Source organism: Physella acuta, unplaced genomic scaffold, assembly GCF_028476545.2.
Source record: "Physella acuta isolate Inbredline_101_S28 unplaced genomic scaffold, ASM2847654v3 ptg000756l, whole genome shotgun sequence".
Classification (NCBI taxonomy): Eukaryota; Metazoa; Mollusca; class Gastropoda; family Physidae; genus Physella; species Physella acuta.
Window position 1 is genome coordinate 73,327 of NW_026732274.1, and position 144,179 is coordinate 217,505.

General features: G+C 33.2%; 7 protein-coding genes across 8 annotated transcripts; 3 read left to right on the forward strand and 4 right to left on the reverse strand.

The window, feature by feature from the left end:
* Positions 1–2,872: 2,872 nt before the first annotated feature.
* On the forward strand, positions 2,873–13,575 carry LOC131950341 (uncharacterized). Its single transcript, XM_059312444.1, has 10 exons — positions 2,873–3,089; positions 4,510–4,686; positions 4,922–5,092; positions 5,666–5,742; positions 7,887–7,980; positions 9,016–9,216; positions 9,857–9,954; positions 10,604–10,683; positions 12,111–12,263; positions 13,479–13,575. Exons 1-10 carry the CDS (start codon positions 2,873–2,875, stop codon positions 13,573–13,575), a joined length of 1,365 nt encoding a protein of 454 aa, XP_059168427.1.
* A 4,296-nt stretch (positions 13,576–17,871) lies between these two features.
* Positions 17,872–43,982, forward strand: LOC131950343 (uncharacterized). The gene is made up of 14 exons (XM_059312445.1): positions 17,872–18,078; positions 18,412–18,581; positions 25,023–25,124; positions 26,257–26,428; positions 27,173–27,263; positions 28,070–28,102; positions 29,357–29,401; positions 29,827–29,958; positions 30,635–30,772; positions 33,140–33,337; positions 35,087–35,278; positions 40,757–40,888; positions 41,852–42,054; positions 43,932–43,982. The coding sequence occupies exons 1-14, from the start codon at positions 17,872–17,874 to the stop codon at positions 43,980–43,982; spliced, it is 1,866 nt and encodes a 621-aa protein (XP_059168428.1).
* A 4,576-nt stretch (positions 43,983–48,558) lies between these two features.
* Positions 48,559–75,538, reverse strand: LOC131950344 (uncharacterized). Its single transcript, XM_059312446.1, has 22 exons — positions 75,519–75,538; positions 71,994–72,013; positions 71,760–71,787; positions 71,537–71,564; positions 70,176–70,230; positions 68,062–68,103; positions 63,983–64,024; positions 62,607–62,651; positions 62,044–62,076; positions 61,738–61,803; positions 60,930–60,998; positions 58,713–58,751; positions 58,399–58,446; positions 55,793–55,828; positions 55,186–55,227; positions 55,020–55,064; positions 54,580–54,624; positions 53,962–53,988; positions 52,479–52,502; positions 51,535–52,368; positions 51,365–51,439; positions 48,559–49,571 (listed from the first exon to the last, which is right to left on the reverse strand). The coding sequence occupies exons 2-22, from the start codon at positions 72,010–72,012 to the stop codon at positions 48,727–48,729; spliced, it is 2,487 nt and encodes an 828-aa protein (XP_059168429.1). The 5' UTR covers position 72,013; positions 75,519–75,538; the 3' UTR covers positions 48,559–48,726.
* A 6,013-nt stretch (positions 75,539–81,551) lies between these two features.
* LOC131950339 (uncharacterized) lies at positions 81,552–97,837 on the reverse strand. Its single transcript, XM_059312441.1, has 9 exons — positions 97,755–97,837; positions 94,037–94,184; positions 93,176–93,367; positions 92,066–92,216; positions 91,403–91,720; positions 88,043–88,126; positions 87,184–87,296; positions 84,397–84,588; positions 81,552–83,979 (listed from the first exon to the last, which is right to left on the reverse strand). Exons 2-9 carry the CDS (start codon positions 94,157–94,159, stop codon positions 82,360–82,362), a joined length of 2,793 nt encoding a protein of 930 aa, XP_059168424.1. The 5' UTR covers positions 94,160–94,184; positions 97,755–97,837; the 3' UTR covers positions 81,552–82,359.
* An 81-nt stretch (positions 97,838–97,918) lies between these two features.
* On the forward strand, positions 97,919–109,232 carry LOC131950340 (uncharacterized). Of its 2 annotated transcripts, none has more exons than XM_059312443.1 (9): positions 97,919–97,993; positions 99,409–99,547; positions 101,927–102,118; positions 102,862–102,985; positions 103,633–103,914; positions 104,505–104,573; positions 104,907–105,019; positions 105,245–105,442; positions 107,319–109,232. In XM_059312443.1, exons 3-9 carry the CDS (start codon positions 101,990–101,992, stop codon positions 108,951–108,953), a joined length of 2,550 nt encoding a protein of 849 aa, XP_059168426.1. In that variant the 5' UTR covers positions 97,919–97,993; positions 99,409–99,547; positions 101,927–101,989; the 3' UTR covers positions 108,954–109,232. The 2 variants fall into 2 exon arrangements, with proteins under 2 accessions (XP_059168426.1, XP_059168425.1); XM_059312442.1 differs by lacking the exon at positions 97,919–97,993 and adding an exon at positions 98,798–98,930.
* A 2,062-nt stretch (positions 109,233–111,294) lies between these two features.
* LOC131950363 (uncharacterized) lies at positions 111,295–113,945 on the reverse strand. The gene is made up of 4 exons (XM_059312464.1): positions 113,838–113,945; positions 113,244–113,365; positions 112,483–112,687; positions 111,295–112,004 (listed from the first exon to the last, which is right to left on the reverse strand). The coding sequence occupies exons 3-4, from the start codon at positions 112,601–112,603 to the stop codon at positions 111,295–111,297; spliced, it is 831 nt and encodes a 276-aa protein (XP_059168447.1). The 5' UTR covers positions 112,604–112,687; positions 113,244–113,365; positions 113,838–113,945.
* Positions 113,946–114,618: 673 nt separating this feature from the next.
* Positions 114,619–120,585, reverse strand: LOC131950345 (serine/threonine-protein phosphatase 6 regulatory ankyrin repeat subunit B-like). The gene is made up of 5 exons (XM_059312447.1): positions 116,646–120,585; positions 115,991–116,051; positions 115,407–115,519; positions 114,850–114,971; positions 114,619–114,711 (listed from the first exon to the last, which is right to left on the reverse strand). The coding sequence occupies exons 1-5, from the start codon at positions 120,583–120,585 to the stop codon at positions 114,619–114,621; spliced, it is 4,329 nt and encodes a 1,442-aa protein (XP_059168430.1).
* Between the last annotated feature and the right edge of the window lie 23,594 nt (positions 120,586–144,179).

The following is a 144,179-nucleotide window of genomic DNA, read 5'->3' on the forward strand; positions in this document are numbered from 1 at the left end:
ATTGTAGAAATAAATCGATGTTATTAAAACAGAAAAGCATGCAAGCTGAGGTGTGACTTTTTTTTTAGGTTTGAATAATAAAGATGCATTTCGGACTTGCCGCGCACACGGCAGGTAAAGTAGAGTTCATCTGTTTCAGTGACTTCAGCATATGAAGGGATAGTGTGGTGAGACCCATGTTCAGTCGAAGTCGGTGTTCTTAAAGAGAAAAACATGTTGGCTGAGGTGTGCCGTCTTTTAGATGTGGGGTCTGGCATTTTGTGACGATGTGTGGCAGTAGGGTGGAGGCAGGGAAAGTTGCAAGTCCTTAAACCCACTGTTATCCAATAATAACGGGTAGCCTAGTATATACTAAAACAGCTATGGGTAGGCCTTTACCCGCTCGCTGAGGGTTAAAAACTGACCGAGGGATAAAAATATGCTCGAATTTTCGTCTTGTTAATTAAATCTTAAAACCATTTTTTTTACTGTCAAATTAACTGTCAAATAATAGGCGGTAAGTTAATATAAACTTTTAAATTCTTTCAAAGCAAACACTATAACGACCAACGATGTGCGATACGAGTTGGTTGAAGAATTGAAGACGTGGACGGAAGCAAAGGTAACCCAAAGTACCGTGTTGGTTTCTGCATTTTTACTTTCTCGTATATACGAAGTATAGAGAAAGTCTTGTAATCGTGCAAAAAAAAAAATAATAATCGAGATTTGTAAAAATCTCGACGTTTTACACCTCACTGATACGGAAAAACATAGTTTTGCAATCTTGTCCGTATGTCTGTGTGTATGTGTGTGTCTGTCTGTCTGTGTGTAAACACGATAACTTGATTACCGTTGCAGCTAGGTTGATGAAATTTCATATATAAGTATTTTATCGAAATCGTAGATCCGTATCAACTTTTGAGCGATTTCCGATAACCGAAAGTGGTACTTTTTTACTTTGAATTTTTCAAAAGCCTATAACTTGAGTATTATTTCTGATAGATAAATGAAATTTCACATGTAAGTAACAGATCTAATTCTCTAACTTCTGTCCTTCTGTCAAATTTTGAGTAATTTCCGTTGACCGGAATTACTAATTTACGCTATTTCCGATTTCACAAAAAAGCATGTAAATTTATAAAGTACTAATAATATTGCGCACTATTATGCACATTTTGTTTTGGCGTTCGCTTGGTGCGCAAATCTTTTTTCTACTAGATTTTATTCTATTTTTAAAAGTTTAAGTAAACAAAAATCATGTCTATATTCCAAGTTGCCATCCCACGTAGTGTTGTATTAGAATATTCGAGAAAGTTTAGGGGAGATCACTCCCGGTTTATTTTTAATTTATATTTTATACTTAAACGCAGATGGAATGCAAAAAAAGATCATCTATTTTCGCAAAACCTGAAACCAAACAGCAAATAGATTTGTTCCGAAACCATTATGCTCAAGGTTTGTACCTTTTGTAATAGGCCTACTCATTTAAAGCTGTTATTTTAAAAAATCTGACATAATGAATTTATCATATGGAATCAACATTTGAATCTCTTTAACAAATACCCCTAGGATAACGACGTTTTTCTTTAAAAATATAATCTAACACTTGCTATGCTGCAAAAATATTGCTAGAAACTGATTTAAATACAGTTTCCGCTAAGGAGTATTTTATCGGACGGCTGATTACACAAAATTATTTTGACACCCGCTTGACTAAAATCCTTTCCTCATAAGTTGACAAAAAAAAAAAAAAAACGCGTTTTTTTAAAAAAATTAGATTTTGCAATCTAAGCGATCGTAAAAATAAAAATAAAAACTTAAGCCTAAAAATAATTCAGACATTTATTATTTATAGAATCAATATTATATAAGTTGCAAATCCATAGAACTTGAAAATAAGTTGTTGCGTTTAAAAATCTACATTTGTATTTATTGTCATAAAGCCTAAGTTTAAACCCGATGTTTCACTTTTGTAAGACAAACATTAATTAGCTGTACAGGAACTCAGTGATCGATTTTCTGACAGCCGGGATTTTATACACATATTAATTAAAATTACACAGTGCATGATTTTTAAATATCTAATCGGCCTATCTAATAACTTCGAGGGTATTCTAGGTAGGGTCCATTTAGACACGTATGAAAACGCTGATTAACAGAAGTAAATTGCAATCTTTAACTCAATATTGAAGCGTGATTTGGCGTGATTTAATGCTTATTTAAATAGTTCCCTTTCTAACCCGACGGTCTATGGGGCAAGTGAGGTAGAGTTCACCTGTTTCTACGACATCGGCATATAAAGGGATAGTGTGGTCAGCACTATGCCCAGCCGCCGTGGCCAGCACGATGCCCACCTTTATTTTCCCTAACGTGAGTTAGATACTCATCCCGCCTGGTTGAAATCGGGACGTTCTATTGACTCGAACCCGGATTTGAACTTGCGACGTTTGGATTAGCATTCTCGCTCTCTACCACTAGTCCACTCCGTCCCATTTGTTTATGTAACCTACCATATGCTATTGCATTTAATAATCAGTAAAATGACTGGACAACTCTGTTTTATTTCGGGGTTGACACTAGTGTTTCTATCAAACGTGTTCTTGAGGGGGGGGGGATAATAGGAACGTTCGGAGGGGGAGGGGGTTGGCGACTAAATTTTGCGGGAGGCGGACACGGTAAAAGTATTTTATTTTTCAATATAAATTCCATTTCCAAGAGATACCCGAAAGAAACACTTGTCATCACAGTTAAAAGAAAAAAAGAAGATAGTTATAAAAGTTCGATGCTTATGTGATTTTAGATTCATATTTGGAGACAAATGCGCTGAGGGGATCCCATATGTCTTCCGACCTGGTGGTGGCGCAGAGTTCAATATACCATCTCTTACAATAACATGTCTTTTTCTTACCTGACAGGTCCAATATGGGTCGGCGGTAATGACTTGGGAAGAAAACACAGGTATACATGGGAGGGCAATAGAGGCCTAGTTCAATCGTTACATTTCGACGCAACACCTCGCAGTGAGGCCAGTTGTGTGGCTATAGACAGATCAGGAACCCTGCGGAAACAGAACTGTCACTTTAAAATGAAGTTTCTCTGTGCTCAAAGAGGTAAGCTATAGTAGAGTTAAGTGGTTATCTTCTTCTTCCTCTTGATTGAATATTATAATTAAGGAAATCTCCTTTAATTAAGAGTTCCGTTGTATGCACCGTAAATTGACTGTAGACTCCTAAATTTTCTGTACATGCTTGCGTAATATAAGTCGTACCAAAAGCCATTTGCAAGGTTGCAGTTGTTTTATCTTGATTTATAAACCTGGGCAGGTTTTCTTTAATAGAAAATTAATAATTAAACAAAATAAACAAATATAAATACATTTATATTAACGAAATATTAAATGCAATTAAAATATGAAAATTATCTTTGACGTTCTTTAGCTTTTTTAGTTAACATAGGATAATAGGTTGCAAGTAACCTTAAACTCAACACAATTGAGGCTACTTGTATTGGTTTGGTGGAGGATGGTTACAAAACCCTTCCCCTATATATTGCAAATACATTTCTCTAGCTTAAATGTGTTGTAATTTGCTCCAAGTCTTGTCTTCTTCTTCTTCGTTCTTAATTTTAGAGTTGGAAGGTATCCCCTCCAACACAATTAAGTATACGTGTCAACTGGATATGCGCCATTGAGGCAATTGACTCCGATTTCAACCTGCTTTTCTTTTTGGATTTGCTTCCATAGCCTTTGTCCAACCATGAACAAACTATAAGGCAGCAGTTTTATTTTTACTTTCTCGTATATACAGATTATAGAGAAAGTATTGTAATCGTGCACAAAATCGAGACTTTAGTGAATATCGACGTTTTACACCTCCCTGAGTTGGAAAAACCTAATGTAATCTTGTTCGTATGTCTGTGTGTGTGTGTATGTGTGTATGTGTGTCTATAAACACGACATCTTGAGCACCGTTACAGCTAGGTTTAAGAAATTTCATATATAAGTATTACATCAAATTCGTAGATCCGTAACAACTTTTCAGCGATTTCCGATTATCGGAAGTGGAACTTCTTCTACTTTGAATTTTTCAAAAGCCTATAACTTGAGTACTATTTCAGATAGATAACTAAAATGTCACATGTAAGTAAAAGATCTAATTATCTGTTTTCTGTCAACTTTTGATTAATTTTTGACCAGAAGTAGTAATTTACGCTATTTCCGATTTCTCAAAAAACGCATGTGAATGTATAAAATACTAATAATATCCCGCACATTTTGTTTGGCGTTCACTTGGTGTGCAATTCTTTTTTCTACGAGATTCTATTCTATTATAAAAAGTTTAACTAATTAAAAATGGATTAAAAATATTGTCTATATCCCGAGTTGCCATCCCCCGTAGTGTTATATAAGAATATTCGAGAAAGTTTAGGGAAGATCCCTCCCGGTTTATTTTATTTTGGAGTTGTCTCTCCTAGAAGAGTGGCTGTCCACATCTGCCCGGGCCCAAGTCTTTTGTTTCTTGTATATTTCAGTCACAGGCTGCCCTTTTCAACCAGCAATAGAAAACGGTATTTGGACCCAGTGTGAATACCACATTGGGGGCAGGTGTATTCTGCAGTGCGATGAGATGTATCGGCTTCAAGGGGATAATATGATCATCTGCGGACTGGGTGTTCTTAATAGGTGGAGCACTGCTGGAATTTGCAAGGGTAATTGTGCTATCAGCCACTAGAGTTGAATCAGAGAGAGAAATAGAGGGTACATTGGTATTTAAATAACTTTAAAACGGGCATTTAAGCATGTTTCATCAGAATTTTAATAGAAAAAATTATTTAATTTTTTATTTTTTAATTTCATCACCATTTTATTTATAGGTAATATATATATATATATATATATATATATATATATATATATATATATATATATATATATATATTGCAGTTAAAGCCTGTCCCTATCCGCCTCGAGTTAAAGACGGCATATGGACACAATGTAATTATGACTACGGCGGTACCTGCGTTTTACAATGTGACGAAAGCTTTACTCTCCAAGGAAAAAGCACAGTCGTCTGCCAGAATAATGGCAACTGGACTGCACCGGGAAGTTGCATTGGTAACTGATTTTTTTAAACTAATTTAACTGTAGTCCTAGTTTTATGTTATTATCAACATTTTTTTTCGTGTAATCTAGCTAGGTTAAGTTTTTTTTTTTTTAAAAACGTTCTACAACTGGTGGCGTAACAAGGCGGAGGGAGAAGGCCCATACCTGATGACATCAATTTAAAGGGGGGGGGGGGGGGGGGGGTTTGACAAAAAATCCTAACAGTTGCTGTTCAATTGATATGGTATGTTGTTAAAGGAACAAAACAATGTAAAGAGAGACGGGTGACACCAAAACGAAAATTGTCTGCAGGGAGTCTGGGGTGGGTTGGTGAAATGACAACCTCAATAGGGCTGGTAAGTAGGCCACCAACAAGTTCTATGGCCTATGCAGGTTTTATTGAGCCGTAGAACTTGTTGGTGACCTACTTACCAGCCGTATTATCGCCCTACCTAGCGACGCCACTGACTACAACACAATTAAACGGACCAGTTATATGTACATATTGTTAACCACACCTTGTGCTGAAATACAAATTTAACAGAAAAAAACAGGATTGAATAATAAACTTATTGTACTCAACAGGGTCCGAACACAGATTTGAATACAACGATACCAGCTTTGTACTGTACCGGACGAAGGAAGATTGGCACTCTGCTAATGTAAGATATAAGTCAAGTGGTTCTTGTTTACAATAGGCCGAGGTAGTAGGGGATAATAATAATATCTTGAGGGACGGGTATGGTGTGGGGGATAGGGATAGAATAAACTATTATTTACGAGTAATTCGTACTTAGACAACATGTAGAACACACAGTAGCTATAATTTTGGACAGGTTATTAGACATTTTTTCTATAGAAAGGGGGGTGAGGGGGGCATTGAAAGCTTCCTTGTGGGAGTGGGGAGGCAAATACAAAATTTCCCGGAGTAAATGGGGGTTAATGTATATATATTTTCTTTTTGGATTACATTTTTTTCTATTTCTTATGTGGTGTCGCGGTGCCTACCGGAGTGATGTCAGAAGAAAAAAGTTGATTGGTGTCAGGTCAAATGCAGTCTCAATTTATATAGTAAAGTTCCCTTTTCAAACCTCATGGTCTATAAGGCAAGTGAAGTAGAGTTCACTTGTTTCTGTGACCTCGGCATACGAAGGGATAGTGTGGTCAGCACTATGACTAGCCGCCTTTGCTTATCCTTACGTGAGTTAGGTACCCATCAGAGTTGGGTGGACTCAGGGACGGTCTACTGACTTGAACCAGGATTATAACTCGAGACTAACGGGTTAACATTCCAGCTCTCTACCGCTTGGCCACACCAGACATTAACCCCCGGGCTATTACCCTCTTCCTCCCCCCACTCTACGCAAAAAAAACTCCCACACTGCCACACCATATATTTATGGTTTAAACTAAACACACTAAGTGGATGTGAGTCAAGCGTTATACTTTATAGTTAAAAATATACATTTGAGCACATCATAATTCAAATGGTTCTTGGGTATAATCACGTCCTGCATAGCGCATTTGTCTATGGTGACTCTGTTAGTGATTCCTGAACACCACATTTACCCCCTCATATAAAGCCTACCTTCATTAACTCCAGTCAGTGAGCGATATCCAAAAAAGCTTGAAATATAACGATTGATCTCTCAGCATTCACTTACGTTGGCCATGTATTCAACTGTCACACACCATTCACTCCAACTACACTACACAATAATACCGTTAGATACACCCCTGAACAAATAAACCTAGAATTAAAGAGAAAATATCATTAACGAAAGTAAATGTAATCAAAACATAAAAAAATGACTCTTTGTTTTTAACCTCGGATGACTGCCATGATTTTTTAAATTTATTTTCGTTATATTTTCCTCTGTCTCACTTATTTCTTGTGTATAGTATATCATGAAAGCAACATTGTATGAAAACATAAACGCATATTTAATCCGTTTTGAGTGCGATTGATTATATGATACAATTAAAAGCCCTTTGACCTAACGAACACCATAATTATATCAAGTTTCAATCAAACACACGAACTTAAGCAAGTATTATAATTGCCGCACTATGCGATATATAACGCTCTCTCAACATGTCAACCACAACCCTATTCCAACCGTTTTTCACAAACGAACTACCAACCACCTATTTTTAGCACACCCGTTTTTAGTAAGCCACATACATCATATTGTTGAAATTATTTCTAGTTCAATATGCACTGTATTCAATTTTAATATAACCACTATTTCTCAGTATTTCGCTGTTTTTAAATCAACACAATATGGCGTATATAAAACAAAGCTGTTAAGAGCAATTTTTAACACAATCTTCCATTGTAATATTACCGCAGCTCAAGACCATTTAACATGGAAACTTGAACATGCAATCATTAATTATGTTATTATGACACAAACATATTTTAATCATGCAGGGCATTGTATAAAGCCAATCAGAGGCATGATTTAAATATTAACAATAAATTAAACTTTTTTTTCCTCAACATTTTCATTTCATTTTGTTTCAATATAGTGTCCTTATTTCAAAACTCTTAAAACCAAATACATTATATAGTAGCCTATTGTATTTAAGAAACTCAACATATAGATACAAAACACAGTTGTAGCTAAATTAGGTATTTGTTTACAAAACATACACTTTAGCAAACGAAAAAATCTAGTAAATAAAAGATATGTAAAAACAAATTCAGAGCTTGAGAAAATTACAAAATTGTAACACACATTTATATAAAAAATACTTTAGCTTTCTGAAAATATATAGAATCTATATATCTGTGTGTTTACAGACAAGTTGTATTGCAAAAGGCTTGCTATTGGCAAAGATAACCGACATTGAACAAGCTTATGCTCTTTCCAAATATTTTTCCTTCAGCGCATATGGTAAAGTATTTATCTTCCATTCAAATATTTAATCACTATCTTCATTTTTTTTTTACATTTTAGTTCTTATTCCTGTTCAATATTGATAACAAATTTATTTCTTTTTTTTCAAATATAGTCTTTTCATATAGTTTAAAAATATTATTTATTTTCTTAGATACATATTATCCCAAAAGAAATGAAAATAGCTTTTCCGTTCAATACTTAAATATGATTTCCATTGTTGTGAAGTTTTATTCATTTTGTAAATAACGTTTTATCTATTTATTAAATTTAAATTGTAATTTTTTTCATGAATTGCACAATTATACAACGTAGGCCTTATTTGTAATATGCTTTCTCTATTTGCATCGATTACGAACGAGTTGTAATGTTTTTATTAAACGTTTTTTTTTAATTTAAAGTTTTTGAGGTCGGCGTGGTCGAGTTGGTAAAGCTCGTACTTGCTAAAACAAAAAGGCTCAAGTTCGGATCCCCTGAGATGAGGCTCGATATCTGTGGACAGCAACACTTACAGAAGGGAACTTTAAAAAAAAATTTAAACAACAGCTGCCTTGTTATTTGTTCTTGGTTGGACAAATGCTATTGAAGCAAATTAAAAAAAAAAAGCAGGCTGAAATCGGAATCAATAACCAATATTACCCATAACAAGTTGACATGTATTATAGTGGCGTAGCGAGGTCGGGTGTCACCCGGTGCGGCACTTAATGGTGTCACCCCCAGAGGTGTAGCGACCCTTCCCGGGGACAAACTTTCAAATTTTCGTTTGCACCCCTCTCAAGTTTTTCTCTATATATTTTGCTTTTTTATTGTCTTGGTGTCATCCCCCCCCCCTAAATGGTGTCATCCGGTGCGGTCCGCACCCCCCGCCCCCCCCCCCCTCGCTACGCCCCTGATGGTTTATAAGAATTACGTTTGAGGGAATCCACTCCATCTCTAAAATTAAGAACAAAGAACCAAATAGATTAAACATTTGCTTAAGTTTTGTTTTTTCTCTTTTTTTTTCATGTTTTCGTGTAATCGTTTTGTTTTAAGAAATCGCATGGGTAGGAGCCAATGATATCAACAAAGAAAACGATTTTGTTTGGATCGGAGAAAGAGGCGGGGTCAATTCCTCCCTATGGGCCCCGAGAGAGCCCGGGGGTGGTAACAATAAAAATTGCGCCGGTTTACGTTTCGATGGACTCCTGTTGGACTGGATATGTGATTCTAAGATGACATATTTATGTGAAAAAGGTACTCAAATTGTGTAAGAATTTTATATTAAATATGTTATCATATATATATAGCGTATATACATACACATATATAAAGGTCTAATGTCTTCTATATTAACTATGTTTTTGAAATGTGATATGATTACTAAGAATTATTATATTATATTATATTTTATATATATATATATATATATATATATATATATATATATATATATATATATATATATATATATATATATATATATATATATGACATATGGCATATTATTAAATAACATATGACATGTATGTGTATGTGTATGTGTATGTGCATGTGCATGTGCATGTGCATGTGCATGTGTATGCTCATGCGTATGCTTATGCGTATGCGTATGCGCATGCGCACGGGCATGTGTATGGGTATTGGTATTGGTATTGGTATTGGTATTGGTATTGGTATTGGTATTGGTATTGGTATTGGTATTGGTATTGGTATTGGTATTGGTATTGGTATTGGTATTGGTATTGGTATTGGTATTGGTATTGGTATTGGTATTGGTATTGGTATTGGTATTGGTATGTGTATATGCATATACATACACATATGCATATGTTTCTGTATTATACTTTAAAACAGCAATTAATATTGACTTGTTTTTCCTTTGGTCCGCCTCCAGTGAAGATAGAAGTCACTTATGAATACTTTATTGACTGGGACACAACACATACTGACTTAGTTTATATCTATATAACAACGCAGGAGGATTTCATGGAGGTATATTTTTTTTCTATGAATTTCCTGAGCAATGAATGGTTTAAAATGTATACCACGATCAGTAGTCTAGATATTTATTATAGAATATGATAGTTATTTTAAACTAATTAGAAAAAATATCATGTATGTGGATAGCGAACGGTTGAAAAAATTCATGAAATTATATTTGAATTATATACTGTTGCGCGAAAAACAAACAACAGAAGTTTGCTATTTTATTGGGGAAAAAAAACCTATAATTGAAACTAACTTTAAAAATAAAAAACCACAAACAGTCAAAATGATACGTATTTTAGAAAGCAAAACCCAAACCATAGAAAAGTAAAATAAATTTCCCTTTTCGAACCTGATATCTAGGACAAGTAAAGTAGAGTTCACCTGTTTCTGTGACCTCGGCATATAAAATGAAAGAGCGACTGGGTGAAGTGTTGACGACAATATTCCTTTCATATTCCAAATGCATAGTATAAGAGAAACTCAACTTCATCTTCTACATGGTCTAAGAGAGTAACGTTTTGGACTTCACCGAGGGTTTGAGAGCTATCTCATCGCGTTTTATCAAGAAAATTCTTTCAGAAAAAAAATAAACCGCACATTTTGTAAGATGCGTTTTAATAAGGCCAGTAATGAGCTAATCGTGCAATTTCAGGTTGTTATAGATGACCGTAATTTAACGACCTATAACCAAAAGCTGTGGAAAGGTGTTGCGTATACAGTCTTAAAAGCCAGGTATGATATATGTACAACAGGTATGGTATCTGTACATTAGGTATGATAAATGTATAGCACGTATAATATTTGAACAACAGGTATGAAACATGTACAACATGTGTGATATATGTGCAACAGGTATGATATGTGTACAACAGGTATGATATTTGTACAACAGGTTTGAAACGTGTACATCATGTATGATATATGTACAACATGTATGATATATGTACAACAGTTATGTTATATGTACTACATACGTGCAACAGGTATGATATATGTACAACAGGTATGCTACGTGTACAACAGGTATGATATATGTTCAACAGGTATGATATAATTACAACAGATATGATATATTTACATCAGGTATGAAAGTGTACAACATGTATTATTTATGTACAAAACGTATGATATATGTACAACATGAATGAAACATGTACAACAATTATGATGTATGTACAACAGGTACGAAACGTGTAAAACATGTATGATACATGTACAATATGTCTGAACCATGTACAAAAAAACAAATATAAAAACTGATACAATAAGACGCTTTTAAATGCACTGAAAATAATAAAAAGCATCGGTCGCTAAAATATGTAATATATCTCATGAGCGACCAATGTTTTTATTAAAGAATGCAAATTTACCGTATTTTCTCAGTTTTAGTGCATTTAAATGCTAATGATCTATGCAGTTTTTTAAAACATTTGTTTTATTTTTAAAAAAATATAATACGAAACATGTAAGATAGTATGAAACATGTACAAACGGTAAAAAATATTTACGAAAGTATGGACCATGTACAAAGGTATGAAATATATACGAGAGTATGAAACATGTACGACAAGTATGAAACATAATCGAATATATGAAACATGTACGATACTGCTTTGTTTATTTGTAAAGTCTTATCTAGTAAGATTTTTAAAATAAGTAATATGTTTTTATTCTTTCTTGACTGAATGTCATAGCACTTTTGTGGGAAAACGGTCACGTTTTTAACTGGACTGCTAAGATGCTCTGAACAGAGGCGTAGTGACCCCTCCCGGCGCCAGCAACAAATTTTCAATTTGACACCCCCCCCCCTTATATTTTTATATTTATAATTCAAAACTGCAGCAAAAATGAGCTTTTAATTTTTTTTTTCAATCCATTTTGGCGCCCCTAGCGTCGGCGCCAGGGGACATATGTACCCCACCCCCCTTCGCTACGCCTCTGGATCTGAATGACTTCCCGACCGGGACTCAAAGAAACAAATACACAAGAATACACAAACAACGATACCCACCCCCTCCCCCCATCATACACAAAACCACAACATATTTTCTAATTTTATTTTTATTTAATTTTTTTTTAAGTTCTTGATATTGTCTTTCATTGAGCTTCATTGAAAAAACAACACAAGTCCAATCCACTGTGTACATTGTTTCCATTAGCTCCAGAAATACAGTAGCTCGCCCTATACACTTCGCTGGCGTAGGTCGATTTGTTGTCCACATATTTATGAACATCATGATAACATCCTTCGACTACTTCGCGGCTATCCCAGTGAAGGTTTGGGCGAAACATTACAACTTCGTAGTTGTCAAGTAAGTAAGAGGGTAATCAACATTTTCTTTTTTTTGTGTGCCAAAGACACATAGGGTCGCCACAAAATCTCCCTCCACTTTAGTCGGTCTTCGGCAATTTTCTTGGCAGTCCCCCATTACAGTCCTGCCTCTGCCAGCTGCTACCTGGCAGTCCCCCATGACAGTCCTGCCTCTGCCAACTGTTTCCTGGCAGTCCCCCATGACAGTCCAGCCTCTACCACTGCTTCCTGGCAGTCCCCCATGACAGTCCTGCCTCTGCCAGCTGCTTCCTGGCAGTCCCCCATGACAGTCCTGCCTCTGCCAGCTGCAAAAAGCAACAAAGTCCCCTTTCGAACCTGACGGGGCAGGTGAAGAAGAACCCACCTGTTTCTATGACATCGGCATATGAAAAGAGACTGTGTTCAGCATGTTGCACAGCCGCCTGTACTATAGGGCTAGTAAGTAGGTTACAAACCAGTTCTACGGCTCAATAAAACCTGCATGAACCATAGAACTGGTTCGTGACCTACTTACCAGCCCTATACCTAACCAGGCACATATCAGAGCGGAAACGAACTCGGAATTCGAATCCGAGACTTTCCAGTTAGAAGTCGCATGCTCTGCCTCCTGATCGCACAGTCCCACTAAAAATGTTGTTTTATTATAAAATACATCAGCGACAACACTACTATATCTAGATTACACACAAACACACGGAAACAAACATTCACACACACATATAAATATACGTATCATATTTATATATAAACACATATGTTTTCAATAAATAAATTAATATATAAATACATACATATATATATATATATATATATATATATATATATATATATATATATATATATATATATATATATATATATATATATATATATATATATATATATATATATATATATGTATAATTATAAAATAATAAATAAATAAATAAATAAATAAACATATATATGTATGTATATATATATATATATATATATATATATATATTTATATATATATATATATATATATATATATATATATATATATATATATATTCATAGGCATATATATATAGTTCTATATATACATAATATACATACATATATACACAAATATATATATATATATATATATATATATATATATATATATATATATATATATATATATATATATATTTGTGTATATATATATATATTACATAAACCTTGACTTATCCAATGATTTTTGTCACAGGGATGATTACTCTATAGTTGTTGTTTCCAATAAAAAGGTCACGGTCAGTATTCTTTCCTGTAACCGTCATGAGCACTCTTTTCAACTGGAGAAGTAAGTCCATTCTACAGACGTTAACTTTATTGTGTTAAAATATGTTTTAGCTAGGCGACTTTGATATTCCTAACTGATCATTTGGATATGTCATAGTGGTCGGACCGATAAAGCAAGTTTATTTCAATTCCCAAATAGTCTTGAGTGCGAATCCCCGGAAAAACGAGGCTTGATAGCAACTCATGTAACTCATAGCAACACATTTCTTTATAAAAAAAAATTCTACCTTGTAGTTTGCTTTCCGCTGGACAAAGGCTATGGTAGCAAATTTAGAACGAAAAGCAGGCTGAAATTTGAGTCACAAGGCCATATATATATATATATATATATATATATATATATATATATATATATATATATATATATATATATATATATATAATGTGTTGTGTTGGGGGATACCTCGACCAAAATTAGAATTGAGAATTAAAATAAAAAAGTTCAATTAAATCGCCTGAAGTAGATGACGATAAATTAACCTTCCAGCGAAACATTCTTAATTAATTCTATTCGCTTATGTGAGGTTTTTTTTTTGTAAAGCGCTAGCTACGAAAAATTGAACAATTGCATTGTGCCCTCAGCTCTCAGAAATATTCACCATTTCAGTTCAACTTCTTCTTAATCCCCTTAGTGTCCAAGGGGCAGGTGAAGTAGATTTCATCTGATTTATAGACCTCGGCATATAGTATTGTCATCACTATTCCCAGCCTCTTTAGTTTCCCTAACGTAACTTAGGTACCCATCAGAGCTGGGTGGACTCCGTGAACCCGGATTCGACCGCGAGACTCTCGGATTAGCAGTCTAGCTCTCTATAGTTAGGTCACTCTGTCACCCATTTCAATTCACCACAACCCTACAAAAAACGCCACGGTTAATTCCCACAATCTACAAATATTTGGTTTTTTTTTTTGCCCGAGACATGTAATTTACAGCGTCAGTTTGCCTTGCATGTTCGCTTTAGTATTACAGTTTTCATCATCGGCTTGTTAGGATTGATACAGATTTGCATTAATAACAATAATGCTTCTTTCTGACTTGTACTTACATTCATTTAAGAGCCTTACTTATGCATAATTCTAATACAAAACGTCTAAATACAATATTATTTTTAAACCTGAAAATTCGAATGTGTAATTAAAATGGGGATTCAAGTGCTTTTTCGATGGGGTGAATTGATGGGGCATGGTCTCATAAGTAGAGCTAATCTCGAATTTATTTCAGCTTACTTATCACCAACAAATACACCTATCTATTCCTTGCATTGTGATATTTTTTTTCACCCACAGAAAAACTACGCACCATTACAAGAATTGCTTTAAACAAGAATCCAACAGACTCACCGGTATGTACCTGCTCATACGTATTCCTCTATATATAAATATATATTATATTTAATAATATATAATCTATATATATAATTCTCTTCTTGGAGACGATAGAAAACACCAAGCTGTAAGCGCGCTCCCTACCACCCCCACCCCTACATTGTCTGGTGAGCTGTGGTTCACGCTAAATGTTTACAATCGTAGAGCCGGGTTTAGTGACGGCTATTAGGGGCAGATAATTTAATTTGAAACTATTTTAAACTTAGGGGAGGTAACTAAGAGGAGAAATTTTATTAAAATGTCATCGTTGTTATTTTTACGTCCCTTTTATATATCTAAGTGATGTGAGAGATGCGTCAGTGACTGTGATAAATCTGACATATTTCGGATTAGGAAACTGTTTTGGTTTTGTTCATGTGTAATCCGCCATGTAAATTGGTGTCTTAAATACTGGATTCCAGCCTTGAGTGCAGACGGTGGCGAGGATTTTGGTTTGATCGTCTCCAACTGTGACAATAGCAATGCTAATCCACCCGTGAACAACTTTAGGAGTATCTTACAAGGTAGGTCGTTTTTACTTTCTCGTATATACGAAGCATAGAGAAAGTTTTGTAATCGTGCAAAAAAAGAAATCGAGATTTTTACAGCTCACTGATACGGAAAAACATAATTTTGCAATCTTGTCCGTATGTCTCTGTGTGTGTGTGTGTCTGTGTGTAAACACGATTACTTGAGTACCGTTACAGCTAGGTTGATGAAATTTCATATATTTAAGTATTTTATCAAAATCGTAGGTCCGTATCAGCTTTTGAGCGATTTCCGATAACCGGAAGTGGTACTTTTTCTACCTTGAATTTTTCAAAGCCCATAACTTGAGTACTATTTCAGATAGTTACATGAAATTTTACATGTAAGTAAAAGATCTAATTGTCGACCTCTGTCAAATTTTGAGTAATTTCCGTTGATCAGAAGTACTAATATACGCTATTTCCGATTTCTCAAAAAACGCACGTAAATTTATAAAGTACTAATAATCTCCCGCACTATTATGCACATTTTATTAGGCGCACGCTTAGTGTGCAATTCTTTTTTTTACGAGATTTCATTCTATTATAAAAAGTTTAAGTAATTAAAAATGGATTACAAATATTGTCTATGTCCTGAGTAGCCACCCCTCGTAGTTTTATATTAGAATATCCGAGAAAGTTTAGGGGAAATCACTCCCGGTTTAATTTATCCAGAGTTATTTTAGGAAGTTCCGATTTTGGCCAGGTTGTTCTGCTAGCTTCTATGTGAATAATACTTTTGTTGACCGTTAGGCTTTTAACAGGTTTAATATAGGTGTTTTTATCGTGTGTTCAGAGTTTCTTTTATGGACAGTGCCTACCACTCTCTCTATACGGAAACCGGCTCAGAAGTTTGACTTCCATTAGCCAGGCTGGCCTCAGTGTAGCAAACTCCGACACATGGTGGTAGTAGCGAGTCGTTTAGTGTCGGTTTGATCGCTACACCTTGTTCGCTTCTCCGTCGGCTCTCACCGGGCTTTCCTTCCCCACCCACCAGACGCAGGACGTCGTCCCACCGCCTGGTACCCAGCTTGATCGCGGGGGACGTACGGCCAGATCAAAAACCTCTAGCTGCTGTTGGCTACCACTAGCCATGCCGCACCCACTAGGGCGGTCATGAGCTTGGTCCGACTAATGGCACTTTTCCGAAGCCAAGTGAAGGACACATCTTAAGGTCAAAATATCTAATTAGGGTCGAGAGCAGACCTCTTTTGGTTCCCGCAGTCTTGCACCTCTCCTCCGCTATAGTGTAGAGAATTTTGGAGTCCGACATACCAGGCTCTTCGGAAGTGCCTCCCACTAACCGGAGCAATTCCACATCCCATATATATATATATATATATATATATATATATATATATATATATATATATATATATATATATATATATATATATATATATATATATATATATATATATATATATGTATATATATATGTATATATATATTCTACGTTCACAATTAAGTATACCGTGTCCTGTTATGCGGCATACTTTTGGATTTGCTGCCTTAGTACTTGTCATTACAAGAACTAACTACAAGGGTGTAGTTGTTTGATCCTGGAGGGTAAATATCCCCAGATATATATTGTCTAACCAGTGTCCGACTAGACCTCAAAAAGTACTTTTTTGAGTGCGCCTTGCTCATCATATGGGACGGAGCGGCCTAGCGGTAGAGAGCTAGACTGCTAACCCGTATGTCTCGAGAACAAATACTGCAGTCATGATGTTCCAACTAATGTTGATTCCATATCTTGTTATGCTACTTGATGTTTTTTTAGTGATATCCTATGTGTTATTCCTAAATCTAGTCATGTGATTATATGTTCTATTCCTATCCAAAATGATGATATCCAATGTTGTATTCCTATCCAAAGTCATGAAATCCTATGTTGTATACCTATTTCTAGTCATGACATCCTATTTTGTATTCCTATACCCAGTCATGATATCCAATGTTGTATACCTATCCCCAGTCATGACTTCCTATGTTGTATACATATCTCTAGTCATGACATCCTATGTTGTATACCTATCTCTAGTCATGACATCCTATGTTGTATACCTATCTCTAGTCATGACATCCTATGTTGTATACCTATCCCCAGTCATGACATCCTATGTTATATACCTATCCAAAGTCTTGACATCCTATGTTGTATACCTATCCCCAGTCATGACATCCTATGTTGTATACCAATCCCTAGTCATGTCATCCTATGTTGTATACCTATCCCCAGTCATGACATCCTATGTTGTATACCTATCTCTAGTCATGACATCCTATGTTGTATACCTATCTCTAGTCATGACATACTATGTTGTATACCTATCTCTAGTCATTACATCCTAATTAGTATACCTATTCCCCGTCATGACATCCGATGTTGTATACCTATCTCTAGTCATGACATCCTATATTGTATTTCTATCCCCAGTCATGATATTCGACAGCAGCGGATTCAACAAGTACATAACACCCTTCATATTTCCTCACATCAATTTGCAAACCAGCTACACTCTAGTGCTCGAACCTGACACTGAGATTAAATTAGCTGCTAGACACTCAAGCGAAACAGTCACGTTAAGGAGTAATAACAAGAGGCTTTTAGAGGTAAAATACTCAAGGGGTACACTTAGAGTTCTTCATAGATTAAGACAATACTGTTCTAATTCAAATACTTACTCCTCTACCGCGTATTTAGGTGTATATATAAATAAATAAATAAATAAATAAATAAATAAATAAATAAATAAATAAATAAATAAATAAATAAATAAATAAATAAATAAATAAACATATATATATATATATATATATATATATATATATAAATATATATATATATATATATATATATATATATATATATATATATATATATATATATATATATATATATATATATATTTATTTATTTATTTATTTATACTGTTATTTGAATAGATCCATAGACACTGCGCCAGGCCATGTGTTATACAAAGCGTGAAAGATTTCCAGGTTGTGATGATACTGGGTGTCGTAACGAGCAAATCTGATCCCGATTCAATTTTAATGTCGCCATCTTTACTTCAACTTGTGCCCACTGCCATGTTTTGTTCGGAGTACATGTACACGTAAGTCATAAGGACAAATTGTTATCTCTGGCTCATGTACACGTAAGTCATAAATACAAGTTGTTCTCTCTGGCTCGTGTACACGTAAGTCATAAGGACAAGTTGCATGTTGTTATCTCTGGCTCATGTACACGTAAGTCATAAAGACAAGTTGTTATCTCTGGCTCATGTACACGTAAGCCATAAGGACAAGTTCTTCTCTCTGGCTCATGTACACGTAAGTCATAAGGACAAGTTGTTCTCTCTGGCTCATGTACACGTAAGTCATAAGGACAAGTTGTTCTCTCTGGCTCATGTACACGTAAATCATAAGGACAAGTTGCATGTTGTTATCTCTGGATCGTGTACACGAAAGTCATAAGGACACGTTGCATGTTGTTCTCTGGCTCATGTACACGTAAGTCATAAGGACAAGTTGTTATCTCTGGCTCATGTACACGTAAGTCATAAGAACAAGTTGTATGTTGGTATCCCTGGCTCGTGTACACGTAAGTCATAAAGACAAGTTGCATGTTGTTCTCTGGCTCATGTACACGTAAGTCGTAAGGATAAGTTGTTATCTCTGGCTCATGTACACGTAAGTCATAAGGACAAGTTGTTCTCTCTGGCTCATGTACACGTAATTCATAAGGACAAGTTGTTATCTCTGGCTCATGTACACGTAAGTCATAAGGACAAGTTGCATGTTCTTCTCTGGCTCATGTACACGTAAGTCATAAGGACAAGTTGTTATCTCTGGCTCATGTACACGTAAGTCATAAGGACAAGTTGTTATCTCCGCTCATGTACACGTAAGTCATAAGGACAAGTTGCATATTGTTATCTCTGGCTCGTGTACACGTAAGTCATAAGGACAAGTTGCATGTTGTTCTCTGGCTCGTGTACACGTAAGTCATAAGGACAAGTTGTTATCTCTGGCTCATGTACACGTAAGTCATAAGGACAAGTTGCATATTGTTATCTCTGGCTCGTGTACACGTAAGTCATAAGGACAAGTTGTTATCTCTGGCTCATGTACACGTAAGTCATAAGGACAAGTTGCATATTGTTATCTCTGGCTCGTGTACACGTAAGTCATAAGGACAAGTTGTTATCTCTGGCTCATGTACACGTAAGTCATAAGGGCAAGTTGCATATTGTTATCTCTGGCTCATGTACACGTAAGTCATAAGGACAAGTTGCATATTGTTTTCTCTGGCTCATGTACACGTAAGTCATAAGGACAAGTTGTTATCTCCGCTCATGTACACGTAAGTCATAAGGACAAGTTGCATGTTGTTCTCTGGCTCATGTACACGTAAGTCATAAGGACAAGTTGCATGTTGTTCTCTGGCTCCTGTACACGTAAGTCATAAGGACAAGTTGCATATTGTTATCTCTGGCTCGTGTACACGTAAGTCATAAGGACAAGTTGTTATCTCAGGCTCATGTACACGTAAGTCATAAGGACAAGTTGCATATTGTTTTCTCTGGCTCATGTACACGTAAGTCATAAGGACAAGTTGTTATCTCTGGCTCATGTACACGTAAGTCATAAGGACAAGTTGTATGTTGTTCTCTGGCTCGTGTACACGTAAGTCATAAGGACAAGTTCAATGTTGTTATCTCTGGCTCATGTACACGTAAGTCATAAGGACAAGTTGCATGTTGTTCTCTGGCTCATGTACACGTAAGTCATAAGGACAAGTTGCATGTTGTTCTCTGGCTCATGTACACGTAAGTCATAAGGACAAGGTGCATGTTGTTCTCTGGCTCGTGTAAACGTAAGTCATAAGGACAAGTTGCATGTTGTTCTCTGGCTCATGTACACGTAAGTCATAAGGACACGTTGCATGTTGTTATCTCTGGCTCATGTACACGTAAGTCATAAGGACAAGTTGCATGTTGTTCTCTGGCTCATGTACACGTAAGTCATAAGGACAAGTTGCATGTTGTTCTCTGGCTCGTGTACACGTAAGTCATAAGGACAAGTTGCATGTTGTTCTCTGGCTCATGTACACGTAAGTCATAAGGACAAGTTGCATGTTGTTCTCTGGCTCGTGTACACGTAAGTCATAAGGACAAGTTGCATGTTGTTATCTCTGGCTCATGTACACGCAAGTCATAAGGACACGTTGCATGTTGTTCTCTGGCTCGTGTACACGTAAGTCATAAGGACAAGTGTCATGTTGTTATCTCTGGCTCATGTACACGTAAGTCATAAGGACACGTTGCATGTTGTTCTCTGGCTCGTGTACACGTAAGTCATAAGGACAAGTTGCATGTTGTTATCTCTGGCTCATGTACACGTAAGTCATAAGGACAAGTTGCATGTTGTTCTCTGGCTCGTGTACACGTAAGTCATAAGGACAAGTTGCATATTGTTTTCTCTGGCTCATGTACACGTAAGTTATAAGGACAAGTTGTTATCTCTGGCTCATGTACACGTAAGTCATAAGGACAAGTTGCATGTTGTTCTCTGGCTCGTGTACACGTAAGTCATAAGGACAAGTTGCATGTTGTTATCTCTGGCTCATGTACACGTAAGTCATAAGGACAAGTTGCATATTGTTATCTCTGGCTCATGTACACGTAAGTCATAAGGACAAGTTGCATATTGTTTTCTCTGGCTCATGTACACGTAAGTCATAAGGACAAGTTGTTATCTCCGCTCATGTACACGTAAGTCATAAGGACAAGTTGCATATTGTTATCTCTGGCTCGTGTTCACGTAAGTCATAAGGACAAGTTGCATGTTGTTCTCTGGCTCGTGTACACGTAAGTCATAAGGACAAGTTGTTATCTCTGGCTCATGTACACGTAAGTCATAAGGACAAGTTGCATGTTGTTCTCTGGCTCATGTACACGTAAGTCATACGGACAAGTTGCATATTGTTATCTCTGGCTCGTGTACACGTAAGCCATAAGGACAAGTTGTTATCTCAGGCTCATGTACACGTAAGTCATAAGGACAAGTTGCATATTGTTTTCTCTGGCTCATGTACACGTAAGTCATAAGGACAAGTTGTATGTTGTTCTCTGGCTCGTGTACACGTAAGTCATAAGGACAAGTTGTTATCTCTGGCTCATGTACACGTAAGTCATAAGGACAAGTTGTATGTTGTTCTCTGGCTCGTGTACACGTAAGTCATAAGGACAAGTTCAATGTTGTTATCTCTGGCTCATGTACACGTAAGTCATAAGGACACGTTGCATGTTGTTCTCTGGCTCGTGTACACGTAAGTCATAAGGACAAGTGTCATGTTGTTATCTCTGGCTCATGTACACGTAAGTCATAAGGACACGTTGCATGTTGTTCTCTGGCTCGTGTACACGTAAGTCATAAGGACAAGTTGCATATTGTTTTCTCTGGCTCATGTACACGTCAGTTATAAGGACAAGTTGTTATCTCTGGCTCATGTACACGTAAGTCATAAGGACAAGTTGCATGTTGTTCTCTGGCTCGTGTACACGTAAGTCATAAGGACAAGTTGCATGTTGTTATCTCTGGCTCATGTACACGTAAGTCATAAGGACAAGTTGCATATTGTTATCTCTGGCTCATGTACACGTAAGTCATAAGGACAAGTTGCATATTGTTTTCTCTGGCTCATGTACACGTAAGTCATAAGGACAAGTTGTTATCTCCGCTCATGTACACGTAAGTCATAAGGACAAGTTGCATATTGTTATCTCTGGCTCGTGTTCACGTAAGTCATAAGGACAAGTTGTTATCTCTGGCTCATGTACACGTAAGTCATAAGGACAAGTTGCATGTTGTTCTCTGGCTCATGTACACGTAAGTCATACGGACAAGTTGCATATTGTTATCTCTGGCTCGTGTACACGTAAGTCATAAGGACAAGTTGTTATCTCAGGCTCATGTACACGTAAGTCATAAGGACAAGTTGCATATTGTTTTCTCTGGCTCATGTACACGTAAGTCATAAGGACAAGTTGTTATCTCTGGCTCATGTACACGTAAGTCATAAGGACAAGTTGTATGTTGTTCTCTGGCTCGTGTACACGTAAGTCATAAGGACAAGTTCAATGTTGTTATCTCTGGCTCATGTACACGTAAGTCATAAGGACAAGTTGCATGTTGTTCTCTGGCTCATGTACACGTAAGTCATAAGGACAAGTTGCATGTTGTTCTCTGGCTCGTGTACACGTAAGTCATAAGAACAAGGTGCATGTTGTTCTCTGGCTCGTGTAAACGTAAGTCATAAGGACAAGTTGTTATCTCTGGCTCATGTACACGTAAGTCATAAGGACAAGTTGCATGTTGTTCTCTGGCTCATGTACACGTAAGTCATAAGGACACGTTGCATGTTGTTATCTCTGGCTCATGTACACGTAAGTCATATGGACAAGTTGCATGTTGTTCTCTGGCTCATGTACACGTAAGTCATAAGGACAAGTTGCATGTTGTTCTCTGGCTCGTGTACACGTAAGTCATAAGGACAAGTTGCATGTTGTTATCTCTGGCTCATGTACACGTAAGTCATAAGGACAAGTTGCATATTGTTATCTCTGGCTCATGTACACGTAAGTCATAAGGACAAGTTGCATATTGTTATCTCTGGCTCATGTACACGTAAGTCATAAGGACAAGTTGCATGTTGTTCTCTGGCTCGTGTACACGTAAGTCATAAGGACAAGTTGCATATTGTTTTCTCTGGCTCATGTACACGTAAGTTATAAGGACAAGTTGTTATCTCTGGCTCATGTACACGTAAGTCATAAGGACAAGTTGCATGTTGTTCTCTGGCTCGTGTACACGTAAGTCATAAGGACAAGTTGCATGTTGTTCTCTGGCTGGTGTACACGAAAGTCATAAGGACAAGTTGTTATCTCTGGCTCATGTACACGTAAGCAGTGTTTCTTCCTTACTGTTTTCTCTGGTGTTTCTTTCTTACTGTTTTCTCGGGTGGGAAAGCAATTCAAATTTTCGTTGGGGGAGGGGGAGGGATGGACTAAAATTTCCTGGGCAAGGGGCGGACACTGTCAAAAATAAAACATTCCGCTTAGATCGCACCCCTCCCCCCCCACACACACATGATAGTAGGAAAAAATATCACAGGAAAAAATGTCACAAATATATATTTGCATGGAATTTGATAATACTTTTCTGTATTAAATATTCAGGGAGTGCAAATTAACTTAGGATTAGTTAAATGTAATGTAATGTGTGTAGCGTGTATGCGCATAGTAATTTTTATAATTTATGTAAAAATAATTACTACGAAGTTAAACATAATATAATAGCATTTAATCGAAAGCTCCAAAATCCACGGTTTTCATCATGTTTTTTTAAAAATACCATTATTAAATTACCATGAAATGATAAGCTCATCTGACTTACTGCCCTCAACTCATCGCAACATTAGTTTTGCTTAGTTCAACCACCTTTACTGCCCACATTTATCACGCTCATTACATAACAAAACTTAGGATCAAATCAGAAAGCCGACAAGGTTCAAAGGCTGTCAATGACACAAAGCGTGTTCGGACAATGCCTATTGAGGAGAGGCCGACCAGAGAATAGCCCACGGCAAAACATATGCAAAACACAATGAAGTGCCTAAATTTCTTTTATAATTAACTTTTCTACCGCGTATTTAACTAAATACGTAACAAATGTTGAGATTGTTGTATAAATTATCTTAGAGTATTTTCACTTACAATTGTTGTAAACCATGATGCTTTTAACGTTTATAAATAATTTATGCTATAAAAAATACAACCCACAGCAATAAACATAAACCATTTTATAATTTTAACAAATAAATCTAAATATTTCTAAATATTTTCTAAAACGATTTTTGTGACTTTTTTTTCTGTGACTTTTTTACCTAGCAAAAACTGTGACTTTTTTCTGTTTTTTTTTTCCTGTGATCTTTTTTTTCCGTTCACCACACACACACCCGAAGAGATGCCTGGAAGAAACACTGCACGTAAGTCAGAAAGACAAGTTGTATAATGTTGTTTTTTTTCTGTTGTAAAGATAATTATTTATTGTTATTTATGCTTCATGTATACTAAGCGATAAAGAATCCTACAAGTAATATTTTGTTATTAATTTACAGCTTTAGTTTAATTTATTAGTAAAAAGGTGTTTTTATTTTAAATACATTAAAAAACCTTGAATCTAATTTGAATGTAAATTAAATATACTGTACAAAAAAAAAAGCCAAAAAGAGCCACCACAGAAAGCTCTTTCCAATTGTCTTGCCAATCCCTGCACACCCTCCCCCCCCCCCTCCATACAGTCTGCCTGGGTGATTAAAATAAGCTTCAGCTGACTTTGATCCTAAAGGGGAGAGAGAGAGAGAAAGAGAAAAGAGAGAGAGAGAGGGAGTTTACAAAAACACAGTAGTTGTCATGGTCTAGCAATAGCGTTACTATAATCAACGTTTAATTTCGCCAACTAATTTATAATAGTAAATTTCTTTCTTTTAGGACTCCTGGCTCTCCGAACGACCCTTTCATTCACTATATGTCTATCATAGTGAGATCTCCCGTCCTGAATCTAGTTACCCTCGACTCAAGGCCACTAGAAAGGTTAAAACCTAATCCGTTTTATTGTCTGATATATATATATATATATATATATATATATATATATATATATGTATATTATTGTATATATATATATATATATATATATATATATATATATATATATATATATATATATATGTATATATATATACATACACATAAAACTATATTTAAGAATAAAATATATATATTTGTATAAATAAATTGTATTGTATAAATAAATAAACAAATAAATAAATGAATAAATGAATAATAATAAAATGAATGTATAAATGCGAGACATCTGGGTCAAGCAGTGGAGAGTTTAATTGATAGGCCGAAGTTCGCGTCCCAGCTTAGACCCGTGAGTGTAGAACATTCCTGAGTCCATCCAGCTCTAATGGTTACCTGATTTAAGTTGGCAAAATTATAGATGACTAGGCATAATACTTACCACAACATCTTATATGCATTGGCTAAGAAACGTGTACTACTTCATACATTTATTGGATCACTTGGAATTTTTACATTCTCAAAAAAGGTGTAATATATTAAAATTAACCAGGGGTCTCCAAACTTTTCAGTCCGAGGGCCGCATTAACTATCGAATTTTAGTTCGGGGGCCAGTTTCTTCCAGGCATGTCTTTGATTTTTCTGGGCAAAGTTCCTCATCCATCACCAACAAACGATTTTTCCGTGGACAAAAAGATCTCCGCGGGCCGGATGAGAGGACTTCGCGGGCCGCATCCGGCCCGCGGGCCCTATTTTTTAGACCCCTGAAATTAACTAATCAATAGTTAAATAAATAGCTATTACCGTAACAAAAGTGGGTTTTATATAGTTATAGACATGTAAGTGGCGTTTAAAGTAGGTGTATTCACCCCTCAAACTTTCAATTTGCAACCCACGTCAAACTTTTGATTTGCACACGCCCACCCCATATATTTTTTTATATTTATAATGCAAAACTGCAGCTAAAATGAGATTTGAATTTGTTTTTCCAACCCATTTTGGCGCCCCCTAAGGTCGGCGCCTGGGGACATATGTACCCCCCCCCCCCTCGCTACGCCTCTGTACTATACCATTAACATTTTGACTTATGTAATCTACAACCTTGCATTATCTAATAGACAATTCACAATTATTCCAACAGCATTAACTGGCACTACGCCGAGTGCACAGACCTATGGATGTCTGGAGCCCTTAGAATCCTCGAAGGTCGGCATCAATTGGAAGGGCCGATAGACTTCGACCTTGGTTGCTATGTGTACGGGGTAACAAATGGCCTGGTGTATTCCACTCACCTGGATATCAAAACCAACCCGGTGGGTTGTGACAATAGGACAACCCGAATGACTCTTTACATGGGATATAAAGAATAGCTTGGTTATGAAAACATTAAAAAAAATTCATTATCGTACACATTTCTAAAAGTATATATATGTATATATATATATATATATATATATATATATATAATATGTGAGAGATTACACAGATAAACACATACATAGACATAGAGCAATATCTAAAAATATATATCTGAAGTTTTAACCCGTTGTGTAAATACATGAACGCAAATACAAAAAAAAATATACATATAAATATAAGAGGTTTCAAATCTTTGAGCAATACAATACCTAAAGGTCAAAGTTTCAAACCAATTTAATAATTTAAAAACTTTTAACCTTTACCTTAACCACATGGAACAACTAAATGCTTATTGAGATTTTAATAATATTATCTATATGTTCTCTTTTTTTAAATACACACACACATACATCTCTACATCTATGTAAATTATTCCTATAATTAATGTAAATATATATATATATATATATTTATATATATATATTAAAAACATATATATATATATATATATATATATATATATATATATATATATATATATATAATATATATATATATATATATGTATATATATATATAATAAAGTCTATATACTCTGATATCGAGAATATATATAGAAATGAAGACAAGTAGTTAAATATAACCAGTACTCTACAAGCTCTAGCTGATGTGTTTGACTTGTAATTGTTAATCTTTAGAGACATGACAACGGTGATGCTTACATGTCATTCAGCAGTGGCACTATAGAATACTATAGAAAGATTTGCAAAAACGAGACTGCCAACGAAAGTAGGTGATATAAAAATCATCATCATATCGTTCAAAGATTTTTGGATCTTTTTAAAACCTCGCTCTGTTAGCATGCGTTATATATACATTTTATCATTATAGACCTAAAATTATGCATAGGGGGTCTTCCATAAATGAGGTCACGCTTTTTAAACGATTTTAACATCCCACCACCTTCCCTCCGTCACACATCGTCACAAAAAAGACAGACCACACACCCCCAATATGATGTCGCACCACAGCCTGCGACCCCCGCCCACTCAAAATTGCAGTTGATTTTTTCTTAAAACATCGATATTTTTCCAAAATCATGTCTGCATTCAGAGTGTTCTAATCAGTTCCTATTACAATTTTTTAAAACAGTTTTCAAAAAACGCGAAAAAAAAACGGCTAAAGCTCGTTCTGTAACATTGCTTTTTTATAATGCCAAAGTGTGAAGTCACACCATCTGAACCCCCCCCCCCCACCCCCTCATCACACACCCTCACAAAATTATGTACCCCCCTATGAGTATGACGTCATATATGGACGACCACTTACACCTCTATTTTTGGAGAATAATGTTAGTCCATCTTTATTCAAACAAGTTTATATCAAATAAACATATATATATATATATATATATATATATATATATATATATATATATATATATATATATATATATATATATATATATATATATATATATATATATATATATATTTATTTATTTATTTATTTATTTATATATATTAGATTCTTTCTTTATTATTGGAATAACATTGCTGTATATTTTTTACATCTATTATTTTTTTTTTTTACAGATGCTTTAATCCCAAGCAGCTTAGGCGTTGTAGGTATGTTATTAAATGTATAAAAAGTATCAACCATATATTTGGGGGTAGTGTTGTAGTCGGAAGTGCTTATTTCGTCTAACTTGCTAGGAAATCCGCGACAGTGCTTAATTCATTTAGCGGCGATACGAACTTCTATTTATAGAGTAAACTATTTCTTTCAGGTTAAGAACTTCCTGTTTGATTGCTTTTAAGAAGCTCGTTCTTCGTCGTGTTTAACTTTAATGTTTAAGTGATTTCCTGCTACACTTTTCTCGACTCTAATTGTGTATAGTGTTATTCATTTTATCATGTATAGAGTATAAACGATGGATTGTAATCATGAATAAAAATATGAATAAATTTTGAAAAATTTCGCCTTTTAATTTTAATACCTCCTACATAATGGTAAACGTTTTCCGCGTCCCCATGTAGGAAAACATTAGCTTTGCAATTTTTTTTCTCTGTTTGTACGCTTTTAACACGATAGCATCTGTGCCGTTTACGGTAGGTTAACTCAATTTTCATGAAATATCTTAGTTTTCGATCGAATTTTGAGCGATTTACGGTAGCCGGAAGTGATAACTGCGTGTCTCACTTTAGTTAAGCAGATTAAATTTCCAATGAGAGTAACACATTGTATATGCAGAATTCTATCAAGCTTTTAATTTAACCTTAATAAATATTCTACTTTATATGTATACGATAATTGTTATAAAGAGAATAAATGTAAATGTATAGGGAATATCACTCCCGCTTTGAAAAAAATTTCAAACGGCAAAACATTCCGATCATAACTAATATTCAGTTTTCAATGCAATATATCTAAATTAGAGTTACGGTAAAGTATAGTCTAATAATATAATACCAGTGATAATAATAAGAGTTGAGATAAAGAAATTAAATTTAAATTAACGATTTATGCAAATTTTGTCGTATATATTTTACACAGGCTGTTTTGTTTTTACCTCGTTTTCCTCGCATCCATTTTCTAGTTATGTAAGGAAAAATAAGAAGTGTTTTCTTATTAATTACCTATAAGAGGAAATAAACGATGTTTATTTCATATCACACGACGAAATAAACAATACCACTGTATAATTTTTATTTTGGTAGTTTTTTTTTTTTTGCACATGATAATATAGATACACTTGAGAAATCAATAACGTATTGATTTTAGTACCATTAGTATGAAACATTAGATACATTTTAATTCTATCTAATCTTAATTATATTACATTTATAACAATTAAATTTCATCACTTTAATTTATTTCAGATGGAGTCAACGTCACCTTTCTAGTGAATACGTTGCGTAGAGATGGTATGAAATAACCATGAATAAATTATGCTTATTTAATGTAGGTACACATTAATCACATTGTGGATCTGTATTGTGCAGTTTACAAATCTAGAACAACAATTCCCACAAATCGCACATTTTTGTTTTCAGTCAACAGTTGAAACGTTGAAAAATATTGGTAGCATAGTATGCCTTACATCAATAATACTTTTAGATTCAATGTGTTGACGTTTTTTGTATGCAAAGAATAATAAGAAATTCTATTTATAAATATTAATAAATTTAAATATAACTATAAATAAATATATAAATTCATATATATATAAATAAATAAATAAATAAATATATATATATATATATATATATATATATATATATATATATATATATATATATATATATATATAAGAAATGAAGCACACACAACAACAACACATACTATTTAGATTGCACACTTGATTACTTCGGTAAGAATTGCATGCACGAGTGTAAGTGTAAGAGCCGGGCGTGTAATAACAAGGAGTCGTGCTTTGAACATGGGTGCGACGATGGATACTTCGGCTACCACTGCTTGTTTCGTAAGTTGGATTTGTTTTTGAACAAGGAATTGAGTTAGGGAGATGTTGGGTTTGTGTGTGTGGGGGGGGGGGGGGGGTGTTTGATGGCTGAAAGCACTTGATTTCAGCTTTTCAGGTAACATTTATTTGTTTTTAGTTGATATATCTATAGTAAATTTACGTTGGTAGCATATTCATGCCCAAATATACAACGTCGAATTGCTCCCGTCAAGTTTGTTGATAAACCTTCGATCATTATTGTTGACATGGATTTTTAAAAAGCGTGTTTTTGAAAATCCTGAATTCATTCATTAAAAATAAAATACTAAAATAAAACTGTGTTGTTGGCCTTATATCTAGTCTGCCTTTTTTCAATATCTGCTTTCTTTCTTTATTGGTTATTTTGTCATTCTTCTCTGCCTTTATCTACTCTGTCTTTGGTTAATAACTGCCATCTATTTTTTTCGGCTCTTTTATCCGTACTTTCTGACTTTATCTACTCTGTCTTTTGTCAATAACTGCCATGTATCTTTTTATGCTCTTTTCTTCATACTTTCTACCTCTTTCTTTACTCTTTCTTTTGTCAACGTATGTCTTCTACTTGTTGGTCTATACTCCCGTATCACTGATATCATTTTCTGGCTAAACGAAAGAATTTTTCTTTCGAGTCAGATTATTTTACTTCATCTCTACATAGGGGACGTAGCTACCAAAGCCTCAAACGTGTCAGGGATAAATTTAAACAGCACAGCATGTTCGAGAACTAACTTGATCGAGCTGGTTTTCAAAGAGATTATTACATTCAATTTTCTGTTTATAAAAACAGACCGCAATGGTAGGTAGATCATGATTAACTTTTCTTCAGTTCTTAATGAAAGCATCGGAGAATCTTCTTCTTCTTCTTCGTTCTTAATTTTTAGTGTTGGGAGGGATCGAGCCTTATCTGGCAGAGGGTTTGAACTCGAGACTTTTTTCGAATTTATCAACCATGAGCTTTGCCGACTCGACCATGCTTCCATCACAATTAAGGATTACGTGTCAACTTTTTATGCACCATTGAGGCCATTGACTCCGAGTTCAGCCTGCTTTTCTTTTTGGATTCGCTTTCATAGCCTTTGTCCAACCAAGAACAAACTACAAGGCAGCAGTTGTTTGATTTTGGAGTTGTCTCTCCTAGAAGAGTGGCTGTCCCCAGCTAACGAGGCTCATCTGCCCCGAGGGTTCGAAATCGAGACATTTTCGGTTTAGCAACCATGAGCTTTACCGACTCGACCACGCCGACCCCTCATCGGAGAATAATTTAATGACTTTTGAAAAGGCATGATACGATCATCGTATATTCCTTTTTATACCCAAGAAACACGGGGCCGCCCTCCTCTTACGTTGGTCTATGGCAATTTTTTGCCAGTCCCCTATGACAGTACTGCCTCTTTCAGCTGCTTTCCCGCTGTGTTACTCCGTATCTCCATTTGATAAAACTATAACTAGCATGATATTAGATGCGTCTTTAGTGGTTAAATATCGTCATATCTCAATTGACATTGGCTCTCGACGCATCAAAAAATAAGCGCCATTTCGTCCTGTTTCTAGCTATAACATCTGCCTTGTTGGAATGTTAGGCATTCTTCAATTCATGCTCCACCATTGGAAACTGGGGTTACTTCCCGTTCTATTTTAGCAACCCTTTTTTTGTTCTTGGTTGGACAAAGGCTATGAAACCAAATCCAAAAAAGAAAAACAGGCTGAAATCCGAGTCAATGGCCTCAATGGCGCATAACCAGTTGACACGTATTCTAATTAATTGTGTTAGAGTGGGACCACTTCCAATTTTAAAATTAAGAACGAAGAAGAAGAAGCAATACTCTCTTATAAAAATGAAAGCCTTGCTACTGAAAGTATAAAATTAAATACTAAAAAAAAAATTAAAATCGTAAAATCGTTTTAATAACAAGCTTTTATTTAACAATGCACTAAAAATAAGAAACAAATATTATACACTACTATTTAAATAACTGTAAAAAAACGTGAGTCGCTTCTTAAATTTTGGTAAAAGTATTTAATTGATAATATAGTAAGACGTCCCTAAGTCCGCTTTACTCTGATGGGTACTTGCTTAGCATTGTGCTGGCCACACCCTACCTATATATATACCAAAGGTTTTGAAACAGATGAACTCTACTTCAACAAAGCAATGTATATATATATATATATATATATATATATATATATATATACACCGTGATAACATTCTTCAATATTATTTCCATACAGTCTCGGAAATCGACGAATTGGAATTACTCTTGTACGGCGAGAACAACACCAGTTTGGAGTGTTTAAAACAGACGACAAAACTAGTAAATGACATAGAGATGCAGGTCTGGTGCCTCTCGGCGGTCAACACCCAAAAGATTGTAATCCGATTTGTAAAGTTTCATAACATATGTAATATTTACGTTAGTGGAGGTGGGTACCCATTGTTGCTTTTTCCTGATTTGTTTTTAACATTTTTTGTATTGGTAGGTGTCTTCTAAGGGGGTAGCCTTCCGGAAAAAAAAAACCGGGAAAAAAACTTTTTAATTAATACGCCTTTTTTAATATATTTGTGTATGTATAAGTTAGGGTTCTTGAAGGAAAATATTTGCATGCACCAGGAACTCTTTTGAAAATAATGCAACGGCGGCCATTTATTTAATTATTTGTTTATATACATCTATTATTGACTAAAACAAATTGTGTGTTAAGTTATCCAAGTAAAAGACCCACTTTACCTAAATATGAATATGACTTAATTAGTGGTCAACTAATTTCCTCAGTAAATAATCAGAAAATTCAGTCCCTAATATAGTGTTTGTACGCCCCAAAACCCGGCAATCAGTGTTATTATTTAACTCTTAATCCCCCGTAACAATCATGTAAAAAATATTTAGTTTCCCTTTCAAACCTGAAGGTCTATGGGGCAAGTGAAGTAGAGTTCACTTGTTTCTGTGACCTCGGCATATGAAGAGATAGTGTGGTCAGCAATATGCCCAGCCGCCTTTACTTTCCCTAACGTGAGTTAGGTACCCATCAGTTGGGTGGACTCAGGGACGGTCTACTGACTTGAACCCGGATTCGTACTCGAGACTTACGGGTTAGCAGTCCAGCTCTCTACCGCTAGACCAATCATGTAATGTATAAAAAAAATCTCCAACGATTTCCACAGGGCGTAATATCGCCGGTCAAGGATCGTTGACGGTGTTAACAAACGATAAAATAAACCAAATCCTAACCCAGATCGCCTACATCCCAGTCATGGAGCTGGGCCATTGCTTGCCGTTCCCCGTGGACTCCTTAAGCATAGAATGGGTTATGTCGTTCCAATCGTCAAAAGATGTTTACTCTATCAGCGTGCATTTGAAAGGTATGTTATAGAATAAAACGGACTTTAAGAAAGGGCAAAGGTATGGTATAGAATACAACAGACTTTAACAAAGAATAAAGGTGTGTTATAGAATAAAACGGACCTTAAGAAAGGGCAAAGGTATGGTATAGAATACAACAGACTTTAAGAAAGAATAAAGGTGTGTGAAAGAATAAAACGGACTTTAAGAAAATGTAAAAATGTGTCCATTTTGGAGATCGCAAGAACATATTTTAGTTAGTTGTATACGTCGTCGACATTATTGATAACGAATTAATACAAAATTGAAAATAAACGGAAAATTAGAAAATAAAACAAATTAGCTTTCTATAATAAAAACATTGTTTGCTAAAATGTGTAAGAGATTTTATAAGAGACTAATGTTTTTATTAAATTCAACCAAGTATATTTTTTTATTTTCAGTGTATTTAAAACTTTATTATTTAAAAAAAGCAGTATTTTATTTTTAATATGTGTAGTTCTTTCTTAAAGAAAAAGAGGGTGAAAATCGGAATCTACGGTATATGTTGCGTGAAACATGTTGAAATGTAGAACTTAATTGTGTTGGAGGGAATTCCTTAAAGTTAAGAGCGAAGAAGAAAAGAAGAAACGATATTTTTTATACCTGCCATATTAGTTTGTTTTAGCAAAACAAAAAAAAAAACAAAAAAAAAAAATTAGAAATGGTAGCTTGAAAATAAATAGCATATTTTTTTCAAAACTCTTACAAAGTCAAATATAGCAGATAGAAGAAAAAACAGCTTCGTTTCATGGGTTAATAATGGACTTTAACGGTAATAATAAATGCGAATTGAAATGGAACGTTGCATATTTTTAATGTATAGGCCTATATTTATTTCTAAAGTGTAATGAAGTGATGCATAGTTTTTCAACAGTATACTTATTTCGGTGCGCGGACCTTTGACCACAGGTGCTTTGACCATAGGGGGTTTGACCCAGTAGCGTACGCAGGGGGGGAGCAGGGGGAGCGGCCGCTCCCCCTCTGGCCATATTCAGCAAAGTGGCGCCTTTTTGGAAACTTTTTAAACTCAAAGTTTTAAACAATGATATTTGTTAACAAATATTTTTGGTCGGCACAGCTATGTAAATCACAAGATTTCTTTTCATACAGCAATTAAGCATTATTGTACTAGTTTAGTAGTGTATACGTTTACAACACGTATTAACAGCTGCATCAGTTTGCCATTCTAAAAATAACCATTACGATGCATTGCAATGTTTAAATAAACCGGGAGTGATCTCCCCTAAACTTTCTCGAACATTCTTATATAACGCTATGGGTATGGCAACTCGGGATATAGACATGATTTTAGATATAATACACGTATATAGAACGTGTTAAAAGTTCGGCGCCTTTTATGCTCTTTTCGCTCCCCCTACAACGAAAACCTGGATACGCCTCTGGTTTGACCATAGGGGGTTTGACCACAGCGGAGCTTTGACCATAGGGGTTTTGACCATAGGGGGTTTGACCACAGCGGGCCTTTGACCATAGCGGTGCTTTGACCATAGAGGGTTTGATCATAGGGGGTTTGACCATAGGGGGTTTGACCACAAATGTTTTCTCAGCAGAGGGTCTTTGATCACAGGTGGTCTATCAACGGGTCAAAGCACCTGTGGTCAAAGGTCCTAAGACCCTTATTTCTACACGTTTAAGCAGTTGATGAATGTTATTCATTGTTTTAAACTTTAAACGAACACGTATTAAAAAATCAATTTATCTTGAAGGAAAGATGAAATTTAACGAAGGGTTCACAGTTCTTCTCTACAACACCTCTGACACACAAGCTTTCGTGTACGGTTCTGATGAAGATTTTACAGCCATTCATCATATACAAGTAAGGAACGGGCGGAGGATCAAGATGATTAAGTTCATTCCGTTTGGGAATCTAAAGCTATGCAAATTTCAAGTGTATGGTGGTAAGTATCTGATTAGTTTTAGATATAGAGGCTTTCATAAATGTGAGTTCAAATTCCTAGTAACACTATTATGCAAGCTTTTTTCTTGGATTGTTGTGTTCAATTTTGGTTATATATTATAATTATATATATATATATATTCTGTATGTAAAAATAAGTTTGTCGTGGATACTTCAATGAATTTAAGTGTTAGATTATTATAGTGCTCACGGTCTAAATTTATGAGTTTAAAAAATAATAATGAAAGTGTTGGGAAAAAATTTTCATTTTTTAACCTGATAATAATAATTGTCGGCATATTCATTAAACACAATTTCAAAAAAAAAATATATCATCTTTTACGAAAATTCTAATTATGACTGAAAATTATTTATATTTAGTCCTTTATCGCTTACTTCCCTTTGATAAATTAGGAAAACACAATTACTTCCCTTTATAAAACATTGCATTAGTGGAAAAGAATTTACTTTTTATTACTTTGTTTTGGTGCTGGGAAAAAAAATAATTACATAATTAGCGGGGATTGATCAAGTGCAAATGTAGGTATTTTACTGATACGCTTGGAGTATTATAATTGCTCATTTGGTTTTCTGGCACCTAAGTTCGTTTAAGTGAGTGCAAAAGACTATGAATAAGTTTGGGTACTATAGTCGTTTATTAAGCTGAAACAGGCGATTCTGCCCCGGGCTAGACTGTGAGCACTTTGCGTTTATGTTCGCGTTTGTGTTTTCTTTGTGTTTAGGTTGGGTTTGCGTGAGTGGTTGCGTTTTGATTCGGTTCGTTTTTGTTCTTTCTTTTTTCGTTTTCGTTTGTGTTTTTTCTTTGGGTTTTTGTTTGTATTTGTGTTTGTGGCTGGTTTTGCGTTTGAATTTGGTTTGTTTTCGTTTGCGTTTTCTTTTTTTTTGTGTTCGTATTGGTGTTTGCGGTTGTGGTTGGGTTTGTTGTTAGGTTTTTACGTTTACGTTTGCTTTTTTGTTTGTTTTTTTCTTTGTGTTTGTATTGGTGTTTGTGGTTGTGGTTGGGTTTGTTGTTAGGATTTTGTTTTCCTTTTTATTTGTATAATTATGTTAGCGTTATGTTTGCGTTTGTTGTTTTGGTTTTGGTTGGTTGTGGTTTGTGTGGGCAGTGCCGGGTTTATGATGATTACTAAACACACAGGTAATGGTATTTAACAGAAAGGTTTTTCACAGAAGCCAGAGCAGGGCCTGGCCGGGACGGCTAGTATATATATATATATATATATATATATATATATATATATATATATATATATATATATATATATATATATATATATATATAAATATAAATATATACAATGCAAAGTGGTCAAGTGCCCGATGTGGCACTTCCCGGCTCCGCAGGTGCGTAAACTTTGGCACGATCCTGCCTTAGGTCAATAGAACACGAGGGCCGGTGCCGGTTGACCGAAAAGTTCATGAAGAGGGGTGTCAAAACTGACCTCGACTGACCGGCGCCTTATATGGGCTATATATCGAAAAACAATTCCCAAGTGGGAACCTTTTCATAACTCCTGAGGTCGTAGACCGACCCTCGCGGGTGGCAAAAAAAACTATGATATGTTCCGGAAATTCCATAAGACCGTTAGAACTGACCGTTCCGAATTTTCCCTGTATAAACATTGTTAATTTTCTGAAAAATGATGACTATTTTCAAAACTATCTTTTTGAAATTTGGCTCTCTACATATGGCTTATTTTTTCCATACATTTGGGCAAATGAATCGGCCTTATGGACAAACTATCGGTCAGCCTCTGCTCGCACGGCGAGGGCTTACAAGTGAGTTAAATTCTCCTAATATGAGCTATATATCGTAAACAATTTATTTCCCACGTAGGAACCCATTGAAAACTCCTGGATATGTCAATCGGACCCATGGGGTCAGGAAAAAAAATGTGCTACCCTCGGGAAAATTCCGGAACAATGTTTTAACTGACCAGGGGCAATATTTCCTTATATAAACAGAGTACCGTTTTTTGTACAAAAAAATAATTACAAATATCTGGAAATACGAACCCAATCATAACTCCTGAGGTCGTAGATATACCCGCGGGGGTCACTATAAGATAGGCGTTATCTTCGGGAAAACTACGGTAGGCTTTAGAACTGACCGGCCCGAATTCCCTATATAATCATTGTTAATTTGGTGAAAAACGATGACTATTTGCAAAACCACTTTTACGATACATTTACGGCTGAGTACATCTGGCTCATTTTTTGCAAAGAGCTGAGTAAATGAATCGACCTTATGGATAAACTATCGGTCAGCCTCTGCTCGCACGGCGAGGGCTAAAAGTGACCATGAGTGAAATGCTCCTTACATCAGCTATATAAAAAATGCCGAACGATCCCCCTGATATTGTGTGAGGTCGTAGACCGACCCGTCGAAAAAAGCCATTATAGTTGTTAAATATGTCCAGATAACGTATTTTCTTATATAAGTATAGCAACTGTTTCTTAAAAAAGAAGTAAACAAAGACATACGTAATTCGTTTAATTTTTAAGGGAGGTAACTTTTTTAAAATAATTATTTTTCAAACAATTGTATACTATTTTAAATCTAAACAGAAAATGACAAAGTATAGTATTTGTTTCAGTACAAAAAATAAGTTGTTAATAAAGGTACTTGCCCTAATTTATAAATAGATAAATTTTAAAAAGTCGATGTTATATAAATTATGAGATATAGTGTTCAGGGAACTTCTGTAGTTCTATTTCCATTTTAGTCATGCATTGCGAACTTTCCATTAATTTATATGAAAACGGACTTTAAACAACAAACGACGACAATAACATTTTCTCTAAAATTAGCATTTTACTGTTTAAATTTAAGCACTCCACACCTCACCCATCACTTAATAATTAAGTATTCAAATTCTCAGATGTTTTTGAAAACCTAAGCGAAGCTAGGCAGTATGCCTAGTATATATATATATATATATATATATATATATATATATATATATATATATATATATATATATATATATATATATATTATATATATATATATATATATATATAATCATAATTTCAAACATGGTGTAAAGTCACTTCTATGTATAACCATATTTACTTTCACGAAAAGGAGTCAAGACTCTAGGGCAGTGGTTCCCAACCTTTTTCGAGTGGCGACCCCCTTTTATAAAAATTAAGTGACCCGCGACCCCCATAGAATTAAAAAGCCGAAATTAGTATGGAAATTAATAAGCATTAAAATAAGATTTTCTAGTAGACTTTCAATATGAACTACTCTTGATAACTGTTTTAATAGCATGAGTAAAATTGCATACTATTCACTAAACCTTCGTGGTTAAGTTTTTAATAAAAAAAAAATTTTTGTTAACGCCAACCTATGTCGTTATAATTATCTTAATTTTGTTTTTAATCGAAGAATAGTGTTGAAAATATAGTCTCGAAAAGTCAATAAATTTTACGTTTGGGTATGAATGGTGAATACTACACCAAAATTGTGTCTGCAGTTTTTCATCTTACTCGGAATCAATCTGCAAATCAAAGAATTCATCTTGTAATTCATCGGAAATGCTGGCAACATCAAGTGATGAAGAGAATGGGTAATGCGTAAATGCAGATTCTTCTTTTTTCAGCTCAGAGAAATAGCCATGCAGTTCGTTTTCAAGAGATTCAAGATGCCCAGAAATCACTTCTTTCAAATTTTAATTATCTCACAATCAGATTCATCTACCACACCGCAGAGTTTCTCAAATTTACAATATTTCCAAGATTTATTTTCTTTACCGATTTTGCAGCTTTGATAAAAATGCACCGAGATTATCATGGAAAGTTATAATATTCGTTCAAACTTATCTTGATGTTCGATCACATCTACTACGTATGATACTCTCTCCAACCATTAAATGTCGTTTTAAGTATACCAAAAAGTCTTGTTTCCTTTGCACTTCCAAGAACAATTTGATTTCAGATTTCAATTAAAAAACACAATTTACAACATTTCGTTTGACAGCCAGCGTACTGTAGTGTAGAAGAGCAGAACCTCGTGATCTATATTAACGTTTTTGCTCAGTTCTTTGAAGGCTCCAGATTTTATATAATTTACGACTTATACTAGCAATGGACTCTTGATGTCGATTGGTTAGGGCAGTGGTTAGGGAGCTAAATCTTTTCTGTTTTTTAAAGCCCGATTTTGAGCTAAACATAGATGGCGCACCATCCGTACAAACCCCCACAGCCGTTCTAAAACATTTTAATCATCCAGTTTTAAAAAAAGGTATTTATTTTCTCCATGCTATCTTCACAAAAAAGCAACTCTTCTTTGTTATCATCTGCATGAATATAGACACAGACCAGCTACTGCGAACACGAACTCACGTCTGTTGATTTATCAACTTGAAAAGCAAACAATGGCGAAAGCTTAATTTCAATAAAAAATTTGTTTTTTAACATTTATGTACATGCAGCGTTTGATGAGATTTTCTCCTATTGTTTTTTTTTTTTTTTTTTTTTTTTTTGCTTGGCATTTTCTATCGCGACTTCATTTGATGCTTGCACTAATGCTGGTGAAAACTTCCTGTTCGATCAAGTCTCTGGCGTTTGAAACTAGCTTCTTACCGACGAAAGAACTCCATATATTTTTTGGTGTGTTTCGAATGACTAGTCTCAAATGACGTTTTAGTTTTGAAGATTTCATAGATTCGTGACTGAGAACAACTTTGTACAGTGCGCTGTGTTTCTTCTCTATTACATTTCCAGTGATGTTAATGAAGCCGAATTAAAAAAAATTCTTCTAAATATTTATGTTTTGTTTCAAATTACTAAGGTTTAGTATACCAGTTGGCGACCCCCCAGAAAGACCTTCGCGACCCCCCTGGGGGTCGCGACCCCCAGGTTGGGAACCCGTGCTCTAGGGTTATAAGTAGTGGGCAAATGCTCAGATATGCTATTTAGTTTTTTTTAAAATCTTAAACATGTAAAGGGTCATCACGCTTTTTGGACGATTTTACATTCCCGCCACCCCTCCGTCACACATCGTTACAAAAGACAAGACCCCCCCACCCACCTAAAATGACGTCACACCTAAGCCAACATCTCCTATCAATTGAATTTTTCTGAAAATATGAATATTTCCCCAAAATCGTGTCTGAACTCAATTTGTCAAAATAGAGTATTTTAATCAATTTCTTTTACAATTTATTAAAATAGTTTTCTAAAACGCAAAATAGTGGTTAAAATACGTTTTCTAACATTGCAAAAAGTGTGACGTCACGCAATCTGAACCCCCACCTCCCCCTCATCACTGTCACAAAATTACCGCCCCCCTCCCCCCGTTCGAGTGTGACGTCATTTATGGTCGACCTCTAAATTGCTTGCAGATAAAACTCCATTTTACTTTCAAAAGACAGTCGTAAAATGTATCTTTTTAGTTCTATAACTGGACTAAAATAAAGAGCTTTGTGTACATGTTCTTGTCTATTTAAAGATTGTGGTAAACCTTACAATGGATTGGATTGCGACGAGACATGTAGCTTAACCTGTCTGCTGGACAGGTGTAACTTTGATATGACCTGCATCAGGTGCAATATCTACAGATATGGGCCTCATTGTTTAGAATGTAAGTAGTAATGTGTACTAATATGGGCCGCATTGTTTACAGTATGATTCGTGTTAATGTGTACGTATGCGGACCGCATAGTTTTTCCGTAAATTGTATTAATGTGTGCATATACAGGCCGCATTGTTTACAATGTGATTTGATTGTATGTATGTATGTATATATATATATATATATATATATATATATATATATATATATATATATATATATAGACATCATTGTTCTCCTTAAATTGTGTCAATGTGTACGTAATATACATGCCGCATTGTTTATTCTGTAAGAGATACCCCTTCATAAAAAATCAATATGTACAAATTAATTATGCCTTGGGCCTTTGTAAAAGATCAGTATGTACACATTAATTAACTCCTTTACTACATAACCTTACATTTTAACGCCTGAACCACTACTTACAGCCTACTTTGTATCATTGTACTTAGTTCAGCAGACCTCATAACGTTTATAGAAACACTTGATTAGACATTCCGAGATTAGTCTCTCAGTAACCTCTATCTTTTAAGTCACTCTCAAAATAGCACATTAGACATCACTAAGATACTCTCTCTTTCTCTCTCCCTCTCTCTCTCTGTCTCTCTCTCTCTCTTTCTTTCTCTTTCTATCTCTCTTAATATATTTATATACTATATTACTATATGTATATATATACTATATATATATATATATATATATATATATATATATATATATATATATATAAAGAGAGAGAGATATGCATATATTTATATATGATAGAAGGGACATAACTATTAAAAAAAAACAAAAAAAAAACAACATCGTAACACAAACTACACCATCATTTGCCGTGGTCATGGAAATAAATGAACTCTATCCCACTTTCCATACAGACCATCTGGTCCAAAATTGTATTTTTTTACAGTGAAAAAATGTTAAACAACTATTATAGTTAAATCTATTACCCACCTGCTTAAAAAAAATTAGCCACATTCATTTGGGAATTCAACTCGACGAAGTACAACGACAGCATCTTCGCCTCTAGGATGGATCCGAATATCAGCTACGAGGAGAAAAACTTCTGGCGGATTTTGCCTATTCTAATTATAGCTGCAGTGATAGTGATCTTCGCAGTGGGTAAATGTTTTTCTAAAAGAAATCCCTCGCTTCATACTTCACAGTCACAGGCGGTGAGTGAGTTGTTATTGAATATTTACCCAAAAATAGTTTATACAATAACATAAAAAAATATAAAAAAATCATTACGAATATATGACTTATAATTCAAGAAATGCTGATGTATTGTTTATGTAAAAAATGATATTGTTTTTCACTGATTTATAGCGGAATCATTTAATTATTTAAAAAAACAAAGGCTAGTGTAAATAAGTAAAATGTTAATAACGTTTTGAAAATAAAAAAAAAACAGTTAGACATTTTATTTTACGCAAAAGATAATTCTTTTGATATTTTGTTTTTATACTTCGTCGTTCAATAATGTAGAATATTCTTTAGATAGCACAAAATGAATAATTAAGTTTGCATGCCAAAATAGTTCAATTTTGACTATATCATGCGAATGAGCCTCGTTGACACACAATTTGGAATTTAGTAACTTAAAGGGATTTAACTTTCAAAGTGCTTAGAAAATTAGATTGCTGTAGTAAGATATTTTAACGAAAGTTGAATCCCGATTACACCTATTTAGGATTATCATATATATATTTATATATATATATATATATATATATATATATATATATATATATATATATATATATATATATATATATATATATATATATTGTTTATGTTTGATGTGTGTAAGAAGTTTTTATATTTGACATGTGTTTGTGATCTACTCGATAGACAGGGTGACACAATTAATATGAGAACTGGCATGATGAAACTACTGTCAAATGCTAACTACCTGCCCAGTGCTGTGTGAAGAAGACGTGTATACAATGCAAAGATGAATAAAAAAAAATTTATCGATTGATGCATTCATGTATGTAAACACGAATGCAAACTAAAACTATTTAAAATTTTTATCAATACATACATGGTATGGAACAGTGTTAGTGTGTTTGTTGTTTATGTATACAAAAGCTTTTTTTTTTCATTTTGAAATGTTAGTTGCGTTACATGTTATTGCTTATTTTTATTAGTAAAATAAAAACAGTTGTCAATAAAAATGTTATTTTCTTTGTAAAAAAAATGAAGTCTAGAGCCTATTTAATTGTATGTAGATATTCTCAAGATCTTAACAAATTCTTATATGTTTAACAATAAGTCACGATCTAGGTTAATGGACTGCGTTGTTGATTGCTTGCTAAAGAAGTGCGTTACTGTTTTGATTTTTTTAAACGGTGTTTTTTATTGAGGATTTCAGCTTTTAATTTTCATTAAAACCGGTAAATTAGTATGGAATTTGAGCAATGTGTCTAAATGACTACGTAGGCCTATATGATAAAACTTGAAGTAGCTTTATTAGTTTGAAATTTCTGTTTTCTTAGCCAAAGAGAAACTATTTAATTATTTATTTCACAAAAATCAGTCAATATTTATAATATCGTATTCCCGAGTAGAAAGAAATGTGTAAAAGTAGGAACTGTTAGTCAGAAGTCTGAATGTAATGATCATTAAACCGAATGGAGTTATGGTATTCTAGATTTTTCATTTTGCTTAAAATGTAGTTTTGCCTCAGCCTTTGTTTTTTGGATATACGGAATTTTCACGAAAAGAAAAACTGTGGCGTTTAACCCAATAAAACATGTGGCTTTACTAACATTTATTATAAGTCACCACTTTTCAAAGACAACAAAATATTACATTGATGGCAGCGAAAATCAAGCATTATTATGACTAATTTAGTATCGTGTAAAAACAGTATTTTTGAAACATAATGTATTGATTCAATCAAACACTACACAATTTTGCAATTTTAAGTAAATTTTATTAATCAACACTATTAAAAATAATGGAGAGTTACAACCAAAATATACAAGCTAATCTGTGATAATGTTTTTGTGATCAAAGCATATTGAATATAATTTTAACAATTTAGAAAGTTAAGCCCCAGAAAAATGATAAGTATTACATGTACCAGTATCTGTAATTAAACAACTTTACAATACTGAAATAAGTGTTCTATTAATGGGATTTTTACATTTTTCAAAGCTGATTCCTCAGTATGTAAATTATTTGTTTAGAACTTATTACTTATTACAACAATATAACAGCCACAGTAATTACATACTAAACATCAAACAAATTTGAAAATCCAACAATGTTGCATTACACTAGTACTTTTAACAACAAGAAAAAACAATAATCGCATTATTTCGTTGAAACTATCTTGGCTATTTTTATGAAAACCTTCCATGTTCTATGTTTTTTACATCATTACAAAAAATAATTTAAAAAAAAATAGCTATATTATTTTTTGAATTTTCTTTTTCCAATGTTAATGATAGTTATTTTCATTTTAATATTGTCATAGTTGCGACTAAAAAAACCTTAACTTTTTTGAGTGAAAGAACCTTAAAAGGATTTATCAGCATAATCATGTATAAATAAAGTTACATTTAAAACATAATAGTTAACAATATTATAGCTGGACATGAAACCGTTTTAAAAAAGCAAATGAAAAAAAAGCATCATTTTAAAAGTAAAGTACATACTTTAATGTTAGAAATTTAAAATTGTAACAACACATCTAAATTACAGTTACTTATTTTTTGTAAATAATATAAATAATATATACTATATATATCTATATCTATATATATATATATATATATATATATATATATATACATATATATATATATATATATATACATATATATATATATATATACATTTGTATTAACGTGAGTCTAATTACTATAATATACAACAGTATGATTACATTTGAGTAAATCAATATTAATAATTTTGCAATTTTAAGTAAATTTTATTAATCAACAATATTAAAAATAATGGCGAGTTAAAACTAAAAAATACAAGCATGTTTGTAATAATGGTTTTTGTGATCAAAGCATATTGAATCTAATTATAACAATCTATAAAGTTAGCACCAGAAACATGATAAGTATTACATGTACCAGTATCTGTAATTAAACAACTTTGCAATACGGAAATAAGTGTTCTATTAATGGGATTTTTACATTTTCCAAAGCTGATTCTTCAGTATGTAAATTAATTTTTTTAGAACTTATTACTTATTACAATAATATAATAGCCACAGTAATTAATTACTAAAAATCAAACAAATTTGAAAATACATGAATGTTGCATTAAACTAATACATTTGATAACAAGAAAAAAACAAAAATCGCATTTTTTTGTTGAAACTTTTTTCGCTATTTTTATGGAAATCTTCCACGATTTATGTTTTTTTTATTATTACAAAAACTAATTTTTAAAAATAGTAATATTATGCTTTCATTTTTTTTTCTTATGTTAATGATAGTAAACTTCATTTTAATATTGTCATAATTGCGACTGAAAAAAAAAGTTATTTTGCGAGTGAAAGAACCTTAAAAGGGGTTATCAGCATAATCATGTATAAATAAAGTTACATTTAAAACAAAATAGTTAACAATATTACAGCTGGACATGGAAATAGTTTTAAAAAAGCAAATGAAAAAAAATCATCATTTTCTAAGTAAAGGACATAATGTTAGAAATTTAAAATTGTAACAACACATCTAAATTATAGTTACTTATTTTTTGTAAATAATATAATTCATATATATATATATATATATATATATATATATATATATATATATATATATATATATACTACTACTTTGTATTAACGTGAGTCTAATTACTATATACCACAGTATGATTACATTTGAGTAAATCAATATTAATAATTTTGCAATTTTAAGTACATTTTATGAATCAACAATATTAAAAATAATGGCGAGTTAAAACTAAAATATACAAGCATGTTTGTGATAATGTTTTTTCTGATCAAAGCATATTGAATCTAATTTTAACAATCTATAAAGTTAGCACCAGAAAAAAATGATAAGTATTTCATGTACCAGTATCTGTAATTAAACAAAGTTGCAATACGGAAATAAGTATTCTAATAATGGGATTTTTACATTTTCAAAGCAAATTCCTCAGTATGTAATTTATTTTTTTAGAACTTATTAATTTTTTCAATAATATAATAGCCACAGTAATTACATACTAAAAAGCAAACAAGTTTGAAAATACATCAACGTTGCATTAAACTAGTACATTTAAAAACAAGAAAAAACAATAATCGTATAACTTTGTTGAAACTTTCTTGGCTATTGTTATGAAAATCTTCCATGTTTTATGTTTTTACATCATTTCAAAAGCTAATTTTTAAAAATAGCTATATTATGTTTTCATTTATTTTCTTATGTTAATGATAGTAATCATCACTTTAATATTGTCATAATTGCGACTGAAAAAAACGTTATTTTGTTGAGTGAAAAAACCTTAAAAGGTGCTATCAGCATAATCATGTATAGATAAAGCTACATTCAAAACATAATAGTTAACAATAGTACAGCTCAGAGGCGTATCCAGGTTTTCGTTGTAGGGGGAGCGAAAAGAGCAAAAAAGGCGCCAAATTTTTAACACGTTCTATATACGTGTATTTTATATATATATATATATATATATATATATATATATATATATATATATATATATATATATATATATATATATATATATATAATTACTAGCTGTATGTCATTACTTCGCTATGATGTAAAATAAATTGAATGTAGCACTCTGAAGAAATAAGAAAAGAAACACAGTGTAGGCCGACAAAACAAAAATTGTATATCAATCTAAGCAAAAATATATATATATATATACACACACACTACAACCAAAAACAATGAACGTAACACAATCTGTTTTGTAATTCTTGTAAAACAAATTTCTTACATAAAAATTCCTGGGAAATTATTTAAGACAAGTGAATTAGGGGAAATAATCACTCTCTTAATATAAATATGTATATATCTACACATTTAATTATAAATGTAAAAAAAAAATTAATTAAGATTATAATGAAATTGTTTAACACTATTTGTGTTTACAAAATGTTTTTGTCTATAATCAGAATTTAATATATCGTCATCATAAATGCTAAAGTATTACAGCATAATGAAAGTTTTTAAAATCAGAGTTGGTATAAAACCACGCTTTTTGATATAATAGAAGCACATTCGGAACAAAAACCTACGTTTAACTAATTATCGGTCATTTCGTTCAGATTATATATTTTAATTAACTACTGCTTCTTAGTGTTCTGTAAAGATCATTTTTTAAAATAGTGATAGGTATGGGTTAGATCACTGTATTGATCACACACCTTTTTACTGGTAATTGCAAAAACAATATTCACAGAGTTTTACGTTTAAAAAGCTAATTTTCTGGCGGCATGGTACTTTGGTACATCGTTACCCGTTTTTCTACATGTAATTAACAGATCAGTTCGGGGTGGGGGGGGGGGGGGGCTCAACTTCATTCACCACTGTCCGTTCACTTTAGGTCAATTGTCCAACCCGGTGTATACCTAGGTGTGACATTAATGTCGCTCTACACAATTGTGGTGGTGAGGGGGGGGGGGAGATAACCAACTCAGAGTGAACAGCGTCAGTTTTTAGATGACTGTTCTAAACATACATATATATTACACAAATATCTACTACACAAATATATATTACAGAAATAGAATTTAAATAAGTAGCAGTGGTATTATGACAATATTTTTTTACAGAGGGGTCAATGGGGGAGGGGGTTGTAACTGTTTCATATAATTTGTAATCGTAATCACTATCGCCCAAACTGTAAGAATACTACTACTTCATCGTGATGACGTCAAAATTTCCCCACCACTACGCAGTTTGCTCATAAGTAAATTTAAATAGAGGTGCCACATCAGTTGTATTTGTTTCTGTATTGTAATTTTTTTAAAATTAATCACACGATTCAAACTGTATAGATAAAGTAATTATGTGTGAAGTTTTATGTATAACATTTTCTAATTCAATTATGCGCAAGCAAATACATTATACAGTTCCCTTAAACTTAACACCCCTCTTGCCAAGTGGTACTACCGTAGAGGTTTTTTAAACATTGCAATGCATCGTAATGGTTATTTTTAGAATGGCAAACTGATGCAGCTTTTAATACGTGTTGTAAACGTAGACACTGCTAAACTAGTGGAATAATGATTAATTGCTGCATGAAAAGAAATCTTGTGATTTACATAGATGTGCCGACCAAATTTTTTTTTTAACAAATATCATTGTTTAAAACTTTGAGTTTAAAAAGTTTCCAAAAAGGCGCCACTTTGCTGAAAATGGCCAGAGGGGGAGCGGCCGCTCCCCCTGCTTCCCCCCCCCCCCCCTGCGTACGCTACTGGTACAGCTAGACATGGAAATAGTTTTAAAAAAGCAAATGAAAAAAATCATCATTTTTATAAGTAAAGGACATTCTTTAATGGTAGAAATTTAAAATTGTAGCAACACATCTAAATTATAATTAATTATTTTTTTAAATAATATAAATCATATATTCTGTATTATATATATATATATATATATATATATATATATATATATATATATATATATATATATATATATATATATAGTCTAATTACTATATTATATAACAGTATGATTACATTTGAGTAAATAAATATTAATTATTTTAAAAAAGTATCCGCTTAGTTAACAATTGTTAACACTTGCCAATCCTAATTCCCATACTAGCGAATTCCCCCATTTCAATTTACATAGTCCAACTGTTGACAGTCAGCAAAACATTTATGCAAAAATATTTCTCTACATATTTGCAAGAGCTACGTATTCGCCAGCATAGTTAATGAAATTGTATGTTCCGCTGTGCACACGAGCGCCAAACTCATCCCCTAGTTTATACACATAAGCCCCGCTACTGCCTGGGCAGGTTGGTGTCTCGTAGATGTATTTGACCCAGTGGTACTCATCTCTCCATCTGGCAACGTTCTGTTTATGGCCACTCATTGCTATTTGGTGCTTCATTTTTCCAAAGGTTACTTGCTTGGAGCAACCATGCGGATGTGACACAATGACGGTTAAGTTCAGATCGTCGACTAAGTTCTGTTTCATTCTCTCATGGTGTCTTAAAAATCCTTTTAGCTTTTGAGCGTTAGACATGTCGTGAGTGACACACTGCAGCACATTGACAGATTTCACTTCAACAATCTCCATTTTCAAGTCATCCATCATTATAAACAACGAGTCCCATTTCTTAAGCGATTCTAATAGTCCATGTACACATTCCACAAACTGTGATGTTGTTTTCACCTCTATTAACGCCCATTCTTTCAATGCCGAAGTTGAATACGTGCAGCAATGACAAGTACATACTTTGTTGTCCGAAGGTGCAAAAGTTTCTACCTGGTAAATCATGCCTGACCCTGAATTTATTTCATTCTTCATCTTATCAAAAAGGATAACTTTCACTGTCAGACTTGTGAATGACTTGATCAAACTAAAAAGCAAGTCTTCCATTTTCAATGGGATGTGCTCCAGTTTCATTTCTCGAATGGGTGTGAAGTGCGTGTGATTTGGGTTTTTTTTACACTGAGCCCACTGCAAATCCACCACTGCTTCAGCGTCGGTATGCATCTCAAAATTACCTGGCCCTGAATGTTATATATATATATATATATATATATATATATATATATATATATATATATATATAGATTGCGGTTGTTCTTAAAAACTAAATTTTGATATCTCAACTAATCACCCTCTGCATTAGTTTTGATTAAAGAAAGTATCAGTTAAAATTTTTCCACAATCTGATTTGTGTTTGTGGCAATCAGAACCAGATGGTTTAGCGATAGTGTTAGACAGAAAAAATGCAGATGATTTAAGAATAAAGTTATGGCTATATATAGAGATAGGACTGGGGTAATTAGAGGGGAGTGTATTCGTGTGGGTGAGAGATTAAACTTATATATATATATAGGCCTATCTATCTATTCTATCTATTCTATCTATATATATATATACATATATATAAAGCAATGTATGTTTGTGTCTGTCTGTCTGTTTTTTATGCATTACTACACCTCTCATCACATCGCCGTGAAACTTTTTGAAGTTGTTGTGAATATTTCTGGGGAGGTGTCTGCGAAAAAATATTTCAAATTCGCATGGGCGGTGACACGGGAGGGTGCGATGTTTCACTGTATACGGTTTACTAAAAAAAGGAAATTGCAGTGACACCGTTCGCACGATCGCCATGAAACTTTGGTAAGATTTTGAGAATACTCCTTGAGGTTTTTTCTGCGCAAAAAACATTTGTTTTTTCTCTATATGGTATCTAAAAATATAAGTCGATTGCGGTTTAACACCGTTCAACCGATCTCCATCAAACTTTGGGGAGTTAATAAGAACAATACAGGGAAGGGTTCTGAAAAAATAGCTTTTGATTTTGCAAGGGCGTCGCCACGGGAGGGTGCAATTTTTCCGTATGTACGGTATATAAAAAATATCAGTTAAATGCGGTCTGACACCGTTCATCCGAGTGGTATGAAACTTTGGGGAGCTGATTAGAACACTCCAGGGGAGGTTTCTGAAGAACAATCTTTTTTTTTAATTTCGCAAGGACGTTGCCCCGGGAGTGTGCGATTTTTCTTTAAATACGGTAAAAGAATTTAAAAGTCGATAGACCATGGGAAAGATCGGGCGCTACAGTCGCTTACTAAATTGAATCAGGCGTGTCCACTGGCGCCCTGGTAGGGTGCGATTTTGCTGCGAACAAAAATTTCAGTTTCGGCCTCCAAAGGCTCAAATGGGCCGCTGAGGGCCATGTAATACGTTTTATTTTAATAATCAGAAAAATTAACTAATGTTAAATAATTTGTGGGATGTTTCTTTTTGTCCGTAAAAAAATCCAGTTTTGTCACTTTGCGAATGATGCAATTAGCATCTATTTTTAGACGATCCAATCAGATATTATATAGATCTTCTAAAAATACACCATTAGTAATGCTAATAAATTGCATCAGCCACAATGAGCTTTGAAAAGACGTCATTTTTTTTTACTCTACTTGTTAAAGAAAAAATCCTGTTGATTTTTGTAACTTTAGCAAATGACGCAATCTGCATCATTGTTTCACGATGCTTTGTGGCGCTCTGGGTTATTCTGTGAGCGATATTGCGCCTATGTTAGTTTTAAGGAACCAGGGCCGTACGAGGCGCCTCTGTGGTAGTGGAATTGGGGTTCCAGAGAGCGCCGCTATATGGCACTGACACTTGGGTGGTCACCGAAGTGTGTTCTACCTAATTATTTCTGTTAGTGATCCACGTACACTCAAAGTTTTGATGCGGCAGTGTAGGAAGCCCGTGTCCCGATATTTATGATTCAAGAGCAGGCATTGTGTACATTTTAATAAATATGCATTGTTCAAAATAAATTACATACCTGTAAAAAGATCGGATTTAAGAACAGCTTTTCCATTGAACGTTTCACATTGACTTGATAACTGTGTTTTTATAACTGCAATTTTGTTTATTAGTTCTTACTTTGTGTTAAATAAATTAATTTAAAACGAATGTTATTCTTTACATTAAAAAATCCCATATTGTACTCACCGTCATACTCTGAACTGTTTTTGAATGACTCGGGTAACTCCTTTTCAAGGATGTAAACTGACGCATCGGTGAAATTCGTAGATGTGTGTATTGCATTATAAAATTGGGCAGAGTTATAATTATGCGAATTCCATATATGCGGATTTTCTCCAACATACACTTGTTTCTTACCCTCTGACTGATGCACTACAGTCACAATGAAATTTCTGAGCTTGTTAAAATTTGCATTTAGTCTGATGCATAGTTTTTGATAAATGCGGCATCGTTTCTCAAGCTTCTCCAATAACCACGAGTCATGACTATAACATCTTAGCAGACAACCATCACCTATAATACTTGCCTCAGCTGTGCAACCTCTAATAATTTCACCTAAACAGTCGGGACTATCACAGTCCAAAATACAAGTCGCATACTTCGCCTCGCTGTCGTCGAACACAAGATGTGTCGCTGTTAATATTTCTATTTCTCCCCAGCTGTTAGTAACATAAGTTCCATTGCTACATTTCTGACATTGGCATGAAATATTATCGGAATCTCTGTACCAGATCACTCTCTTCAAGATCCCAGATCCTCTTCTTGAACAACTCTTTCCTCTGTAATTGTAATGTGGGTATGAAATATCGCTCCCCGGATATAAATCAGGCCTCCTTGGACTTGTATATTCAACGTTAATAGACACTGTACATTTAGCTTGAGCAATTATCAATTCCCTTAGATCTTCTTTTGAAATAAATGTCAAATCTGCTGTAGTACAGAGTTTGAGACGTGGTTTTGCTTTAGCCTCTAGTTTGTCGAAGTATATCAATTCACGATCATATCTCGAACAGGCTATATCTGGAAATCAAGAAAAAGTGTACATACATACACAGAGATACTTGACTAAACCTATGTACATAAATATGTCTATATACTTTTAATAGTACATTCTTATTTTAAAATCTTACCTTTTAGTGCAATATTCATGTCGTCTAAAAAATCGAAAAAAAAGTACCATTACTTTTACTTTTAATTATTATACGGCTTACTTATAACACACAAATATTGTTAAATAATTGAGATATAAATGTAATAGTATTTTAATATTAATATAAAAACTTTTGTTTTAAAAAAAATGGCTTATTACTTTAAATTATACATTGAAATTGTTTTTAAAACAATATAACATTTACTGCATCTTATTTATTATATCTCTAAATTTATTCCTGCAAAACCTTCAAGCTTTCAAACAATAGCTACATTAGGATCAATTTATTTTGATTAGTTTCCATATATTTTAAAATAAAAATTGCCTGATAACGATATACCGTTTGATCGTGTTTGCATCAGATTTTGTTAAGATTAGTATTACTTAAAATTCCCTCTTCCAAATTTCTATAATTAAAATGTAATTTAAAATACCCCCTAAGAAACTGTTATTTTATATTTTTACTTTCTCGTATATACAGAGTAGGCCTATAGAGAAAGTAGTATAATCGTGCAAAAAAAAAAGAGATTTTTGCAAATCTCGACGTTTTACACCTCCCTGAGTAAGGAAAACAAAATTTTGCAATCTTGTCCGTATGCCTGTGTGTGTGTGTATGTATATGTGTCAATAATTTCAGTACCGTTACAGCTAGGTTGATGAAATTTTATATATAAGTATTATATCAAATTTGTAGATCAGAATCAACTTTTCAGCGATTTCCGATAACTGAAAGTGGAACTTTTTCTACTTTGAATTTTTCAAAAGCCAAGGTACTATTTCAAAAAGATAGACCTATATAAAATTTCACGTATTAGTAAAAGATATAATTCACTACCTTCTGTCAAATTTTGAGTCATTTCCAGAAGTAATAATTTTTGCTATTTCCGATTTTTCAAAAAACGATTGTGAATTTATAAAGTACTAATAATATCCCGCACTATTATGGACATTTTATTTGGCGTTCACTTGGTGTGCAACTCTTTTTTTTCTATTCTATTATAAAAAGTTTAATTAATTAAAAAGGATTAAAAATCATGTCTATATTCCGAGTTGCCATCCCCCTTAGTGTTATATAAAAATATTGAAGAAAGTTTAGGTGAGATCACTCCCGGTTTTATAAATATACTATATTGTGCACATTTTAATAAAAATGATTCAAATGTTTTATTTAGTTTTGTTATTTTACTATATAGCTTAAAATACCAAATACCACTGTGTCATAGCTTATATTATAATTTGATAAAATATGTCAATTGAAATATCTTAATTTTTTAATATTTATATATTTATTGAGAAAAATATAATACTGAATATTTATTGATTTCATTTATTGTTTTAGTAATAATAGTTTTAGCTAAAGCTTTATTCGTTTTCAGTATATTAATATATAAAGTTTTGAGATGTATGAATACGAAATTTCGAAAAATTCTTACAAAAAAGTGATAAAATTCAAAGCTACTTACCCTTAGAAATTTTAAAAATACTGATGTCTGCAAAAAAATATAAAATATGTGTATAGGAATAAAATAACAACGTGCATTCGTATTATTGTTTATTAAAATAATTCTAGAAGCATGTCATTTAAAAAAAAAATTAAATGGCAAGTTCATTCGTATCAATTGGTATTGAGCAAATTAATAAATAAACATGAGGCAATCCAAGCACAAAGCTATTTTATGCCATACTTTTTTAGATGTGAAAACACCAATATCATAATTCATGTTCAAAGCACCTGCACCATATTAAGATTCACATTATCCATTAAAGAAAACAACTCGCGTTTTAAATTAGTTACTACTAATCTTTGTATTTTTTCATTTTAAATAGTACTGTTTGTATATATATATATATATATATATATATATATATATATATATATATATATATATATATATATATATATATATATATATATACATAAAGATATGATAACGTCCAATTAACTCATTGGAAAGTCTTTGATATATTTACTGAAAACAAAATTCGGAATGTATAGGCTTATAGCTTGTAGTTAAACTTTATATCTTTAAATAATCGCATCGACTAGTTAGCGGAGCATCATGTAATTAACATAAATGTACCTTTTGTAGACTGGTATTCTTCTGGATTGGAAGTGTAGACTTGCTCTGTAAAATATTATATGGCATTATTTAAATTGATTTATTAACCAATTAATATTTACATGAGTCATGAATCAAGTATAAATTATAAGTCATTATTAATTAATTTAAAAAGCTTTTATGAAAACTATTTTCTGAAAATGTAAATGCAATTTTAATTTTATCCTAATATTTTATTCGTTTATTTTTGCCTGTATTCAGAAAACGGTTGTGAAATTTCAAATTTAAATATTACATTTTTGACAATCTGGTATTTTTCCTTAACAAACATCAAGTTTATCCTCCATTTTATTCAAGCACTTTAGATAATGACGATTTTATATAAGGCCGTTGTCAGCCCAGGTCAGTAATTATGTTTTATCTGATAAAATACATGATATAGAAACCTGAAATAATCTTACCTTTTGTAGATGTCATACCTTCTTTTTTGGAACTTTCCTGTGGTCCTGTAAAACAAATTACAAAATATAACGTGGTAGAGCCGTTCGTTAAAATTATTTTTTATCTTTTTAGGTCATTTTAGTTCCTAACATTACATCCCTTCTTGTTATTAAATGTAAGTATTACCTTGTAAATCTTGTGTATCTTTCTTTAGCCAACATGAATTATCTGTGGGTAAAAGTATGTATAGCTTAAACCTACAAGAATTTATATAGACTTTTGTTTTAAACATTGGTTTTAAAAAGCCAGTGCAATGTAATTAAAATTAATGTGATGATAAAAATTTATTTTGTTTTACTTTGTAATGATATTTTAGATAACTAAAAGAATTGACATAAAATGATCTAAATCAACTAATTAAAAAAAACAGATTTTAAAGTAATAATCTTTAAATATTCCTGCTTTCTATATAAATATACCAATGCAAATGTGGCATGTGCGTTGAAATATCTAAAACAATTACTTACATTTATATTTTAAGTAGGGGATAGCAATGAAATAAAGAATAGTGCATTATTTGTATCTACCTCATGATAATATAATAATTAACTTTTTTGTTATTAATAACTTTAACATATATATTAAAATAAAATGTGTTAAATCTAAAGCCAAAACTTTTATTGTGTAGTTGACCACATTTACTACTCTCAAAGTTTTGTCTGAAGGAGGTGAGTAGCACTAAATATCGTAGTTGTTAGAAACAGAAAAATATTAAAATTTGACAAACACATACAATATTCATCATTCTCTATTGTATCGCGTTGCATACCTGAAATAAAAATAAGAAATGGAGAAAATGCATTAAATTTTTTAAAAATGTTTATTAACATAAATAATAGAAGACATTCAAAATCTATACTTTTTAAAAATAATTTTATCTAGAATTAACCTAATTTCTAACATATAAACATTTAATTTGGCTTTTTTATCTTACTGAAAAATTAACATTGGTATAAGGGATATTCTTTTGAACCTGATGGTTCATGCGACAAATGAAGTGGACTTCATCAGTTTCTCTGATATACATTAGCATACATGAATTTGACAGCCACATTTACTTTACTTACTCTACTGCTACGTCCTTTACATGCCCTCTGATTGTGTGTGTGTGTGTGAGTGTGTTGTGTATTTGAACGACAGTTACCCTCCTTTTTCTATATAGTTGTAGTCCATTTTTGAGTGTTTACATGGAGCGAGTGGTGTTTACGTGAAGAGTGTCAGATGACCGGTGTCAGAGCATGTGCTAATGTGTGTAGCAGTTGGTTGTAGTGTGGCTGTGGACGTCGTGTTAAGTATCGTGTATCGTTATTGAAGTCGTAGAGCTTTTTATTATATATTAATTTATTGTTGTATTATTCTTGTATATATATATATATATATATATATATATATATATATATATATATATATATATATATATATGATAAATTTCTTAGCATTATTTAGTAGTTTTATTTAGCGTTATCTAATGTATTTGTATACGTTATATTTTGTGGGTTCCATGACATATGATCTCAGACAAAATATCCCATACAAAATATCCCATACAAAATATCTCAAGGACAAATGATCTCAAGGACAAATGATCTCAAGGACAAATGATCTCACGGACAAAAGATACCAGGACAAAATATTTTAGGACAAATGATATCATGTACAATTGATCTCAGACAAAAAAATCTAAGACAAAATATCCCACGGCAAAATATGTTTAGTATTTGAGATTATTTTAGTCGATTTTATCATTTCAAAAAATGGATTTGTCTTTACATTTGTTTACAAATAATAATTGGGAGGAAAGGTTGTAGCACAGGTTTGTCACATTACACGAAACGTTGAAATTACAATTAGAAATTTAATATTCGTCGATCCAAACTATGTTTTGGTAGACAGTGCAGGTGAGCTTACCGATCTTTACACAGCGCTACAACAATAGATGGACGAAACTTGATCAAAAGGGATTTCTGATCAATTGATGAAAGGGCTATGAAAACACACATACGTAGAAAACTGGCCGCACGCTTTGTTAGCGGACAGAACCTAAAGAGGTAGACAATACAACTAGCATCTTAAGTCAATAGTAATATGTCGGTCACATTTTAGTGATCAGGTGACATGTGCTTGTTTGACAGCGGTCGTTGCAAAGCAAAGTTATTCATTACTCAGCTATGGCGTCTTTCTTTTTTTTAACACGTTTTTCTTAACTCAGCTTCGCGTTTGTGGATGGATTTATTTGTTATTAAAATTGACATCGAAAATTAGCCCACTTCTGATTGCTCTAGAGATCTGAAATTTGGCATAGAGGCTACTTTCGCCTAACAATTTCAGATGCAATCATAAAAACTAGCAATTAGAGACCGTAATTAGCTTAATTTAATTACGCCCCAAGGACCATAAAATTGAGGACATGATTTCTAAAGATACCGACAAGACTGGAGGCCTATTGACACAGTTACTTCGGCCCCAATCGATGTGAGCGCGCTGGCCGTGATCGTATAGTGGTTAGTACTTCGCGTTGTGGCCGCGACAACCCAGGTTCGAATCCTGGTCGCTCAATATTTTTAGTCCGTGTATTTATAAACACTTAGTCAATTCATACTTAATCAAGTCATTAGATAAAGTAGAAAATAAACTATATAAAAAACTTTTTAAAAACCACGTTTTTCATGTGTAGCAACGGACTAAAAAGGAGAAAATAAAATACTTAAAAAAAACTTTTTAAAAAACCACGTTTTTCTTGTGGACTAAAAAGTAGAAAATAAATTTTTCTTTTGTGCTTCCTCGAGCTGTGCAGGTTCTTGTGATGACTGACAAAAAACGTGGGTCGGGCAGATGGGTCGGGAAATTTGATGGTGAACGTACCCACGTTTTTTGTCAGTCATCACAAGAACCTGCACAGCTCGAGGAAGCACAAAAGAAAAATTTATTTTCTACTTTTTAGTCCACAAGAAAAACGTGGTGACACCATTTAGGAGGGGGGGGGGTGACACCAAGGCAAAAAATAGCAAAATATATAGAGAAATATATATATATATATATATATATATATATATATATATATATATATATATATATATGTCATCAACATATAAGCAATATTAATTTAAAGTTACTCTTTCTGAGTTGATTGTCAAGAGGATAGAAAAAGTAAAGTTTATAGAGATAGTGTGGTCTTTTTATGCACATCTGCCATGAAGTAAAATACAAAGTAATTCGATTTAGTACCCATAAAAAATATCTTTCGCTTTTGTACTATTTCAAAGATGTAAAACATTCCTCCATTCTAATTTATTTTGCTCTACATGTTACCGAATTTTAAATTTAAAACAATGTACATACGTGTGTCATCGTTTTGTTTCCTAGAGTTTTCTTCAAACATGATATGATCTGAAAAATTATCAGTAATCTCAATTATTAACATACCTTTGTTTAATCTCTAAGTGCTATAGTAGCATATATGATGACCTGATCACAATTTATTTATTAATAAATGTTTTATTAAAGTTGATAGTTTAAAAAAGTAAATTAAAGAATGTTATTTTGAAAAGTACATTATGTTAATAATAGTTATTTAAAGGGCGAAAATGTATATATTTAAATAAGATATTATTTATTTTATTTAAGATATTTAAGATGTTTAGAGATTAACACACCATATCTATCGGCGTCTGCTAATGCACCCATTTGATTTTCTGAAGAAAAAAAACACATTAAAAACACAAAATTTATCTTTGGGAAATGTTTTGAAATTAAAATTATAGGTATAAATAATACGTGGACATTTTATCTTTCTGATTCACTAGACTACCTGTCATCCTTTGAATAACTATGGGTTTCGGGGGGTCATCCATAAATGACAACATGTCTGTTACTTATCATCACAAAAAAAACTAGACCTCACATTAAAAAAGACGTCACAAAGCAGACTTTTTTTTCTGTTAAAAACACCGATTTCAGCTGACCATGGTTCTTACAACACTATTCCTTTATATGCTGAGGTCACAAAAACAGGTCAACTCTACTTCACCTGCAAAGTGTCACCCCAACTCAGACACCGATTAAAAAACACCGATTTCGGATACACCTACCCAAACTCTACTTCATCTGCCCACTGTGCCGACAAGTCTCAGACATGTTTTCATCGTTTAAAAAAATTTCAGCCGAGCATGGTTCTGACCATCTAGAAATTTTTCTCGTATACACGAAGTATAGAGAAAGTATTGTAATCGTGCAAAAACAAAAATCGAGGTTTTTGCAAATCTCGACGTTTTAGGGCTCCCTGAGTCTGAAAAACATAGTTTTGCAATCTTGTCTGTATGTCTGTGTGTGTGTATGTGTGTGTGTAAACACGATAACTTGAGTACCGTTACAGCTAGGTTGATAAAATTTCATATATAAGTATTTTATCAAAATCGTAGATCCTTTTCAACTCTTGAGCGATTTCCGATAACCGGAAGTGGCACTTTTTTACTTTGAATTTTTCAAAACCCTATAACTTGAGTAGTATTTCAGATAGATAAATAAAATTTCACTTGTAAGTAAATGATCTAATTCTCTACCTTCTATCACATTTTGAGTAATTTCCGCTAGTAATTTACGCTATTTACGATTTCCCAAAAAAAAACTCATGTAAATTTATAAAGTACTAATAATATTGCGCACTATTATGCACATCTTTATTTGGAGATCACTTGGTGTGCAATTCTTTTTACGCGAGATTTTATTCTATTTTAAAAAGTTTAAGTATTTAAAATGGATTAAAATTCATGTCTATACCCCGAGTTCCCAACCCCTTGTTGTTTTATATAAGAATATTCGAGAAAGTTTAGGGGAGATCACTCCCGGTTTATTTTTGTCTGAATTAACAATGGCGTCATTATTATTGTGTATCATTTTCAGCATTCGATTCTATATTCTATTTTTTTGTTGAGTTTTTATTGTTATGGTAAAGTTAATGTTAGTTTACATAGGTTTGATGATACTAAGTATAGATTTATATTATGTAAGTGTTTTTAATTTTTGAGATGTGTTTAAAAATATAGTCGTTTTATTATTCGAGTTCCAAAAATTAGGGATGTAATTATTGCAGACCCTATATGGTATTTTTTAAAAATAATAGATAAGGTGATTATCTCTACACATGGTAATCTTCATATTTCAATTCGATTTTACAATAATGTTGACTTTTTAGCATAATGAGGATGATTGAATTTTAAATTTTTGATATATAATATCATGAAAATGTTTTTAAATCCTACAATTAACAAAATTTATTACCTTTATCTGGAATCAGTGGAACTAGCACACTTTTTCTAATCTCTGTTAATGTTCTAACCTCTTGACCATTTTAAGAAAAAGGTTATAGTTAAATTGATATTATGTCATTGTATATAGAATTTTTTTTAATTACATATTTTTGAAGAAAACTAGTAGGCATAAAGAGACAACTAGCAAAATAGAAAACGATTACTGCAATACCACAAAACAAAAGGAGATTAAATTATTTTACATATTTAAGTTTTTGCAAGTTAAAAATGTGATAATTTTTATCTTAATACTGCAAAAGCATTGCGTATTTTACTTTTAGTAAGACACGGTGGTAGCAGTTGTCTTTTTATTTAAATATATAGAAATTAATAATATGTTAAAAAGACGTATTATATTTTTTTTCACTCATTGAAATGTATTATTAGTTGGTTCAATACCAAAGTGCAGTTATTGTATATTTTATGTTTAATGAGGTGATTCTCTCTATATATCGTACGGCTGTAAAAAGTCTATCCTTGAGATCAATACCTTTTAACAGCTTTATTTACAAAACGTAACTGAGGTAATTTGTTGTAAAACATAACTAAATGATGGATTATTACCTGGATAAAAATCCCGTGTTAAAGATACTCGACTTGGTGGGATAGCTGGCGTTTCGCTTTTGTCAGTTTCTAAAACAACCGGGGAGAGTGTTATGAAGTGGGACAGCACAGTATTATGGTAATTTAAGTAAAACATTTCAATTTACCCGCATAAAACATATAACTACAACCAAAATTTTTAAAATGACAACCTTCCCGCTCCAGACAGGTGTTGGTTTTAGCTATAGCGAGAGGTGTCTTAATAAACGTTTTTGTATCTTTACAATCCTTTGGATGTGGTCAACATTTATTTTATCCTGACAATCAAATGTTTAGGGTAACTTCCTTATTTATTTAATAGTGTAATTGAATTATGTTTAAATGTTTTGTGCTAATAACGACAAAGATTTAACAACAATAAATAAAAAAAAATGATCTAGCTTTTGAGATAAATGGGAAAAAATGTTCTACTAGTCACCATGACCGATTAGTATCTCACATTAGTGAATTATAAGAATGTTGTATGATTTTAGTGCAAAACACATCCAAAACAATTCGTTAAAGTGTCTAATATAAATATTATGTCATTCCTACATATATTGTTAAAGGTATTGTTTCAAGGCATGAATGTATTATCAATCGCTTCAAGCGAACCATTATATAAAAAAAAATTGTAAACAAAAAGTAAGTTAACGGTCTCCTTTTTAAAAAAATTATTCATTTAATTTTGTCGTTAGAAGTAATCAGAATATTTGTTGTTTTTTTTAAATTCGTATGTATAATACAATGAAACATTATTTGATTTGAATTGTATCACAACATTCAGTACCTTTATTTCGAATCTGTAGTAATTGCAGACTGTTTTTTGTTTCTGTAAGTGTTTTAGTCCCATCATCTTTTTATGAATACAAAATGTGATTATACGTCATATTAAATATTTTTACAGTTATTAATACTAACATTACCAATATTTGACTAAAACTAGCGACCAAAAAGAGATCAGAAGTTGAGTAGAAAACGATTGCTGCGCTGACTTATACTAAACAATTAATGGTAATGCTTGTATTAGTTTTTTCGTCAGTCAAACGGAAAGTAATATTTGATTTCAATCATGTAAAAGCAGTAAGAGTACAACCTTCAGTAGGAAGCTGTGGTAGTAATCGTCTTTCTGTTTAAAAAAAAATGGTGTTAAAACATATTAAAAAATTAACCTTATCAAATATAGTTAATGTGTTATGAGAAAGAATTTGCATTGGTTATTTTTAAAAACATTATTATCTCGATTCAAAATTGACTATTTATAATGTCGATAATGTATTAATTTTTAAAGTCACATTAAAAAAATCGATTACAACACTTAAAAGTTAAGAATGGTTGTCTAGAGAATTCAACAACGCTGAAAAATAAAAGTTAATTATCATATTACATTTTAAAAATAATTAAGCACTTAATAGATGTTATCATTATTAATTTTAAAAAATTCCAAAACATAGAGAAGGTCATTCTCATCAACCGAATTTAAGTAAAATAAATTAGCTTAACCATTAATTCAAACTTTTTACTTTTGTTTACATATTTTTCAAATTTCATATTCGATATGCTTCTACTACCTTATTTCTGACAATTCTTTTTCGTTTTTGAAATTATGTCAATTCTACTCCTGCTTACGAAGAAGTAAAAGCCACTTTACTGAATTACCTTTGTCTGGAATCAGTAATAATGTCGGTGTTGCAATCTCTTCATCTTGTGAAAGATTTAAAAAAAGGAATCATATGTCATTGTGTTTAAGCTTACTATATATAAATATATATATATTATATATTATATATATATATATATATATATATATATATATATATATATATATATATATATATATATTCCAAACATTACCAATATGTCACTAAAACTAGATAAACAATTGAATTAGAGTTTTGCAAACAGTAGCCTAAGTGTACTTCCTTCAGTAATAGTCGTAGCAGTAGTCTTCTTTTGGTTTGAATATAAAGATATTGATAAAATTTTGAAAGACAAAAAAACGGGCATCAATAATTAAAACTGAGAGCATGTTCTAAAAAAGTAATTACCATTGAGATTTTTAAATACATCATTATTTTGATTCGAAATTGACTATCAGAACTCCGAAAAATAAATCTTATTTTTAAATCACAGACTCGAAAATCGCTGACAATTTTGATTTATACCAATAAATAGATATATTTTTTTTCAAAAAACTATGTTTTTATATGTTTGAATTTACAATAATTTTTTTTTTTTTAATAATCAAAAGAGTGACTATCATGTTTACCACCCACATTTTTGACAATAGTAATTAGTTTTTAACAATTTAATCGAAATTTTTCCTTACACATTTTCGAAATATAATATTTTTTTTTTACTTCTACTGTCTAATTGTGACATTTAATTCGATTTCGCCATTTTGTTTGTGGTGGTGTGGTTGAATCCGAAATTGTCAAGTTCTTATATCAGGCTCGATTCCGTATGTAATCTCTAAGTCAATCCATCTTTTTTACGTACCTGACTCACGTTAATAAAATAAAGCGACCAGGCATAATATTGAAATTTTTACCTTATATGTCAAGGTCAATGAAAAAGGTGTGCTTAATTACACCGCACTATAGAATGTTAGGTTTATAAGAGTACTGTACATTATATCATGTCGAGTCCTTATTTATGAAATAAAATTAAATTGTCCTCAATTTCAACAATAAACTAAATTTGATAAAATTAAAAAAAAAAACAAATAAAATAATAATAAATAATAAAAACACATTATTTTAAAGAAATCAAAAATTAAATTATTTAATTAAAAAAAAACAACAATTATTTCGCGTCATCAGAAACAGTACTGTCTATCATTATATAATTTGTTCAAGCGATTCTCCGGCACTCTCCGGTATTCCGGCACTTTTTATCTATAATTTAAGCTCGAAGTTTAGTTTTTTTATAGCTTTACTTTACAAGTCTTGGTACACTATTTTGTTTGTTAAATACTAAAGCTATAACAGAGTAAAGTGGAATAAGCTTAATTGCAAATATTAAGTTCAACTTACGGACTAATGGACCCATGTTTGGACTTTCGTTTTGTTGAACATCTTAAAATTATAAACTTGCATATGTTAAAAAATAAGTCTGTTTTGTCATATTTAACCGCTCATTCTCTTTCTCTCTCTCTCTCTCTCTCTCTCTCTCTCTCTCTCTCTATATATATATATATATATATATATATATATATATATATATATATAATTATATTTATATTAACAACATTATTTGCATGCATTTCAAACATTTGGAGCTTGCACTATTGAAAAACTAAAAACTCACAGCTAATGACAACAAAGACTTCAAATTTTAGATAAGTGAAAAACTCAAATTAGGTTCAGTAAATTCGCTACCTAAAATCGCAGGAGTTGCTTTAAATGATGAACAATTGAGCTCACTTGCATAGTTAATTGACATATTTTGTACTTTTCAAGCATCCAGCGCTGATTGCGAACGAGCTTTTAGTCTTATGAACAGAATTAAAGTGCACGCACGAAATAGATTTAAAGCCAGACATTTGGAGAATCTAATGCAAATTAAATTATATCTAAATGCTGGAGAGGATGTGGATTTAAACAAAGCATATAAGGCGTGGAAGTAAGGCAAGGTTAGACGAGAGAAATTTCAATATATGCCCCTGAAAGTTTAGCTAATTTTGTTTTCAAGTCAGCTTTTTAAAATGGTGTTAAACTATTGTATTTGTATTATGGTATTAACATTATTAACATAAGATTGCATTTCACTAACATAGTAAGTCGACCATATAACATGTTGTCTAAGTAAACGTCTGAAAGTTTCTATTGTATATTTTATATTATTTTGATGGGATTCGCATTTTCTTTTATTTGTATACTTTTCATTAGTCCTACACATTATACTATTAATTTATCAAAATTACTCTGCTTAATGGCAAGCCTAAACGTACATATTGACTTGCCCAAGTCATTTTTAGCTACGAGCACACAATATATTTTTTGCACACACACTCTTAGTCTTTAGAGGGAACATTTCTGACCAGCTAAATCAAAACAGCGTATCAGATGCAATCTATAAAACGGATGGTGATGCACTTAAAAGTTTACATTTTTAAAGCAAATCTGAGAATTTAGAAGACTATTTGTTTACTAAACTTAAAAGACAGTAATACATTTTTTCTAATCAATAAAATAATAAGCATCCTCATGTGTTCTCAAAAGCAATTTGGTACTTATTCAACCACTTATTTTCTACAACAAACATTCTATATAATAGTTTCGCTGTCTCTCTATGTATCTATCTATCTATCTATCTATCTGTCTGACAAGAACGCTCTAGAGAAAAGACAAGCAATTTAAAAACATGCATAGTAATTCGAAAAACGAAGTATGACGTCGACACATTTAGCACAGAGTAGAAAATAATCTCAAGCCGGATAGTGCACACATTTATATGACGTCATTGATTATCGAGTAAACATTCAATACAAAGGCAATTTGGTCTAATCTAAGTGGTTTGCGTGAAGAGTTTCTTTCATACAATTCTTCGGGTAGGGGCGAAGCCCCACCCCCGCGTAAGAACGTCTGAGCCCCCCCCCCCTCCTCCCCAACTCAAAAGAAATTTCTTCATCGATACTCTATAATAAAATTACCGCCTAATTAATGTGTCTAATCTAAAAAGTGGTTTTCTTGCAATTTCTTTAATGCAATTCTTCGGGTAGTGGCTAAGCGCGACACCAGTGTTTCTTTCAGACTTTTTTCCTCCCCGGAGAGGGGTGGGGGTAATTGAAATTTTCGGGGGCGGGGGTAGAATTTTCGGGAAGGGGGGCGGACACTGGAAAAAGTATATAATTATATTTCGTTGAATGGGACGGTAGACATGTTTTTTTAGGGGGGTGGGGTGGGGTGTGTGTGTGTGTGTGGGGGGGGGGGGGGGGTGGGTGGTTTTAATTTAGACTTTTTCCTCCCCGGAGAGGGGTGGGGGTACTTGAAATTTTCGGTGGCGGGGGTAGAATTTTCGGGGAGGGGGCGGACACTGGAAAAAGTATATAATTATATTTCGTTGAATGGGACGGTAGACATGTTTTTTTTGGGGGGTGGGGGGGGGGGTGGGGGGTGGTGTGTGTGTGTGTGGGGGGGGGGGGGGCTGGTGTGTGTGGGGGGTGGGGGGGTGGTGTGTGTGGGGGGTGGGGTGGTTTTAGTTTAGACTTTTTCCTCCCCGGAGAGGGGTGGGGGTACTTGAAATTTTCGGGGGCGGGGGTAGAATTTTCGGGGAGGGGGCGGACACTGGAAAAAGTATATAACTATATTTCGTTGAATGGGACGGTATACATGTTTTTTGGGGTGTGGGGGGGTGGGGGGGGGGGTGGGGGTGGTGTGTGTGTGGGTGGGGGGTGGTGTGTGTGTGGGTGTGGGGTGGGTGGGGGGTGTGGGGGGGGGGGGGGTTAGGGGTGTGTGGGGGGGTGGTTTTAGTTTAGAGAAAAGAGACAGCACTATCAGCCTAGCGCCCGGTGTATCCTTCCTCAACGGGCCATTTTTCTCGTTAATACTAATAGTTTCGCTGTCTCTCTATGTATCTATCTATCTGTCTGACAAGAACGCTCTAGAGAAAACACAAGGAAATTAAAAACATGCACAGTAATTCGAAAAACGAAGTATGACGCGGTCACATTTAGCTTAGAGCAAGCCGGAGAGTGTACGCAATTGTATGACGTCATTGATTTTCGAGTAAACATTGAAAAAAAAGGAAATTTTGTCTAATCTAGGTGGTTTGCGTGAAGAGTTTCTTTTATACAATTCTTTCATACAATTCTTCGGGTAGGGGCGAAGCCCCACCTCCGCGTAAGAACGTCTGAGCCCCCCCCCCCCGTGGGGGTGAGGGGGGGGGGTGGTTTTAATTTAGACTTTTTCCTCCCCGGAGAGGGGTGGGGGTACTTGAAATTTTCGGGGGCGGGTGTAGAATTTTCGGGGAGGGGGCGGACACTGGAAAAAGTATATAATTATATTTCGTTGAATGGGACGGTAGACATATTTTTTTTGGGGGGGGGGGGGGGAGGGGGGGGAGGTGGGGGGGGGGGGGTGTTGGGGGGGGGGGTTGGTTTTAGTTTAGAGAAAAGAGACAGCACTATCAACCTAGCGCCCGGTGTATCCTTCCTCAACGGGCCATTTTTCTCGTTAATACTAATAGTTTCGCTGTCTGTCTATGTATCTATCTGACAAGAACGCTGTAGAGAAAACACAAGCAAAATAAAAACATGCACAGTAATTCGAAAAACGAAGTATGACGCGGTCACATTTAGCATAGAGTAGAAAATAATCTAAAACCAGAGAGTGCACACAGTAATATGACGTCATTGATTATCGCGTAAACATTGAATAATAAAAAGGAAATGTTGTCTAATCTAAATGGTTTGCGTGAAGAGTTTCTTGCATACAATTCTTCGGGTAGGGGCGAAGCCCCACCCCCCGCGTAAGAACGTCTGAGCCCCCCCCCCTCCCCAACGCAAAAGAAATTTCTTCATCGATACTCTATAATAAAATTACCGCCTAATTAATGTGTCTAATCTAAAAAGTGGTTTTCTTGCAATTTCTTTAATGCAATTCTTCGGGTAGTGGCTAAGCGCGACACCAGTGTTTCTTTCAGACTTTTTCCTCCACGGAGAGGGGTGGGGGTACTTAAAATTTTCGGAGGCGGGGGTAGAATTTTCGGGGAGGGGGCGGACACTGGAAAAAGTATATAATTATATTTCGTTGAATGGGACGGTAGACATGTTTTTTTCGGGGGTGGGGGTGGGGTGGGTGGGGGTGGGTGGGGGTGGGGGTGTGGTGGGGGGTGGGGTGGGTGGGGGTGGGGGTGGGGGTGGAGTGTGTGGGGGGGTGGGTTGGTTTTAGTTTAGAGAAAAGAGACAGCACTATCAACCTAGCGCCCGGTGTATCCTTCCTCAACGGGCCATTTTTCTCGTACTGTATATTAGAGATTAGAGTGGATGCAAAAGAAACAAATATGAACTATTGTAAAAGTTGTTAACACCAACAATACGTATGCAGTGTTTCATTTGGCTAACTGAATTCTAAAACATCTTAAATAGTATTAATCAGATATATGTACTTACCTTCTATTTGATGATACACTTCTTCGTCACATTCGTTGTACTCTTTGAACAAGCAAAACGAACATGATATAAAAAAGTTATATAAATAATTATTACTTGTCCACTGTAAACATAATATAATAAACACGTGTTATTTGCAACATACTTATAAACCAACACATTTATTGAAAAATATTACTAAATGTGTAGGTTATACAATGCTTGCTTATTTCTATAACTTTAGTGATTGTTGCGAGTACTTTCTGCTTGGTTCAGTCATTAGAACAGGCACTTTTTCAGTGAGTACCTCCTTAAAATTTCACCATTCACTAGTACATATCTGCCATTATAATATTTGGATTGTTTATCGGGAAATTGATCCTCTGGTTATGCGCCATTGAGGCCATTGACTCCGATTTCAGCCTGCTTTTCTTTTTGGATTTGCTTCCATAGCCTTTGTCCAACCAAGAACGAACTACAAGGCAGCAGTTGTTTTTAATTTTGGAGTTGTCTCTCGTAGAAGAGTGGCTTTCCCCAGCTAACGAGCCTCATCTGCCCGAGGTTCGAACTCGAGACTTTTAGGTTTAGCAACCATGAGCTTTACCGACTCGACCACGCAGACCCCTCTCTCTGCACCGATTTCCACTTCATTATAATATTTGGGTTGTTTATCATGAACTTCAATCTTTCTGCGCCGATTTCCACTGTATTATAATATTTTGATTGTTTATCGTGAACTTCATCATCTCTGCGCTGATTTCCACTTCATTATAATATTTGGGTTGTTTATCATCAACTTCATGCTCTCTGCGCTGATTTCCACTTTATATACTGTTTATGTTCTGTCCAACCAGTCTACTAATTCTATCATTTCGCTTTATCTGCCAGCTATAGAATCTATGTCACCATCTAAACGCAGGTTGCTGTTTATCTGTCAAAAGATGCTAACTGAGCCGACACGGTCTTTCTTATATCATGAATCCTTATGTGCTGTTTGCGCTTATGTATTCGTGCATGTAAAACCACAGTGCAGCTTCTAAACGCTGTCGATTGCCTTTCCACAGTCGTGTTAAATATGAACAAGATTACGCTTGTGTTGGAGGTATGTTTCCCCTATGTAACAGTAGATCAAAGATATGTCCATTTTTACTAGTTTTTATTTAACTTGCTTCCTGTGTCTGTCTGCCGACAGTCTGTTTGTCGTCATAGATCGAAACGCTCAAGCTATATTTCGGGCATTTCTAACCGACAGATTCGGTTCAAATTTGACACGTGTGTCAAGACATGAAGGCGTTTTAATCTGACATTAAATTTTACTTAATTGGATGCCTAGTTAATTTTTAAAAAATAATTAACTAAAAATGTGTCCAAATTAGTAGGCTGTCTCACCCAACTATTCCGCTTGATCATACGCACGTTATTATGTTCATTAGGAATGGATTTTAGTCGTGCAACTGTTTTGTCAATTTAAAAAAAAATAAGTAGTGAAAAAAAAAATTCATAAACAACGTTTTAATAACAAGCTTTTATAAAAGGAGAAAATAAATGAGTAACTTTAAATATATAATAATACACTATTATTTTAATAACTATAAACAAAAGCGTCGGTCTCTTCTAAAATATTAGTAAAGTTATTCAATAGATAATAAAGTGCATTATTTCATAAAAGTTTGTTATTAAAAGGTTTTTAGTGTATTTTTTTACAAGCTTTTATCTAACTTGATTTCTCTATCTTCCATCAGTCTGTCGTCAGTCTGTCTAGTGACCAGCGCTTTTCTTTTTATTTATTTAAATAGTGGTGTATTATTATTATTATTATTATTATTATTATATATTTAAAGAAACTCATTTATTTTCTACTTTTTAGTGCATTATTACATAAAAATCTCTTATTAAAACGTTTTTTTTATGGCTTTTGTTTTTCATTCACTGCTACCAACGTCTCCTTTAGACTTTTAGTGATCTCATACACAAATTATGGCCGCGGAAGAATCACCGTTGTGATTGGGCCTTTTGAGAACTTAACACGTATTGCCTGGGCGAAGAGAATCTAAAGTCCTGAACATAAACTATAGTGTCTTAAAATGTGAAATAACTTTATATTTGTGATAAATTATAAAATATACAAAGCCTACCTGTTTTGCTTACACGTGCTTTAGCTTTATGTGATTTGGGTTGCTGGAATAGGCCCTAAGTTGTAGAATAATTTTAAAAAATTAGATTAGTTTAAATTGCATTAACCTTTAGACTTGATTATAAGTCGAAAAACGTAATTGAGACAGTCCGTGAACTATTATACAAAATTCGAACTTGACTTGCACACTTAAAATAAAACTTTCTCGAATACACTTCTAGTGGAATCATGCTTTAAACCGCCCGTTATTTGGGAAAACACTTTAGAAAAAATTCTTTTAATGTATATATATATATATATATATATATATATATATATATATATATATATATATATGCGGCAACTTGGTCGTATGCCGTTATTAAGGCACTTGCCGCAGGCGTTTCAAGTTTGGTAGGCACTCGCCTCGGGGGAATAGAAAAAGGGGCAAATGCGTGTGTTTGTGTGTGTGTGTGTGTTTGTGTTTGTGTTTGTCTGTGTGTTTTTGTGTTTGTGTGTGTGCAGAAATCTTCACAAGAATATTTTCATTGTTTTGAGAACTGACAAAAGGAAAGAGCACAGTTAATTTTTTTTTCAAAATAATCTAATCTTGGTTAATTCCTCTGATTATTTAAAAATATATATCCGAAATTTGTTATTACTGGGCCCTCAGAGGCCCCGTGAGTCTTTCGGGGAAGAAACTCAATCTTTTGTTCGCAGCAGAATTGTGCTGTACCATGGCGCCGGTGGACGCGTCTGATTTAATTTAACGAACGACTGTAATACTTCATCATATCCATAGTTTGTCGCACTGTATTAAAAAAAAACGTAGGCGCCTTAGTGCTTTCAGGGGAGCCCAGGGCGCTTTGGGACACCCAACTACCGTAGCGCCGACGGCTACTCTGTTGCAGTTTTACTTTTGAATATAGTAATACCATTTACTCGCTATGCAGGTTGCTTAATTAACGGATGCCAAGTGCCAACATAGCCGCTCTAAAACTCTGGGCGCCAAACCATATATCGACAAAATCGCACCCTCCGTAACGCCGCCCATAAGAAATTTTAGTTTCTTTTCCGCAGAAATTTTCTAGGGAGTATTTTCATTTACTACCCAAAGTTTCATGGCACTCACATGAACGGTCTCTCTCTCTCTCTCTCTCTGTATATATATATATATATATATATATATATATATATATATATATATATATATATATATATATATATATATTTATATATATATATTTATATATATATATATTTATATATATATATATATTTATATATATATATATATATATATATATATATATATATATATATATATATATATATATGATTATATATACATAAACAAGTATTAATATATAAACTGCAACAAACCATAACTTTCGAAAACACATTTTTGGATCTGAAATGTGATAAGCAAGAAAAGTTGTTACATGTAGCAAATTAAATACAGAGACAGAAATTTGTAGAATGAAAATTCAATTATTATTAAATAATAGTAAAATAGTAGTAGTAATACATGTGGGACAAAGAATCCATACTATAAGTGTTACCGTGAATTATTTTAGTTTTTGAAAGTAAATAAAATAAATCTTACTTTTTCTTTTTCCTCGACCTGCCCGATACTGAAGTAATTATGAAATTTGAAAAACAAAAACCACACGTTTCAGTTTTAAAATGTTTATGAAAGTGTATAGGTAAAGATAAAATTTCATATCTTAAATGTGTCAAACATTTATTTCTTTGAAAATAATTTAAAATGTTTTAATAGTTTTTGAAAGTATTATCAAAACATGTAATATTTTTAAACAATGTGTTAAATGTTTCTTACCTTCTCGAGTAGGATCCATGCTGTCGGCCAAAGTAATAAAAAAGCAAGTATTAATTGATAACTGATTATGTTATAATCAACTAAAGGTTAAAGCGGAATTATTTTGCCCAATTTACAACCGCACACACACGCTTTTATATACACTCACGCACTCAATCATCAGCTTCGAAGATAACGTTTATCCAGTAGAGTAAATGAGTAAACGAATTAGAACATCAAACATTTATAAAAATGAAACTACCTTTGCAGCATAAAGGGTCAGCGACTTTTTGCATTACACAATTTTAATTTTAAAAATGCTACACATGAATCAAATATACTTACAGTGTTTCAAAATATAAGGAAACATGAGGATAGGAGAAAAATACAATAAAATAGATTGTGGAAAATCTGACATTCTGAAAGGTTACAAATTTACTATTTTATCTCTCTTTGGGGACAAGGCATCTGAATTTAAAGTGAAACAGGGGTTTTCTGGATTTGAATCTAGTTTGGATATCAGACACGAAACAACATTAGAGGGTAATTAGAGGGTATTCGCACTTTTCTATTCGACAAGAAATTTCAAAACCTTGAAAATAAGAACATCGTAAGTGCACGAACCTGTAAATTATAGAGGATTGCATATTGTGTTGCAAGAGGATAAAATAAAAGGAGAACGTTTTAGCTTTATGCTCATACGCCCCTTTTATTCGCGGAATTTCCTTGCAAGGGTTATAGCATTTACGGTTAAACAATTCAATTTCATGGTGTGGCTTTTAGTTTTGAAAATCATTATCAGCTTGGAGGTGAAGAACACACTTTCCTAATAAAAGAGCGGTGGGCGGAAGTAATATTTATCAAGAGCGAAATATTGGTAATAGCATAATGTATTACAATTTGAAGATTTTAGAGCATGGGGAAGGGGAGGGAAGTGTGGTTACAGGGGCGTGAATTGTTCGGCTCTGTTGTTTATTGTGTTGTACTGAGTTAGGTGTTGCGTCTATTGCTATTTATTTTGCAGAGGAAAGAGGGACGTGATTCAGCTTGGCATAAAGTATATTTGTTTTAGTTGTTGTTTCCATTTGAACGGTCTAGTCTCTATCGCCTCGAGGTCCCTAAGGCAGTGCCCTCTGTGAATTGTTAGTAATAAAACAGATAGTGTTAGTTACCTCACAAGTTAGAGACAGTTACAAATGCTATGGACGTTTCGACCCAAGGTCTTCGTCAGCACACAACAGTGTGGTTAAAGATTAGACAAAAAAAAGACAAACAGTTACACAATTTTGGACTTAGCTCGACAGTGAAAACACGTCTTGTCTGCAAGCCACGATATGCAACAGAAGAGACGCGTGAGAAGGACACTTGGACACCGTATTTGTGAGGTAACTAACACTATATGTTTTATTTCTAATTGAATTAACCTCATTGCTGCTACCATTTGAATTGTTAGTGTAGGTCGGTCACAGTAGCTAAAACACAGTATGCGCTTATGTCTTTAATCTACACTTCACTACAGTAACGTTTCGATCGTCTCCTACGCTTCGTTGTCGTCTCAAGTGGGTTATTGCGTTTAATGCGTTATATATTTCGGCCGAGGAAAACAAAAAGAGATGTGACGACTAAGTGTACAGCGTTTATATTGTAATTGTTATCTTCCTTTTTTTCAGTATTCTAACTGTCACCGCGTGGTTTCTAAGGTCATGTCCTTTGTAGCTCAAGTTAGTCACTGTCCACGGGTTTGTCCAGGCTGATGCTGAATTTTATGCTAAGTCGTTCAATTTTCCTTTACTTCAATATCGTCACAGTCTTCTTCTAACTAGATGTACTGTTCCGCTTCATCGTCGCTTTCTTCTCTATAATCGAGAGGGGAGGGGCAGAATGGGTAGGAGGTGGGTGTGGGGAGGGGGTTATGAAGGTAGTCTGCTGCTTTTCCGTTAGTATTCCTGGAGCGGCAATGTAAAATTGTAAAAGAGGGAATAACTTTAGTAGTAAAAGTGTTATCGAATGGTCTCCCCTTTCCAAGTCGTCTGGACGCTAGACACCGTCGTCGTTTGACGAGCGAATTTAAGACAACACACCTTTGAAAATAAGAAGAGGAGATTATTTAAGGAATACTAGAGTTATCAGGTGGTCCTCCCTTTCCCCGCCACATAGCCGTCGATAGAATCCTTGCAAACACATACAACAGACCAGCTTCTCTCAAGTGATCAGTTTTACCATGCAAGATCCAAGCCTCTCTCAACACACCAGTCTGGTCTTTTAATAATTCAATGCGACTGACACTGCATTACAACCCTGATGCTACTATCTACTTCAAAGTCAATGAGCAGATAGTTGGCAACATTTAAACTTTGGTCGCAACATTAAGATCCCATCCCTAGTCAATCGAAATAAAGTAGGGAGGGACCTAATATTTACCGATCTATATGAGCAGATTCATGTTGATGGTGCGCAATAGAATTTTTATTAATAAGACTATATTTTATGAAACATTCTAAAGAACTGAAAAAAAATGTATTAAAAGTGCAGAAATGTTTTTTTCAATAACAAGCTTGTTTGTAATAATGCACTTAAAAGGAGAAAAAAAATGAATATTTTTCTTTTAATATATTATAATACTCCACTATTTAATAAACTATAAAGAAAAGCGTGAGTCTCTTCCTAAATATTACTAAATATATCCAATAAATAAAATAGTTCTTCTTCTTCTGTGTCCTTAATTTAGTTTATGGTGGGGGATTTAAACAAGTCTAACTTTATGTGTGAACTGGACTGTGGTCTTCAGATCAGCGGGTGCCTGTCATGTATCGATGTATCGAAACTGCTGAACGAAATTTCGATAATTTTTAACTGACATAATCATTTCAAGCTTAGCACATTAGTCAAGGCCAAATGACAAAGCTATCTGACATTAAATTTGGCTTAATAGGAAGCCACGTTTTTTTTCAGGAATTAATAAAGATTTCGTATATAAAGTACTATTTACTGAACTATTAAACGCGCATTTTTCGTGTTCATTTGATGAACAATAGTTTTTAGTCATGCAACTCTATTGTTTTAATGAGTGATATCCAATAAACTTTCTCGAATTTACTTAAATAACAGAACGGGGGATGGAAACTCGGGGTATAGACATGATTCTTAATCAATTTTTAATTACTTAAACTTTTTAAAATAGAATAGACTCTCGTAGATAAAAAGTATAGCGCACCAAGTGAACAGCAAAAAATGTGTGTATAATTTTGCGGAATATTAGTACGTTATAAATTCAAATTCGGTTTTTTGAGAAATCGGAAATAGCGTAAAGTACTACTTTCAGTGAACGAAAATTACTCACAATTTGATAGAAGGCAATCAAAGCTGGTTTACTCTGTGAACTCCTAGAAGAAAGTGTAACTGTTGACTATATTAGAATAAACAGTGTAAACCGGGAATTTTATCACAAACTTCAGTCAATTGTAGCAATTGAATTAAATTTACGTAGCACGGAATTCAGAACACAAAGTCACACATACATACAATGTTAACTAAGTAGACACTTACTAAAACGCGGCCTATTGTGACTGTGTGGATGGACCAGTGACGCGAATACCCCACTTGTCTAAACACTGGTGTGTAAAAGATAAGCGTGAGTAGATCCGTCTTGTTGTTTTTGAGATTGTCTCTGTCAATAGCGTTAGTAGGGATTGGTTAACTCACTTTCTCTTCCCATCCCAAGATATAGGAATATATATATATATATATATATATATATATATATATATATATATATATATATATATATATATATATATATATATATATATATATACCAGCTGTTATCAGCTAGGCGTTGCTCAAGCTATTTATATGTCCAAATGTCAAAGTTAAGGTGCATATGTATGTTTACAAAACATTTTAAGAACAAGTGAAAGTGCATTATAGAACGAAATAGCACGTGATTCTAATAACTACACATTCACGTTTTGTTACACGGAAATACTAACCATCAGAGCGAAACCGCTTGTCTTTGTGAGCAGTATCCCCATGTGATGCAAACTAAAACAAGTTAATTAAAAAGTCTAGTGACATTTATGCGCAATTTCCTTATGTTATCTAAAAATAGCTCTGCCGTATAATGCTGGGGTGCGTTCAAGCTAGGAGAACGATCGGTTTGTAGGTGTTTATGTAATTTTAAAATTTGTGACCGAACGAAAAGATATTTTTGAAAACTTTCTTCGGCAATATTGTTCTAAATTATGGCAGGAATCGATTGGTAAATGTTTCAAGTCGCTAAGGTGGTCTGGTTGCCGAGATATGGGCCAAAAACTGCATTTTTTCGAGGTTTTTTGGCTTTTCCGAGAAATCCAGGAAGGAATTCTGGAATTTTTTTGGCCCACTATCATCCTCGTAACTTGATTAACAAATTTGCTTTGGAACTAGTCCTCGATATCGCTTCGTTGAGGAGGAGATACGACTTAAAGCTGCGAACACACATCCATACATTCATACATCCAGAAATGATGGGTTAATAAACGCAATTCTCCAGAATGGAAATTGCGCTAAAAATAATATCGGAATATTATCATGTAAGGGTGTATTGTATTTTACACCGTAAACGCATGAATTGTAATGGGTAACTTTAATAGTAAATAAAAAAAAATTAAAATAAAAAAAAATCATATATAACGCTAATCCTAAAGCATTACACATTAACCACCAGAAACAGAAGAGTGTTTCTTCCAGACCTTTCTTCTCCGGGAGGGGGGGGGGGGGGTCTGATGCATTTTTTTTTGGGGGGGGGGGGGGGGACGACGACTATAATTTCCGGGGGAGCAGACACTGGTAAAATTATATGTTTTCTATATAAATTTAATTTCGTCCGGGTGGGGGGGGGGGGGGGTAGAGTAATTTTTTTTATAGAAAACACTGCCACAGACCAAATTGATTACTAATTAGTAACTATAAAATATTGACCACAATTTAAGCCAACAAGCTTAAAACTGAAATGCCTACACTAACAACTATGACCAAAAATCTTGCATACATAGAAGAAGTATACAGAGCTACACACACTTAATAGAAGACAGCCTGCAATACGGGACACACGCGTAATTAAAGCAATTGAGACCTACACCGTATGCAATTACTTCAACACTGTTTGTTTTTACCAAAACACACACTCATCCTATCGTACATAGCAGAAGTTATAATATGTGTTTCTATATTGTTTTACAAAGTTTTTGGAATTTTTAGCTGTAGAGTATTTATTTGCATTTGGCAGGCTTAACTTCAATTGTAAAATAGTTATCACAAGCGAAGACCTGTGAATTTTGTAAGTGCATGATTTTGCGAGTTTTATTTTCTGTCGCTGTCGGTCTTGATAGTTTGAGTCTGATTATATATCTATTTAAATGAAAGTATGTGCTATAGTAGTTTGTTCGAAAGAGATCTGGATATATTAACGTAACAAATCCTGGACTCTACAATCTGACTACACACGAAGTCCACACACCATGCCAAGTGGCGTCTGTGTTAAGTGTGGACAATCATCGCTCTAACATCTGTGATCCTATATAACACAGCTGATGTTTATACGCATCAACAGAGTTTTAGAAAAAAGGTCGCACAACAAATATTGAGATTAGTGTCGTGTTGATGAAAAAAAATAGGGCACGCGCTCAAAACTACTTCATTTAAAACAATTGAACATTGTCATATCGAGATATCGAGTGTTCTAAATTTCTTTATTTTTAGATTGCACCAACGCCCACGATCAGTACGTCTTTATATATATATATATATATATATATATATATATATATATATATATATATATATATATATATATACATATATATATATATATATATATATATATATATATATATATATATATATGTGTGTGTGTGTATGTATATATTTATATCTATAATATAAGCGGGCTGAGCGTGTGTCAGTCCTTCCTTCCTTCTGTCATAGCTATAGCTTTTGGAACCATAAAAGTAAACTACGCTCTTTGCAGTGCTTTTCAGTGCATGGCTGAGTCTTATTATAAGTAATAGAGTAGGGTTTGTTTATATAACGGCATAGAGCTATTTTATAATTGCCACCGTTTTTACTTTTTTGCATAACGTAAAGAAAATATTAAATACTCGCACATTGCTAAAACATATTAAAAAGATCCATGTCAAATATCATTTTAGTTTATATTCCTAGAAAAAAAGGATACATTTTCATAAAAGTAGGTCGAAAAAACTAATTTATTCAACATTTTTTTGTGTGGTAATTTTTGCAAGGAAGGTAATTTGAAAATATATTTAACTCATCAATAATTTAAGTTAATCTTTTTTTTTATTACTACCGCATTGATTATTATATTTTAAGGTTCATAATTAAAAAAAGAAAAAGTTTAAGATTATTTATATTATTTATTATTATTTTCTTATTAGTCTATCATTTCTCAAAATCATTATTTTTTTGATTTTGCTTTTGTTTTTCTGTGTTATGAACACAGATGGTGAAATTAGACTTTTTGAGAATAATGGAAAGGCTCTCTCTGTGCGCAGACGCCTGGGAAAACGTGTTAATTTTTATTATTACTTCCACATTGATTATTATATGTTAAGGTTCATAAGTAAATTAGAAAATGTTAAGATTATTTATATTATTTTCTAATTAGTCTATGATCTCTCAATTTTGTTTTGTTTTTGTGGTTGTGTTGTGGTTGTGTTGTGGTTGTGGTTGTGTTATGGTTGTGGTTGTGTTGTGGCTGTGTTTTGGTTGTGTTGTGGTTGTGGTTGTGTTGTGGTTGTGTTGTGGTTGTGTTGTGGTTGTGGTTGTGTTGTGGTTGTGGTTGTATTGTGGTTGTGTTGTGGTTGTGGTTGTATTTTGTTTGTGTTGTGTTTTTGTTTGTTTTGTTCTGTTCCAAAGTTGGTACATTTAAAAAAGATTTACCGTGGCGGAGCACGGGATGCAGCTAGTATTTATATAATAAAGGCGGCTAGGTAATATGTTTTTCGGTACAATGTGGTGTATTTGTTTATTAGTTAGAAATGGCGTAGGAAGTGTTTAAGGCTTTAGATAGTAGGGTTAAGTTGGTGAGGTGTAAGGTTTACAGCAGTAAGATTGCATTTTGTATTATATGGTGTTTTCGTATGTTGTCGGGTGGGATATGAGGAGGTGTGTTTTGAAGTGTGTGTTAAGTGCGGGGTGTGGGAAGGGGTTCGAAAGTTAGATGGATTTGAGACTTCGGTTGTGTTGTGATCGTCATATGGATCATGTATGGATTTTTTTTCAAATCCATGCGTTATGTTGTACTTTCACAATGGGTTGGGGTGAATAGGGGGCGGTGTATATGTTGAGGAAGTGGTTTAGTGTATATCGCGAGTGTAGTGGGATAATTACTAATAAATGCTATCGGCACAACTTCGGCCTTCACTGCTGGCACTATTGGAGGATTGTTTATGGTAGACCTGATTACATCCAGAGCAAAAAGGGCATCACTAATGTGCTCTAGATCTAGGGGTGTATTAAACCTGCTCTGGTACCTTAGAAAAAAAAATTACCTTTTTGGTGAAAAATTGACTTTTTGACCAGAATAACTGCTCTCTATTATTGTTTATTGTTTGGCTTGACCTAATAAGAGGTGACAATGTGTTAGTACGCCCAAATAAATATTGCACAGTTCCATGATAAAATTTTTGTTATTTGAACCACTGTATGAAATTGTCATTGCTGGCATTGATTGTGTACTAGCTTTGTATGTTCTTTGCACACCAAATGATAACAGTCATTTCAAACTAATTTTCTTTGCTTGTCGCATGATCTGGCACACATGTAACACTCTCAAGCATAGTCCTGGATGAGAATGTGGGGTGCTTGCTGTTTGTGTCGGTATATTAAGGTGAAAATATCTTTATAACATTGACGGTACTATGGGGTCTATATGACCCCAAGCGAACAAAAATCAAAATAATAAATAACCGTTAATACTTTGAAAATATTAAACATGTGTAACGTACTCATGAAGGCCTTATGAAAAGATACACGGCAGGTGAGGTCACTAATCCTGGTAGTTTTTCAAAATAAATTGCTCTAAAAATGGTTGGGGTCATATTGACCCCATGGTACCAGAGCAGGACTAGTCTCTCCAACTGTCCTCAGGTGTATCAAATTTTCTGTAATTATCAGTTAGGTTGAAGAAAATAACAAAGCAATAGCAACTGTTGTGTTTTGTCAGTTTATCTTAAATAACAATCAACTATTACTTGTTATGAACAAAACAAACAATCAATTCGGTTAATTATACTAAGTTTCTAGTAAACAGTTTTATTGGATAATTTTAAACATAAAAAGCCATTTTATATTTGACTTGGTTCTTTAACATTAGTTCGAAGATTATCGCCTTCATCCACCTGCTCTGACTGTATGCTATTATACTGATCATATAGCGACGCAAGAATCCACGATATTTATTTCCCTTTAATACAGTTGCTCCAGTCAAGGTATTAATGCAATCAAGTAAAGGTACCTGAACTCTCACGTTGAAGTTACGAAAATCCTAAGTCTCGTGCAAAGAACTAGTCGCGTCATTTTAAAAACAAAACTAGGTAGTGAAATCGTACATTACTCGTTAGTACAATTGGTTTCTATTCTAAGTGTTAAACGATTTATCTACTCACCGTTCCGGTGTACATCCTGCCAATTTAAACACCCACTACCCTTTTCTTATGTTATTGTTACACAATAAACTCCAATACAATTGATGTCTTTTCTGTCTTAAAGGGTTGTATAGACCATTCCAGTACAAATCCTTGCCATTTTTGTTTGTAAAAAAGCCCCCCCCCCCACCCCCACTATGTTGGATAAAGTTGGTAGAGAGGTTCTTTTACTTCACTAACATTTATTATTGTTACACAATCATATAACACGCTTTAATACAATTGGTTTGTTTTATATGTGATAAAAGTTATCTACTCACCAATCTAGTGTAAATTCATCAGATTTTAGTCATCTAAAACGCCCCCCTCTCCACCAAAAGAAGTGTTTCATTTCGTTCGGGGGGGGGGGGGGCGGTAGACTTGGAGCCCCCCACCCCCCCACACCCGAAGAGATGTCTGGAAGAAACTGCCCAAAAGAGGATAAAATAGAAAGCGGTTTTACCGGTCACTGGTTCATAAGGGTATCTGTTTAACAGTTACACGGTAGAAGACTGTTCTATCAGTATGTACAAGCTTGTTGCTGTCAATTTTCTGGACTTTGACTGTTCATAATTCCAAACTACAGCTTAAAATGAGCTTCAATTCTTTTATCTTAACACTTTGGTGCCCAACTGGAGACGGCGCCCCCCCCCTCACCCCCCCCCCCTTTTCAGATACACCTTTGACTCTATTAGGGTTCGTACTTTCTAAAGTTTGTCAAGGATTTCATACACTAGAGTTAACAGCTTGAAATTGTAGCTTAATTAAAGAGGAAATTGCCATCTCTTTGTATAAAATATATAACAGAAAACAACGTGAAATGTAATCAGAATTTTAAATTTGTATACAATAGAAGCGTAGACGAAACAATAAATTGACAAATGCAGAGTTTTTCAATTTATTTCAGTTTATTATTAATAGAGTAATATTAAAAGAAAAGAAAAATACAATTTAATTGCACGCGATTTAAAATAACAAAAACTTTATTGAATTAGCATAAACCAATATTATTAACAGCGATTAATTAAAAAAACGAAAGATTTCTTCATTACATTTGATTACATTTTGAGAATTAAGTTTCCATCAAAGCCATGGTTGCTGAGTTAATAATCTTGCGAATAAGTAAAATAGAAAAAGTGGTTAAAATGACATACACATGTGTATCTATAAAATAATTCCACATATTTAACATTTTTAATTACCTCAACACAAATGTGTTGCTAAATTTATTTTTTGCATTAAACATTTAATTTGCAGCTATATTGTGGCTTGATGTTTGAAGAAAAAAAAAGCATCAAACTTTATACAGCATACACTTCATATACAACATTGTCGTAATAACTTCAAAAATAATCGATGCGTTAGATTAAGAAATGTTAAGTTCATCAGCAATGTTTAGTTACACTTATTACAGTATAAAGAAAATCAAAATGTAATCTGAACATAAGATAAATTGTTAAACTTTATATTACTCAAAATCAATGCTTTTCGACAATTAAAAAATTATACAATAATAGTTCATTTGTTTACACCTTAAAAGTTTGGTTTAGAATTTTTTATAATTCCTTACTCAGATTAACTAGATTGTTTTAACCATACTAAAATAAATGGGAATTCTAAAATGTAGGGCTTTAAAGCAAAATATTTTTATGTATCCCATAACACATCAGTCTAGGCAAGCTTGCTTAAATACCTGCTGTTTCTCATATCTGATTGATCTTCTTACCAAAACCTAAAATCGTTAAGGCTAGGCGAGCTATCTTTGGTACCGGCTGTGTGTCTGACACACCACAGACACGTCTCACTAGAGATGGTGACACACGGTACAAACATCTGATTGGTGACACCATCCTGTGACACACGTCATGTGGCAGCACATCGATGTAGCAGGAGGCCACGACACCGTCCACCACAATGGTGCCGCTTCTGGTGAAAGGTGCGTACAGACCTCTGTCCACTCTGTAGGTGACGTCAGCCACGCTTGACCAGACAAACCCCAGCTCAGATTTCGTTAGAATTTCATCTCCGACTTTGACATTTTTAGCGGAAACAAAACGTTCTATACCGTTTTTCTTACAGAGAATTAGATGTTCTGGTGAGATTGTGAGGTGGCTTGTCTTTGAATGGATGACGACAAATTTTGACATGACGCCGTGTTCTCTATGTCCAAACATGTAGATCTCATCATAAAATAGTCCCTTGTTTTTATCAAATGCTAGAACTCTCATTCCAGTGTTTAAATTCTTCATGCGTACGACATCTCCATTTTCCAAAATAACCACTGAAAATTCTGGAAAACAGTTAACTTCTTTTGCGACTTCAGGTGTCACCTTTTCATCAACCGCATTAATTTCGTCAACAGTTTCAACCAAACAAGTCATCAGCTCTAACACACTTTTATCTTCTTTCAGCATAGTATCTCTACTTGTTCTTTTAACTTCAATTTGATTCTTAACATTCCAAACAGCAGAAAAGAGATTGTAAATCTGTGTACCTTTATTTGGATTGCCTAGTATAATAAAGAGATCGTTGACCTGAGCTTCGATACTGGGGCTAATAGGTTCGTCACTTTTTAGTTGCTTTAAATCTTCATAAAGTGATTTGCAGGAGCTGGTGAAGATGTTGTCTAACAAGATGCTGTCACTGAAAAGTTCTGCTCGCATTCTTTCAGCATCTTTGAACATTTGATTGGTATAAGGAACCCTGCCTAATGAATCTATATAGTTGACTAGAATTACTAGTTGTTCTTTCATGCATTTCTCGTCCTCAGTTTTATTATCGAACAAAACACATCTGTTGTCACAGGCCTTTAATACCTTTTTGAAACATTTATTTTGGTCTCCGCTTAGCCAGTCAGAAAAAGATTCGTTATCTTTTTTTAAATTATCCCCCTTTGTCATTACAATAATGACATGCTCTTCCAATATATTTTCCCCAAACAAAGATGTAAGCATTTCGATACACTTTTGTTCTTCTTTTGTCATTTTAACCCCGTAAGCAAAAACCAGTAAGATAGCATGAATACCCTGGGAACAATGTGTAATGGCAAGACTAATTGCTTGAATCGCTTCAGCGTAAATTTTAGAATCTGCCGTTTGTTCAGATGTATTATAGACACCAGGCGTATCTACGCACGTAATTAAACGCGAGTCGACGATGGCACTGTTGGTGCTGGCCGTGATTGTTCCCGATTGTGTACTATTGCTCGCTTCAAACACTGACTTTCTGAGGATGCTATTTCCTGTTGAGCTTTTCCCGTGTCCTGTTTTACCAAGTAATAATAACTGGATGGGTTGTCCACTTGGAAGCTGCTCTGTTTTTCTCTACAAACATTTTTAAAAAAAAATATTCATTTGCATGAAGAAACAATTTATATAATAGCTTAAATATATTCCTAAGATCTACTTTTTTGTTGTTGGTGTGAATCATTTTCAATAGTTAAATTTTAACGATGTCTGTATTACAATCGTCCTTTAAACCTGGTTGAGGTAAATATTCTCATGCGGACAAATCACTTTTTAAAATGGATAACCGCTGTCTTTCAATGAAATCTTGTTCCCATATTTTAACCTTTCAGGTACCCAGGAAGACATTTTTCCTCAAACATATAGAACGAATAACGTTTTAATCGAATGAGTTAAAAATGGCTTCATCAAAATTGCTAAATATAGTCTTGGCATGGTAATAAAATCCTTGCTGCAAATCTAAACACAGATAAATTTTACAAAAAATCTTATTACCTTAATGAAATCATCGACAGTCTTAACGACATTGGACACGCCTTTTAACCCCGTAAAATGCGATGTATCAATATACCGCAAGTCGAGACCAGCTATGGTTAATGTGGCATTTAGACCATGTTCCTCAATGTTCTCCTGCAGCTTGTTTGCATCTTCTGACATGAAGGAAAATTCTTGCCGTTCCAAAATTGACTATCAGAGTAAGAATTAAATAAGCGTTTGAAAAAAGTAATGAATGTTTCAGATTTTAACAATAATTACAATACACAAGAATAACTACTGCTGTTATACACCCCAGTTTATCAAGTCTTCTTTTTATTTACGAAAAAACAGACATTAGTGTATAGATTAGTAGCGGGTTAGTTTAGTTGTTGAGGTTATGGTAAGTGGCGAGTGCAGAGTGATAGGTGGATGATTCATTGACACTTAAAAGAAAAGTTGTTTAACGTTAAGTAAACAAAGCAATGTATGTGTGTTTGTCTGTCTGTCTGCCTTTTATGCAATGCTACATCTTTCACCCGATCACCAAAACGTTTTAGGAAGTTGTTGAGAATAATCTGCAAAAAATGTTTTTTAATTTCGCAAGGGTGGCGCCCCGGCACGGTGCGATCTTTCTCTCTATAAGGTATAAAAAAAAAAGGGGGATGCAGTTCGACACCGTTCATCAGTGTACCATGGAGAGTTGATGAGAATACTCCCGAAAATGTGTTTTTGAAAAAAAACTATATGTGGCGCCCCGGAGGGTGCGATTTTCGCCACGGTTTGGCGCCCTAAGTTTTAGAGCGACTATCTTAGCATTTGGTATCCGTTAATCGGGCGTCTTGCATATCGGTAAAACTACAATAGACGCTACATTTAAGCAACTCAGTTTTAGTAAACAAGGTTACGCGTCTAAGAATATAGGATTGGTAACGAATTGATGAAACCATCTTATATACTTCATCAGACTTTCTTCTAACCCGTGCATGCAACTATATATATATATATATATATATATATATATATATATATATATATATATATATATATATATATATATATATATATATATATATATATATATATATATATATATATATATAGTAGCATGCACGGGTTAGAAGAAAGTCTGATGAAGTATATAACATATATATATGTATATATATATATATATATATATATATGTATATGTTACGGTCAAAGCCCGAAGTCGGCCAATGCGCGGATTGGCCGGCCTATCCGCGCATTGGCCAATATCGCCTCTCATAGGTCGGTCAAAGTCCGAAACTTTGCTTGATTTCGGCCTTTGGCCGGCCAGTCCGCGGACTGGCCATGGTGGACCGGCCAAAGTCTTAATTAGAAGATCATCGGCTAGGGACGACCGGCCAAATTCCGAATTAGAAGATCATGAGCAGATTTTGGTGTTTTTTTATGCCGTAAGGATCATGAAATTAAGTCTTTATTGATTATTAATTAAAGTAAATGACAGAAACATTCCATTTTTTTATTGTACTATAGTCTCAATCAATCAATATTATCATTTGTTACAACAAATTGAACTTTTATGACATTTAGAAGTACATAGCAGCTTGTTATTTTACACTTGCAGCGATTTGTTGTGCACTTAGTTGTGCAATTGCAGCGAGTGTAGCCTTGACCCTCAGTCAATGATTGTGAAGATGCGATGGTTCGTAGTGATTTACCTCAGTGCCAACTGACGACAATAAGAGCAGTTTTTCGTGAAGAATTGAAAACTCAATTCACCATCTTTAAAGTTTGTATTTGATGTTTTAAGCTTCTTAGCACCTTGAGTTTGCAAACCAGTGTGAGCTGCTGACCTGTGTTCCATGACACCCACGCCATCTCAAGTCGCTTGGACACTATTGTTCAACTTACAAGGAACGCGGCAAAGTCTTTTGAACGTTCCGTCTTGTTGCACGTGGTAGGTGATGGCGACTGTCTTTGATTTTGTTCTTTGATGATTGTCATCATGGAGGAGGCTGTCACATACAGTTGTAGCCCATATATGGAAACTAACATGGATTTACATATTTTTTTCTTTTGACAGCCATGTCTGACGGCCTTTTTTATCCAAGTCGCCTTGCAGATAGAATGCTATACAAAAAAGCCAAACAATACGTTACTCACAATGAAACCGCACCCAGAATAATGAAAACGCGATCACAACTTAGTCTAGATAGGACATTGGCCAGGACATACCGGCCAGTGCGCGCATTGGCCGGCCGATGTACAAAATACGCTGTCGAGTTTAAGCGTTTCGGACTTTGGCCAGTACGTCTCGGCCAGTGCGCGCATTGGCCGGTCAATGTACGAAATACGCTCTTAGTGCTAATTTCTTCGGGCTTTGGCCAAGAGAGCCGGCCAATGCGCGCATTGGCCGGCCAATCCGCGCTTTGGCCGCACTTCGGGCTTTGACCGTAACATATATATATAGTAGCGTGCATATATATATATATATATATATATATATATATATATATATATATATATATATATATATATATATATATATATATATATATATATATATATATATATATATATATATATATATATATATATATATATATATAAATATTTATATAAAGATAAACCAATTTCTATATTCTTCACCCAACGAAGATTAACTGCTGCCTAAGCCAATGGAGGGGTTATTGTTAGTAATACTAATATCGCTACAGTAAGGTATAAATACGAAATGATAATGTTGTGGAAACTACAAAAAAAAGTTTAAATGTACTATATAGATAATAAATACAGCCTAATTATAAATAAGAATAACAGTACCTCTAGTTTTTTTGAGGCCTCTGGATAATCAGTGTAAAAAGCTAGCAGAAGGCTGTAATATCCTTTTGCCTCAGGATGGTCACATTGTAAATATTCTTGATTAGTTGAAAGCTCTTGATAAAAAAAAAATTACACTGATACAGAAAATAAAAATATATCATAATACAAACATAATTGTATGTAACGTACAAGTACAGCATACAGGAGACCTCATATGCAAAACAATTTTTCGCTAAAAATAGATTACTTAAGTCCAGAGCAATCCAGGTAATAAATACCGTCTCAATTGAAAAATGTAATGTTGGCGAAAGTAATCTAAAAAATGTTGTAACTAAAATAATGATAAATAAAATAATAATGATTAAATGTTTATGCTACATGGTTTATAGCTTAATAATTTGTCAAAATTTATACACAATTTATTTTTAAAAATTCCCTACAAATAATAAAACAGTAAGTAGTAACTAATGGTTTTATTAAATCATTTGGCATACAATATCTCTCAAAAGATAAAAATGAAAGGCTCCCTATAACATTTAAAAAGTAGACTACTAAAAATAATAATCTAATTGAATTTTTGCCATTTAAAATAATGAGCGAAAATGTAATTTAAGCTTAATTACAACCTCAACAGCTAAATAAAAAACCCAGAAAAAATTCCATTTGTAACAGTTATTGTAAAACTGCAGCGAAGCTATTATTTTATTATCAAATATATTAGGCCTGGTTTCATTATTTATTGCGAAAATGTAAAAACTTGTTTTTAAATTAATAGAATCTTTTATTTATATATATATATATATATATATATATATATATATATATATATATATATATATATATATATATATAATCCCACCTGATTGTAAATTCTTAATAGTCACTCTCAAGTTATAAAACTGCCCTTCAAACATCTTTAGATCTGTACTGCCTGGTGAAGCTTCTAAAAAAGATATACGCGTAATACATATATTATACCCAGAAATATTGGTATAAGATCAAGAAGACACTTAGATACCTGTTTAGGAACAAATAGATTAACAAAAGAAATACATATAGATTTAAGTTTAAGTGTATGATAAGCTTTGTCATATTAAGAGTTTGTATTTTACTTTCTTGTATACAAAGTATAGAGAAAGTAATGTATTATGCAAAAAATCGGAATCGAGATTTTCACAAATCTCTACGTTTTACACCTCCCTGGGTCGGAAAAACATAGTTTTGCAAAATCGTGTCCGTATGTCTGTATGTGTGTGTATGTCTGTGAACACGATAACTTGAGTACCGTTACAGCTAATTTAATGAAATTTCATACAGTGTTTTATATCAAATTATTAATTTTTTTATCAATTTTTCAGCAATTTCCGGTTACCGGAAGTGGAGCTTATTCTATTTTTAAATTTTCAAAAGTCTAAAACTCAAGTACTGCTTCTGACAGATAAATAATAAATATTATTTAACAATATTTGAAAACGTTTAGTGGAGATCATTCCCGCTTTATTTTACATACAGATCAATCTAATTGAAATTGTATTAACATGACTCAAAACTTGTGGAAATATATTTGTATGGATATTTATATATTTAGACGTAGACAAATGCAAGAAAAGCGTTTAGGTCTAGCCAGAAAACTGATTATTTAATTCTTTATAGCTAATTAATTAAAAACTATTTGTGCGAAAAAAAACTCTCTTCCAACTTACTATTCTATTATTTTAAAATAAGTTTTGTTAATATTAACCAAATTATAGCCTGTTTTACAAGTTAGTCGGTTTGCTAGTTCTCAAGCTCTCTCAAGCCAAACCGGTAAGCTGTGCTCGCGCAGACTTAGTCGTTTTGAACGATCGTTCGTTTTGTCCAAGGAACTAGATTTCGTTAAGTTTATGTTTCTAAATCATTATTAACACTTGATTTAATTTTAGGCTTATTGATTTATTATTTAAGTTTAATTTACTTTATGAGGTTAGTTTACTTTTAGTAGATGTGTTTTAGTATGTCTTTATCGCTTTCGACTATTCATTCATTATGGCCGTAGTTCGGACCTATAAATTGTTGAAGGTTATGCTTTATTTATTACGTGTTTTTATAAGCAGTTTCTTTTTGTTAAATTTGGTAGGTGCTGCGTTAGTAGGATAATAATACTACTAATAAAGTTTATTGAAAGTTGTATTACAAACTAAATTTACAAACGAGACATAACACGTTAATTACAACTAAAATTGCACTTATTTTTAAAATAGGGCACGAAATAAAAAGTGAAAACCAAATTAAAAATATGTGTGTATTTTTTATGTATTCTTTAAAAAATGTCTTATGAAAAAACACTGAAATGGGTAAAAAATAAAATAAAATGAGGCAAATCATCATAACAGCTAGTATTTACGCCTTGTTTGTTGGTGCTCATATTTGAAAGCTTTTATCTTTCTGCAACTCATGTATAGCTGGTCAGGGACTAGGGATTACATCTTAATGTTGCGACCCAAGTTTTGCAATTGCCACCTATCTTCGAATTGAATTTGAAGTAATTAGTAGCATCATGGTTGTACTGTATATTCTGTTGCATTAAATTCTTGAAAGATCAGACTCTTCTATATGGTAAGACTGTTTTTGGGAGATGCTGGTGTCTTGTATGGTAGAAATGGTTAGCTGAGAGAGCCTGTTCAGTTGTTTGGTAAGGCTAGTCTCTTGTATGGTATAGCGAGAGGTTGGTCTCTTTCATGGTACGACTGATGCTGGTATCTTGAAAGATAAAAACTGATTGTTGGTAAGTCAGACTGGAATATTTTTGTGACTACTAAAATGACATTATTCTGTTGCATGACAGTTTGATATTGCAAGCCTTCTCCCTCTGCTGTGTGGTAGCATCTGTAAATACAATTTCAGATCATGTGATTAAATAATTTCAAGTTTGATCTGAAATCTGATGATGTAATATTAATCACTATAGCATGCTAATAACTAAGCTAAAGTTTTAGAAATAACAAACATGCTTCAATGGTTAACCATTGAAGCATATTTATTATTTCTTAAACTGAATAGTCATCTGTATATTGGGCCATTAAAATAAAAGCTAAGCATTTAGATCTAGTATATAATACTGACCATGAAGTGTTGAGACTTGATTTGTACTAGATTATAGGTTCTAAATCTTGTTTCAAAGTATTGTGTAAGTTTAATAAAAATGCAAACAAAACAGTTAGGTTCTCAAAAATCTAACAGGAAATAGGTTTCATTAAACAAATACTCTTTGTTTATTCTTCTTTAAAATGATTAAATTTAATATAATTAATCAAATATATCCTTACCTTCAAGTACTTTATTGTTGTGGTGTAAAGTCGTGTAATTGCTGATCAAAAGTATACAGACAGATATCACGTAATTCTTTTTTCCCGCCAATATTTTTAGAGCAAGAAATAATAATCGGAATGCTTAGATGATTAAATATCGATAAACATTTTCCTGTAATTATAACTCAATAATCATTCTCCAGATTTCTATAAGTATTTTCAGGCATTATGGAGAATCATACTGGCTTTTGATTTATTTGAGTGAGATGGTTTGCAACCAAGACCATTGATATAAATGATACATATTTATAATATATATATATATATATATATATATATATATATATATATATATATATATATATATATATATATATATATATATATATTGTAAATATATATACATTAAAATGAAGGCTTCCCTAAATAGTCTATATTCGCCAATGGAAATAATGTGCATGGGTTTATAAATCAGTAAATTACATATATTTCTTCGGCTCCATAGAGAAGCGTGCATGCTATTAGCATACACAAAATATCTTTGGAAAAAGCTTTGTTAAAATTGACTCATATTATTTTGGGTTCTCAAAACGTGTTAAAAATATTTTACTGATTTTCTTTAGTTTTAATTTGATTAATCTCACAATTCACTATCTGAAACGTTTATTTTTTGCTAAATTTACAAAAGTTTCAATGCATAATATTAGATTCTTATGTTGCATAATGCATGTCATAAAATACATTCTTTTTTAAAAATAACAAATTCGATTAAATTACATCATATATTACTGATTTAAATTAATCATTTTTAAATATAACAATAAAACAAAACATATAAAAAGCCACATATTCAAAATTTGTTTTAAAAATGTATCCAAATATTTATAGGCATTAATAACATTAAAAAAAACATTACATTTTGTGTTTCTTACCATTCCAAGCATGATATTCTTTAAACTTGATGACGTCATTAGTTGTCTTGTATTCCTTTTGTTGTTCCCACTTTTCTTCGTTTTTACTAAAAATATCCAGCATCTTGGCAACATCTCGCAAGTTTTCAACATCATACTCATGAAAACCGAACACGAAAATCTTACATTCTAACCCTTTCAAGAATCCTCTCTTAATCATTCGGTCGAAATCTTGTAAGTTTTCAGTTAGATCCGTTTGTTTTTTTGGATCTAGAACTCCACTTGATGTTTCCAGCGCTTTATAAATATCATCGCGAATTGACTGTATTATACTGCCATCTGTATAAAATAAACTGTGCATGTCATGAAATAATATAAATATGCACATACACTAAGACTACTCTAACCTCTAAAATTAACCCTAACCGTAATTTAACACTAAACATAAAATAACGCTGACCCTGACCATAATATTAAGCCATAACTTTTGACTAATGTATCTTTAACGCATAGGGATAACATTTACTATCTCTACCTTATCTAATGTAATTTATGAAGGTTGATATCAAAATGTACATAAGGGAGCGAGTATTAATCTTGTGGTCAATCTACAGGGTGGAAACGATCCGGGAGGGGAGGAAGAGATAAAAAAAAAGTAGGTAATGGTTTGATTTAATTAATTACCGTTATCGAGAAAATGGAGAATGATCACTATTTCATCTCCTATATCCATGCTTTTCACCCAGTGCGTTGGTTTATCTTCATCTTGACTTGCTTTTAGATCTTTATAGCTTTCTTCCATAGAGGCGTCCCTATCTGTTAGACTAACTGTTTCCTGCAAAAGAAAGAAGAACGTACACAAATGAAAACATGAAAATCTTAGTTACTTTTTATATAGAAATATTTCAGACAGAGTATTTTCTAGTTGCGCTTACGTTTACAGTCAACCACCTTGGTTATGTCTTGGTATAAAAGATAAGAGAAGAAAAGCAAGTGTGCAGTTACTAGCTGACAGCAAGTTCACAGTTACCAGCTGTTAGCAAGTTTGCAGTAATTTTTAAATTAAAATTAAACGACTATTTGTCAAATTACATTAAAACGCAGATATTCTTGCGCTATTATTGGCGAACAATTTATCTGAAAAGTTTGAACTAAATTGTTGCATTAGAAATGAGTCAAAATTAAATTACAAGATTTGCCCAAAAACCATAAAAAATGACATTATGGACTAAGTGTTAGTTTGTAAAATTACCAGAATGTTTTAAATGGCAAATTTACTTGATTATGAAAATAAAGCTGCTTACAAATGCTTATTATAAACAAATAACGTAACAATAACAATTAGTTATGCTGAGTCATACAAATTGTATTATAAATACGTTGTTTAACATGTTCTCATGCAACTAATTACGTATGTAAAAAAAATGCAAATCTTTTTCCTAAATACAGTTAACACCCACATGGTACATAATGTATTTCCCATTTAAAATGTGTTAATTTTTACATAACTTTTTGTCATGTACACGATACGTGAGTCCTAAGATACGTTGTTTGTTTAATTATGAAGTTATACTGATACAGTTAAAATCGCACAAGCCCAATGTGCGTTATTTACTGCTTAATGAAATATGAGCACTAATGAACGGTATAAAATAACAAAATATAACCCGATAAAAATTAAATGTTTAGTATTACCACTGATATATTTTTTTCAAACTATGCTGTAAATGCTTGTTTAAATTGAAATATGTGTTGCTCAAAACACATAAGGATACAAAAAAATTTTCTCATTACCTTCACGTAAGTTTTCCTTATCATCAATGTTTCTGAATGTGGAACATATAACGTTAAAAGTGCTTGCTTCACACCTTCATTGATGATATGACCTGTCCATACCTTCAGTGCGTATTCTTTGGGTATCATAAGTATATCACAAATATCATCAATAGATTCAGTAAATGAAAACTTTGATTCTAGCTCGTCGACCTGGAGTATGGAAATAAAAAGGATTAAATTAAATACAACAAGAATATCCATGGTTTTTTTTTGTTTTTGTTTTGTTTTTTTGGATAGCCGCGCGGTGCTGAAATAAATCATCGCCATAATTATTACACTTAAAGATAAACATTAACAGAGCACAAAAACCAAACATCTCTCTATCATTTGTATTTGAATTCTTTAAAATATTCGTTCTTTTCCCGTAATCATTATATTAAATTTTAACTTTTGTATATATTTTATAGACCATACCCCACATCCCACATTCCACTACCACTCATCCTACTACCCAACACCCCCACATCCCACCACCCAACTGCCCCCCGTCCCAAAGCCCACTCAACCCAACATCCCTATACCCCACACCCCACCATACCACTATCCCACTACCCCACGCCCCCACATCCCACTACCCCAACCCCCACATTCCACACCCCAACAACACACCCCCCACACGCTCACATTCCACACGCCCACGTCAAACTACCCCACACCCCCACATCCCACTTCCCCACACCCCCGCATCCCACACCCCCACATCCCACTACCCACACCCCCACATCCCACTACACCATTAAATTATATAGTAAATTTAAACAGCAAGTTAATGGTAAGAACAAGAAAGACAAGATAGAAATACGCTGAACTATAACTTACCGGTTTAATTATCTTGTGGGTTTCCCGAAACTTGTACGCACAATTTCTCAAGATGTCACATTTTCTAGCATCGTAAAGATCTCCAAGTATCATCCCCGATGTGTAGGGCACAACTCTCTCCATTTTGATTGTGATGTTTTAAATCAATCTGATGTGTGGAAAAAATGAAATACTCTGTGCATTATAATAACTGAGAAATCTGACTAAAGGGGAGTACAGCTTTAGAACTGTAAAACTCTCTAACGGATTGATGCTTATTAGGCTTTAATATACATAATTGAAGGGCTCAGTGGAAAAAGTACTTAAGTTACATTTTTTCAAAAATGAGTTAAACCGGTATATTATTTGTTTACCTTCACTAAACCATCCCTGTAAATTTGGGCCATGGAAACAGTACCGAAGTAGCTTAATTCGAATACTTTGCATCAGCTGTTTTGGTATTTCAGCTTCAATTTAAAAACTTTGCACTCATTTTTCTCAAAACTCTCAAAATACACTTAAGTACTTTTTCCACTGAGCCCTTCAATTGCTTTCACCATCCGGCTTCATAAATTCTCTATCGAGAGATCCATTCTTCCCTGGTTCCAGCTGTCTCTATTTCTCTTCGTCTGTGTTTCTGTAGCGATTTGTTTTTTTACGATATAAGGTTGCTGACCTTATGCTCAACCCCCAACCTGGAGGACCGGGGTGGTAGTTTTCGTCTGACCCCTACCCACGAAGATCTTCCCAGCTTGGTTGAACCTACTAGAAGTTAACACTCCCGGTGGTATAGCTCTGGGGCTCATCAGGGTACACAAGCTGCCAAGCTCTGGGGGCGGTCAGGGTACACAAGCTGCCAAGCCACGACAAGTCCATAGCACCAGGTGACAGTTGATTATTAGGGGTCGTCAATAAATAAAATCACTATCATGATGAGTAGGCGGAAGGTGGGTTGATTTCAATTTCCGTGACGATGTGTGAAGTAAAAGCATGAGGGAGGGGGTGGACTTTGCAAGTGTAACGTTACAAAGTTGCAAGTAAAAACGTATTTAATATTCAAACTGAAATGTTAATTGAATAAGGTACACAAAAATCAAGATAAAGTAGGGGAAAAAGTTGATGGGCTGAAGAGATCAAGGCTAAAAACACCAAAAGGTCCCGAGCTCGAACCCCGGAGAGACGCAGCTTGTAATCTAGGTAAGAAAACTCTAAACTAAAAAAACGGCGGCCTTGCAGATTGTTCTTGGACATGCTATGGAAGTAAAACCTGAAAGAAAAGCAGGCGAAAGTAGGATTGAACTCCGAGCCGCATGGTGCAAATTATTTTCACACGTAATAATTAAGAATGAGTTTGAGGAAATCTCCTACAGTATACTCGAATAAATAACACGAGCTGACCCGCGGCGTATCATACGCCGCTATTTAATTGTTTTATTTTCTACTTTTCAGTCATTCATAATTTGTGAATTCGACAGTACCAATGCTGCCACTGAATATATTTGTTTTAAAACACTATCAGTAGCTCGTTAAGGACGATAACCCCCTCCTTTCCCCAACCACTACCCCCCGCCCCGTGAAAGCAGCCTCTTCTTAGTTACCTCCCCTAAGTTTAAAATCGTTTCCAACTAAATTATCTGCCCCTAATAGCCGTCACTAAACCCGGCTCTACGATTGTAAACATTTAGCGTGAACCACAGCTCACCAGACCAAGTAGGGGTGGGGGTGGTAGGGAGCGCGCTTACAGCTTGGTGTTTTCTAGGGTCTCCAAGAAGAGCATTATATATATAGAAAGGTGTTGTGACGCAAGTTTACGTCATATAGGTCAAACAGAAGTAGGCAGAAACAGAGCATAGCGTAGTTAGGTAGACCAATAGAATTACGGGAGATTACTGGTCACGTGAGACGGTCAGATGACCACTGAAGCGTGGGTCGGAAGTTAGAGATAGGTAGCGCTAGGGGAAAGATGAAGTTAGAGGTAGATAGTGTTAGGGATGGTCATGGGAGCGAGGAGAGAGAAGACAAGTCTTAGTTGTAGTTAGATAGTGTTAGTAGACAGTCATGTGTTAGGGCGTAGTTATGGTAGGAGCCTATTTGATGTGTAAATAAAAAACTGCATTGTATTGAATATTGGGTATTTGTGTTGATTCTACACTGTAACAGGCGTACATAAGAAGAGACGATCCCCGTAAGAAGGTATAATATATCGTATGTTCATGACAGAACATTACAGATATATATATATATATATATATATATATATATATATATATATATATATATATATATATATATATATATATATATATATATATATATATATATATATATATATATATATATATATAATCAAATTTTCTACAACCCTGCATTACATTTGGTGGTAGAACTGCCATTACCATATTTGCTAGGGTAACGGTTTGTTCAACTTACACCCTCACAACTGGTGGTTTCCACAAACCCACCCTCTCAATTAGTGGTTTCAACGACCTCACCCCCACAACTAGTGGTTTCAACGACCTCACCCCCACAACTAGTGGTTTCAGCAACCCCACCCCCACAACTAGTGGTTTGAACAACCCCACCCTAACAAAAGGGAATAAATAAACAGTCCATAATACACGGTATACTTAAGGACGACACAGTAAACGTTGTTACTAAAACCTGTAAAACTCGCGTAAAATTACCCCAATTTATTCGCTTCAAAACTAAGAAGAATTTAATGTAATCGTGATGATGTTCTAATAAGTAAAACGTTTATAAAAAACTGTTACTCTTATGTTACTGTCACAAGCTATATCTAACAAATGCTCCACAAAGTTTATTTGGTTTTACTACAGTAATTGCGCTACGTTATTCTTAGTCTTTATATTTTCAGAGTTTCTTCCAGACATCTCTTCGCCCCCCCCCCCCCCCTTCTCCCCCCCCCGAAACAAATGTCTACAAACACCCCCCCCCCCCCCAACGAAATAAAATTCATATAGAGAATATACACTTTTACCAGTGTCAACTGCATCCCCCCTCCCCCGTAGAAAAAAGTCTGAAAGAAACGCTGTATATTTCTTTTTCTTTCGGTGTTATATACAGGAGCAAGCACGCGGATAATTTGTAGGAGGCTTACAGTTTTCACAATTTTCATAGAAAGAAATACGTAATATCGGGAAAACCCTGTACTTGAGTAATTCACAACTGATGCATTTACAAAATGGCTGCCATGGAGCTATAGTTACACCTCAGAAAAAATGGAAACAGATCGACCGCAAATAATGTTATCTTAAAGGATACTGAACCCCCCCCCCCCCCCACATACACACACAATGCTCATGTATCTTCAAAAAAAAACAAACAAAAAAAAAAAACTTCCGGACTACTAAATGCGTGACCCAAATAAACCTTACTACATTAGCTTGAATGCCATGTGTTTTAAACTATTCAATGTTTTTTTTGATAATGGCATTTCTAAATCTATGAGCTGATTATCGAATCTTGCTATTTTTATTTTCGCACACATAATACTTATTAACTGTTTATAGACTCATACAGATGTGCTGAGGTAGATTGGTGAATACAGTACGACATTACATAATATAATAGCAAAATGCCTATATCAACAATCATTCTTTACAATAATCACTCGTATAACATAATCTTAAGAATTTTGATTTAATTTATTAATATAATCTCAAATGCTTCTCGATAGTTAATAAACTCAAAAACTAAATTTATGAAGTGCAGTACTTACCAGTCAAGCTTACATCAGAACACACGTCTGCGTTGTGTAGAGTTAATGCAGTAACAGCTGCTCACGTTTAGCAGCATCCAACGCGCATGCGTGCTTACGAGGAACTCGTTTCCCTAGAAAATGGTCATGGAACAAAGAAAAGACGATAAAGGGGAAACTATTCCGGTTAGATGTTACACATTATTGTTAGTATTAGTTAACGTTCCTGATGACTGCATCTGAAGCTTGATAAAAGATAGGTAACTATGTTAAAAACAAACATATAATAATCATACAATTTTTTTTCTATACATTTGTAACCAGTGGCGTAGCAAGGTCGGGTGTCACCCGGTGCGGCACTTAATGGTGTCACCCCCCAGAGGCATAGATACCCTTCCCAGGGACAAACTTTCAAATTTTCGATTTGCACCCCCCCCCCCCTCAAACTTTCGATTTGCACTCTTTGCACCCCCCTCAAGTTTTCGATTTGCACCCCCCCCCCTTCATAATTTCGATTTGCACCCCCCTCGAGTTTTCTCTATATATTTTGCTATTTTTTGCCTTGGTGTCACCCCCCCTAAAATGTGTCACCCGGTGCGCTCCGCACCCCCCCCCCCCGCCCCCCCCCCCCTCGCTACGCCCCTGTTTGTAACTAATTTTTTCTAGGTAATAGTCAGACACAAAAAAGTTAAAACAAACATCACGACGTAATTCTAACTGGTATGAAACACACCCACACGTCGAATATTTTACTGGCAGACATGCGATCTTCTGATCAATATTGGCTTGGTTGAAAAACTATTGAAAGCATAACAAATTTGGAAATTACGTTCATGTAAATAAGATAACAGACATAATTATATATATATATATATATATACTTTCGTAAATACGAACATATTTATTTGTGCAGTACACAGCTAACGCGATTATTCTTTTTGCATGGTTAAGTTAGTATTTAGGGGAATTCCCCAAGCCATCAGTTTTTCGGGAAAATGACGAGTACACGTCATAGCGCTAATTTTAGAAACCAGCGCAGTTGTGTGTTACGCAGTTCTCGCTGTTTTAACACACCACTGGTTTGAGCAGCTCGTCGCCATTTATATATAGCACTAATTGCTTACATTTGTAAGATGGCCTGCGGACGTAACAAATTGTGATTTAGCATTTTGGGAATATTACACTTGGCCCGAAGAGGTAGCGTAGGCTTATTTCGTATTACTGTTATACGTTATTTAAGTAGGAAGAAGTGTATCGTGTATAGGGCATTATTGTAGTCATTTTGTCTACAGTTTTTCAACTGTTAAATGTTTGGTGGTTTACATTTACTATTTTATCTTTCAGCTTATGAGAGCTTGTGGGGGGAAGGGATTGGGGAAATGGGTGGTGTGGAGAATGTGGTTCTCATAATTTTATATAACAAGGAGTAATCCAATCAAACTTTATATTACTTTATATAGTTTTGGGGAATTTATTATATTGATGATGACGTGGGTGTTGACGTAACGAGAAAAAAAAATATAAATATATGGCTTACAACATTTATTTATTTTCTATTAAAAAATTACTTTTACGATTTTTTCATTGAATTGATTTTTAATTTTAGAAAACAAATTTTATTTTTGTTTTTACAGGATATTGAGAACCGATATAATCTAGTTAATTTTCTTTTCAGTGTGAATATTAGAATGATGATGTCAAACTCAGTACGAATTGTGCCCTTCCTACCTGGGATGGAACTGGGATAAGATTTTAATGCTAAACAGTGGAATGCCGTGAATCGGAAATATACAGGGGCGGAAAAGAAGTTACAGGTGAAAAGACATTTTTTGTGTGTTCAAGCTTTACTTTCATTTTTCGTTATTTGAAAATAATCTTTTCTTTATTTGATAATATTCTTTTCGATATTCTATAATATTCTATTCGTTATTTGATAATATTTTTTCCGTTATTTGAAAATATTTTTTCATTATTCGATAATATTCTTTTCGTTATTCGATAATATTCTTTTCGTTACTTATTAATATTCTTTTCGTTATTCGATAATATTCTTTTTGTTATTTGATAATATTCTTTTTGTTATTTGATAATATTCTTTTTGTTATTTGATAATATTCTTTTCGTTATTTGATAATATTCTTTTTGTTATTTGATAATATTCTTTTCGTTATTCGATAATATTCTTTTCGATACTTTTTTTTGTACAATAATTGCACATTCTAAACAGTTTATCGTGGAATCAGTAATAATGTAATACACACACTCACCCCCCCCCCCACAAACACCAAATACACACACCAGTCCACCCCAATGTCCATACCACACACCCACCTGCTAAAGTATGTTGAAAAAAATATAATTTATCTGTTTAGTTTAGTGTATGTGTGTTAGGTAGAGTGGGTGATGTGTTTTGGAGAGTGGGGTGGGTGTGTGGAGGTGAGTTCAGATTTTAGGAATGAGACGGGTGAGGTTTCAACGGAGTGGTTTGCGGGTTTGGATGGGGTGGTTTGTTGGTGTGGGGTGTGGCGGGTTCTATTAGTATTGGGCAGAGATGTAGAGAGACCTTGTGAGTGGTGTGGTGATTGGTGTGGGGTGTGAGACCGGATGGTTTGTTGGTGTGGGGTGTGAGGCCGTGTGGTGTGGTGATTGGTGTGGGGTGTGAGACCGGGTGGTTTGTTGGTGTGGGGTGTGGCGGGTTTTATTAGTATTGGACAGCGAGGTAGAGAGACCTTGTGAGTGGTGTGGTGATTGGTGTGGTGTGGTGATTGGTGTGGTGTGGTGATTGGTGTGGGGTGTGAGACCGGGTGGTTTGTTGGTGTGGGGTGTGGCTGGTTTTATTAGTATTGGACAGCGAGGTAGAGAGACCTTGTGAGTGGTGTGGTGTGGTGATTGGTGTGGGGTGTGAGACCGGGTGGTGTGGTGTGGTGATTGGTGTGGGGTGTGGCGGGTTTTATTAGTATTGGACAGCGAGGTAGAGAGACCTTATGAGTGGTGTGGTGATTGGAGTGGTGTGGTGTGGTGATTGGTGTGGGGTGTGAGACCGGGTGGTTTGTTGGTGTGGGGTGTGGCTGGTTCTATTAGTATTGGGCAGCGAGGTAGAGAGACCTTGTGAGTGGTGTGGTGATTGGAGTGGTGTGGTGTGGTGATTGGTGTGGGGTGTGAGACCGGGTGGTTTGTTGGTGTGGGGTGTGGCTGGTTCTATTAGTATTGGGCAGCGAGGTAGAGAGACCTTGTGAGTGGTGTGGTGATTGGAGTGGTGTGGTGTGGTGATTGGTGTGGGGTGTGAGACCGGGTGGTTTGTTGGTGTGGGGTGTGGCTGGTTTTATTAGTATTGGGCAGCGAGGTAGAGAGACCTTGTGGGTCGTGTGTTGTGGTGATTGGTGTGGGGTGTGAGACCGTGTGGTGTGGTGATTGGTGTGGGGTGTGAGACCGTGTGGTGTGGTGATTGGTGTGGGGTGTGAGACCGTGTGTTGTGGTGATTGGTGTGGGGTGTGAGACCGTGTGGTGTGGTGATTGGTGTGGGGTGTGAGACCGTGTGGTGTGGTGATTGGTGTGGGGTGTGAGACCGTGTGTTGTGGTGATTGGTGTGGGGTGTGAGACCGTGTGGTGTGGTGATTGGTGTGGGGTGTGAGACCGTGTGTTGTGGTGATTGGTGTGGGGTGTGAGACCGTGTGGTGTGGTGATTGGTGTGGGGTGTGAGACCGTGTGGTGTGGTGATTGGTGTGGGGTGTGAGACGGGCTTGTTCGTAGTGTCAGGCTAAATTCTGAGTTTCAGGTATGTTGCAGGAAGTTGTAGGGTTATGTTTTAGGCGGGGTGTTGGGGGGTGGGGGTGGGGTTGGGTAATATACACGGATGTTCATAAACAAGGATTATCAACTTACAAGGGTAGGTAAGCAAAAATTATTCAAATAAAGATTCTAATAAAATTATGATAATTAGATAGTGGGGTGGGAAAAAAATTGCTTCACTGTGGTAGTTTAATCGACTGCTGGTAATGTCGTACTGTAGGCATTTAGGCGGGGGAGATGAAATATTCAGAGGATACACTGCAAGGGGTAATGTCTTACTATGGTAATAATTTGCTGGAGTGAAAGTTATTGTGAATAACATTTTTAAAAACGTTTATTGTGACCAAAACCAGCATTACTTTTTTTGTTTTGCATTAATTCTATTTTACAATGATAATTAACAGACAAATGAATCGAGTTATCGATATTCTTTTGTGGACACGCCCGAACAGCTGTGCGACGTTCTGATGATACCTGTAGAATATGCACTCAAAGAACGAATTGCCCACGTTATTGATAACAATTTATGGGATGTATTCAAGCTTTTTGAGACTCCAAATTCCAAAACACTTATTTTTAGACTCACATTCATCAAGGTAATACTACATTAAATAGCATACAGACAGACACAGAGAGACTGAGAGAAAGAGAGACTAACGGACAGACGGACAGATGTACAGAAAGACGGACAGTCGGACAGACGGACGAAAGGACGGACGGACGGACAGACAGAATGACAGAAAGACAGAAAGACAGAAAGACAGAAAGATAGAAAGACAGAAAGACAGACAGACAGACAGACAGACAGACAGACAGACAGACAGACAGACAGACAGACAGACAGACAGACAGACAGACAGACAGACAGACAGACAGACAGACAGACAGACAGACAGACAGACAGACAGACAGACAGACAGACGGACGGACGGACGGACAGACGGACAGACAGATATATATATATATATATATATATATATATATATATATATATATATATATATATATATATATATATATATATGTATATAAATATAAATAAAATATATATATATATATATATATATATATATATATATATATATATATATATATATATATAGAGAGAGAGAGAGAGAGAGAGAGAGAGGATACATATAAAATATACATACATATATATATATATATATATATATATATATATATATATATATATATATATATAAATGTATACAAAAAATAATTTAAAAAAAATATGTTTTTAACAAAATTAAATATCTATAATAAGTTGCTATCCAAATTATGCTCGCATAGTAAAATAGACAATTGAAATAAGTATACATCTGTGTATCTATTAAAGGAGCGCCGGACAATGGACATGGAGGAAAAAGATTCTGCAGTACCTGGGGACGACGTCACGCACTGGGTATCACAGATTGATATCGGCAACGAGCTTGTCGTTATCTTAAATTTTAACGACGATGGTAATTAGATTCATTATGCATAATATGCTATTGAGGTGGTAGATGCAATGATACAAGATAATTAGACATTAAAATATATACTTTTATAATATAAAAATTCGCTGCCGTTGTGAAATTTTATATTGGCTCAAATGTGCTGTCTCAAAGAGCTGTAACTTAAACGATATAGCTGTCATTTTGGTGTGTATTCTAATCCTGCCAAACAGACTGTGGCTCGGTGTCACGTGAATCGTTCCCCAAAGAATGACAAATTCATTTTATTTTAATGTAAGCCAAATAAAAAGATCATGGTTTCAAATTGTTATTTTCAAAAGAAAAGGCACAGTAATTAAGATAGAAATTATCCTAACGGTAGTAATCACTCTTATGTGCTTTCAAAGTTTGCAGCCGGTCAGTCCAATGAGTACCAATGAGGTAATTTTTTTTTCATTTTTACAAAGATACATAAGAATACTCATCAATTTTTATCTACATTTCAACAAGTACATTGCTTGGCTTAGTTTATATACATAAGAATCATAATAATATGAGCCGATGAGCATGCGACATCTATTCAAAAATTACAAATTAAGCATTGAATCATTTCATTATAAATTTAAAACACAAAAATAACAAAATAAATGATTTCTCGTCCAATTTTATATTAGTCATTATGAAGAACATTCTTGGAGGTGAATCCGGTGAACTTGATGCCGACAAGATAAACAGTCTGTACCAGAAGGTTTGCACGATACATGAAAGTAATATAATGCAAGGTAAAAAAGATATCGAATGTAGAATAAAGACAATTGGACTCAAGCATGCGAAGACGTGGAAAGATTCCATTCAGTTACTGAAAGATTTTGTTGATAATACTAATACATGGGAGAGCACTGACGACTATGTCATTACAAAGACAATGAAACACATCTTGGAAAATGAAAACGAAGGTAGTTAAGTAATTACACAATTTGTTTTTCCCCAACAAATATCAATTTATGATCTTAGTATTTAGTGGGTCCTCTTAACTTCATACAATATCCAAGTATTGTAATAGTAGTTGTATGGATAACATTTCCAGAAAAATCAGACAAAAGAAATAGCGTGTAAATCTTTGACAAAGCTTTCGTTTAGAAAATATTAAAAATAGAAGCGTAGATTCTCAGAATACGTTTCTTTATGAGGATATATTGAAAAATGTACAATCTGAAGGATTTTGAGAACCATAAAAAAGACTAATATTAACTTTTGCTAAACTGCAAATTATTCTATAGAATAGGATTCAATATGCATAAAAAAACGCTCTTATATATATATATATATATATATATATATATATATATATATATATATATATATATATATATATATATATATATATATATATATATATATATATATATTAGAGCGTTTTTTAATTGCAAAGCTTGTTTTGATAATGTTTAATTAAAACGAAACTAAGCTTATAGAAGAAGGTTTTGAAATAATGAGAAAATCCAAAAGGACTAGTAGGTTGTGCCAATGATTACTTTCTCATCAGATGTGCCCGAGGAAAGATCATCGTTGTCATTCTACAAACTTAGAGCCACGTTGAAGAGTTTTCATAAAGGTCTGCATGTAGTCCTTTTTTTAAAATAATACTTTTTTTATTGTTTATTCCTTGTGAAAATCATACCTCTTTGAGTTTCTATTGCTTGTTCAAATCCTACTGTTTTCGGTATTTTTTTTATTATTATAATTGAATTTCTGGACGTAAATTACAAGATTTCAATTACTTTATATTTCAGTTTTGGTTATATTTAGGGAAACGTGATCAAATATTTTAATTTTTTTTTTTTACATTTTACGACCAAACTTTTTTTTTTTAATTTGGTTTTGTTCACCACTTTTTACATTTTAATTGTATAAATACTATTTCATTTATTTTTAATTTTATAAAAAGGTGAAACCTATTTGGAAAAAGAATCGTTTGCAAACGACCCTACAAGTACTGAGTTCTATAACATATTATTCCAACTATTTTACGACTGCCCAAAGGCTAAACAACTATTACAGGTATAAATTAACGTGTAACATTTAAAATTAAATAGTATAATATTAAAATAATTTGAAAATCGTAAAATGGTATTTATAAAATAACTGTTATATCCCTATTGTAAATGAGAATATAGTCCTGATATCGTTTAGTTCCTACAATGATTTATATATTTAAGTTGAGAAAAATTTAGAGGTCTAACATTTTTACTATTAATTTTTTTATATATTTAAAATCCTATCCAGAGCGTATTGGCAAGGGAAGAATTTAAATTCATTGTAGATGACAGCACAATGAATGACCTCTACGATCAAGTATTACGCTTGAATTTACGTGTTAAAAGTATCATCAAAACGCTGGATTTAGTTTCCATACACGGTGACGTTAGAAGTAAAGTAAAAAAACACGAGAACATTCTAAAAATTGTGGAAGATTACATAAATGTAATTACATTTTTATTTATTTACGCATCTTCAATGTTTTATTCATTCTAGCATTCGCAAGTGTAGAAACTTTGTAGGAAAATTATGTATCTCATCAAAATGATAGTTCTTCTCCATGCTTTCTCCAAATTTTAATGTTAAATAGAATATAAACTAACTCAAAAAACAAGAATCTCGTATCAACATTTAAAGTGCTACACAGACATTTGATTCTTTTGTGAGATCAGCACACTATTTATCATCATGATATGGAACATTTCACTGCGTTATTAGTTAAACTATTCAGCTGTTCAATGCTAAGTGCATTTTAAAGATTTCGCTAAATGAACGGGATGTCATTTCTAGCTTTTTCTTGCGAGTAAAAAAATCAGGAGTGAGACCGACGTATGCATGTTTGCCCGAATGCTACCAATGACCGAACAGATGTTTGCTCAACTATGACAAATGCTGTAAATTCACATCCCCGAATGCCGTTTGCCCTAAGACAATTATGCCGTTGTATAATATCAAGTACAACTGCATTGATTTTTACATTAAAAAAAGGTGTTAATGTTTTAAAGATTTGTTTGTCTTAGAAAATTTAAAATCAATCAAATAAAAACATTCGACTGTTTTTACAGGAAAAATAGTGTTTTAGCACGGATTCTTGATACATGATTTGAGAATAAATAAACCGAGAGTGATCTCCCTTAAACTTTCTCGAATATTCATGCGAAGGATGGCAATCGTAATATAGACAATATGTTTAAACCATTTTTAATTATTTAAACTTTTTAAAATAGAATCTCTTAGAAAATAGAATCTCGTAGAAAAAAAAAAGAATTGCGCACTAAGTGAACGCCAAACAAAATGTGTATTATAGTGCGGAATATTATTAGTGCTTTATAAATTCACATGTGTTCTTTTTTGATAAATCGGAAATAGCGTAAATTACTACTTCAGATCAACGGAATTTACTCAACATTTGATAGAACGCAGAAAATTAAATGCTTTACTTACGTGTGGAATTCAATTTATCTATCTGCAATAGTAATCAAGTTATTGGGTTTAGAAACATCAAAGTAGAATAAATTCCACTTTCGGTTATCTGAAATCGCTGAAAAGTTGTTACAGAACTACAACTTATACAACTCAAGTTATTGTGTTTACAGACACACACACGCACACACACACACACACTCACTGACATACGGACAAGATTGCAAAACTATGGTTTTCCGTCTCAGGGAGGTGTAAAACGTCGAGATTTATAAAAGTCTCGATTTCTTTCTGCACAATTACAAAATTTTCTCTATATTTCGTATGCGAGAAAGTAAAAGTGTAACACCAAGATTGGCGTTAAATTGTAATTTGTAATTACATTTACAATAATTAACATGTGTTTCTTTTCGTAATGAGGTAAATCCTAGCTTTTAGTGTTATGATTGTTGTTCAATTGAATGCACATGAAAGAACTTTGAACAACAATGGAAATTAATTTGTTTTCGCTTTAAATTTTACAATTTTTAAGCGCAACATTGTTGAACCATTTTAATTATTAAAATTTTTTTCAATACGTTTTTCAGGCGTTTAACATTTTGGGCTAACATCCGATTGGGCATTTGTCGCATTGCTGCTAATTCGTAGTCTCCTTTTATACCACATGCTCATGAATAACTATTGGTATAAATAAGCATATGAGCTTTTATTTTTTTAAATTTAGATATAATTGAACTACATAGAATAACTTCATATTAATTATTAGGTAAAACTTGAATTATCCGTTTATTAGGACCCACCTTTTGTCTTTGAAAAATGTAATTCCATATTTTTTTTCAAATGCACATATCAAGAAATAATTAGTGAGATTCAATGTTTATACATTGTAATTTTTCAGAAATATACCAGACAAATACCTACAGGGATACCAACTCGGATTCTTACACTGGGACGAGCAGGGCACGGCAAAAGCTCAACCGCAAACAGTATTTTAGACGAGAGTTATTTCCCTGCTGGTGGAGAATTGAATGGAGTGACCAAGAATGCGATGGTGAATACAAAAACGGTGAATGGAAGGGAAGTAACTATTGTTGACATGCCAGGGGTTTTTGTAACAAGCTCGGGCATTTTTTCAGCTGCTGCTACTCTAAGTAGGGAATTCAGTCAAGCTATAGCAAAATGTCTTGAAGGTTTTCATGTCTTACTTCTTATATTTTCGTACGGAATGCGTGTAACTGCTGAAGAAAAACGATGTGTACAAGTGCTAAAGAGAATGTTGGGCGAAGATGTATTTGCTAATTACGGCATCATTGTAATCACAAAAGGAGATGCATGCAAAGAGAATGGTGACACACCAATAAGTAAATGGCTAAAATCAGAGAAATTCTTTAAAGATCTTCTAGAAGAATGTGGGGAAAGATGTGTTTTGTTTGAAAACAAAACGGCAGACTTAATAGTTAAAATAGAACAGCGAGTCTTATTATTTCATTATATTGACAAACTAGGAGGCAAAGTTTTCAGCAGTGGATTATTTGAACATGCAAAGAAAACACGTTATAACTTGCTCATAGAGAAAGGCTTTTCAGAAGATAATACCTTTCGAACAAACTGCGATGAAATGTATACATACCTACGTCAATTAAAACAAGACAAGCCAATAGATGAGAAAATAATAGAGCAAATTAAAAACACATACTGCGTGCTTGGGGAGCCAGAAAACAATAGTAAAATCCAATCGTTACAAAAATGTCTGGATGCCGTAATTAGAGAGCACGGTTCATATTCAACATTAGGAAAGTCATTCACAAAACAAGTGCAATGTGTGGGACACCTAATCCAGTGCTTGCATGAAGTATTGAAAGACATTTGTCACATTGATCACTTGGTTGCTTTAGACGTTGAGGAGAAAAACTGTTTTCCTAAAGGCTCTTCTGTCCTCCTTGAAAACGGACGGAAAGAGTTAGTAGAGAATCTGTCGCCAGGAATGAAAGTACTTACATTCGATAAGAAAAAGGGTTTTGTCTATGATGAGATCTACATGTTCGGACATAAACAAGGAAACACCGTGTCGAAATTTGTCGTCATCCACACAGAGTCACATCAAATAACAATCTCACCAGAACATCTAATTCTCTGTCAGAAAAACGACATGAAAAGTTTTGTCGCCGCCAAAACTGTCTCAGTCGGAGATGAAATTCTAACGAAATCTGAGCTGGGGTTTGTCTGGTCAAGCGTGGCTGACGTCACGTACAGAGTGGACAGAGGTCTGTACGCACCTTTCACCAGAAGCGGCACCATTGTGGTGGACGGTGTCGTGGCCTCCTGCTACATCGATGTGCTGCCACATGACGTGTGTCACAGGATGGTGTCACCAATCAGATGTTTGTACCGTGTGTCACCATCTCTGGTGAGACGTGTCTGTGGTGTATCAGACACACAGCCGGTACCAAAGATAGCTCGTATTGCCTTAACGGTGTTAGGGTACCGTAAGATGATCGCCAAGCAGACATGGGGGGCAGTTAAACTGTTTTGATAAAAAGAAAAGTTGGACGAGAATTGACAGGCATTCTTATACATTTATGCATACATGCTAAATGGAAAACTGAGACATTCAACGCCATGAAAAATCAAAATTTAGCACGGAATTACATGTAAGCAGATAGCATACGTAAAGTCCGAACTATGCATTCGAAGATTTAAAAAAAATCTAAACATTTGGATTTTAAGTTATTTTTAGACGTTTATTCAAGTTTAAATCTTAATCCTACATATGAGCTTGAAATAATTTACTAAATACTTTGTGTACTAGCACAACATGCAATAATGCAATAGCATAGAAACATGAAGATAATCGTTTTTAATTATAAAAAAATAGCTTTTTTTTTACATATTTCAGCACCTCATATCGTTATTACAATTTAAAATTTGCAATCAAGTTTTGAAATTTTTGTTATAACCCTTTTAATTGTTTATAGCAAATGTACAAATAAATAATTCAATGTTTTATTTGTTTCAATACATATATTTTACAGAAAAATTATTTCAAAAATATATTTTTCTCTGTTTGATAAATCAACTGTACATATGCTTACCAAACCAACAAAATCATATAATCAAAAGTAAAAACCCAAACATTTAAAAGCCATCATTTGAGTATATAAACAATATAATAATATACATCACTTTAAAATATATTTGTATAACTATAAATGCACATTATCTGAATCGACCATTAATATTCTAAATGTTAATAATTTAAAAAAAGCAACCATTATATTAAAAATCTATTATTGAGAGTACACGTTTCTATAATCTGGGTTTCACAATAAAAATATTTAAAAAATATTTTTTTGCGTTAAGTTTATTTTTATTTTTATTATAGATAAATAATAAAAATAAAGCTAGCAATTCAGTGATTTTGTTAAACAAAACTAAACAAGTGGAAAAAAGACGAAAAAATAGCCAAAATTTAACTATTTTTAAAAACAAGTTGGATGAGAATTATAGGTTCATTGTAATTAGCGTGTTTGTAAACTTTGTACTTTCAGTGGAACAAAGACATTATTTTAGTAAAGATTAATGACTTTTAAAAATGTAAAAATTAAAAACCTTTATTATATTGTCATTAAAAATAAGACGTTACTAAACTCATAATATCTATAGACTATATATAATTATCTTCTGGGAGCCGTTAGAAAACAAGCTGCAATCGCGCGCCTTTCAGTCCCCTCTCTTCCTCTCTATCGCTACCCCCCCCCCCCCCCTCACATGGTCAGGTGAGTTGTAGTTCACGCTAAATGTTATTTTGGTGACGGCTAATAGATGCAGATAATTCAGTTTGAAACTCTTTTAAACTTAATGGAGGTAACTAAGAGGAGGCTGCTTTCACGGGGGGGGGGGGGGGGATGGTGGGTTTAGTGTTTTGAAGCAAATATTTTCAGTGGCAGCATTGGTACTGTCGAATTCACAAATTATGAATTACTGAAAAGTAGATAAAACAACTAAATAGCGGCGTACGATACACCGCGGGTCGGCTCGTTTAATTTAATCAGGAAATGTTAACTGTTTTCATTAAACTGTAAATGCTTTTTATTATCATTCAGGCAAAAAATTCACCATTGTTAATTTTCATTGTAAAGACATGTAACTTGCACCGTCACCATCCAATACAGTTTGTGTTGATGTAAAGATGCCAGATATGTTACCCGGCTGTTGTAACTGACGTTCTAGACATTGTTTTTTTAACCGTAACATTTCCATCTCCATCTCGTGTTTTTCTCTGGCCATTATCATTTCTTCAGCTTGTTTCTCCCTGGCCAACTTCAGTTCCTCTTGTTGTTTTTCTCTTTTTAATTTGATTTCCTCCTGTTCTAGCTTTCTTTTCATTGCTTGTGATCTTACATAAGGCATCATGTTTCTATGAAGACGAGGTGTAGCGTTTGCAGTTCGGGTGTTAACTTGTTGTCTAAAATAATTAATAGGTAAATTAATGTAGTAAAACTTATTACAAATATATGATACGCTAAATTTTATATTTAATTACTTAGTGTTTTGTTTATCCATCAACTGTATTGTTAAGTTCATTAACAATTAATTTACCTTGCTGTAGGGAGTCGGTGCGACAAATAGTCGGGTTGTTCTAGAAAGACACGTTATTTAAAAAAAAATACATAACCAAAAATTATATATATATATATATATATATATATATATATATATATATATATATATATATATATATATATATATATATATATATATATATATATATATATATATTTATATATATTTATATTTGTATATGTATATAGATATATATATATATATATATATATATATATATATATATATATATATATATATGTATTTTGTCGCTAATGTACACAGAACATTTTGTAATAGTATTTGTAACTACCTGCCATTTCCAATGCTTTTACTTTAGCATCTTCCTGATTTTTGGTGACAACTATGAAATCAACTTCATTGTTTGCGTTATCTTCAGTATCATCATCTCCATTATCTTGCTCTACTGATGACATTTCTTCATTATCTTGATACATACGGATGACATCTTTAAACTCCTCCTGACATATTTCACACATGAGTTTCACTATTGACTTGTCAATGCTGGTCTCACCACTGACTGTAGACACGTCTTGTTGTGTCAGCAGTTTTTTAACCTGACTTTTTAGTCTTTGGTATTGTTCTATAATACCTTTTGTTTTGAGGTTGGTAAACTTTGGATGCTGAATTTTAAATTGTGATTCGATATTTTTCCAGGCTTCTTGTCTATGAGCTCTAGTTGCTTTGTCTTTTTTCTTTGATTCTATGATGTCTCTTTGTTCATTGATCATCACAAGAAGGTCAGATTTTTCTTCTATAGACCAGTTTACAGTACGCCTTGAGTTTGTGCTGCTTTCACTGGCACTTGATGACCCACTTTGAGCCGCCTGCTCTTTGGTGACTTTTCTTCGTTTTGTTTTGTCAACTTTTATTAAATCTTTGCTTATCAAATCGACTTTACGGCTACAATCACCAGAACTTGATGGCTGACATTTACTCATCTTTTCTTCGTTTGTTTTTCCTAGTTAATTTTGTTTAAATAGATTAACATGATAAATATATAATTTACACAACCTAAAATATAATCTTGTCGTTCTAGATGTTTAGACGTATATGGAAATGAGAAGTAATATTAGACAGGCATAAATTTTAAAAAGTATATTAATAAGGTAATCTAAATTTTACATTACATTTAAACAAATATTATAGCCTACATTTATCCAAAGCAAGAAATATTGAATTATTTTTTCGAAACAAAACTTGAAACCAACGCACATATTATATACTGTTGGTTTATATACACAAAAATATAGATCATTAATACATTACTAAAGTATGATACTATTTTAACACTATATTTTTGAGAAAGATGTTTTTATATAGAGTTTTAGATGTTCTTATATTAGGCTATATAATTTTCAATGTGATGTTTTATACATAATTAGCTATAAGCAATCATCAATACAACAAATCAGATAACTATTTTAGATTTAGCATACCATGTTTAAAACATTCTCTGCTTTTCTTTTTAATTTCTTTTTTTAATGATTTATCAAATCCATTTCCACCCATAAGCCTTTCATCCCCTGCTATTTTGTGCATGAACTCTATGTTTGACATCAGTTTGCTAATCAGCTTAGGCAATTCGTCTTTTAGTGTTGTTTGTGCATAATGTAAACATTTTAGACTTATGTATGAGCAAATCTGAAACATAAAACAGATAGCTTTCATTTGATTTAGAACCGTTTATGTATAGCCTATAAATCGAAATGTGATTTTATGATATTTGTTACTTTTATAATACATAGTAATGTTTATGCAAAATCATCAGAAATTACACAATACTGTTAATTAAAAATACGCATGTTGATCACGTTTAAAATTCTGTGCACTGAATACAGTAAGTTTTAAATGTCTTTTTTGAAAACAATGTAATTACAATTATTTTGCATGAATAATAATACGATTAAGTAAGAAAATGAAGAAACTGTATTTTTGCGTACTGCTCAAATAAAATATATTTTGTTGCTAGTTAATTGATTAAACAGCTACAAAGTAAAACAATATTTTGATCAAATTATGTCTTTTGACTGCAATTATTAGATTATCTTTTTGATGAGAATGTTGAGTGATAAGCAACTTGTTCAGTCAATTTACAAAAAAAAAAAAAATATTTTCATTATTAAACCCATCCTACACTACTGTAATGAGCAAAATACATAAGGTGATTGTAAGCTGCGCTTGTCTTTGTTCAACTTACCAGACTAATATTGTTGTCATTTACACAGAATAATGTCAGGTCCAGCAGTAAATATTTAAACTTTTCTTTTCTCTGATAAACACAAGCTTCTTTTAATTTCTTCACAACCAATTGTATTTCATCTGAAATCAAACAACGTATATGTCTGCTATTTTTTACAAATTAATTACACAAGGTCAAGATTTATCAATTAAATATAAAATTAAACTGTAATGACTTAAAGAAAATATTATCAATCATCATTTTGTTTTCCTCGATCGTGCTGAAGACATATGGGGCAGATGAAATAGAGTGTATCTCTTGCAACAACATCGGCAATTTGGCTAATACCACACATTGCCGCCATTTTTACCAAACTTGAGTCTGGTGTCTCTAAGGGCTGTGTAAATATTAAAAGTCTCGATCCCAGTATCTGAACTCAGCATTTTCGTGTTAGTAGTCGTAGCCTCTACCATGTGAGTCAAAATATATTTGAAATACATTTTATGTTTATTTTTTGTTTAATTTAAAAAGGCGAAATGTATGGACTGTCAATATAGAATTTTTTTAAAATTATAGTCACTGCGAAATGAGTCACTTCTTCCGTCAGCTTACCTGTTGTGAATGTGACAATTTCTTTATTGTCTTGCAACAGAATGTTGATTTTCTTTAATAAAATCTGATCATTGATGTCATGAGTTGCTGGTAAATACTTAATAGCCTGGAAAAATATTATTATAAATATATTAACAAAACTGTATTTTTTAAATAAAATGAAATAACCTTCTGATTACAAACAAATCAACCTGCAGAACAGTTTCTCTTTCATCTCTTTCTAAATGTTTTGAGAGATTTGTTAAAACACTTAACATTTTTACAAAGTGATGAAGCACATTGACCTGCAAAACATTAATAATTATTAACTTGTATTCAGGTCGATATATTTTTCGTATTTTTACTTTTATAATACATCTAATAATGTGTGCAACAACGAAAAACTCGGGACAAATATAAATTAATGTGTTGCTTAGAATAAAATTAACCAGGTCAAGTGAATTGATGCAAAATTAACTAGAAAATCGTTAATTTCTAGATACGCTTTAAAATATAAATTAATTAGAGCTGAAACTTGAAGGTGATATGTTTGAGCCAGATAACAAAGTATGAAACAGACAAAATGTACAGGTTATTTTTTTAATTAGCACTACATTTTCATTAGGTGTTAATTAAAATATATGAAACTAATTTTAAATAATTTAAAATGATGAAAGTATATACCATAGGATATAGTCTATTAAATGTAAATTTGCTGAGTATCTTTTTTGTGTGCTTTTGTAAAATCTTGATTCTTATTACACGATTTCTACTCGTCCTCTCTCACTCTTTTGTCTCTCTCTTACAAATAGGTCAAACATTGACGTACCTCGCAGTTAATAAACTCTTTAATAGCTTTGATAAAGATACTTACTATTCTTTTCTTTGCAACACACTGTGTCAAGTTCAAAGAAGAAATATGATTAGTTATAAAACAATTTGTACCGATTTATAATGAAGTATGATATTTATCAATGCACTTTTGTTTCTACAATAAAATATGCGTCTTTAAGCAAATACAAATTGTAATTACCTCTGAAAACGCCAAATTTGATTTCATGTAAAATTCAACGATGCTTAAACCCGTCATTAGAATAAAACTTTGTATGGTGGAATGCATTGTCTGAGCTTTATTAAAGAGATCTGTTAAAGCGTCTGCATAAGAATAGGAACATTATAGTTACACTTTTTTAATTGCAATGTATTTAAGAAAAATATTTCTATAATAGATTATTAAATTCAATTGTTCCCAAACATTTATACTTTAATAAAGTGATTTAGCTCGACGAATTTTATAAGAACATAAACTATAAAATATGTTTTTAGAAATAAAAGAATTATTAACGTACATTTCAATAATACATTACCAACATCAATATTGACAGAGGTAGTAGCAACATAATTTACTAGTGATAATGTAAAAGAATATATATATATATATATATATATATATATATATATATATATATATATATATATATATATATATATATATATACATATATATATATATATATATATATATATATATATATATATATATATATATATATATATATATATGCCTATATAGCACAAAAAATGCTGTACCTGCATAAAAGGAAACATGTTCCTCTAGTTTTCCATGTCTTATAATATCTAAAAACAACATCCTTATTAGACTAGTTACAGAAATACAGTCGTCTATGAAGTGTTCTCTTGTTCTGTTTAGGACATCACAAATTATTTCAGCTCCTGGCTAAACAGTAAATATATCATACATTTAGATGTACATAAGTAAATTTCTGTTCTGCTTTCATAATACAACATACTGGCGATACAAAACATTTTACGTACTTAAATTTAAATTGTGAAATATAAATTTTCGTTGTATACCTCGTAAATCGTGTTTAGTAGTTCTTTGAAATTGATTATCCTGTAATATTTAACATATTAAATTAGAAGTATTTGCATACATGCTCAATTTCTGATATCTTGCTCTTTTAATTCTTTTTCAAAATCGGAATTTCAAATAGCTATATATTTTGTGACATTTTTCTCCCGTAATTTAAATCCAAATCTCTAAACCATAAAACTAAAAAGAAAATACATGTAGTTTTGCCAACATATTACAATACAATCCATAAAAATCAAAGATTTCACAAAACCAACACGAAAATTTTTAAAAATCTTACCTTGAGTTACTATCTTGAACAAGATTGCGAGCCGGGTATCTTGTAACATCATTTAAACCTGCTGGTTTGTAAATAATATGCTCATTCATTATAGCGGTATTTTGAAAATAATAAGACGCCAAGTATAAAACAGTATTTATTAACGATATTGGTAAACGAACATTTTAGTGGGTTTGAAAACTACAGGTTAAACGTGCTGAAATGAAACAGAAATGTTACAGCATTATTGTTTACATTTTTAGAACAAAAGTAATTTTCTATCTCAAAACTGAAAGTCAAACATAAATTGAATGCTTCGTTATATTTTATTTGTGTGAGTTTGATCTAAAAATTAGAAAAAATATGTTAGAAAATGGAATGGTCGGGCTTTTGAGCGTATGATCGGTAACGCTAATAGTCCTGAATTCAAAACTCACGTCAGACTAGATCGCTACGTATGGATTACATCACATCTTGGAGAAAAACACCAAAAATTATAATAATGCTGACTTGCACATTGTAACATCGTTCTTGGATAAAATATGGAAGTTTATCAAAAAAGACAGGTTGAGAGGTCATACGTGATTGTTTTGGATCGGTTTCTCTTTAATAATACAATTAAGAACAAAGAAGGAAACACAAATCATTATTTTGGATTTAATATATTTTAACTCACCAGAAGTGTAAATATGACTTGTCGAGTTTTCTCCTGTATTTGTGGCTAAAGATGACTGTAGATCCAACTCATTGAGAAAAGCTGTCCATAATTCGATGTCACGAGTTCCGTTATTTAAACAAACTGATCTTTGATGTAACTTGTGTAAACCAGAAAAAAATGAGGCAAATTCTAAAATATCGTTAGTGTTAACAGTAGCTTTTTTTTCTATCAAAGTCCGTACGACACGGTAATGTCCATTCTTTAGTGCCAGGTCATAAGCTGTTTGACCTTTTTTGTTGAACCTTTTGATGCCGTCGGTTTTCTTTATTAAAATCTGGACCACATCGTTCAACCCGTATTTAGATGCCAACATTAAAGCTGTGTTACCTTTGTTGTCTGTTGTATTGACGTCATCAGCTTTGTTTATCAAGATATGCACTACATGAGTTAGCTGTTGTATCTTTTTATACGTAAATCCATTGTTTCGTCGTTGATTTATCAGACCTAATTGTATGATAGCTATCATAAGTGGAGACCTGCCATCTCGGTCTATGACATTTGCTTCTGCATTTTTGTCTAGCAAATGTTCGATGATAGGCAAAACATTTTCCTCGACTTTTTTTTTCAAAAGTTTTATTAACATAGTTTCATGTTTGTAATCAGAAAAATTAACATCCGCATCTTGAACTAACAGATATTCTATTAGTTCAAATGTGTTGTCTTTATTCTGATAAGGTCCGGGTTTAAAATATGAAACATACATGAGTGCTGTTCTCTGTTTCTTGTCAACCTGGTTGACCTTTGACCCTTTACTGACCAAATCTTTCACCGTGTCGACTAAACCAGCTTGTGCCGCCATCATAAGTAAAGTTCTACCTTTAGGACACACAACATCATCTTCTTTATAAAGTTTACAGATTAGTTGCATGAAATACCTGTTTCCAGTTTCTAAAGCTATCATTAAAGCTGTTTTTTTGTATTTGTTTACTGCATTTATATCCTGTTTTATTTTAAGAAGGATTGTTGTATTGAATATGTCATTGTTAAATCGCACGTGTCTTGCATACAACATTAATAATGTGTTACTATCCTTATCTACAAGATCAAAATATGTTTCGTTTTTTGCATTAGACAAAATGCATTTGCACATTTTGGGGAAGTATGATGTAAAGTTCATACAAAGATTGATTCCAGATGCAGTTAGGTTAAAATATAATTTATAACATCTATATTGTTTTATTTGTGTTATCAGTATATTCTTTACTGCAGCATCAATCAGTGAAACGCTAATCTTTCTACCCAACAAAAATTCCATGACTTCTAAGTCACCACATTTAGTAGCCCACATTAAAACCGTTCTTCCTTTATTGTCTGTTTGATCTAAAGCTGACATGTGACTGCTGACCTGGTGTGAGCTTTGGGCTGATGGTTTAGTCTTTAGTAATAATTTGGTAATGTCACTATCACATTTTGCTTTAGCAGCCCACATTAACGCGGTCCGACCTTGTTTGTCTTGGATGTAAATGTCAGCTTTATGCTCCAACAGGATCCTGACCTTATCTAATCTACCTTCTTTAACAACTTTCATCAGCGCTGTTTCTCCTTTATTATCAACAACGTTAACATCAGCCTTGTGATGTTCCAACAATTGCTTCACTACATCGTCATTATCCCATCTTTCTACAGCATACATTAACGCCGTCTTTCCTTTACTATCCCCTATGTCAATGTCCCTATAAATTCCTGCTGGTATAAATCCCTTCTGTACTGCCAACATAAGCACCGAGGTTTTGTTGTTGTTGACATGGTTGACGTCAGCGCCGTGACGAAGTAGCTCCTGTATTATATCAGTTGGTTGATGCATATTGAATGAATAACTATCTTTCTCTATCTTTATAGCCAACATAAGAGCTGAGTTCCCATCATTGTCTTCATCATTAACGTTAACATTATATTTGGCAAGAAGTAGTTTGACATTCGCCAATGATTTCCTTTCTACAGCCAACATTAGCGCTGTTTTACCCAAATTGTTTTTATAATTAACATCGTGTTTACAAGAGAGTATTCGTGTTATGATACCTACACTTTGATTTTGTACAGCTAGCATTAGAGGTGCATTACCTTCATTGTCTACTATATTGACATCAGGATGGTGATCTAAAATTAGATTGATGAAATTATTATCTGTGCTGTTTTTTAACACTTTTATAATAGCTGTTTCACCACTGTTATCTTTTGCATTTAAATCCTTAGTCAGCAGTAATAACTTTTTCATAACTGTTTGTTGTGAAATTTCTAAATTAGTTGAGATGTAGTGCTGACAAGGCGGAGATGTAAAATAATTCTTTGACGAAAGTTCCATCAGTGCATTTCTTCCATCAGAGTTCCACACGTTAACATCTGCTCCATGTTTTAACAACACCCCAACAACCTCTGGTTTACCAGCCAGCATTAGAGCTGTGTTACCATGGTGATCTGTTTTGTTGACATCAAATCCTTTAGAAATCAGCCACTCCACAACTGTAACATGTCCACCAATAGCTGCTAACATGAGAGCGTTTTGTCCTTTAAAGTTAACATCCACAGTACCGTCATACAGTAACTCTACAATGTCCAAGTGTCCATTCATGGCCGCTAACATCAAAGCTGTATTACCATCTATATCAAATATAGAAAGATCGCTGTGTATTTTTATGTCCTTTACTATACTGCAAAAACCTTTCATAGCAGCTAACATCAAAGTAGTCCGACCTAATTTGTTTGTTTGGTTTATACTTGATTTATCTTTATCAATTTGATTCTGTACTAAAATTTTAACTGTTTTTACATGTGCACCTAGTATTGATAAATTCAACGCGGTATTCCCTTCTATGTTAATCTGTTTAGTATCAGCGCCCTTCTTAAGTAACAAATCTACAATGTTAGAGTGACCTCCCCTTGAAGCACACAAAAGGGCTGTCTCTCCATAATATGGACTTCCTGGGTAGTTGACATTGGCACCTTTCTCTAGTAAAAACTCCACAATATCTAAATGTCCTTTAAAAACAGATTTACCGAGCACAGATTCCCCATCTGAATTCAATAAATTCACATCAGCTCCAGCCTCAACTAAAGATTTTGTAATTTCAAAATAACCTTCGTCACAAGCATAAAATAGAGGAGGAGATTTACCTATATTAACGTCCGCACCATTTTCTACTAAAAATTGTACTATGTCGATTTTACCCCTTCTAGTAGATATACACAGTGGGGAGTCTCCTGGATAATCAGTTTTATTCACATCAGCTCCAGCTTGTACCAACATTTTTACAAGTTCAAAACATCCATCTTTACACGATTCATGTAGTGGTGTAGTTAACGATGTATAATTAACATCTGCGCCATTGTCTACCAGCAGCCTCACAATCTCAACAAAACCATTTTCTACAGAATAACATAGGGCTGTCTTTGTGTTTTTGTCTATCAAATTCACATTAGCTTTAGCTTTGACCAAAATTTCCACAAGTTCAAAACAGCCACTTTTACATGATTCATGTAGTGGTGTAGTAAACCATGGATAATTAACATCTGCGCCATTTTTTACCAGCAGCTTTACAATCTCAACAAAACCTTTTTTTACAGAATAACACAGGGCCGACTTGTCTTTTCTGTCTATCAACTTCACATCAGCCTTGTACTCCAGCAGTAATTTAACCACGCCCAGACGTCCAAATTGTGAAGCTTTTATTAACGCAGTCTGACTTCTGTTGTTTCTACTGTTTACATCAACTCCATGTGTAAGTAATATTCTCACTACATCAAATTTACCTTTACCTGCTGTCGAGACCAAGAAACATTGAATTTCATTCAGGGATTTCACATTTTTTATTTTTTTAATTGCTTGTTCAAGATCATCTAAATTGTGATCTTTTATAGCTATTCTTATTTCCTGTAAAATATGTTTATCCGATGTATCCATTTTGGTGAAGAAAGTTTCTAAAATTGAATAGATTCAAGAACAAAATAATCTTTAAAAAGGCGACATTCTGGAAAAATTGAAAGTTTTAATTATTACAATTCTAGTAATACAAATGTAAAAATCACCAACAGACTTTAAAATATAACATAATTATGCTATTGCTAACAATAACTTAACTAGAGTATACCAATTAGGCTGAGGAAAGCTTATAAATTATTTTAGCTAAAAAAGGAATAAAGTTAACGTTTAATTTGTCATATTCGACAATTTATGCAAGCACCAATGTACATCAATTGAAGCTTCTATTGTTTTGATTCGAAAAGTTTGTACAAGTTAAATTTGTTCTTTGGCCAAGACAATTATTAGAGAGCAGTCTTTTGAATGTAAAACTCAAAGGTATTTTGCACTTTATTTTGCGATAGCTAAGCTACTTTGTTATTTATTTTGTTATTTTGTATGCTAGCTAATTAGCTATAGGGCTTTTGCATAGCAATAACGATTTAAATGTCAAACTAAATTAGGCTATAATAAATATTTAATTTAGTTATTTAGCTAAGAAACAAATTGGTTATTATAGACTTATTATTGATTTCCTAAGTCGATATTGTAAGTTCTACAACTGTAGTGTTAGAAATCAACAGAAAAAGTCGTCCAGTCATAGTCGTAGGTTTTATAATGTCAATATTGGGTGTTTTATAAACGTAATGTGCAATTTGATGTTGGCTAATGTTAACGGTGGATCAGCAGTTTTCAAGTTACGTGTCACTGCACCTCTATTGTAAAACATGAAATCTTGTTACTTTCCCATCACTCAGCCCATAAATAGTTTTTATGTTAGTCCGAATATGGCAAACGCCAGAACCAACAATTGTCTGAATATGACAAATAACTGAGTGGACACTTGCGTAAATGCGATAATCACAAGACATATGATCTCAGACAAAATATCTGAAACAAAATATCTCAGACAAAATATCTCACAGCTAAATTGTAATAGTGTGTTGGATGATTTTAGTTGATCTGAACATTTATTTATTGACAGTCATTTGTCTTGAGATCTTTAGCCCGTGTGATAATATATTGTCTGTAATATTTTGTCTGTAATATTTTGTCTGAGATCATTTGTCCTGAAATCATTTGTTATGTAACTGAATGGAAACTTGCGTGAATGCGATATTTTGTCTGTAATATTTTGTCTGTAATATTTTGTCTGTAATATTTTGTCTGTAATATTTTGACTGTAATATTTTGTCTGTATTATTTTGTCTGTAATATTTTGTCTGTAATATTTTGTCTGTGATATTTTGTCTGTAATATTTTGTAATATTTTGTCTGTAATATTTTGTCTGTAATATTTTGTCTGTAATATTTTGTCTGTAATATTTTGTCTGTAATATTTTGTCTGTAATATTTTGTCTGTAATATTTTGTCTGTAATATTTTGTCTGTAATATTTTGTCTGTAATATTTTGTCTGTTATATTTTGTCTGTAAGATTTTGTCAGTTATATTTTGTCGGAGATCATTTGTTATGGAACCGAACGTACACTTGACCGAATGTGATAACTACCCCAATGGACACTTGCCTGAATGGGACGCATTGCCCGAAAGCCGCAAGTGTCTTTCAGGAAAGCGTCATTCTCTCGTATTAGACCGCCATAAGCCTAGTTATTGGTTCTGTTTGCAATTAAAGTAAGCTCCATATGGCCCGACAGGTGCCCAGAGTGCGCTGGCTCATCCAACAGTTTTTCAGCGTTGATTCAATCTGTACCGACTCATGTGTGTGGCCCACCATATAAACGGACAACAGATCAGGGGCTAAAATAGACACAGGGATTTTCCCAACGAGAATACTTTAATTCACGGCGATCACATTAAAGACAAACAAACAAACAATCAAACACTCAAGACATTTGTTGTCAAGTACTCGCTTTATTTACAGCATCGAGCCATGACGGCGATGCAACACAGTAGTACAAAACAAACTAGCCAACAAGAAAAAACCAAAACCAAAACTGTAGCCCTAAAACAAATGTAAATTAAAAAAAAGTGACATTCCTTACAACACCATGTGTAGGCTACAATATACACGGGTATAATAAAATATGTTTTGGCCAGTACACAGTAGGCCTACTGCCAACAAGTACCAATAAGTAGTACTACAAATAAATACTTATATAAATACTAACCTTAACTAGTGTGCACATGCAGCACTAACAGGAATATACAAATAAGTCTTTTAACAAACATAATTTATATAACTACCTTCATTAGGTCTACATCTTGGTCACTGTGTCCACAGACAGCAGGCTTGCGTGTGACTGACACGGCTAGGCATGAAACTACCCACAGTCCCATGTCACATGACATGGAACACAGGTAACATCGCTCACAAAAGCATGAAAAAAGAAACTACGTCCACAGGGCCACAGCCCGACAGGGGCCGCAACTCAATGAATCAAAACTTCATTTGTTATCCCCCTTGGCTGGTAACCATATGTGTTACATATATATATATATATATATATATATATATATATATATATATATATATATATATATATATATATATGCATTTAATTCACGGCGATCACATCAAAGACAAACAAACAAACAATCAAACACTCAAGACATTTTCACTTATACAAATACATTATATATATATATATATATATATATATATATATATATATATATATATATATATATATATATATATATATATATATGAATCTCTCTCTCTCCCTATATATATATATATATATATATATATATATATATATATATATATATATATATATATATACATATATATATACATTGAATACATAGCTTTAAATGACATAACGTTCAAATAACGTACATAAATTCAAAACTAATTTTCAAAAATACTTACTAGATAGTTAAATACCGTGTGTATAGTATATTTGAAAATTGTTCATCAGTTTAAATATTAATTAAATAAGCCTACGTGAATGACAATATGGAAACAATTTCGCGCCAAACATTCCAATCCCGCTAACATGTCTTGTTGATCTGAACGTCTCACAGTTTTTGAGGAATGGGTCGGTAGTTTAAAAAATCGAATGGGGATTCCCCGTTTGGTAATCTTTGAAATTTCCTTAAAGTTATTTTTCTTGAACATGTATCTGCAATTTTCTTTTACTTGCATTTTCAGAAAGTGATTTTTAAATTCTTGAAATTCAATAACCCGCCTTTTTTTCCCACAAATTCGTATGACGTTAATAAAACTCAAATGAAATAAATATACACCTAAACTTTGTTAACGAAGTAGCATACGCTGTTGCACTCAAAATACCATATAGTTGATTGTAACATTAGCATCTTTTCTTACATCATATTGCGAGGGCTATTTTATTATAGCTGTATATTGTAAATTACACATATATATATATATATATATATATATATATATATATATATATATATATATATATATATATATATATATATATATATATATATATATATATATATATATATATATATATATATATATATATATATATATATATATATATTCTGGATAATTGATATAGATTGTTGTTAAATTACACATGGGCACATTTTTTTTATCATGTTGCTGGAGCTCAACGATCTGAAGTTGTCATCTTTCACTTGGTTATATGGAAACCGTGTACAATATGAATTCATTCCTCGAACACACTGCTAAGTTATGCAGTTATTATCATACATGAGCCGAGTTCACTGTATTTTTATATTTAAAAAGTGACAAGTAACATTTATTTTGAAAAACAACAATAGAACAAGTCAATGCTACAGCAGCAAACACCAGTAAACCACAATCCCAACTAACAACAGACAACACTTATATAAAGGAAAAATGAAAACAGCTCCACATCCGGGCAAGGGAAGATAACAAAAACACACAAAAAAATTACTAATACAGGGCACGAAACACCCACCAAAACAGCAGCACCACAAAAAGGGAAAGAAGATAACCCAAACATCACCCAAATTAAAGAGACAAAGACAATATCCTAATACCAAAAGTCATACAGCAATCACGTAGCTCGAAAAGTCTAGTTAAACTAACAACACCTCTTGAAAGGAATGACGAAACTAAATCACAAAAGGAAAGAAAGTTCAAGACCATTTTACCCCAAAACCAAGAAACCACAACCAAATTTAACGAAAAGACACTCATATCATAGAACAAATACATTAGACCAGTAGCTCTACCATAACAATGGAAAAAAAATACCCTAAAACCCCACGAAAATAACTAGTAAACCAAGTACACAACAACACAAAGTGCAGATACTGCGCTAAACATTAACCGCGGTAACTGAATTTCACGACAAAGTAATTCACGCCGACAGGGAAATGCAACACGCACACAAGCATCTAAATGAAATTGCCTTCACATGTACCAAACTGCAACATAACACACCCACAAGTAAAAGAAATTAAAGCTGCACATATAGCACTATCATCCCCAGAAGTATCTAAACTTCGATGAAATAATCTACATAATCAGGAAGACCCTTACAAAGACCACATAATACATTGTGGGTTCAGGAGCAACATGTGGTGTGGGCTGATGAGACTGCGTAATTTGTGACCTGGAAGGTTTTGCTGGCCATTGGATTTGATGGTAACTTGTTTAACTGTTTTTGAGGTTGAATAGATGTCTGGTAGGGTTAAGTTTAGTGTTTGAGTTTGGTTTAGGGTTATGTGTTATTTTCTGAAAAGTAGAGTTGTTGCACTTTTTGTATCTTTTTTGTTTACATGTCATATTTATTAGCTCGTTATCTAAATTTGAATTAGGATTAGAGCTGGGGGATAGGGCTAAAAACTTTTTCTACAAGGGTAGATCTTAGGGTTAGGGAATGGGAATGACGATAACAGTAAGGGCCAAGGGGTAGTGGTTAGGGCTAAAATTAGAAAAAAAAACATTGTTGTTGATTATTTTTATTATAGCAAATATTAAGAATTATTTAAGAATTATTTTTGAATTAAAGAAATAAGCATCTTTTTTAGTATTAATAGTAAGAGAATATGAGCGTTTATTTCCCCTAAAGCCAATTGACAGAAGTAAGCAGTTTTTTTTTGATTTCCGAGAAAGTATCTGCAGAAATAAACAAGTAAATTGCTTATTTCTTCTTCAGTTGACAGCAATAATCACTACCATATTTTATGACTTCCTCTGTACATAGTGTACAATAAATGGGTGTTTCCATTAAATCGTTTTACCTTCATACCATACTTAAATTCATTTAATCGATACCAAAGTTCTAAATTCAATTTAAACATTGAACAAAATATTTTCTAGTTTACGCCTGTCTGTCGTCTGAATGGTGTGCTGTGTTAGCTGTGCACAGTTTCTCTGCTTGAATCTCTAACGAGGAAATCAATCAACCGTGCCTGCTTTTCAATGCTTAGTGAATATGAAAAGGCAACCTGACATGTTTATTGAAAGAGGGTAGACCTTTTTTTACTTTCTCTTATACAGTGTATAGAGAAAGTATTGTAATCGTGCACAAAAAGCACACTTTTGACAGTTTTCACCGTTTAAATCCTAAGCACTTCATCATACTCGGAGTATAAGGGACTTATTTTAATCGGGCAAAATTCATACCTCCTGATTTATCAAAATTTTGGCGTTTTACGCGTAATCCAGTCAGAAAAAATCTTGACTTTGCAATTCAGTCTTGAGTGTGTATATCTGTAAACAGCATAACTTGAGTGATGTTACAACTAGCTTAACATATAAGTATTATATCAAACTTGTAGTTAGGTGTCAACTTTTCGGCGATTTCCAATAACCGGAAGCGGGACTAATTCTATTTTGAATTTTTCAAAAGCCTATAACTTGAGTACTGTTTCAGATAGATAAACGAAATTTTCACACATAAGTAAAATATCTAATTCTCTGTCTTCTGTCAAATTTTGAGTAATTCCCTTTACCGAAAATAGTAATTTACGCTCAGTCCGTTTAAAAAAAAACGCAAATAAATTTATAAAGTACTAATATTAGTCGGCACTATAATACACATATTGTTTGCAATTCACTTGGTGAGCAATTATTTTTTCCTACAAGATTCCATTCTATTTTTAAAAAGTGTAAGTAATTAAAAATGGATTTAAGATCATGTCTATAACCCAAGTTGCCATAGAAGAAGTTTTGTGAAAAGTTAGGGGAGATCACTCCCCGCTTAATTTTTAATGAATAGTAAGCGATCCCCCATACAAAAACATTATGATGTATACAACCCTTCCACTCGCCACAATACCCACATCCACACCAACATCGACGTTTACATCAACATCTACATGTAAATTTACACCCACATCAACTTTCCCATTCACAATAACGTTCAAATTGCCATCCAAACCCACATCAATTTCCACATCCACACCACATAAAAGTCGACATCTACTCTTACTTCTACACTTGCAACTTCATCCACACCTACATCAACGTAACATCCATATCCACATTAACATTAACGTTTACCTTCACATTTACACCCATATCCACACCTAAGTAACGTTCAGCTTCACATCCATACCTACATTCACTACAACATTAACTTCCACAACCCCATCTATACTCATTTTTAGTTGTGAACTGTTAAGCAAGACGTGTAAGAAATCACGTACTAAAAACATTAGTAACTTTTTGGGGACTACCTCGGAAAATAGATGAAAATAAGACTTAATGAATGCATGCAGGTTTCTTGAAAACAAAGACAATACGTGTGAGAGTTCTTACACGCACTTTCTCAAATTAACTTTTTAAAAATGTATGGTGTTAGTTGAAAGATAATGAGATTAAAGTTACAACATAACGCAGATGTTATTAAATTGTAATACATTCAGTAATGTATATATGTTTATTCAGTCTCTGAAAAAAATTATTTAAAACCGTGTATGGATTATTTGCGTCAATATATTTCATGTTTCAGAACAACTTGAGTAAACGTTTATAAGCTACAATGATACACTTGTCTGAAACCGTGCGCATATCACTCTGAAATTCAATACAAATTGGATGAGAGCCAAATTTATAATTATATTAGCCTTGTCGCTAAAGAGAAATCGATATATTTTATTGATTTATTTTGATTCAAGCCAATGATTTCGAGAAGTACTATTCATAGCTTTTAATAAGCAATGTTTAACTTTCTTAAGCTCGGTTAAAACACTTGGCTTGAAACCTGTGCTGGTTTTAAGCGAGTTAACTAGTAACAAGATTTTAACATTTTATCATTTAAGACAGTAGGTATCATACAGCCATACCAGCTTTCCGTATATATAACAATCACTATACACACAATATCATAACTTTGCAAAGGTAAGAATTCATTATATAATATTTTTTTTTAAATAAAGTAATATTATATAAAATTTTAATGTGATTGAAAAGTAAAATACAAGATAGACAGATGTTTAAACTAATAATTAGTTAGACCTATTAACACATACTCCAGTAAAAGGTCTAAATCTAGATTTAGGTCTAGGTCTAGGTCTAGGTCTAGGTCTAGGTCTAGGTCTAGGCCTAGGTCTAGGTCTAGGTCTAGGTCTAGGTCTAGGTCTAGGTCTAGGTCTAGGTCTAGGTCTAGGTCTAGGTCTAGGTCTAGGTCTAGGTCTAGGTCTAGGTCTAGGTCTAGGTCTAGGTCTAGGTCTAGGTCTAGGTCTAGGTCTAGGTCTAGGTCTAGGTCTAGGTCTAGGTCTAGGTCTAGGTCTAGGTCTAGGTCTAGGTCTAGGTCTAGGTCTAGGTCTAGGTCTAGGTCTAGGTCTAGGTCTAGGTCTAGGTCTAGGTCTAGGTCTAGGTCTAGGTCTAGGTCTAGGTCTAGGTCTAGGTCTAGGTCTAGGTCTAGGTCTAGGTCTAGGTCTAGGTCTAGGTCTAGGTCTAGGTCTAGGTCTAGGTCTAGGTCTAGGTCTAGGTCTAGGTCTAGGTCTAGGTCTAGGTCTAGGTCTAGGTCTAGGTCTAGGTCTAGGTCTAGGTCTAGGTCTAGGTCTAGGTCTAGGTCTAGGTCTAGGTCTAGGTCTAGGTCTAGGTCTAGGTCTAGGTCTAGGTCTAGGTCTAGGTCTAGGTCTAGGTCTAGGTCTAGGTCTAGGTCTAGGTCTAGGTCTAGGTCTAGGTCTAGGTCTAGGTCTAGGTCTAGGTCTAGGTCTAGGTCTAGGTCTAGGTCTAGGTCTAGGTCTAGGTCTAGGTCTAGGTCTAGGTCTAGGTCTAGGTCTAGGTCTAGGTCTAGGTCTAGGTCTAGGTCTAGGTCTGGGTCTGGGTCTGGGTCTCTAGGTATGGGTCTGGGTTGGGTCTGGGTCTTGGTCTAGGTTTTTTTCTTCGTGTTTATTTGAACTAGTTTTGTTCTGATAATAATTACTAAACAATGTCAGAAATGAGGTATGTTTGTATTTTAATACAGGTTTAAGGATGAATTTTTTATCAAATGCTTTCTCGGCAGTTCGCAGCGTTTTTACCCCAATATGCGAAGCTTATGAAAAATACTCCGATAGCATTACATTAGGTGCTGCAATTATAGGCACTTTTGTACCTGCTACAGCTGTTGTCATGGGATTTGTATGTACTTTCACAACTGTAGCTGATATAGTACCTGAAGTGTACAATATAGCTAAAGAAGTTAAAAAGTCATCATCATTGAAACAATTTGCAAACTCCAGTACAGTTAAAAGTGTTTTGAAGATTGCACAGACAACAATAGAAAAAACTATTCCTTTTGTTAAAGAATCTAGAACCAAGGTCCGTGCTGCTCTACAAACGATAAAGACAAAAATAAATGCTACAGGTTTTACTTTAAAGCTCAGCCAACTTTATCAAAACAGAGACAAATTTTCACTATGGGATATACCATCTATAATTAATGGCGGTATAAGTGTTTTTAAAGATGCAAAACTTTCCATAAATATGTTATCTAATATGAATAATGTCCAAAACAATTCTAGATCAAAGGTTAATGATCAAAACACTGCTGCTGAAACTAAGAATGTTAAGAATGAGCAAAACATGAACACATCTGAAAATCTCAATGACAACACGAATAAATCAAAACAAACAAAAGAAATCACGCGCGGAAATCGTACACCTTTAAGAAATTTCCAAGCTTTGAATAATATAGACACTACTGTAAATCAAAAGTTAGATAAAATAGTATCCACACCAAACCAAAATCTGATATCGATGGTAATTGAGAAATGTACAGTTTGTGGACTTTATAACTGTCCATTCCAAAAATGAATTTTATAGATTTTTTTTTTACATTTTTTATCAGCATAAACATTTAACTGCTTATTTAAAAATATATTTCATAGAACTTTTCAAATATTTCGAATTCAAAATTGTAAAAAACATTTAGAGAAGAATAATTTATAATCACTTCTAAAATTGTTAGCCTATTACTAAGAGATAGATCATTTCTTGTCCGAATTAAATTGTGAAACTTCCTCCTCTAGACGACCGTTTATAGGATGCCACTAATTATAACAGTTTTGATTCCCTTGTTGTTTTAATATTTCATCGAATTAAAAATCGTAAAATTTGATATCTTGACAAATTCATTCGTTTTTTTTCTCTCTCAATTTTCTTTATGCTTAACTTTTTACAACAAAATATGAAATTGGTGTTTTTTAAGCTTCTCGATGTTTTTGTACTTGTAATGACTTGGTTTGGGAAATAATCGTTGGTGCCGCGGTCATTAAAACAGAAAAACATTACTTCATCTGCCTAAAATAAACCGTGAGTGATCTCCCCTAAACTTTCTCGAATATTCTTATTTTAAACAACAGCGGATGTCTACTCGGGATATAGACATGATTTTTAATTCATTTTAAATACTTAAACTTTTTAAAATAGAATAAATTCTCGTAGAAAAAAGAATTGCACACAAATTGAACGCCAAAAGAAATGTGCATAATAGTGCGGAATATTATTAGTACTTTATAAATTCACATGCGTTTTTCGAGAAATCGGAAATAGCGAAAATTAATACTTCCGGTCAACAGAAATTACTCAAAATTTGATAGAAGGTAGAGAATCTTTTTCTTACATATGAATGTCATTTATCTATCTGAAATTCAAACTAGAAAAATAGTTCCACTTCCGGTTATCAGAAATCGCTCCAAAGCTGATACGGATCTGCGATTGCGATATAATACTTCTATATGAAATTTCATCAACCTAGCTGTAATGGTACTCAAGATCGTGATTACAGACACACACACACACATGCACACACACACAGATATACGGACAAGATTGCACAACTATGTTTTTCCGACTCAGGGAGGTGTAAAAAATCGAGATTTGTAAAAGGCTTTATCTTTACTTCGCATATGCGAGAAAGTAAAAATATTGAATCTAGGACTTCAAGTGAAACATACTAGTTGTTAAACATCAATTAAAATAGTATTGGCGTCATTTATATTATAATATTATAAATAGTTGATATATATATATATATATATATATATATATATATATAGATAGATAGATAGATATAGATATATAAATATAGATAAACAGATATAGATAAATAGATATAATTTTTCATTATAATATATTCTTTACACTTAGCTGGAATCTAGCAAAACATTTGTAGGTAAAGAAAAATGTCACTATATTATTATAAGCAAAGCACCAACAAAATACATTATAGTCTAACGCGATTTACAAACACGATGCTATAATTTATACTATTATTAATGTAACAATACACTTTTAATTGTATTATTAATATTTTAATCATAAAATACCTATAAACCTTTTTTATTTCACTTACATTTGGATAATATGTATAGGCGCATTTCTGTGTGAATTAATTATGTAAAAGACGATTTTTATATTTTTATATCTTACATATATTTTTTTTATAATAATATATCTTACACATAATTTTTATATTTGAATGTATCTTACATATATTTTTATATCTTACATATAATTTTTATATTTTTATATCTTACATATAATTTTTATATTTTTATATCTTACATATAATTTTTATATTTTTATATCTTACATATATTTTTATATCTTACATATATTTTTATATCTTACATGACGTGATATATTGTTACTCCTACTAACTATCTGAATTAACTGACTGAAAATAATATTTAAAAAAAAAAGAACCTGAAAACTGTGTTTTTAACTTCTCATCTAAAACAACGAAACAACATTGGTAAGAATGTATCAAGGCATAGTTTTAAAATTCAAAAGAACATTCGATTAAAAAAAAATGTTCGATATATGCTATGCATGTAAAATTGAGATTCATGTTTTATAAATAGTTTATTTATATTTAAAGATAATTCAAAATACATATTCAGAATTAATGCGCGAAACAAAAAATAAATTCCTAAAGTGTCTAAACATGACTTTATCCTAGTTTGATTTACAATTTGAAACACATTTCTATGATTTTAGATTGATGCTTTGTATATTGCCAATATTATATTAACTAATAGTAAGGGTATTTGACTCTTTTTCGTTTTTTATAATGATGCTTGTTATTTTAATAATGTTTTCAAATATAAAATAAGTTGATAATTCAACACAATAAAAATGTGTTAATTTTCTTTTTTTCTATGTATTTTTTTGAAAGTGTTAATTTGTTTAATTATATGTGTGTATTTGTTCATTATATTTACAGCTTTATATCTCTCTATATATATACAAATAAAATAATGTACATGTGAGCGCATTCTATTATGCATCACTTCTCCTTTTATTCGATCGCCGTAAGACTTGGGGTAGTCGATTAGAACACTTGGGTAAAAATTTCTTTGAAGAAAAGGTTCAAATTAAGGAGAGAAGAGCCACAGTAGAGTAGATTGGAACCCCGGGCTCCCCCTGATCACTATTAACCCTACGTTCATTCAAAAAAGTGAAATACATCATGGAGACGATGGTGCACTATAATCGTACATTTGATAAAAAAAAGTACAAATTCAAATACTAGCCTCAGTTGGCTTCTTGCTTTACCAAAATCGCTTATAATGTCATTAAATGTCACTTTTTGCGAAAAGTCATCTTTAATAGAAAGCTTAGCAGAAGAAATAGTCGAGCTGTTCCATCGTTGACCGCAGATAATTATTTATGCATTTGAGTTTCAAAAAAGAACGTTCAATTTTAGCATAGGTTTAAAGTAAATGAAACATACTTATTTAAATTAGGAATACCATATTTACTTTAGTAAAAAATTTTGACAGCTTATCTTCTATTTGTTCCCTAATCATTACAGCCACAGGTTTATCCACCAATCAATTATTGACAACGGATTATTCTCATCTGTAAATGCATCTTCCAGATAGTGGTCTATGAATGCAAAATTGCCAAGGGCCTAGGAAGACTTTAAGCGGCATTAAATAAAGAAATAATTTTCTTAGGATAAGTTGATTTATTATAATACTATATAATATTATATTCTAAGGAGTTTGAGAAATCAGAGACAAAGTAAAATGAAATTTCCGGTTAACGGATATTGCGCGAGCTTACATATAAGGCCTAATTAATATAAATACAATGTCGTCCCCTTAACAGAGAAGTTATCTGCATTTTAAAACAAGAAACGGAATTAAGTAATGCTAGTTTTATTTGAGAAACCATGTAATCAATAAAACACCTAACCAAAAGATATTTTACTTAAATTTCGAATATCGTCAATCTCAGTGAAACATAACTAAAGTTATCGTGTTCACACTTAAATAGTAGGCCTATAAAGGGCCATTTCTGTTTACACTGATATTGCAGAAAATATATCATATATTGTATCTTTTATAATTAAATACGTACGCATAGTAATGATTTTCATCTAGCTCACTGAATCAGTACTCGTGTTACTGGTTTACTAGAAATCAACAAACTTCGAAAAAAAAATTTAAATTAGTATAAAATACTAATATATTTTTGTCCACCTAATTGAAAACTCAAAAAGTCCGTATTCAAAAATAAACATATAGAACTAAAAGACAGAAAAACAGAGAGGCAGGAAGGCAGAAAGGAAGAAAGCGAAAAAGACTAACTGACAAAAAGACTAAAGACAGAAGCAGAAAGGCAATAATAAAGTAGGTATATATGAACATTTAAAGATTGATAAATTGTAACAGACTGGCATATCAATCGCAGTTTTGTAGCAATCATTTGGCCTTAATATAAAAAAGACGAAAATAGCAGTTAAAAACGCTTGTTTTCACGAATCTCTAAAATTAAAAAAAACCATGTCGACAGAAATAGTGTTACCGATATTTACATATTAAACAACTTGTTCTTTTTTGTTAATTTTTTAAAAAACTATTTCGTAGAAATTATTAAAACATGGTATAAAAAAATAAAATTCGTTTATTTTCCCAAATATCATTAAACGCCTGTTCAATTTCGCCTAACCTTTCATATTTATTTAACATGTCATAAAATGTACTGACAACAACATGAGGTTAATACATAGCAACAGTAATACATCATATAAAATAGTACTATTTCCTATATTTTACGTCTTCTCAATATGTTTATGTCTCAATGTGTTTATTCTTTTCTTGGAATATCCTGAAATTATAAAAACGAGTTTAATTTTACGAATAGTTGGGTTCTTCTATCTAGGGGTTTATATATAGCAACAGACAAATACAACGTATACAACAGTAGATAACACTAACACTCTATAATAATAATAATAATAATGTCCCAATAGTAAATTCCTTAACATAATCTTACTATACTCCTCAATAATACATTTCTCAATATCATTATACAGTAGTTGTCGTAAAACACTCGTGATAGAATGTCTGCTACAAAGTTCTCATTTTCTTGATATGTTTCACAGTACAGGCTAATTCCTGTAGTGCAAGGGCCCATCGGCAGATGCGTACGTCGCCATAGATGGTCACCTTTTCTTAAAGACGATCTGAGTTCCCTTCCCGATAGCCGTTTTAACTACATCATTTAACTCCAGCCTATAATCATCGTACACAGCTTCTGTAAAAAAAAAAGAAAAATTAACATTTATTAAATAAATTATCTTTAACAATAAAACTTACCAAGTACACTACATTTGGAGGGATACGCCTCCCAATTTTGTGTTTTACCTCACTCTCATATGCGAGTCTTTAAGCAGGGAAAAATTTCCTAACATATCACGCTGAGCTGTGGGACACGCCCTTGATATGAGACCAAAACCACCGCAGCAATAACACTTGAGATCATCTAACCGTCGATGTACATTTTCAGTACGCCAGTTGCTCGCTCCACTGGTCCCGTTGGGACAGTTTCGTTGTATGTGGCCTGGCTTTCTACAGCTATAACAGGCGCCTGTATCTAAATACATACTGCACTCTTTGGCAATGTGACCTTGTTCATTGCACTTGTAGCACCGATAAGGTCTTTTGTTGTTTCCATACTCCACAACGGCTCTTTTATCTGACCTATTTCTCCAAGTAAAACCGCTACTACTATTGCTATGACAATCCCTGGCATAGTGTCCATAACGTCCACATGTGTAGCATTTACTGCTCAGACTGACCTTGCTAACACCGTGTATAGGTTGTACACCAGCTTGTCATGCCTTCCGTTTACCTGATTCGTTCCTGTCCCGTCTAGGGGTGGGGCAGACTCCCGCGATATGATCGACTCCCCCGAATGTGTAGCACACAATTTCTTCCGTGGAACGACAAGTATGGCGTCCTGAAGATCGCGGTGTCGTGTTTTGCCAGGGGATCCTCTCTACTGTCGAACTTGCAGTAGATAACACTAACGTAAGGGGTGGTTTGGGTTACTGGTCTCGTCACTCTAGCGTTTTGAGTGCTCCTATAGTTGTCAATAATTTTAAGATTATCTTCCACTCTTACCTTAGCAGCGTCATTCAGCCTCTCCAACAGATCACACGTGACAACCAAGTCCTCAAACGTTTCTTTTGTCTCCGACTGCCGAACCCACGCTCTCAAAGCGGCTTCTGTGTTGACTGCGAAGCTTCTCATATCGTCGTGTGTTGGTGCTAGCTGGTGGAATCTGACCCTATAATTTTTCCTCGTTGAAACCTGCGTGCGTCATTAACTTTACCTTAACTGACTCGAAGTCATTGTGCAAGTTTAGTCCCGTCTTAACCAGGAAAGCCTTCAGGTGGTCACTCATTTTATCCGTCAGCAGAAGCGACCAGTCCTTGGGGTCGATACCTTGTCTTTCGGCTTGACTTTCAAAGTGTCTCACGTATGCCCCCAAGTCCTCGTCTACCGGCATTGCCGCCACATCCCTCAAGAGGGGTACAGGGTTACTTACCTTTGCTACAACATCGCCCTTCACATCTTCTACCCTCCTCAACTTTTCCTTCACCCACTCCGCCAAACTGTCATCATTCAGTCCGATTAGCTTCCCCTCCCCCTTCAAGTCGCTGATTAACTGTTTTCTGGAACTCCTGGTGGTCGCCATGTTAACCGGACAGGCCCCCACATGTTGGGTTCTTCTGTCTAGGGGTGTATATATAGCAACAGACAAATACAGTAGATAACACTAGCACTTTATAATAATAATAATAATAATAATAATAATAATAATAATAATAATAATAATAATAATAATAATAATAATAATAATAATAATAATAATAATAATAATAATAATAATAATAATAATAATAATAATAAAAATAATAAAAATAATAATAATAATTAGATATTTAATATATATACAGTACTAAAATAATAAAAAGATCAAATGGGGTCTACAACATAAATACAATACTGAACACCACGTTCCATGTTCCACGTCCACAGCCACACTACAACTAATTGCTTCACACACTGGCACACGCTCTGACACCCGTCACCTGACGTAACACGAATAATTACCATATGTACATAAAAACATACAATTAATTGTGAATATGCGTACATAAAATAAACATATTTTAAAAAGTATAGTTGAAACTTAAATACATATACGAAATCTTAATGTATACTTGAGCTAATTACATATTGCTCATCCAGTCGGTAATGGACATTGTGGTTGAGTTGGTAACAGTTTTTCTTTCGCTGTAATAAAATCGAAATGTGAAAAAATCGCAAAGATTTATTATTTGATATAAATGTTTTATGTATAAACTATACATAATTTTATATATATATATATATATATATATATATATATATATATATATATATATATATATATATATATATATATATATATTTATATATATATATATTTATATATTTATATACATATATATATATATATATACATACATATATATATATATATATTTATATATATATTTATACATATATATATATATATTTATACATATATATACATATATATATATATATATATATATATATATATATATATATATATATATATATATATATATATATATATATATATATAATCTAATATCGGCTAGGCCTCTGTTCCGGCTATTTAAAGCCATGTCATTATTTAAAATGTAGTCTCGGGGGAAAATAGTTTAATACTTTACAGAAAATAATTATTTTTCTACAGCATATGTGTTATCAGCGCGTTGTATTGTATATGCATATAACCAATAAGATAAAATGAAATAGCACATTGATAATAATGTATGTGATTATTTTTGTTATAAAAATTATTTGCATTCACTGCGTTTACAACATACATTGCATACTTTTAATGTAATGAAATGCGAATATTTGTGTGAAAATGCTATCATTTTCAAATCTATCTTGATTTAGATGGGATGAGGCTGAGATTGTGATGTGGCACTTTCAAATATTTGTAGAGGCGGAGAACTGAGAACCTTTTTTTTCTTGTATTTGTTGAAGAGCATCGTTTAGTCTAGTGTTGGATATAGCTTTATGTGATGTTTAATGTTGTGTATTTACAAAAGCCCCTTGGTGGTAGTACATTTTTATTTACCATAAACACATTTATGTTGTGATTTTGGTTTATTTTCGGCTTCTATAGTCTTTTATCCTAATATGGTTTTTTTTTTTGTTAAAGTTCATCTCCATGTCCTATACATTTAACCAACTTTACTGTAGTATAAGTAATCTTAAGTTACTTATCTATGTAGTATGTTGCTGATCACAGAATCATAATATATTTGTGAGTATTGTTAATTAATTTGAAAAAAAAAACTATGTTAAGGTCAATGTTAGATTGAAAGATGCAGATTATTTAGGTACATATTTTAACAGACAGCGAATGTCTGAAAACTGCAAAATCATTTCTTTTTCTATTCTAATGCAGTCATTTTAACCCATTCTCTCCACTCTCAAATATGCAGCGATTTATATGTATATATATATATATATATAAATATATATATATATATATATATATATATATATATATATATATATGCTAAAAATTGTTAATAAAAAACCGGCCCCTAATAGACGGGTCTCAAATGTATGGCTTAAAACAAAGTCGCCCGCGATTTGTGGTTGATCGAGTATATGTCTCATCAAAATAAAGTTAAAATAAAAGCTGTGTGATATGTACAACATGAGTGTATTGTCCGACATGAGTTAAAGATGCAACAAAAGCATGATGTGCAAAAGGATTATGTGACAGGGTTTTCTACATCTTATAACATTTTGATAACAAAACGGCAGACCCAATAGTAAAAACAAAACGAAGGGTGATTTTAATTAACCATATTGATAAACTAGGCGGGAAACAAAAACTTATGACTTATTAAAAGTAGCAGAAAACGAACGTTCTAAACAGACGTTAAGTCGGAATTATGCATTCGAAGATTTAATTAAAATCTAAACATTTGAATTTTACATTATTTTTAGACGTTTATTCAGTTTTCAAACTTAATTTTTCAAAATAGGCCCGCTAAATTAATATGTGCTTTAGATAATTTACTAAATACTCTGTGTATTAACACAACATGTTATCATGTAATAGCATACACATATGAAATTAAATGTTTTAAATATATAATAATTGTCTTTTTTAAATATTTCAGAATCTCATATGATTGTTACACTTTTAAATTTAAAATTTACCATCAAATATTTTTTTTTTGTTGAAACCGTTTTAATTATCTATAACAAATGTAAAAATAAATAATTCAAGGTTGGTATTTGTTTCAGTACATATCTTTTACGGAAATTGTTTTTACAAAAATATATTTTTCCCTTTATAATACATTAACGGTACATATAATTACCAAAGCAATAAAATTAAAAAATCAAAAGTAAAAACACAAAATTTAACAGCCAGCATTTGAGTATATAAATAACATAATAATATACCTCACTTTAAAATATATTTTTATAACTATACATCCACCTTATCGGGATCGACCATTAATATTGTAAATGTTAATAGTTAAAAAAAACAACAAGTATTATACTAAAAATCTATTATTGAAAGCACACGTTTCTATTATCTAGATTTCACAATACAAATATTAAAAAAAAATGTGCGTGTTAAGTTTATTTTTATTTTTATTATAGATAAATAATAAAAAATAATGCTAGCGGTTTAGTGATTTTGTTAAAGACGAAAAAATAATCAAAATTTAAATATTTTTTTTAAAAACAAGTTGGATGAGAATTATTGGTTCATTGTGGTATGCGTGTTTGTAAACTTAGTACGTTCAGTGGAAAAAAAAATTATAGTAAAGATTAATGATTTATTTTGAAAATGTAAAAGTTAAAAACATTTACTTACATTGTTATTAAAACAAAGACGGTACTTAACTCGTAAAGTTAAATTTTATAGGAAAATATCAACTATTTTCATCAAATTGTAAATGTGTATTTTTATCATTCAGGAAAAACATTCACTATAGTAAATTGTTTAGTGTAAAGACATGTAACTTGCACCGTCACCATCCAATACATTTTGTGTTGATGTAAAGATGCCAGATGTATTACCCGGCTGTTGTAAATGACGTTCTAAACATTGTTTTTTTAACCGTAACATTTCCATCTCCATCTCGTGTTTTTCTTTGGCCATTCTCATTTCTGCATCGTGTTTCTCCCTGGCTAACTTCAGTTCCTCTTGTTGTTTTTCTCTTTTTAATTTGATTTCCTCCTGTTCTAGCTTTCTTTTGGAGGCTTGTGATCTTACATAGGGCACCATCTTTCTTTTAAGATGAAATCTAGCTTTCTCAGTTCGGGTGTTTACTTGTTGTCTGAAATTATTAATAGATAAATTAATGTAGTTAAACATTTTACAAATATATATGCTAAATTTTATATTTAAAGACTTAGTGTTTCGTTTATCCATCAACTTTATTGGTTAAAGTTCATTAACAATTAAATTACCTTGCTTTGGGTGGTCGGTGCGACAGATAGTCGGTTTGTTCTAGAAAGAGACACATAATTTTAAAAATACATAACCATACATTATATATATATATATATATATATATATATATATATATATATATATATAAATAATTATAAATATGTGTGTATGAACATTTACCTAGATTAATCTTCAAAATTAAATGGTATAAGTATTTTCTTTACTCAATGTAATGTAGTAACATTATATCGAGTAATTGATAATCCATCATTCTTACAGCTGACACTGGAGTAGTTCTTACCTTGGAAAAATCATTCATACGTTCATTTTATAAAGCGTCTTTAAGGCAAACGTACGGAATCAAAAATATACTATTTAAACGGCTCAATCCCAATACCAAATAGGTAAATAATTATATAACCTCGTCTAAGTGACAATACTATGTTACATTTATATCTATTTATAAAGCCAAACTTATTGCATTTCACCTACCAGCGATGTTGTCAACATGAAAATCATGACTAATTGGATGTGTGGTTATTTCTTCTTGTATGTTGTTCTCTAAAACTGAACTTGAATATGTCTGTACATTTTCCTGCCCATGGTATAACGTTGTAGTTTGTTCGGGCATTTGATGAGATAGGGAATGTACAGGACTGGTGCTGTAATACTGTGTAAGGGGTGGTAACTCCGAAATGTAATTTGTGTCGATTGGGGAGAAGTGTGTGTCCAGATTATTTTCTAAAAAAATAAAATTGCAAATTAAATTTAACTTCATTTTTTAAATAACCATTTCAATTTACAATTTAGGTATATCCAGATATAGCTTAAATAATAATAGCAAATTCACGGTATTTCAAATCTAGTTCTCTTAATTAACTTTTTTAAATCACACCTTCTCTGTTGTTCAGTTCTATCATTTTCACGTTCTGTTACTTCCATGTCGTCATCAGTTACAATGGTTCCCTTACCGTCATGAACTATCATCAATATTATGTTAAACACAAGCACACACATACATTTGCCGTTAATATACACAATATAACTGCATAAAATAGTCAACAGTTTTTTAACTTACCTGCTATTTCCAAGTCATTTACTTCAGCATTTTCCTGATGTTCGGTGACATCTATGTAATCGTCTTCATTGTTTTCATTCTGTGCAATATCAGTATCTGCATTATGATGCTCTACTGGTGTCATTTCTTCATTATCTTGATATACAGGAATGAAATCTTTAAACTCCTCCTGACATATTTCACACATGAGTTTCACTATTGACTTGTCAATGCTGGTCTCACCACTGACTGTAGACACGTCTTGTTGTGTCAGCTGTTTTTTTATCTGACTTTTAAGTCTTTGGAATTGTTCTATAATACCTTTTGTTTTGAGATGAGTAAATTTTGAATGCTGACGTTTAAATTGTAATTCGATATTTTCCCAGGCTTCTTGTCTATGAGCTCTAGTTGTTTTGTCACGTTTCTTGGATTCTATGATGTTTCTGTGTTCATTTACCATCACAAGAAGGTCAGCTTTTTCTTCTAGAGACCAGTTTACTGTACGCCTTGAGTTTGTGCTGCAGTCTCGTGAACTTGATGATCCGATTTCCTCTGCCTGCTTTTCGTGTATTTTTCTTCCTTTTCTTTTGTCATATTTATTTAATGCAATGGTGTCTTTTTTTTCAGAGTCTTTGACAAGACTGTCAGCTTTATCACAAAGTATCGATTTGTCTGAACGTTCATCGATTGATATGCAGTCTCCAGAACTAGATGGTCCATTTTCAGCTGTCTGTTCCTTGTTTATTTTTTCTGTTGATTGTAGTTTCAGTGAAAATATGTTTTTTCAAAGTATTAACATTACTAGCTTTAAATTGTCAAGCCTTATATATATATATATATATATATATATATATATATATATATATATATATGTACACACGTTAGTATTACAGTATCTTTCCTGTAACTTCTGTAAAGGCTTTTTGCCGATCCCTATAGGGAAACTACACATAGTTCAAGGACGGAAAGATAAAAACAAGCTAAAGGGAAAGTGAGATGAACTGAACAATACTAATTGCATATTAGGATAATTAAACTCCCGATGTCATGGATACATAAAAGCCTTAATAAGTTCTTTTATAGTTTACATAGAGTTCTATTGGAGATTTTTTAAAGATATTTTTGCTAACAGTTTCAAAAATATATCGACACTTTTGTGAGTAATAAAGGTTATACAAATTTGCGGTAATTGACTGTATGAGCTAACAAAATAAATTTTTGAATTTCAATAAATCAGTCTGAAACAAAAGAGGAGCATTGCCATACAGCTTGTACAATAAATTTTTGTGTGAAAATATTGTACGGCTTAAATCAGTGGTTCCCAAACTTTTCGAGTGGCGACTCCCTTTTATAAGAAGTAATGGCCCGACACCCCCATAGAAAGAAAAAGTCAATAAAATACTTAAAAAAAACTTTTTAAAAAACCACGTTTTTCTTGTGGACTAAAAAGTAGAAAATAACTATTTACATACATTTGATGACAAAAAACGTGGGTACGTTCACCATCAAATTTCCCGACCCATCTGCCCGACCCACGTTTTTTGTCATCAAATGTATGTAAATAGTTATTTTCTACTTTTTAGTCCACAAGAAAAACGTGGTTTTTTAAAAAGTTTTTTTTAAGTATTTTATTTTCTCCTTTTTATTCCGTTGCTACACATGAAAAACGTGGTTTTTAAAAAAGTTTTTTATATAGTTTATTTTCTACTTTATCTAATGACTTGATTAAGTATGAATTGACTAAGTGTTTATAAATACACGGACTAAAAAAATCTTGAGCGACCAGGATTCGAACCTGGGTTGTCGCGGCCACAACGCGAAGTACTAACCACTATACGATCACGGCCAGCGCGCTCACATCGATTGGGGCCGAAGTAACTGTGTCAATAAGCCTCCAGTCTTGTCGGTATCTTTAGAAATCATGTCCTCAATTTTATGGTCCTTGGGGCGTAATTAAATTAAGCTAATTACGGTCTCTAATTGCTAGTTTTTATGATTGCATCTGAAATTGTTAGGCGAAAGTAACCTGCATGCCAAATTTCAGATCTATAGAGCAATCAGAAGTGGGCTAATTTTCGATGTCAATTTTAACAACAAACACACAAACGCGAAGCTGAGTTAATAAAAACGTGTTAAAATAAGTAAGGAAATTAATAATCACTAAAATAAGATTTTCTAGTAGACTTTCAATATGAATTATTCTTGATAACTGTTTTAATACGTTGAGTGAGATTACATGTTATTAACCAGGCTAACATTCGTGGTTGAGTTTTTATTTACGCCAACCTCATGTTATTCTCGACATTTAATTTATTTCTTTGTTTTGGAGAAATGTTGAAACTATTCTCGGGCACCACAAATCCAAGAATTTATTTTGTAATTCATCGTAAATGTAACCCTCACTCAGTGGGGATGCTTTTACCCACTGAGGTGTTGTGGTTAAGACGGGCTGACCCTGAGATTAAGAACACACTGACACCGACAGTTGTTGCCAAGTACTCCTTTATTCACAGCATCGAGCCATGACGGCGATGCATAACACAGTATTACGACGAGAGAAAATACTGAAGACAGACCAAAACAAAAATACCAAACGTACAGCGTACTGTAGTGTAGAAAAAGCTCTTTAAACACACTGATGTTTAGGGCTCTAGATTTCATAAAATTTACGACTTTTATTAGCAATGGAGTCGGAAGACTCTTGCTGGCGAGGGCATATCGATGAATAGTGCAATGGATTCCCCTTGGTTAGGGAGCTACTTTTTTTTTACTTTTTTAGTGAAAGCCGCATTTTGGCCCAAGCGCAACTCTTCTTTGTTAACATCTGAATGAATATAATTAAAAAAGACAAGCAACTGCGAACACGAACTCACGTCTTTTGATTCACCAACTTGAAAATCAAACAATGGTGAAAGCTTGATTTCATTCAAAATTTGTTTTTTAACATGTACAGACATGTCTGCTATAAGCAGTTGAATAGTATTATTACACAGATATGTGTTGTATCTTTACTGCACTGGAATCCCAAAGAATTAATTTCACCATCTTCAACATGCAGGTTTGATAAGATTTTCTCCTATTGTATGAGTGGTTTATTTACTTGGCAATTTCTAATGCGACTTCATATGATGCTTGCTCTAATGCAGTGTTTCTTTGATGAAAACTTCTTGTCCAATCAAGTCTGACGTTTGCAACTAGCTTCACTCGAACGAAAGAACTCTTTATCTTTTTTGGTGAGTTCCAAATGACTCGTCTCAAAATGATGTTTTAGTTTTGAAGGTTTCATAGAC

What these genes read in the sequence shown, in the direction of transcription:
- LOC131950341 (XM_059312444.1), top strand. Translation starts at nt 2,873, where the DNA reads ATGTCTTTTTCTTACCTGACAGGTCCAATATGGGTCGGCGGTAATGAC. An exon ending in TATACAGTCTTAAAAGCCAG is followed by an intron (nt 10,684 to 12,110) that starts GTATGATATATG and finishes TGTTTCCATTAG; the next exon opens with CTCCAGAAATACAGTAGCTC. An exon ending in TACAACTTCGTAGTTGTCAA is followed by an intron (nt 12,264 to 13,478) that starts GTAAGTAAGAGG and finishes TTTTTGTCACAG; the next exon opens with GGATGATTACTCTATAGTTG.
- LOC131950343 (XM_059312445.1), top strand. Translation starts at nt 17,872, where the DNA reads ATGACATCCTATATTGTATTTCTATCCCCAGTCATGATATTCGACAGC. An exon ending in CAAATTTCAAGTGTATGGTG is followed by an intron (nt 35,279 to 40,756) that starts GTAAGTATCTGA and finishes GTCTATTTAAAG; the next exon opens with ATTGTGGTAAACCTTACAAT. An exon ending in ATACTTCACAGTCACAGGCG is followed by an intron (nt 42,055 to 43,931) that starts GTGAGTGAGTTG and finishes TTAACAATTTAG; the next exon opens with AAAGTTAAGCCCCAGAAAAA.
- LOC131950344 (XM_059312446.1), bottom strand. An exon ending in ACCACAGCTTCCTACTGAAG is followed by an intron (nt 61,804 to 62,043) that starts GTTGTACTCTTA and finishes ATTCATAAAAAG; the next exon opens with ATGATGGGACTAAAACACTT. An exon ending in ACTACAGATTCGAAATAAAG is followed by an intron (nt 60,999 to 61,737) that starts GTACTGAATGTT and finishes CGGTTGTTTTAG; the next exon opens with AAACTGACAAAAGCGAAACG.
- LOC131950339 (XM_059312441.1), bottom strand. Translation starts at nt 94,159, where the DNA reads ATGGAGAGAGTTGTGCCCTACACATCGGGGATGATACTTGGAGATCTT. An exon ending in AGAATATCATGCTTGGAATG is followed by an intron (nt 88,127 to 91,402) that starts GTAAGAAACACA and finishes TATCTTTTTTAG; the next exon opens with AAGCTTCACCAGGCAGTACA. An exon ending in TATTAAGAATTTACAATCAG is followed by an intron (nt 87,297 to 88,042) that starts GTGGGATTATAT and finishes TTTTTTATCAAG; the next exon opens with AGCTTTCAACTAATCAAGAA.
- LOC131950340 (XM_059312443.1), top strand. Translation starts at nt 101,990, where the DNA reads ATGATACCTGTAGAATATGCACTCAAAGAACGAATTGCCCACGTTATT. An exon ending in TTAGACTCACATTCATCAAG is followed by an intron (nt 102,119 to 102,861) that starts GTAATACTACAT and finishes TATCTATTAAAG; the next exon opens with GAGCGCCGGACAATGGACAT. An exon ending in AGGCTAAACAACTATTACAG is followed by an intron (nt 105,020 to 105,244) that starts GTATAAATTAAC and finishes AATCCTATCCAG; the next exon opens with AGCGTATTGGCAAGGGAAGA.
- LOC131950363 (XM_059312464.1), bottom strand. Translation starts at nt 112,603, where the DNA reads ATGTCAAACATAGAGTTCATGCACAAAATAGCAGGGGATGAAAGGCTT. An exon ending in CAGAGAATGTTTTAAACATG is followed by an intron (nt 112,005 to 112,482) that starts GTATGCTAAATC and finishes AAAATTAACTAG; the next exon opens with GAAAAACAAACGAAGAAAAG.
- LOC131950345 (XM_059312447.1), bottom strand. Translation starts at nt 120,585, where the DNA reads ATGGATACATCGGATAAACATATTTTACAGGAAATAAGAATAGCTATA. An exon ending in GTTCAAGATAGTAACTCAAG is followed by an intron (nt 115,520 to 115,990) that starts GTAAGATTTTTA and finishes TGTCCTAAACAG; the next exon opens with AACAAGAGAACACTTCATAG. An exon ending in CAAATTTGGCGTTTTCAGAG is followed by an intron (nt 114,712 to 114,849) that starts GTAATTACAATT and finishes AACTTGACACAG; the next exon opens with TGTGTTGCAAAGAAAAGAAT.